This window comes from Nerophis ophidion, linkage group LG21 (assembly GCF_033978795.1).
Source record: "Nerophis ophidion isolate RoL-2023_Sa linkage group LG21, RoL_Noph_v1.0, whole genome shotgun sequence".
NCBI classification, from domain to species: domain Eukaryota; kingdom Metazoa; phylum Chordata; class Actinopteri; order Syngnathiformes; family Syngnathidae; genus Nerophis; species Nerophis ophidion.
In genome coordinates this window covers 32,920,833-33,050,832 of record NC_084631.1, presented here as the reverse complement: position 1 = coordinate 33,050,832, position 130,000 = coordinate 32,920,833, and the positions used below count along the sequence as shown (strand labels likewise).

General features: G+C 38.2%; 1 protein-coding gene, 1 long non-coding RNA gene and 1 other non-coding gene across 3 annotated transcripts in view; 2 read left to right on the top strand and 1 right to left on the bottom strand.

Moving 5' to 3' along the window:
• csmd2 (CUB and Sushi multiple domains 2) overlaps window positions 1–14,205 on the top strand; it is an 819,059-nt gene extending 804,854 nt beyond the window's left edge. Inside the window, exon 72 of the mRNA XM_061882497.1 lies at window positions 989–14,205. The gene's annotated coding sequence lies outside the window, so the exon portion shown is untranslated. The remainder of the gene's footprint in view (window positions 1–988) is intronic.
• A 12,779-nt stretch (window positions 14,206–26,984) lies between these two features.
• Window positions 26,985–89,606, top strand: LOC133540026 (uncharacterized). The gene is made up of 4 exons (XR_009803527.1): window positions 26,985–27,173; window positions 30,184–30,325; window positions 89,294–89,349; window positions 89,424–89,606. It is a non-coding gene; the product is annotated as an uncharacterized LOC133540026 (long non-coding RNA).
• Window positions 87,889–88,000, bottom strand: LOC133540262 (U5 spliceosomal RNA). Its single transcript, XR_009803592.1, has one exon. It is a non-coding gene; the product is annotated as a U5 spliceosomal RNA (small nuclear RNA).
• Window positions 89,607–130,000: the final 40,394 nt, after the last annotated feature.

The following is a 130,000-nucleotide window of genomic DNA, read 5'->3' as shown; positions in this document are numbered from 1 at the left end:
ACAAATAATTAAAAAAATAAAAACAGTCATAACAATAATAATTAAATAAACAATAATAATAATTATAATTAAATACATAAATACAAAATCATATCAGTATAACTAATAATTAAACAAATAAAAACAGTCATAACACTAATAATTGAATAAATAAACAATTCTAAATAAATAAATACAAAATCATTAATACAACTAATGATTAGATGAATAAAACAGTCATAAGGGACGGAGTGGCACAGTGGAAGAGTGGCCGTGCGCAACCCGAGGGTCCCTGGTTCAATCCCCACCTAGTACCAACCTCGTCACGTCCTTTGTGTCCTGAGCAAGACACTTCACCCTTGCTCCTGATGGGTGCTGGTTAGGGCCTTGCATGGCAGCTCCCTCCATCAGTGTGTGAATGTGTGTGTGAATGCGTAAATGTGGAAGTAGTGTCAAAGCACTTTGAGTAACTTGAAGGTAGAAAAGCGCTATACAAGTACAACCCATTTATCATTTATTTATAATATTTACACTAATAATGAAATAAAAAAGATAGAAATCGACACAAAACCACAGACAGTTGCATTCCTAAATGGCCTCAGAGAGCAACAACAACCAGCAAGCAAATAAAAGGCTCATCAACAACCCACATTTCAATTGTTTGGAGTTAAGTCTCTCCAATATATTTCAGAAAAGCACCCCACAGTTCTTGAAACGTTGCAGAGCAACCAAATTAAACGTACTTGTACATGAAATAAATGAGTGACATATTTAACAACATATGTATGTATTCAATGACAAGATTTTACTTAATGACACTTAAGTGATTTTCTGTCATTTGACCCTGCATATCTCTGACTTTGTGAATCCGACATCTAACCTTGCCTACTGTTTGTCTTGTCTTCATATTTTCTATCATTTCTACAACTCTTTTTTTTTTTGGTTTATCATTTGCCCATCGCTCTCGCGTTTGCCATTTTCCTTCCATTTTTTAACGTCCACTTTCCAGTCTCGGCAGGAGAGCTTTGCGCCGTCGTCGAGGATGCTTCTCCATAGTTCCTTGAGCAAGACGGCAAAAACGACATTATTCACTGGAAATAGATCAAGAACCGTCCGGCCACGCAACAAAAAATGCTTTTTTGTGACTGGAGAGTTCTCATCGCCCCTCCAGGAAATAACCGCACCTGAAACAGCGTTGGAAGCTGTGACCGCTCTCCTCGTTGCCCTCAACCCAAAGGAAATGTTGCAGTTAAGACGTGAACCTGCTGCTACCACAAATCAGCGTGCAAGAGAAGCATGGAAGGAAGTCCGTTTAAAAGAGCCACTCTTTGCCCCGCTGTCCGGTTGGATTTATTTCACCGCTTGCTGTCTGTAATGAGGAACTCCGTCCGTCCTCACCTGTCTACTCCTGGGGATGGATTTAAAATGCAATTTCAAGGTCATCTTGGACAGAACCGTTCATTTCTACGTTTATTTATTTTTTCTTAGCCTGCTGCCATTCTGCATGCTGGGCAGTGGTGGCAATTGCGGAGCTCAAAAAGATGCACTTAGTAATGCATTTTTGTTCATATTTCCACCCCTTTTAATTTCTCCCGCATATGTCGAGTTGGAATTGCCACAAAACACAATTTAAGATATTCAACACTTTACTGCCATCAGGCGGCTAAAGTGGGTATTGCAACCCCTCAAATTCGTCACGTTACTGTGTCAGGTAAACCATTACTCTCGCGCAGATCCAAAGACCTCAAAATCACACCGGGAGGAAGCAACAACATAGAAACTAGAGTCAAGTCTGTCTTTAGTGACCACTTAAGGGAAATAACGAAAGTGACCACTATCAACGGGTGACCGTCATTTTTCCGTACATGTCGACTTTTAAACAATAACAATTTTTTTATATAGTTTTGGAACCGTGCTGATGAATTTGAGACTGCTCATTGTCGCTCACCTAAACAGGATGTTGGTTCCCATTCATGCCAGACTTTTGGCGAGACCTACCCAGTCCTGGCATAGCTGCATGGTCCACCGCAAATCCCACTTAAGAAAGGACATTTCGTGTAATTTGCAAAGCCACGATACGGAGTCGGAGGGGCCACGTTAAGCCGGTGTCTGCTATGGACGAGATGTATAACTACTTTTTCTGCGGCGGAAATTTTTGTGGCCGCTGTCGGCTAGTGACCGCCGTAGACAGGTGACCACTAACGCAGGCTTGACCGTATTTCTGGACTTCACACCGCGTTCCTACCACCGATGTTGAGACTCACTTTGTGATCGTGCTCTATTCCCAAAGATCTTAACTGGCTGGTGTACGCACAGGACAGCATGTCGCAAATAATGCACAGCCTGTAACTTGTGAGATTCAGTGAAGTTAACGAGGGTTTCTGGTGAGATTCAGCACAGTTAACGAGGGATTCTAGTGGGATTCAGTCCAGATACCGAGGGATTCTACTGACATTAAGTCCAGGTAACGAGGGATTCTAATTAGATCAAGTCCAGTTAGCAAGGAATTCTAGTGAGATTCAGTGCGCTTAACGAGGAATTCTAGTGAGATCAAGTCCAGTAAACGAGGGATTCTAGTGAGATTCAGTAGAGTTAACGAGGGACTTGTGAGAATCAGTCCAGTTAACGAGGGATTTTACTAAGATTCAGTGCAGTTAATGAGGGATTTTCGTGAGATTCAGTGTAGTTAATGAGGGATTCTCGTGAGATTTAGTCCAGTTAACGAGGGATTCTAGTGAGATTCAGTGCAGTTAACGAGGGTTTCTAGTGAGATTCAGTACCGTCAACGGGGGATTCTGTTGATATTCAACTCAGTTAATGAGGGATTCTAGTGAGAGTCAGTGCTGTTAATTAAGGACTAGTGAGATTCAGTTCAGTAAACGAGGGATTCTAGTGAGATTCAGTGCAGTCTATGAGGGACTAGTAAGATTCAGTACAGTTAACAAGGGATTCTAGCGAGATTCAGTGCAGTCTATGAGGGATTCTAGCGAGATTCAGTGCAGTCTATGAGGGATTCTAGTGAGATTCAGTACAGTTAACGAGGGATTCTAGTGGGATTCAGTGCAGTTAACGAGATATTCTTGTGTGATTCAGTGCAGTTAATGAGGGATTTCAGTGAGATTCAGTAAAGTTAACGAGGGATTTTAATAAGATTCTGTACAGTTAACGAGAGATTCTTGTGTGATTCAGTGCAGTTAACGAGGGATTCTAGTGAGATTCAGTCCAGTTAACGAGGGATTTTAGTAAGATTCAGTACAGTTAAAGAGGGATTCTAGTAAGATTCAGTGCAGTTAATGAGGGATTCTAGTGAGATTCAGTCCAGTTAACGAGGGATTCTAGATAGTACTTTATTTATTCCGTCAGGAGAGTTCCTTCAGGAAAATTACAATTTTCAGAACAATCCCATTCAAGATCAGACAAACATTACTGGGAGACAGAACAGGATCGCTGACGGGTCTGCCGGCTTCCAGCGCCCCTTACAAAAAAGATGACATACAGGTAAACAGGGGTGGGGGGGGGAATAGAACATTAAAATAAAATTAAAATACAATTCTAGTGAGATTCAGTGCAGTCTATGAGGGATTCCAGTGAGATTCAGTACAGCAAACGAGGGATTCTAGTGAGATTTAGTGCCGTTAACGAGGGATTGTAATGAGATTCAGTACAGTGAACGAGGGATTCTAGTGAGATTCAATACCGTCAACAGGGGAATCTGTTGATATTCAACTCAGTTAATGAGGGATTCTAGTGAGAGTCAGTGCTGTTAATTAAGGACTAGTGAGATTCAGTTCAGTAAACGAGGGATTCTAGTGAGATTCAGTGCAGTCTATGAGGGACTAGTAAGATTCAGTACAGTTAACAAGGGATTCTAGTGAGATTCAGTGCAGTTAATAAAGGACTAGTGAGATTCAGTTCAGTTAACGAGGGATTCTAGTGAGATTCAGTGCAGTCAACGAGGGATTCTAGTGAGATTCAGTACAGTTAACGAGGGATTCTAGTGAGATTCAGTACAATTAACGAGGGATTCTAGTGAGATTCAGTGCAGTTAACGAGGGTTTCTAGTGAGATTCAGTACCGTCAACCGGGGATTCTATTGATATTCAACTCAGTTAATGAGGGATGTCTAGTGAGAGTCAGTGCTGTTAATTAAGGACTAGTGAGATTCAGTGCAGTAACGAGGGACTCTAGTGGGATTCAGTACAGTTAACGAGGGATTCTAGTGAGATTCAGTGCAGTTAATAAAGGACTAGTGAGATTCAGTTCAGTTAACGAGGGATTTTAGTGAGATTCAGTGCAGTAATGAGGAACTCTAGTGAGATTCAGTGCAGTCAGTGGGGGATTCTAGTGAGATTTAGTGCCGTTAACGAGGGATTCTAGTGAGATTCAGTACAGTTAACGAGGGATTCTAGAGAGATTTAGTCCAGTTAACGAGGGATTCTAGTGAGATTCAGTGCAGTTAACGAGGGTTTTTAGTGAGATTCAGTACCGTCAACCGGGGATTCTATTGATATTCAACTCAGTTAATGAGGGATTTCTAGTGAGAGTCAGTGCTGCTAATTAAGGACTAGTGAGATTCAGTTCGGTAAACGAGGGATTTTAATGAGATTCAATGCAGTAACGAGGGACTCTAGTGGGATTCAGTACAGTTAACGAGGGATTCTAGTGAGATTCAGTACAGTTAAAGAGGGATTCTTTGGAAATTCAGTACAGTTAACAAGGATTTTAGTGAGATTCAGTGCAAGTTAACGGAGGATTCTAGTGATATTTAGTCCAGTTAACAAGGGATTGTAGTGGGATTCAGTACAGTTAATGGGGGATTCTTGTGAGATTCAGTATAATTATTGAAGGATTCTACTGAGATTAAAAGTACAGTTAACGAATGACTCTAGTGGGATTCAGTGCCCAAAATAGCTGATGGGCAATTGACGCTGTTTGAAACATTCTCAGTTCCTAAAAACTTGCTTGTGAGTCTAAGGACTTAGTCATGCATTCAGGCTTGTGACTCACCGTGGCCTTGTCCTCACGTACTTACAAACCGGGAGCACAAAAACAGTCCAAGAGAAGCAACTAACAATTTGCAGTCACGTTGTTCTCACGAGAGGCCAGAGTGTTTCAACTGGATCCTTTTAAGGAACACATTTCCAGAAAGCTAAGGACCAGGGGGCCGGACTTTTCTTTATATTGTTTTTATTTTCAATACCAGCATCCTCTCTAGTGGAAATTGTTTTTAGTAGTTTTTTTTGTAAAAGTTACAAAGTAATGAATAAAATAGCCCCTTGTTACGGAAAATACAAAGTTTGGACTTTAGAGAAATAAATTAGAGGTGTCAATTATCTTTTTTTAATTTGTAACGATTCTTAAAAAATAATAATTATCTATTATGTTTTTAATCTGTCATTTTCAGACACTCAGTGCAAAAAAATTGAAGCGTCATCATTGATTTTTTTTACACTGAAATTTTACACACTGAATTAGTTGACACTCAATTTTTATACACTGAATTTTCATCAACTGTTTTTTTTTACAGTGAAATTTAAAACACTGAATTTCAGAGTATAAAAAATCAGAATAAAAAAAAAACTGCATTCAAATTTGGTATCAACAAATTCAGTGTAAAATTTCTGAGTACAATTTTTTTCAGCATTGATTTTTTTTGTTTAAAAAATTAAGTGAATACAATTCAGTGTAAGAAAATTCAACATCGACACTGATTTTTTTTTACAGTGAAATTTAAAACACTGAATTTCAGAGTGTTACATTTTTAAATAACAAAATTCAGTGTAAAAAAATTCTGTGTTTAAAAAAAATCTGTGAAATTCTTTACACTTAATTTATTTTTCCAATTGCAATTTTCCAATTTTCTTACACAAGCATTTAGCCATAAATTGTTTTCAATGAAATTGTCAGCATAGTTTGATGTAAAAAAAATGTTGCACAAAATTCGAGTGCAAAAAATTCAGTTTCATAAAATCAGTGTAAAAAAAAATCAGTGTTTTAAAAATTCAGTGTCAACAAATTCAGTGTAAAATTTCAGTGTGAAAAAAAAACGGCATTGATTTTTTTGTTTGTAAATAAATTGAATACAATTTAGTGTAAGAAAATTCAAGCGTCGACACTGATTTTTTTACAGTGAAATTTAAAACACTGAATTTCAGAGTATAAAAATTCTGAATCCAAAATTTCAATGTAAAAAAAATTCAGTGTCTAAAAAATGTTTGTGTCTAAAAAAAAATGTACACTTAATTTATTTTTTGCACTGAATTTTTTAAAATATTTCCAATGTTCTTACACTGAATTTTTAAACAAGCATTTATCCAACATATAGAGTTTTAAAATTAAATTGTCAGCATAATTTGATGTAAAAAATAAACATAATTTAAAAAATTTTGAGTGCAAAAATTCCGTTACATAAATTCAGTGTCAAAAAAATTCAGTGTAATAAAATTCAGTATCAACACATTAAGTGTAAGATTTCAGTGTAAAAAAAATCAGCATTGATTATTTGGTTTAAAAAGTAAATGAATACAATTTAGTGTAAGAAAATTCACGCGTCGACACTGATTTTTTTTACAGTGAAATTGAAAACACAGAGTAGAAAAATTCTGAATCCAAAAATTCAGTGTCTAAAAAAATTTTGTGTATAAGAAAAAGTGCATTTTTTCTACACCTAATTTATTTTTTGCACTGAATTTTTTTAATGTTTCCAATTTTCTTACACTGAATTTTTAAACAAGCGTTTATCCAACATATAGATTGTTTTAATGAAATTTTCAGCATAATTTGATGTAAAAAAAATATAATTTCAAAAAATTCAAGTGCAAAAATTCCGTTACATAAATCCAGTGTCAAAAAAGTTCAGTGTATAAAAATTCAGTATCAACAAATTCAGTGTAAGATTTCAGTGTAGAGAAAAAAAAATCAGCATTGATTTTTTTGGTTTAAAAATTAAGTGAATACAATTTAGTGTAAGAAAATTCAAGCGTCGACACTGATTTTTTTTCAGTGAAAGTTAAAACACTGAATTTCAGAGTAAAAAAATTCAGTGTCTAAAAAATGTTTGTGTATAAAAAGAGATTTATTCTTTTACACTTTATTTTTTGCACTGAATTTTTAAAAATATTTCTAATTTTCTTACACTGAATTTTTAAACAAGCATTTACCCAACATATAGATTTTTTAAATTAAATTGTTAGCATAATTTGATGTAAAAAAATAATAATTTGCAAAAATTCGAGTGCAAAAATTCCATTACATAAATATAGTGTCAAAAAAATTCAGTGCATAAAAATTCAGTATCAACAAATTCAGTGTAAGATTTCAGTGTAAAAAAAAATCAGCATTGATTTTTTGGTTTAAAAAGTAAATGAATACAATCTAGTGTAAGAAAATTCAACCGTCGACACTGATTTTTTTTACAGTGAAATTGAAAACACAGAATTTCAGAGTAAAAAAATTCAGTGTCTAAAAAATGTTTGTGTATAAAAGAGATTTATTCTTCTACACTTTATTTTTGCACTGAATTTTTTAAAATATTTCTAATTTTCTTACACTGAATTTTTAAACAAGCATTTACCCAACATATAGATTTTTTAAATTAAATTGTTAGCATAATTTGATGTAAAAAAATTATAATTTGAAAAAATTTGAGTGCAAAAATTCCGTTACATAAATATAGTGTCAAAAAAATTCAGTGCATAAAAATTCAGTATCAACAAATTCAGTGTAAGATTTCAGTGTAAAAAAAAAATAAATTGGTTTAAAACGTAAATGAATACAATTTAGTGTAAGAAAATTCACGCGTCGACACTGATTTTTTTTACAGTGAAATTGAAAACACAGAGTATAAAAATTCTGAATCCAAAAATTCAGTGTCTAAAAAAATTTTGTGTATAAGAAAAAGTGAATTTTTTCTACACCTAATTTATTTTTTGCACTGAATTTTTTAAATGTTTCCAATTTTCTTAAACTGAATTTTTAAACAAGCGTTTATCCAACATATAGATTGTTTTAATGAAATTTTCAGCATAATTTGTTGTAAAAAAAAATATAATTTCAAAAAATTCAAGTGCAAAAATTCCGTTACATAAATCCAGTGTCAAAAAAGTTCAGTGTATAAAAATTCAGTATCAACAAATTCAGTGTAAGATTTCAGTGTAGAGAAAAAAAAATCAGCATTGATTTTTTTTGTTTAAAAATTAAGTGAATACAATTTAGTGTAAGAAAATTCAAGCGTCGACACTGATTTTTTTTCAGTGAAAGTTAAAACACTGAATTTCAGAGTAAAAAAATTCAGTGTCTAAAAAATGTTTGTGTATAAAAAGAGATTTATTCTTTTACACTTTATTTTTTGCACTGAATTTTTAAAAACATTTCTAATTTTCTTACACTGAATTTTTAAACAAGCATTTACCCAACATATAGATTTTTTAAATTAAATTGTTAGCATAATTTGATGTAAAAAAATTATAATTTGAAAAAATTTGAGTGCAAAAATTCCGTTACATAAATATAGTGTCAAAAAAATTCAGTGCATAAAAATTCAGTATCAACAAATTCAGTGTAAGATTTCAGTGTAAAAAAAAATCAGCATTGATTTTTTGGTTTAAAACGTAAATTAATACAATTTAGTGTAAGAAAATTCAAGCGTCGACACTGATTTTTTTTTACAGTGAAATTGAAAACACAGAGTATAAAAATTCTGAATCTAAAAATTCAGTGTCTAAAAAAATTTTGTGTGTAAGAAAAAGTGAATTTTTTCTACACCTAATTTATTTTTTGCACTGAATTTTTTAAATGTTTACAATTTTCTTACACTGAATTTTTAAACAAGCATCTATCCAACATATAGATTGTTTTAATGAAATTTTCAGCATAATTTGATGTAAAAAAAATGTAATTTCAAAAAATTCGAGTGCAAAAATTCCGTTACATAAATTCAGTGTAAAAAAATTCAGTGTAAGATTTCAGTGTAAAAAAAAAAAAAATCAGCATTGATTTTTTGGTTTAAAAATTAAGTGAATACAATTTAGTGTAAGAAAATAAAAGCGTTGACGCTGATTTTTTTTACAGTGAAATTTAAAACAGAATTTCAGAGTATAAAAATTCTGAATCTAAAAATTCAGTGTCTAAAAAAATGTGTATAAAAAAAGGGAATTTTTTTTGCGCTGAATTAAAAAAAATATTTCTAATTTTCTTACACTGAATTTTTAAACAAGCATTTACCCAACAAATAGTTTCCAATAAATTTGTCAGCAATATTTGATGTAAAAAAAAAAAAAAAAATCATCTCACAAAATTGAAATTCCGTTACATAAATTGCCCAAAAAAAAAAAGTTTTCGTCTTAAAGAGACAAATTGACCTCCATGCGCTGCAGCAAATCAGCGTGCGTCCAAACAGGCTTTTAATGGAGTGTTTATAATCACCTACATGCATAATTTCCCAGCCAAACTTGGGCCTTTGAAAGCAATCACTGTAATGTTCCTTCAATCAGAGCGGCTCTGGGGCCAGTAATTGCTTTTACAACGTTATTACTTTTACGGCCCCTCACTTATCGCAGCGCCACAGATAGAATATTGCCCCTCGCCAGCCCGGGCTGGTGAATTGATGGAAAAGGAAACAATTGAATTACCCCGGAGATTCCACGCCGGCGGCACGAAGCGCCCCACGTTATCTCAGCTTTTGGGAATTCCGCTTTTTTTTTTTTTGTTCGGAAATATTCCCGCAACTGGGGCGCGTTCGCTCATTTCCAGGTGCGTTTTTTTTAAATTGCAAAATGTAAGAGATAAGGATGTCCTTCGTCAAGCTTAATTGTGGGAGTCAGCAACAGGAAGTGTTACTTATGGCAGAGACAGTTATGATTGGAAGCACTTGCTTTCTCATTTCCAGGGATTGTGTCGATCTCTGGTTTTGGACTAGCTCAGGGGTAGGGAACCTATGGCTATAGAGCCAGATGTGGCCCTTTTGATGACTGCATCTGGCTCTCGGATAAATCTGAGCTGACATTGCTTAACAGGATAAGTATTGAATAATTCCACTTGTAATCACAGTGTTAAAAACAACGTTAAAAATATAAAACATTCTCATGCATTTTTATGTTCAAGAAGTTGCGTTAATGGTAAGAAGTAATTTATTTATTATTGGTTGGGGGGGGGCTTGCCCTCCTGGGGGTCCTTCAGACCACCAAGAGCCTGTTTTAGGGTTCCAATATTGTTTTATTTTATTTTTCTCTCAGTTGCTTTACAGCAATTGCCGTTTTCTCTTTCGTCCTCACTTGCGCTCTGGCTCCAGCCCCAACCCTGTCTCTCCTCCTGGCTGTTGCTTATAACAGAGCGACAGGTGATTAGATAAAAAGGCCCAGGTGGGCCGTCTACGCACCTGTCGTTGATTTCGAGGCCGGTCCTGGCAACATCCTGTTTTGCTGCAGGCCCGCAGGCCACAACCCCTCCACAGTTAGCTTCAGAATAACAATGTTATTACAAAGAATAAGAGACTTATTATACTCTGGAAATATTGGTCTTACTTAAAAAATGCCCGCGTTTAGTTGTGTTCAGTGTTAAAAAAAAATATTATATGGCTCTTAGGGAAAAACATTTTAAGATATTTGGCTTCTTGGCTCTCGCAGCCAAAAAGGTTCCCGACCCCTGGACTAGCTTGTAACGCAAATTTATGCTCACAAAAAAAAAAAAAAAAAAGTTGAGGGGCACAGAGGCTGAATTCTTGTGCTGTGACCCGCCTACTTTTATAGTGTTGTTGTTTTTTTTAATTCAGTGGCTTTCGCACTTGCTTTTCATTTCCAGGGATTGTGTCGATCTCTGGTTTTGGACTAGCATGTAACGCAAATGTATTCTCGTAAAAAAAAAAAGAAAGCTGAGAGATGGGGATGTTGAATTCTAGTGCTGCCACCCGCCTGCTTTTTTATTGTTTTTTTTGTTTTTGTTTTGATTCGGTGGCTTTCGCGCTGGCTGTCTCATTTCCAGGGATCTGAATTCTAGTGCTGCCATCCGCCTACTTTTTTGTTTATTTTTATTGTATTGTTTTTGATTCGGTGGCTTTTGCACATGCTTTCTCATTTCCAAGGATTGTGTCGATCTCTGGCTTTGGACTAGCATGTAACGCAAATTTAACCTCGCAAAAAAAAAAAAAAAAAAGATGAGAGGCGCGGATGCTGAATTCTAGTGCTGCCACCCGCCTGCTTTTTTATTTTTTATTTCTTTATTTTTTTTGACTTGGTGGCTTTTGCACTTGCTCTCTCATTTTCAGTGATTGTTTCGATCTCTGGCTTTGGACTAGCTTGTAACGCAAATGTATGCTTGCAAAAAAATACTAAAAAAAATGAGAGTCTTGGAAGTTCAATACTAGTGCTGCCAACCGCCTGCTTTTTTATTGGTTTGTTTTTTTAATTTTCGCATTTGCTCTCTCATTTCCAAGGATTGTGTCGATCTCTGGCTTTGGACTAGCATCTAACGCAAATTTAACCTCGCAAAAAAACACAAAAAAAAGGTGAGAGGCGCGGAGGCTGAATTATAGTGCTGCCCCCGCCTGCTTTTTTATTGGTTTGTTTTGTTTTTTATGATTCGGTGGCTTTTTTTTAATTGTAAGAGATAATGATGTCCTTCGTCAAGCTTAATTGTGGGAGTCAGCAACAGGAAGTGTTTCTTATGGCAGGAACAATTATGATTGGCTGGACATATAAGGGCTAGGTGTAAAGGACCGGACTCGAACCCTTCAAGAAGCACTTGCTTTCTCATTTCCAGAGATTGTTTCGATCTCTGGCTTTGGACTAGCTCGTAACGCAAATCTATGCTTGCAAAAAAAAAACTGAGAGGCTTGGAGGCTGAATTCTAGTGCTGCCACCCGCCTGCTTTTTTATTGCTTTTTTTTTTGTTTTTTTGATTCGGTGGCTTTCGCACTTGTTCTCTCATTTTCAGGGACTGTTTCGATCTCTGGCTTTGGACTAGCTCGTAACGCAAATCTATGCTCGCAAAAAAAAACGAAAAAAAAAACTGAGAGGCTTGGAAGCTGAATTCTAGTGCTGCCACCCGCCTGCTTTTTTATTGGTTTGTTTTTTTATTTTCGCATTTGCTCTCTCATTTCCAAGGATTGTGTCGATCTCTGGCTTTGGACTAGCATGTAACGCAAATTTAACCTCGCAAAAAAACCCCAAAAAAAGCTGAGAGGCGCGGAGTCTGAATTCTAGTGTTGCCACCCGCCTGCTTTTTCATTGGTTTGGTTTGTTTTTTATGATTCAGTGGCTTTTTTTTAATTGCAAAATGTAAGAGATGATGATGTCCTTCGTCAAGCTTAAATGTGGGAGTCAGCAACAGGAAGTGTTACTTATGGCAGGAACGATTGTGATTGGCTGGACATATAAGGGCTTGGTGTAAAGGACCGGACTCAAGCCCTTCAAGAAGCACTTGCTTACTCATTTCCGGGGATTGTTTCGATCTCTGGCTTTGGACTAGCTCGTAAAGCAAATCTATGCTTGCAAAAAAAAAAAACTAAAAAAAACAGAGTCGAGGAGGCTGAATTCTAGTGCTGCCACCTGCCTGCTATTTTATTGGTTTGTTTTTTTATTTTCGCACTTGCTTTCTCAATTCCAGGGATTGTGTCGATCTCTGGCTTTGGACTAGCTTTGTAACGCAAATTTATGCTCGCAAAAAAAAACAGGCACGGAGGCTGAATTCTAGTGCTGCCACTTGCCTTCTTTTTTATTTTATTTATTTATCTATTTTTTATTCGATGGCTTTCACACTTGCTTTTTCATTTCCAGGGATTGTGTCGATCTCTGGCTTTGGACAAGCATGTAACACAAATTTATACTCGCAAAAATTTTTTTAAATAGCTGAGAAACAGCTCGTAACTCAAAATACTTGTGAATTGAGGCAATGTGTGGCCAGATTAACGACATTTGACTCATTTCTTTGTCTGCCAGTTTTTTATTGGACGTCAAAAACCAAAGAAATTCAGTTCAAATTCTTGAGGTTGCATCTCTTGGTTCTGTTGTTTTTCAAATAGGGGCGAGATATTCCCAGTGTGTCATTTTGCAGACATGGAAAGTTTTCCCCGCTAACGAGAGGTATGTCCTTAGTTGGGTGAGTCGGGAAAGTTCTCTCCAGGAGAGCGTCCTGAAGTTTATATGAGGATGGGAGACTTTCAAGTTATCAGCCGACTTCCTGGTTCTTCTGCATATTTCAAGACGCAGATTCCGTCCTTCCTCGGCACGTTTTAAGATATCAGCGAGGCGCAGCTCGCCATCTCGTCTATAATGGAACAGACCGCGGCTTAACTTCCTGGAGACTCCACTCCTCACAGGCGAGGGAGAACTTTCCCGTCTTGGCTCTTCGGTTTCCGCGTAAAGCGATCCATCGAACTTGCAGTTTAATCTTCTTTGTCATCGGCACTACTCGCAACTTATCCAAAATATTCCGTTTTTAAGGGCCGTTACCAAATTAGTCTGAATGTATTTCACCCCGCTGACTTTGAAAAACCTCAAAAACTATTTTTTTTTTGCTCGTTTTCGTCTTTGTTCGCCGGGATTGTCGTAAGAAATGCTTTTCATTTGGCACAGAATAGTTTCCTGTGTGCGCTCCTTTGCGAGGGGGTCAGAAAAAGAGATTTTTCTTTCTCTAAAAAAAAAAAAAAAAAAAAAGACGCCCACTGAATGAGAAAAAAAAAAATCTGATGAAGACTCAGACGCACTCGGGCGAGCTCAGTGTGGCTTCTTTAAACAGACCCAACGGCCTAGAAGTCAAACGGAAATAAAGCGGGATGAGAGAGGACTGTGTAACTTCAAAGTATCTCTAAAAAAAAAAAAGACTATCAACAGACAAAAAAAACTTTTTTTGTACAGAGATATATTTTTATGAAAATACATTTGTAATATAAAATGGAAAAAAAAATGGATTGACATATGTACTTTTTCCATTATTGTAGTACAAACGCTAGTGGGGGGAGTACATGGAAAACTATATATATAAATATATATATGAATAATTCTATATATAAATATATACAAATCAAATTGAAACAAGGCTCTTTTGTATGTGTAAAAAAGATTGTACATAAAAGTTTACATACGTATTGTACATATGTAAGACCCACCATGGCTTGTCCGCAATATATAAAATGTATTTTATCTGTCTGTATATGATGCTTTGCAATGTGTCTAAGCTTATTCTACTTTCTTGAACTTGAAACTTATTTTGAAGGTTTTGGAATAAAATATTTTGAAAAAGATACTTTTCAACCGAGCATTTGTTATACTCAAGCATGTATTCCCCCCCCCCCCCCACCCACCCCCCCCCCATTGGAGGTCCCACTCTCTATTTACTATTCTGTTCCAGGACAAAACACAATGAGTACACCTTTTGTTGTTTTCTTGCCACATACAAACACATTGTATCTTATTGGGTTTCGATGGTGAGGAGAGGTGCCAGGACGGAGATGGAGGGGCAGCAAGGAGGACTAAAGCACTTAAGCAGAGGGACGATCGAGGGTAAGTCCACCAGACTTTGTAGGGTCCTTCTCTCCAACGTTGGTATGGCGGCTGTTTGTACCTAATCCATGCACTTATATATGTAATACATCTTTAATAACTGCTACTTTTCCTGACAAAGTAAAAATCGATAAATTTATTCCAGTTTATAAATCAAATTTGATTTGATCGACATAAGGTAAGTCACATGTGCCTGTATAATGTAACAAGATGTGAATCTTACAACGATGATTACGATTCTTAGTAGATAATTAGTTAATAGATTAATTAGAATATTTGGCAAGCTAGGTAATGTTTGCTGTGGTCTGGAACAACATGGCACTCAAACAACTATCTGAATAGCAGCCAATATTACACACAGATAATGTGTCATGAGACATGCAACACTAACTTATACACAAAGAGGATACAAGTAAAGGAAATTAAATGACTTCAAATACACCTACAAACGAGGCATAATGATGCAATATGTACATACAGCAAGCCTAAATAGCATGTTAGCATCTATTAGCTAACATGACCAAGTATGCCTGTTTGGCGCTCCACACCTGCTCAGTGGTTTTGTGGTTAGAGTGTCCGCCCTTAGATCGGTAGGTTGTGAGTTCGAACCCCCGCCGAGTCATACCAAGGACTATAAAAATGGAACCCATTACTCCCTGCTTGGCACTCAGCATCAAGGGTTGGAATTGGGGGTTAAATCACCAAAAATTATCCCCGGGCGTGGCCACCGCTGTTGCTCACTGCTCTCCTCACCTACCAGGGGTTGAACAAGGGGGATGGGTCAAATGCAGAGGACACATTTTTACTACACCGTGTGTGGCTATCATTGGAACTTTAACTTTAACAAGTCAATAACAGCAACAAAGCTCACCTTTGTGCATTAACGCACAGTATAAAATGTTTGGTGGACAAAATGAGACAAAGAAGGAGTGAAAGATTTTACATGCAAACAAACTGTTACGTCACGATCCAGACTATGGTGAGTTCAAGAACCTGCCGAAATTAGTAGGACAAAACGATGTTCACCAAATCCTCCCATCAGTGAAGCATACAGCAGACATAATAAACAGTGGGCTTTCTAACAATTGGAAAGGTTTTGTTTAATGTTTGTACTAAAACTAAATATGTATTTTCCCCACCTTTTTCCATTTTCAATCCTTTTTTTAAAAAGCTCCAGGGAGCCACTAAACAGCCGCGGGTTGCTGACCCCCGATATAACCCATTAGAACAAGCGTGTCCAAACTGTTCGACTTGGCGGCCACATTGGGCTAAAATGCTTGCAATTTATAGCTTTTTTAAAATCACCTCTATCTAATAAGTTATTTTTCTAATACATTTTTATTCTTTACTCTCTTCTACTTATGCAGCTTATTCGGTGGCCTTTGACCTATGACATCACAGAATAGAAAGTACCGTATTGATCCCTGGGGGAAATTCAGCACTACAGTTGACTCACAATAGACGATAAACGCTTAGGTATTTTTTTACATGTGAATAATAAAAACACAGTCTATTATACAGCATTATTCACATGTGAATAACATAAATACAGTCTATAATACAGCATTATTCACATGTGAATAACATAAGTACAGTCTATTATGCAGCATTATTCACATGTGAATTATATAAATACAGTCTATTATGCAGCATTATTCACATGCGAATAACATAAATACAGTCTACTATACAACATTACTCACATGTGAATAACATAAATACAGTCTATAATACAGCATTATTCACATGTGAATAATATAAATACAGTCTATTATGCAGCATTATTCACATGTGAATTATATAAAAACAGTCTATTATGCAGCATTATTCACATGTGAATAACATAAATACAGTCTACTATACAACATTACTCACATGTGAATAACATAAATACAGTCTATAATACAGCATTATTCACATGTGAATAATATAAATACAGTCTATTATGCAGCATTATTCACATGTGAATTATATAAATACAGTCTATTATGCAGCATTATTCACATGTGAATAACATAAATACAGTCTACTATACAACATTACTCACATGTGAATAACATAAATACAGTCTATTATGCAGCATTATTCACATGTGAATTATATAAAAACAGTCTACTATACAGCAGTATTCACATGTAAATAACATAAATACCGTCAATTATACAGCATTATTCACATGTGAATAATATAAATACAGTATTATACTAGGGATGCACCGATTAATCGGTAACCGAATATATTTGGCCGAATATGGCAAAAAAAGCCGCATTCGGCCTTCGGTGGAATGAGTTAAGAACAAGGCCGAATAGTGGCGTGTGACGCAATTGTTTGACGCGGAGACGCAATCAACCAACGTGTGGTGACGCGGTGACGTTGGGATGTTGTGTACCTGTATAAGTGTATGAGGTTACAAGCACACACTTATTGAGATTTAGTGGGGCCTCTGTTTACATTATTAGCCTGTTGTGTAGGCTACCTGTATAAGTGTAAGAGGTTACAAGCACACACTTAATTGAGATTTACTTGAGCCTTCTGTTTACATTATTAGCATATCTACTGTGGCTAAGCAGACGTTTGCTAAAAGGACAATAATTCATTTGTTGTTAGTTTATCCACTTTAATGCACTTTATTTTTTTTTGGAATGCATGTTTTGTTTGAAGGCCTAATATAACCGAAAAACTTTGTGCTTTTATTGAAAAGCAAAGGCTACTGGAATATTAAAAAAATGTCAATATTCAATAAAAAATTACTTTATTTGAAAAACATGTCTAAATATTTATTCTAGGTTATTTATGCAATATAAAAAAAATTGTGAAAAACTGCATTCATTATTCGGTATTCGGTATTCGGCCTTCGGCCAAGCGTTTAAGTTTTTTTCGGCTTCGGCTTCGGCCACAAATTTTCATTTTGGTGCATCCCTATATTATACAGCATTATTCACTTGTGAATAATACATACAGTCTATAATACAGTATTATTCACATGTGAATAACATAAATACAGTCTATTATATAGCATTATTTACATGTGAATAATATAAAAACAGTCTATTATACAGCATTATTCACATGTGAATAATACATACAGTCTATAATACAGCATTATTCACATGTGAATAACATAAATACAGTCTATTATATAGCATTATTTACATGTGAATAATATAAAAACAGTCTATTATGCAGCATTATTCAAATGTGAATAACATAAATACAGTATATTATATAGCATTATTTACATGTGAATAATATAAAAACAATCTATTATACGGCTTTATTCACAGGTGACTAATATAAATACAGTCTATTATACAGCCTTATTCACATGTGCATAACATTAATACAGTCCATTATACAGCATTATTCACATGTGAATAACATACAGTCCACTATACAGCATTATTCACATGTAAATAATAAAATTACAGTCTATTATAATGCATTATTCACATGTGAATGACATAAATACAGTCTATTATATAGCATTATTTACATGTGAATAATATAAAAACAGTCTATTATGCAGCATTATTCAAATGTGAATAACATAAATACAGTATATTATATAGCATTATTTACATGTGAATAATATAAAAACAATCTATTATACGGCTTTATTCACAGGTGACTAATATAAATACAGTCTATTATACAGCCTTATTCACATGTGCATAACATTAATACAGTCCATTATACAGCATTATTCACATGTGAATAACATACAGTCCACTATACAGCATTATTCACATGTAAATAATAATATTACAGTCTATTATAATGCATTATTCACATGTGAATGACATAAATACAGTCTATTATATAGCATTATTTACATGTGAATAATATAAAAACAGTCTATTATGCAGCATTATTCAAATGTGAATAACATAAATACAGTATATTATATAGCATTATTTACATGTGAATAATATAAAAACAATCTATTATACGGCTTTATTCACAGGTGACTAATATAAATACAGTCTATTATACAGCCTTATTCACATGTGCATAACATTAATATAGTCCATTATACAGCATTATTCACATGTGAATAACATACAGTCCACTATACAGCATTATTCACATGTAAATAATAAAATTACAGTCTATTATAATGCATTATTCACATGTGAATGACATAAATACAGTCTATTATACAGCATTATTCACATGTGAATAATAGAGAAACAGTCTTATGCAGCATTATTCACATGTGAATAACATAAATACAGTCCATTATATAGCATTATTCACATGTGAATAATATAAAAACAATTATACGGCATTATTCACAGGTGACTAATATAAATACAGTATATTATACAGCCTTATTCACATGTGAATAAAATTAATACAGTCCATTATAAAGCATTATTCACATGTGAATAACATAAATACAGTCCATTACACAGCATTATTCACATGTAAATGATAAAATTACAGTCTATTATAATGCATTATTCACATGTGAATAACAAATACAGTCTATTATACAGCATTATTCACATGTGAATAACATAAATACAGTCTATTATATAGCATTATTTACATGTGAATAATATAAAAAACAATCTATTATACGGCATTATTCACAGGTGACTAATAAAAATAGTCTATTATACAGCCTTATTCACATGTGAATAACATTAATACAGTCCATTATACAGCATTATTCACATGTGAATAGCATAAATACAGTCTATTATACAGCATTATTCACATGTGAATAACATAAATACAGTCCATTATACAGCATTATTCACATGCAAATAATAAAATTACAGTCTATTATAAAGCATTATTCACATGTGAATAACATAAATACAGTCTATTATACAGCATTTTTCACATGTGAATAACATACAGAAAATACAGTCAATTATACATCATTATTCACATGTGAATAACATAAATACAATCTTATACAGCATTATTCACATGTGAATAAAATAAATACAGTCTATTATACAGCATTATTCACATGTGAAAACATAAATACAGTCTATTATACATCATTATTAACATGTGAATAACATAAATACAGTCTATTATACATCATTCACATGTGAATAACAAATACAGTCTATTATACTTCATTATTCACATGTGAATAATATAAATACATTATACATTTACAGTCCATGTACATATGCATTATACAGTCATGAATATAGATGTTAAAGTTAGTCGCTCAGGATCCTAGCAACTCCATAAAAAGGGAGCTCTCAATAATTCTATGCTCGTTTTCTTCTTCGCCGCCCAGACGACATAGACTACGCCCTCTCGTTTTTACACGTGCAGCGTCCGCTCTTGTTCTGGCAAGTCAATTACGGCGAGCCCTCAACCCCCGGACTCGGGGAAACCGGAGGTGTGGACAAGTCGCACAGGTAATTGGCACCTACATCTGTAATGTGGACTGACATCTATAGGAGCACATCTCTCCATGTGGAAGATCCACTTTCCTGTGCCTGATAGGCAGGACAAGGGTTAAACATGATTTGTGCGTTGCTTTAAAAAAGAATAGCTTGGGACTGATAGAACCTGTTAGGAGACGGTGCTATTTGGCACACTTTTGGAAAAATATCCTTTGACGGAAAAAAAAAAAGTTACAAATTAAAACGGATTCCTAAGATGCTACACCGATGTTTTTCAACATTAGCATTTTAATATTAGCATGCTACTGTATATGCAAAACGTCAGTGTTGAAAAACAAGGAGAGAAAATACCAAAATGAGGGGTATTTTACTTGAACTAAGCAAAATGATCTGCCAATATAACAAGAACATTTGGCTTGTTAAGAAAATTTCAGAACAAGTAAAATGAACTAACCTCAATGAACCCAAAAATACCTTTAAATAAGTATATTCTCACTAATAACAAGTGCACTTTTCTTGATAGAAAAAACAAATATGAGACCTTTTTGCTCAATATGTCGAAAAATATTCTAAATTGAAGTAAATGCTTGTGCCATTATCTTGACATCATGATATGCGCTCGGTATTACAGTTCTTGAAACCATAATATGTTTACCTTATCCCAATAAACATCTGTTCAGTATTTTAACATTAAAGTCTTTGATTGTGCGGTAGAGATGCGCGGTTTGCGGTCTCATCCGCAGAGTCCGCGGATAAACCGTTGACATGACGAAAAAATAGAATTTAATTAGAACGGGTGGCGGTTGAACCATCCGGAAATATTTGATATACATGGATCTGGGACCGGTATTCTTTGCCATTCAAAGAGCCATTTAAGACCCGTGTCACAAAGCGAAGAAGACAATAGGAGATGCTATTATTCTCTTGAATGACTGCCGGCAGTCACCCAGATACTAAGTATTAGGGCGTGCTATGAAGCCATTGGCTTTGTCACCTTCTTCAACATGTACGATCTGCTTGTCAGTCCAGCTACATGTTGTGTGAGTTTTCCGCGGCAACACGCACACGACTGCAAGGCATACTGGGTGACACAGAGTACACTAATGATTGTAATATAAACAATTTTAACACTCTTAGTAATATGCGCCACGCTGTGAAGCCACACCAATTGAGAACGACAAAAACATTTCGGCAGAACATCCTCACAGTAACACAACATAAACGCAAATAAGCCAAACGTATATTTGTATATTTTTTACTTTTAACGCTTAAGTCTGTAGATCTCGTGATTATAAGATTTTATCATTTTTTTTTCATACTTTTTTGTTTGTTTGATGCCCTTTTTTGTGGAAGAAAACTTTGTTTCGCACAAAATATGCAATATTATCCCCCCAAAATATTTGAAAGTGAAATTGTTCCAGTGAAAAAATTTGAGCCTTCAGCAGGTCAATAACAATCCGCATGGCAGCTTTGTGTTATTAGTGTCAACACTGCAACTTTTTCTTGTTACCTGTCACTGTTTACTCTTTTATTACACTCTTTTATGTTTAAAATGTTTATTATAGTATTTTTTAGAATGGGCTGGGGGCCATTAACAAATCAGCTGGGGGCCACAAATGGCCCTCGGGCCGCACTTTGGACACGCCTGGTGTAATTGATCTTTTTTGTAAAAACGGTTAACGAATGTAGCTCACATTTGTAGTTATTTCCCCATATTGCTGCACAATAACTCAAATATGGTAAAACGAGCGAGCAGTAGAGAATATGAAGTGATTTTTGGCCCAGGTTGATTTTGCTTTATTCATTATTGAAATGTTTTTGTGCCACCTTATGTTGTATGTTTTGTATATGAGATTCACTCATAGCATATAAGAATATTATATTACTGTTAAGCAAACTATGAATAATAAAACACGGCAAAACGTGTCCTTTATCAGAGCTACACGTATGACAAAAAAAGTGGGTGAAAATCTGTCAGGCTTTCCCCCTGACAGTTTGTCTATGTTTTAGTTTTTTCCTCTGCATTTGTCTGTGTTTAGTATCTCCTGTTTTTAGCTCCTGTCTAGTGCTCTTATTTTGTCAGCTTCCTGTCTTGTTCCCTGAGTGCTGTGTTCCTCCTCAGCTGCGGCTGATTGGCACCTGGCCACACCCGTTGCCAATCAGCCTGCTCCTATTTGTACCTGCTTTGTCTTGTGTCAGTGGCTGGATCATTGTATTGTATTGTCGTTGCCTCATGTCACGCTTGTGTCTTTGCTACCTGTCGTGTCTGGCATCATTTCAGCTAGTACCTGTCGTGCTACATCTTGTCCTGGTCGTCGTAGCGGTAAGCTGTTTTTTTTTAGCCATTAGCTATTTCCAGTTTTTCTGTTTGTTATCCTCTAGCTTCCATGCTAAAGTTACTTTTTGTTTTTCTAGCTCCCAGTGCTAGCTCTCTTAGTTTGTTATTCCGCCCATGTGCATGCTTTTTGTTTGTAACCTTCGATTGTTCTAGTTCTAGTATTTTAAATTAAAACCCATGTTTTTCCCATTCAATGCCTGCCTCCTTCTCTGCATCCTGGGGTTCGACAACAAATACCCCTGACAAAATCAGTGGTATTCAGTGTGGTAAAATGAATTAAATGCGCTAAAACAGGGGTGGGCGTTACGTCGATCGCGAGCTACTGGTCGATCGCAGAGGATGTGTCAGTCGATCGCAAGCCAGGCATTAAAAAAATACACATTAAAAATGAGCAATCATCAATCTTCACCAAGACTTCCCTTTCGTTAGTTGTTTGTCGACATTCTCGGGACCCGAGAATCTTGAGATGACGCTGGCTGCTGCGAGCTCATTATTAAGAAAAAAATCACTGACAGGACGGAGAGAAACACATTTTATTTCAACAGACTCTTGGGCCGTACCTGCTGTCAAAACTCTAAAGACCGACTGCACAGTTCCTGTCTTCACCATAAAAGACCTGCTTCATCCTGCCTGCGCTAACAAAATAAGAGTCTCAGAAAGCTAGCAAGCTACGGAATTTGATGCCAATATATTTCTTATAAAGTAGTTGCACCTTTCCTGCTTCCGGCGTCTAGACCAGAGGTGTCAAACTCAAATACAGAGTGGGCCAAAATTTAAAACCGAACAAAGCCGCGGGCCGGAGTTGAACAAATTAACCTTTTAATAGGGACCCACACAAGTTTTGCATTGAATATTGAACAAGCAAGGCTTATATAACTTTATAGTGACATGATATGCAAAAATCGAGTTTAAAATAATAATAATGATTGAAAAATATCAATGGCATATTAAATAAAATTTTAATAAAAATGTAATGCCTCTTTTCGGCGGTGGGGTTGAGGTGGATGGGGTTTGGTGATAGTGGGGGGTGTATATTGTAGCGTCCCGGAAGAGTTAGTGCTGCAAGGCGTTCTGGGTATTTGTTCGGTTGTGTTTATGTTGTGTTACAGTGTGGATGTTCTCCCGAAATGTGTCATTGTTGTTTGGTGTGGGTTCACAGTGTGGGGCAAATTTGTAACAGTGTTAAAGTTATTTATACGGCCACCCTCAGTGTGACCGATATGGCTGTTGACCAAGTATGCCTTGCATTCACTTGTGTGTGTGTGTATAAGCCGCATATATTATGTGACTGTTTGTATAGAGGAAAAGGGGAGGTGGAGACAGGTTGTAGAGAACTCCAAAGGCAGTACCTTTAATGCCCACCCAAAATATTGTTGTCCAGGATGAAATTCGGGAGGGGCACTGAACTTCGGGAGTCTCCCGGGAAAATCGAGAGGGTTGGCGGTGAATGCGGTGTTACAGCGGCGGGCCAGCTCTAATGTTAATTTGATATTGCCTCAAGGGCCAAGTAAAATTACACGGCGGTTTTGGCCCACTGGCCAGAGTTTGACAGCCATGACCTAGACCAGGGGTAGGGAACCTGTGGCTCTTTTGATGACTACATCTGGCTCTCAGATAAATCTTAGCTGACATTGCGTAACACAATAAGTAATTAATAATTACGCTGGTAATCACAGTGTTAAAAATAACGTTCAAATTATAAAACATTCTCATGCATTTTAATCCAACCATACGTTTTCTATCGCACCTGTCCAAGATGTCGCATTAATGGTAAGAAGTATTATATTTATTATTGGTTCAATTTAGAATAACAATGTTATTAAAAAGAATAAGAGACTTATTATACTCTAAAAATGTTGGTTTTGTCAAGACCTGGACTATGGTGTGGTTTTTCCCGTGGTGCATATCGATTGAAACGGACATGGAGTTAAGGTAATGGCATCTTTAATCTTAACTCAAAAATATTACAAAAACAAAGGGTATAAACAAAAGGCGCTCTCAGGGGAGGTTAAAAACTTGGCTATGAAAACTAAAACTCCCACAATAGGAGAACTATGAACATAAAATAAAACTTACAAACTATGGCATGAAAAACTTACTTGGACCGATAAAGAGCATGGATCATCGGCATGGATAACATAGGTGTGTAGGAGGTGATAGAGGGTGAGTAGAAGGTGATGTCGCCAGGCTGACTGCCTGGCAACTGCAGGCTTTAATGGTGACGTGGTGATTGACAATAGGTACATGAGTTCAAGTGAATCATTTGCGTGAGTCGTGAAAACAGGTGAACTGATTGGTAGTCATGGAAACAAAAACAAACCAGCGTGCGCAAAAAAAGGAACTAATGGAGTCAAAAACAAAACAGAACATAACTAAATAGAACATGATCACAAAGACATGACAGGTCTCACTTAAAAATGCACACATTTAGTTGTATTCAGTGTTTAAAAAATATTGTACGGCTCTCACGGAAGTACATTTTGAAATATTTGGCTTTCATGACTCTCTCAACCAAAAAGGTTCCGGACTCCTAGCCTAGACCGTAGTCCAGGAGGCGCAGGGGAGACACTTCTCCAGGGCCGATGGATTCTCGGGGCAACACCCTTCACTGTACCCGGCAGTGGGTCTTCACAATTCCGGACTCCAGGGCAAAATGACGAGTCCAGCGATTAGTTGCAAATCGTGGCTTTTTATTTACGTATTGCACACAGCCACCCCCCCCGCCCTCAGCGACCGCTCCCTCTCCTCTCTCGCCCACACACTAACTGACGTCACTCACCTGCTGCCAGACATTAAAGGGCCACACACATATATGCTACTCTCATAACAAAGTGTTTAAAAACGAGTATGCAATTTGGACAAATGAGATGCTAAATCCAACCACTTTCATGTGGTATTGGACGGAAAGGAGGACTTTTTTTCTCCTCCATTTGAAAATACGGACGTTATCAGCACCACTGTCTGATTCCAATCAATGCAAGTCATCAGAATTAGGTAATACACCAATTTATATTCTTGTCTTCATGAAAGAAAGGAATCTATATTTGTTAAACATGCTTGTGTTATCATTAAACACCATTAACTTGTTAACAAAAATGTCTCTTTCATAAATAAATAAATATAAATTATAAATATGAATTAAAGCAGCAAGCAGCGATGGATGGGACCGCTTGTGCTGCTGCCCCCTGCTGCCCCCGCGGTAGAAGATGGATGGATGGATTATTACACAGAGAAAAAGTTATATACACATGTGTTATACATCAGTCTCATAGTAATAACAGTTGTAAAGTGGCTTGGGAATTTTATAAGGACGCCTTGGTGCCGCCATTTTGAGACTCTTATGCATTGTGAACGGAGTGGAGCTTTTGTATTAAAGGGGGAATAGCAAACTTTCTGTTGATTTTAGCTGAAGGTTGTCAGTCTATGAAATATAGGTCTCAGCGAGACCTACATTGAGGTTGTTGTTTCATGTGAGTATGACATTTCTACAGTGAGTTAGAGGCAGTTTTGTCTGAGCAGGAAGCTGCCATCTTGTGACAACATTAGCGCAACTGCAACAGCGCACCGGTACTTTGTGGGCTCATAAAATCCAAACCCGGGTAGTAATTAAAACTCTTTCATCAACTTTTAATCAGAAGGGTTCGATCTCAGTTCTGTGTTTTTTAGACGCAGCCTCAGAGGAGATAGTTTGAAAAAAGCGAAAATGTACTTTTGTATTGAAGGGGGAATTGCAAACTTTCTCTCTATTTTAGCTGGGAGGTATGAGTGTATGAAATATAAGTCTAACTGAGACCTACATAGAGGTTTTTGTTTCATGTTTCTACGACATTGCTACTAGAAGTTACAGACAGTTTTGTCTGTGTTTTCTTTGTAGGGGGCGCTAGAGTGCAATTTTGAGTTTTAAGATTTGGTTTTTTGATTAGATTGCAATTTTTGCCAGTCCTGATGTGTGTGTCAAATTTGGTGAGTTTTGAAGCATGTTAATGGAGTCAAATTACAGCTCTAAGAGGCGGCAGAATAATACTAAAGGATGATAATAATAATAATAAAACCTTAGAAATTCAATAGGATCCTCTGTCCAAAGGGACATCGGTCCCTAATGAGGTAGATCTCCTCAACTTGGTCAATTCGGCTCTCTTGGTTGCTTTGTTGGGTCTGCTCCTTTTTCTGGCCATGCTCCCTCCACCCCAGCGGATGGTGGCGTGGAACACCGCAGAGGCCACCACAGTGTAAATGTTTCTTTTACTTTTTATTCATAGCTGTATGTAGAAGTGGCTGGTTGTATCCACTGCTTTAATGTCTTTAATGTCCTTTGTGTTCTTTGATGTTTGATGTTTCCCTCCGACACACATGTGAGAGGGATGTGTACTATGGCTATGAGTTTTTTTTTTTTCCCTTGGCCTCAGTCTGGATCCCCTCTCCAGGGCCCAGGCTTAGACCGATTTTTTAATTTTTATTTTATTGTATTTCAATCTTCTATTTTTTTCTCCCATTCCCCCCCTTGTTTACCTGTATCTCATCTTTTTTGTAAGGGGCGCTGGAAGCCGGCAGACCCGGCAGCAATCCGGTTCTGTCTCCCTGTAATGTTTGTCTGATCTTGAATGGGATTGTGCTGAAAGTGTTAATTTTTTCTGAGGGAACTCTCTTGAAGGAATAAATGAAATACTATCTAATCTAATCTAATCTAATCTAATCTAATCTAATTGAAAAATAGCTCACCTGCGCTAAAAGTTCATTGCTCCTGCCAAATGAATTAATTGCACTGAGTGGAGAGGATCACCACTCCAAGATGGCGGCCCCGCGTCTCGTCAGCGCTAGTAGGCAGTAGCGCTAGCTAATAGAGTCCCATGTTGTTTCCTATTCATGTTCTCGGGCGGGCGCACCTGCAAGGAATTAGCAATTACGTCAAACGCAGGTTGGCCGCCTTGCTTCGTCACGGGGTCGGCACACGGCGGGCTCTTGACCGGACAGCGGGCGAATGACGTGAGTAAATGTTTACGAAGGAAAGTTCTGAGACAATGTTCACGCGAACTTATTTATGTGTTGTCACGGCGTCGGTGCGATGAAGCGTGTCGTTTTCATCCAGTTGCACTCTGGGTAGGCTAATTAAACGTAGTAGAGGTTATCATCTATTTATTTCCTCCGTGAAAATACACGTTTTGTGTTAGTAAGGTTTATTTGTTTTAATTTCACGGTCCAAAATGTGTCAAAGACCACGGGAGAAATAAAAAATCGTACCTGTCATGTATTGAGATAATACCGGAACCATTGTAAGGGGGAACTTAAGGTCGGGGGAAACCGGATATGAGGACATGTGTTGTGTGTTGAACCCCTGGAAGTGAAATACGTTTTTATTATTGTATTTATTTTTATTTTTTAATCGACCAAACATTTATTTATAATTCACACAACAGTCAATGTACTTTAATTTTTTTTTATTTCCTTGTTGTTTAAATACAGAGAGTATTAAATATTAATACACATATCCATGTCTACCGCTTGTCCCTTTTGGGGTCGCGAGTTGAGTTTATACCAAAAAGTTCTATTTTGGTTTCATCTGACCACATGGAATTCTCCCAATCCTCTGCTGTATCATCCATGTATCCATTTTGGTATAAACTCAACTTGTCGTGTTTGGAGGAAGAAGAATACTGAGTTGCATCCCAAGAACACCATACCTACTGTGAAGCATGGGGGTGGAAACATCATGCTTGGGGCTGTTTTTCTGCTAAGGGCACAGGACGATTGATCCGTGTTAAGGAAAGAATGAATGGGGCCATGTATCGTGAGATTTTGAGGCAAAACCTCCTTCCGTCAGTGAGAGCTTTGAATGGTTGACCAAATACTTATTTTCCACCATAATTTACAAATAAATTATTTAATTTTCCTGCTATGTGAATTCCTTGATTTTTTTTTCACATTCTGTCTCTCACAGTTGAAGTGTACCTATGATGACAATTACAGACCTCTGTCATCAATTTAAGTGGGAGAACTTGCACAATCGGTGGCTGACTAAATACTTTTTTGCCCCACTGTATATGTATATATATATATATATATATATATATATATATACATATATATATATATATATAAATGTGTGTATATATGTATATATATGTATATACTATATGTGTGTGTGTATATATACACCTGTGGAATGTTTCAAATAAGTGTTTGATGCGCATTTCTCAACTTTATCAGTATTTATTGCCACCTTTCCAAACTTCTTTGTCAGGTGTTGCTGGCATCACATTCTAAAGTTAATGATTTGCAAAAAAAAAAAAAAGTTTATCAGTTTGAACTTCAAATATGTTGTCTTTGTAGCATATTCAACTGAATATGGGTTAAAAAGGATTTGCAAATTATTGTATTCCGTTTATATTTACATCTAACACAATTTCCCAACTCATATGGAAATGGGGTTCGTATATATATATATATATATATATATATATACATATATATATATATATATATATATATATACACATACAGGTGGTGACTTGTCCAGGGTGTACGCCGCCTTCCGCCCGATTGTAGTTTAGATAGGCGCCAGCGCCCCCCGCGACCTCAAAAAAGGAATAAGCGGTAGTAAAATGGATGGATGGATATGTGTGTATGTGTGTGTCTGTATAAATATATAGATGATCAATATCTGTTGTACACAGATATTGATCATCTATATCAAAATTATTTGCCTGAGTATTTGGACAGGGTAAAAATAATGTAATTAAAAACATATTTTTTTATTTAAAAAAAGTTAATCGATTAAGAACGTTGCACATTATAAAATTGTTTTTTTTTTGACTAATATTTACAACTCCGTGAGGAAAACTAACGTGTGTTTAAATAGAGTATGGCCAACTAAACTACAGGCGCCATGTTGGCTACCTAGGACGTGTGGGCCTGTGCCTGAATGCATACAATTGCTGTCGCTTTGACATTTCTGACAAAATAAACCCAAATAATATGTCCATATCTAGTTGTAAACATACTCCGGCTCATAAATCTACAGCAAAACATGCTCTTATTTTGTCAAATTATAATTTTGTGGCTGTATTTGCCGCCCTTTGCTGCTACATTCCTGCAGTTTTTCGTGACCAGCGGGCACTCTAAGGCGCACCCGACGGCACATTAGACGTAACAAAATACACTAAAATTACCGTATTTTTCATACAAACGGTGCACCGGATAATAAGGCGCATTATAGGGGTCATATTATGATTTTTTTTTTGTAAATGTAAAAGACTTCTTTGTGGTCTACATAACATGTGATGGTGGTTTTTTGGTCAAAATGTTGCATAGATGTTGTTTTGCGGCCCATCTTCAAGTCGCTTTCTGACAGTTGCTTCAGGATGCGCCGTTTTGTGGGCGGGTCTTATTTACGTGGCTCACCTTCGACAGTGTCTTCTCCCCGTCATTTTTGTCATAGCGGTGTAGCATGCAAGGACGGGAGTGGAAGAAGTGTCAAAAGATGTTGGCATTTTTTGTTGGGATGCAACTGCCGTTATCGCCCCCTTGTGGTGGGAAATTATACAGTCATAACTTCCTTACACATGCTCCGATCCTCCCGAAATTTTCGATGGTGGGTCGGCGTGTTGGGTGGGACGCAACTGCACGACTACTTTACCGCCATTATCGCCCCTTTTTTGGTGTTAAAATGATAACTGTCATACCTTCCTTCTACATGCTTCGATGGTGAATCAGGGCATTGGGAAGTACGTCATGCGGTGGCGAGTGCTCTTTCAAGGCTGCTCGCAGCTTTATTTGAGTTTGGCTTTCTCTTCTGCTATTGCCAAATATCTTTATTTTAGTTTTACTGAGATTAAAAAATTGTCAGTTTTTGTCAAGGCAACTTTTAAATTTCTTCCGTTATTATTTGCATTAGCTTCTGTGTGAACAAACCTGGCACAAGACGCTATAATCCTTGGCTCTCCAGTGTTGATGTTGAACCTTAACTCCCCGTACTTGTCTTCTTTCACGGTTGCAGGGAAAGCGATTCAACCTGGCGTCTGGAGCAGCCCCATGCTGCACAACTTGGCCTTTTCACATGTTCAAAAGCTAAAGAGGAAGTGCTGCGGACACACGGCATCAGCTCAAAGTTGGGAGAAGTCATGGTGCCCTGGACTCATGTGGGTACCTTTTTTGACCATTCATTGAGGAGATTGCCTGAAACCAGTATTGGACCATACTCTTTATACGCGACCCTGGTCAGAAAGACTCAAACGCATGCTTCCGGGGCACAGCCGCACATGTCGTAGGTAGCAAACATGGCGCCTGTCGCCACATTCTCCACACTCGCTCTTTACATGACTGATGTGGCCTTGAAACCGCTTGAGATGTTTGAGTGCTTGTTTTGACGAGGTACAAACAAAAGAAATGCCCATCTTTTCCACCAGCGCGAGGATGCAGAACCAAAAAAAAGTATTGATTTCATTTGCCGGCAGATAAATGATACATGTGCTGCTCTCTGAGAGACTAGAGGCGCTCTCTATAATTGCCTTTTCATCAGATTACGATCTGATTTTGCCTAAATGCACTTTTCTAATGCTTTATCCTTACTCAGAGTCATTGTTGTGCGTCTGCGGGTCGGACGTGCTTTACTCTCTGTACTTGTGTGCGACCTAGATGGTTTCAGGGAATGAAGTTCTCTCTTAAAGATTACGGAGTAAAACATCGGGTTTTTTTTTCACATTTTATGGAAGTGTCAAACTTCATTGAACGTGAGTCTGGTGGATGACAGTTTTGTGACTTGACAAAAGCACAACACAATGGCAGCTATAACACCACTAACAATTATCTACACGTGTCTAGATTATTTCTCGTATCGACTAACGTATTTTTCGGACCATAGGGCACACCGGAATAATCAATCCAAAAAAACAATACAGAGCAATACCATAATGATGCAATCCAATTTCAAAACCAAACCCGACCCAGCAACACCCACAACAGTTTTGGTGTTGTTCACTGCCATCATATTGCAGTATACTCATGTCTCTTATCTATGACTGCCATCTACTGGTCACACTTATCATTAACCATGTACCAAATAAAAAGTTATTTGAGGTCAGTAAGCACAACCAGAATCATGCCGTACTTAAGCCACACCGGGTTAGAAAACGCACTGTTGATTTTTGAGAAAAGTAGAGGATTTTAAGTGCGCTTTACAGTCCAAAAAATACGGTAATCTATTGATTATTTTTTCAGATTATTCTATATTATTATTTTTTTTAACTAATTGTGCAGCAAATTTTCCAAATTAATTTTCACAAATATTAGATATTTATTGTAAGCAAATGTAAAAAAAGAACATGTCTATAGATGTTCTCATTCACCAAGACCTTTGTTGTCTCAGGATTTCGTACTAGTCAACTCACTGTTTTTTAAAATGTTCCTAGCAGCCCCAAGTGCTTTGCTTATCTGGAGACCCTCCTTTAGGGTGCTATTTACAACTCGTCGAAGGGTATAGCCAGCTGATGAGACACATTTCTCCCTTCCAAGATCCTGAGGGCGGCCACGACATTCAAGGTGTTATCTTCAACAACAGCCACTACATTCTTTAGAGAAATACCAAACTTTTCTGCCACCTTTTCCACCCAACCAGCCATATTTTCTGCTGCATGTCGCTCGTCAAGTGGCATTGTGATAAGTGTGTATGAAGCAGGGTTCCAATTTGATCAACAATGTGGCATGTGATTCCCAAATATGCCTCCGTGGCAAGACTTGTCAAAACATCTGAAATTAGTGTCATTTTTAAAGCATTTTTAAGTTCCCTTCTCACCTTCTCAATAGTGGTTTCATATTTTTTATCTTGATTGATTGATTGAGACTTTTATTAGTAGATTGCACAGTACAGTACATATTCCGTACAATTGACCACTAAATGGTAACACCCGAATACGTTTTTCAACTTGTTTAAGTCGGGGTCCACGTAAATCATTTCATGGTACAAATATATACTATCAGCAATATACAGTCATCACACAAGAGTATATACATTTAATTATTGACATTATTTACCATCCGGAACGTCGGATAAGGAGGGGGTGGGGGGTTGGTTTGGTTGATATCAGCACTTCAGTTCTCAACAATTGTATCATCTGAGAAATGGACATTGAACCAGTTTAGGTCTGACTAGGTAGGATATGTACAGCGAGCAGTGAGCTTAGAGAGCATAAGAACAAGTATATACATTTGATTATTTACATTTGATTATTTACAATCCGGGGTGGTGGGGGTAGGGTGTTAGTCTAGGGTTGTAGTTGCCCGGAGGTGTTCTTTTTGTGCGGTTTTGAAGGAGGATAAAGATGCACTTTCTTTTACACGTGTTGGGAGTGCATTCCATATTAATGTGACATGGAAGGAAAATTAGTTAAGACCTTTGTTAGATCGGAATCTGGGTTCAAAGTGGTTTGTGGAGCTCCCCTTGGTGTTGTGGTTATGGCGGTCATTTACGTTCTAGAAGTAGTTTGACATGTACTTCGGTATCAGGGAGGTGTAGCAAATTTTATAGACTAGGCTCAGTGCAAGTTGTTTTACTCTGTCCTCCACCCTGAGCCAGCCACTTTGGGAGGAGTGGGTAGGAGTGAGGTGTGATCTGGGGTGGAGGTCTGGAAGTAACCTGACTAACTTGTTCTGGGATGTTTGGAGTCTAGATTTGAGGGTTTTGGAGGTGCTGGGTGTCAGTTTCAAACACTGATGACATCTAATAATCAAACAAGAAGCAAGGAAACATGCAGACAGAGTTCAATTTAGCTCGAGGAGACACGTGTTTTGGACTGTACTGTAGTTACAGATCCAAACTACGTTTTAAAAAATCAAGCCCGTGCCCCTCCTCTATTCATTAGGAAAATGCCTATTACATCACTGTCGCTGAGGGAAGGGGGTAGACTCGACAACTCCAGTTAGACACAATATATGATTATACAAAAATGCAAATATGTTGACACTTGGTGCTGTCGCCCAGTCTCTGCTTTTTCTGGGCCCGGAACCCAATGTTCGTCCTTCGTAGTCAGCAGGCCGAGTACTGGTGCCTTCACCCAGTCTCTGCTTTGTCTGGTCGCGGTACCCAATGTTCAGCCTTGGCAGTCAGCAGGCCGAGTCTGGACAAAACACTGATAAAAGAGGGTAGCAATTCAAGAGAGTGCTAGCTCTGCACAAATACAGAAGTACCACTTCAGCACAAATTGACAATACTTTACAGTAACGGCCCTTAAGCATAAAGTTATGATAATAATATATACATCATTATTCTAACTTTTCCCTCCTGTTTATCAAATATCTTCCCCTGACTCTTCTTATGCCCAATAACTTCTTCTTTCGATTTTCAGTTAATAGTTGACTTCTTTAGGGTCAAGTTATGTTTACACTCAGAGTTCAACGTCATCATATTTTTATATTTTTTCCAGGAGGTGCATGCGTAATCGAAAAAGGGTTGACTGAGAGTTCCCGCTAGAATCTTCATGGTGCTTTTGTTGACCAGAGAGGAGATTCCGTAGAGAAATCTCTATGGTGGGAAGTTTGTACTCCTGTATGATTTGTATTAATCATCCATCCATCCATTTTCTACCGCTTATTCCCTTTCGGGGTCACGGGGTACTAAGAAATCTCTTCTCCATCAACAACAGCAAAGAGTCTCATGTCCTTTATTATCATTCAGTATGTTTTTAGAAAGTACAGTTGATAGCGGGGCTGTGCCACTCAGCTCAGAGTAATCCATCTTGTTTTGAAAAACAAACAAAAGTATTTAATTTAGCAGTATGCATTAGCTCCATATAACACACTTGTGCTTGCCATAAATGTATATAATTATTGTAATAAAAAGTTAAAGGTGCCATATGTAATAATGTGGCCAGAAATGGTACTGCAATCATGGTCAAAATTCGGTAATCCCTTCCCCCTCTCCCTGACTAAAGTTGCCAGATACGCAGCCGAATCCAGCTCGATGGACTGGGCTACTGCAAAGAACTACAAACTTCCACTGGGGTTGAGGCGCTGGGACCAAAATAGCTGAATAATCAAGCGTTTTGTCAATAACAAATCTCTAACCAACACATTATACACAGAAATTAGGCTATTTTCAGGAAGAAGTACGCCATGCCTGCGTACAATATCAATTATGGTTATTGTCAGTACTATCAGAAAAAAAAGACTAAAACCAACCCGAGCAATGGTTATACTGGTGAAAATAAGTAGAGCATGTTTAGCAGCCTAATGTACGCCCAAAACTAAAGAGGAGACATTTTACCAAGGTATGCCTATAGGCTACTGTTTAAAACCTTTCAGATTGCCATATAACTTGGTACATGTAGTCCATTGGCAAACACCAATGAGGAATTATTTTAGAATGTGATTTAGCTATCTCCATCCGTTTCACATTGCTATGATGACAGCTGTGCTAATGTTGGAACTAGGGCTGGGCGATATGGCCTTTTATTAATATCTCGATATTTTTAGGCCATGTCACAATACACGATATATATCTCCAAATGTTGCCTTAGCCTTGAATGAACACTTGATGCATATAATCACAGCAGTATGATGATTCTGTGTCTACATTAAAACATTCTTCTTCATAGTGCATTAATATATGCTACTTTTAAACTTTCATGCAGAGAGGGAAACCACAACTAAAAGTGTATTTATTAAACAATTAAGCACTGGCACAAACATTCATGTCATTTCCAAAACCGAAAGTGCAAGATTGTCAGAGACATTTTAAAACAAGCTATTAGTGCACTTTTGTGCATGATGTCACTAAGATGACACATCAAAACAACACTAAATTAAAGTGCACTTTTTATACAGAACGCCACTACATTAGTTTTAAACAAATGAAGTGCACTTTTGTGCATGATGTCACACCAGATATTTCAATAAGTGTCAAATAAAAATGAGCTGCATAATAGGAAATCAAAAAGTGTATGTCTTTCGCTATGTGGAAGATTCCTGCGGACGTTATCTCCTTCTGTTGTTGACTATTTTTTTCATACAGTGTTGATGTGGAAATAGTTACTTCGGCATTTTGTCTGTGTGGCACCGAACGGAGATGTTGACATGCGGGGTTTCAAGCACTCCTTGCGGGTGACTTTTCAAATGATGCTACATGTTAGCAGTTAGCTGCTACTTTTTGTAGCAATGGTTTTGCCGCATAATTGTTCAACATCTTCCCGCTTAAAGCCAAACCAACGTCAGACGATGGATCCCGTGCTGTTATTCACAGGAATTAATTCCTCCTTCATTTGTTACCAGATTCGGACCTTCTCTCTTTCTATATCGAGTATATCGATATATCGCCCAGCCCTAGTTGGAACCAATTTCCTCAGTGTATCAGCATATTGAGAAGGAAATAGTCCAAAATATTATTTTGACCTGTCAGTTCAAATACACATTGACATGCAGACTAACGGGCATATATTTACGCCGTTAGCCTGTATGTGGATGTGTCATTGACCGGGCTAGCATGCTAAGCATTACACTAAGAACGAGGCACCATCACACCGAGCAGACTAGCTTTTTTAGACAAGATCATAGACTCTATTGGACAAAATAGTTTACATTCCAGATTTCCATTTATTACAAGTAATAAGAAAATGTAAATGCGTCATTTACCTATCAAGGAGGAAATGAGCAAGTTTGGCATCTGATGAAAACATCTCCTGCGTCTTCAATCATCTCCATCTTTCAAAGGAATTCCCGATACAAATCCTGGTTTTGTTCCTGGTTTTGTCATGAATAAGTTAAGGTTAAGATAACGAGGCCTTTTAGATTGACTAAGATCTGACATGTTTAGTAACTTAACCAGTGGCAGGAGTCAGACGAAGATGGCGGTGCGTAACTGGCAACCTAGATGTGACAAACTCACATACTTTCTAATTGGTCAAACCGTGGAGGGCGGGGCATCAAAATGAAAACAGTAAGATTTCGGGGCTGTAAATCTAATTTTGAAATGAGCATATCCCGACTGAGCTACTATTGTTAGTTTTAGAGGTATTGGAAAAGAACATGATTTATTCATGCCCTTTGACATATCAGGGCCATTTAATGATGAATTGACATTAAATTGTTAAATATGGCTCCTTTAAATAAACATACATACTACAATGTATGGAAAAGCAGGACATCTCATAATGAGACTCAAGAGTGAATTGGCAAAAATCCGTGTCAACTACCATACAGTTTCACTTTAAACCTCGTTTTCTAACAAAAGTAAATTAAAACAATTTATTGCGTGAAACAGAGTATATTGTAACGGTGATAGCTAACTTAAGCTTAATTTTTCTTCTCTTTGTTTGAAATTGTCATTGCAGCCACAGGTGGTTCCTTACAACCGAGTATCTCTGCGGCCTATACGGACCACAGCCGGGAAACAATCATGTTGCAATGCAGTCGGCTAAAAATGATGGAAAGCGCCACTCCACATACCAACTGACGCTGTAGTCAAAGTTGGTGTTTCCACAAAACGCATTTTAACATTTGTCCCGTTTTGTGTGTCAGGTAAAAGCTGACAAATAGGGCCTTATGAACCCCTATTCCTACTGTATCCTATCTTTAAATTTAAGATTAATAATGATAAAACAAAGTGCACTATACTCAGTTGAACCTTCATTTTCCTGAAGAAAAAATGCCTCAAAAGTCAAACAAAACTCTCTTTGAAATTGGCCTTTTCATGTGCGCAGGAGAGTAGGTAGAGAACTCCTGCTGTTATAAAGCTGTCGGGCTGCCGCGTCATATCAAGACATTGTTCTGTTGCTTCAGCAGAAGATTGTAATTGGAGACTCACAGTCAACTCTTATCGGGAAGTTGGAAGATTCTTTTGACTGGTTCATTATCTCACATAATTAGAAGTTGTCACATCAGGACTCTGGAAGCTCATTATCTGCTATTAACGGTTATTTCTCTGATCTTTGTATTTATCACTCCACTTTGTTTGGAAGGAGGAGAGACAGTTAATTTCTGCGGAATAATGGCATACTAAAATATGAATGCAGTCCCTTGTTTATCACGACTAATTGGTTCCAGGTGTGACAGTGGTACACTCATTTCTGAAGTTTAGGATTGATAACAAATCAAATATTTTTATAGTTTAAGCTTAAAATATCCTTCTAAATATGAAATAACAGCCATATAGTCACCTTTACACTCGTTTCACCCTAGTCTTGAATGTGTTCTACTGTAGATCACAGTACTCCCTGGTAGCCTGCAGGGTCCCCAAAGCGGCATGGCTATGGTTGTCACCCAGCCACTACAACACAACCACGCCACAAAAATACTTCATCACATTTTAGCTAATTCCTCAAAGTTAGAACTGGGCATCCATGTGCTAAAACCACGGGCGTAAGTTGTTTTAACTTGGTCAACTTGACAGTTGCCGCTACAACCATTAGCCGTGTTGTTAGCGTTGTGTGTTTTTAGCATTGTCACTTCGCATGGCTCACGCCCAAGGTTCACTAATGTCATGTGAAGTTAAGTTCATCTCCACTTAGCGTTGCCGAGACAGCTGCAATAGCAGTCTTGTTAGCGTCCTAAGACCCATAGAGTCCAGATGACTAACATTTTATTAACAAGGTCTCTTTGTATTTTTTTGGCACCGGAAAATTTAATCTGGCAGTTATGTCCCGTGATATCGATGAGTTTTTGAGTTATTGTCAGATCACTAACTTTCCAGAAGACACCTGCTGTGCCTGAGTTTCGTAAAGCATTATGACAGTGGTTCTTAACCTGGGTTCGATCGAACCCTAGTGGTTCGGTGAGTCGGCCTCAGGGGTTCTGCGGAGGTCAAAACACACCTGACTCATCGTATGAATACAAACTTCTCCCTATCGACGTATTATTGATACGGCAACAGCTGTAAGATTTGCAGGTGTATAATTTGTTGTGAGTTTATGGACTGTTGGTTTTGTTGTCCGGACGAATGTTCATGCACGGTTCATTTTGTTCACCAGTAAAACAAAATATTGTAACACTCTAGTATGGGGAACATATTCCCCATTAATTAGTTGCTTATTAACATGCTAATTAGTAACATAATGGCTCTTAACTAGTCATTATTAAGTACTTATTAATGCCTTATATGGCATGGCCTTGTTATAACCCTAACCCTAACCAAATAACTCTAAATTAAGTCTTTATTACTTAGAATATGTTCCCCTATTGTCCAAATAACTCTAAATTTAGTCTTTATTAATTAGAATATGTTCCCCTAGTGTCCAAATAACTCTAAATTTAGTCTTTATTACTTAGAATATGTTCCCCTAGTGTCCAAATAACTCTAAATTAAGTCTTCGTTACTTAGAATATGTTCCCCTAGTGTCCAAATAACTCTAAATTAAGTCTTTATTACTTAGAATATGTTCCCTTAATGTCCAAATAACTCTAAATCAAGTCTTCGTTACTTAGAACATGTTCCCCTAGTGTCCAAATAACTCTAAATGAAGTCTTTATTACTTAGAATAGGTTCCCCTAGTGTCCAAATAATTCTAAATTAAGTTTTTATTACTTAGAATATGTTCCCTTAGTGTCCAAATAACTCTAAATTAAGTCTTAGTTACTTAGAATATGTTCCCCTAGTGTCCAAATAACTCTAAATTAAATCTTAGTTACTTAGAATAGGTTCCCCTAGTGTCCAAATAACTCTAAATTAAGTCTTCGTTACTTAAAATATGTTCCCCCAGTGTCCAAAACACTCTAAATTAAGTCTTTTTTACTTAGAATATGTTCCCCTAGTGTCCAAAACACTCTAAATTAAGTCTTTATTACTTAGAATATGTTCCCCTAGTGTCCAAATAACTCTAAATTAAGTCTTTGTTACTTAGAATATGTTCCCCTAGTGTCCAAATAACTCTAAATTGAGTCTTAGTTACTTAGAATATGTTGCCCTAGTCTCCAAATAACTCTAAATTAAGTCTTCGTTACTTAGAATATGTTCCCCTAGTGTCCAAATAACTCTAAATTAAGTCGTTATTACTTCGAATATGTCTCCTTAGTGTCCAAATAACTCTAAATTAAGTCTTCGTTACTTAGAACATGTTCCCCTAGTGTCCAAATAACGCTAAATTAAGTCTTCGTTACTTAGAATATGTTCCCCTAGTGTCCAAATAACTCTAAATTAAGTCTTTATTACTTAGAATATGTTCCCTTAATGTCCAAATAACTCTAAATCAAGTCTTCGTTACTTAGAACATGTTCCCCTAGTGTCCAAATAACTCTAAATGAAGTCTTTATTACTTAGAATAGGTTCCCCTAGTGTCCAAATAATTCTAAATTAAGTTTTTATTACTTAGAATATGTTCCCTTAGTGTCCAAATAACTCTAAATTAAGTCTTAGTTACTTAGAATATGTTCCCCTAGTGTCCAAATAACTCTAAATTAAATCTTAGTTACTTAGAATAGGTTCCCCTAGTGTCCAAATAACTCTAAATTAAGTCTTCGTTACTTAAAATATGTTCCCCCAGTGTCCAAAACACTCTAAATTAAGTCTTTTTTACTTAGAATATGTTCCCCTAGTGTCCAAAACACTCTAAATTAAGTCTTTATTACTTAGAATATGTTCCCCTAGTGTCCAAATAACTCTAAATTAAGTATTTGTTACTTAGAATATGTTCCCCTAGTGTCCAAATAACTCTAAATTGAGTCTTAGTTACTTAGAATATGTTCCCCTAGTGTCCAAATAACTCTAAATTAAGTCTTTATTACTTAGAATATGTTCCCTTAATGTCCAAATAACTCTAAATCAAGTCTTCGTTACTTAGAACATGTTCCCCTAGTGTCCAAATAACTCTAAATGAAGTCTTTATTACTTAGAATAGGTTCCCCTAGTGTCCAAATAATTCTAAATTAAGTTTTTATTACTTAGAATATGTTCCCTTAGTGTCCAAATAACTCTAAATTAAGTCTTAGTTACTTAGAATATGTTCCCCTAGTGTCCAAATAACTCTAAATTAAGTCTTTTTTACTTAGAATATGTTCACCTAGTGTCCAAATAACTCAAAATTAAGTCTTTATTACTTAGAATGTGTTCCCCTAGTGTCCAAAAAAACTCTAAATTAAGTCTTTATTACTTAGAATGTGTTCCCCTAGTGTCCAAAAAAACTCTAAATTAAGTCTTTGTTACTTAAAATATGTTCCCCTAGTGTCCAAATAACTCTAAATTAAGTCTTTGTTACTTAGAATAGGTTCCCCTAGTGTCCAAATAATTCTAAATTAAGTTTTTATTACTTAGAATATGTTCCCCTAGTGTCCAAATAACTCTAAATTAAGTCTTAGTTACTTAGATTATGTTCCCTTAGTGTCCAAATAACTCTAAATTAAGTTTTCATTACTTAGAATATGTTCCCCTAGTGTCCAAATAACTCTAAATTAAGTCTTTATTACTTAGAATATGTTCCCCTAGTGTCCAAATAACTCTAAATTAAGTCTTTATTACTTAGAATATGTTCCCCTAGTGTCCAAATAACTCTAAATTAAGTTTTTATTACTTAGAATATGTTCCCCTAGTGTCCAAATAACTCTAAATTAAGTCTTTGTTACTTAGAATATGTTCCCCTAGTGTCCAAATAACTCTAAATTAAGTCTTCGTTACTTAGAATATGTTCCCCTAGTGTCCAAATAACTCTAAATAAAGTATTTATTACTTTGAATATGTTCCCCTAGGGTCCAAAAAACTCTAAATTAAGTCTTTGTTACTTAGAATATGTTCACCTAGTGTCGAAATAACTCTAAATTAAGTCTTTATTACTTAGAATATGTTCCCCTAGTGTCCAAATAACTCTAAATGTTTTTCTTTTTTCTTGTTTTTGAACGTCTTTTTATGTTTTTCCGCTGGTTTTGACTAGTATTGTCCTGGTCCCAAATAGTAAGTCCATACTTTTTGATACTTTTCAAGACAATTTGAATTGCCTTCATTTTTACAGCAAATCTTAGGATACATTAAACATATGTTTATTACAATCAAGTAAGTATTTTGCATTAAATACATTGAGTTTGAGTTTATTTCGAACATGCTGACTTACAACATCACAATTTCCAGTTTCTCTATTCAACATGTTCGAAAAGGAGTAGGAAGAAGCAGAGTTTATTTAATCCCACCCCTTTTCTTTTACATAACAGTTGCTAAGACTTTTGTTCACTTCCTGTTCTCAATTTATTCACAAAATACTCCATAAGTAATCACAATACAAATAAATAAATAATACTCGGTGAAGTAAGTTATCTTACATATGGTGAGATGAGTAATATTATTTTGAAAATGAATGGATGGATGAAAATAATTCAGAATGTTTATCATGGTTCTTCTTTGTACTTTGTGAACACTTTAAGTTTAAATAGTTTCTTGAAGTGGATCATATTAGTACATAGTTTGATTCCTTTGCTTAATCCATCCCATCATCTAATTCCATTATTTTTAGTAGTATGCAAGCAAACAAAGGCTCCTAATTGTTCTTATTGTGTCATTTCTCATTCTATTATTTGGTTAAAATGATGATGGATTAATAATCAGTCAATCAATCAATCAATCAATCAATGTTTACTTATATAGCCCTAAATCACTAGTGTTTCAAAGGGCTGCACAAACCACAACACAAACCACTACGACATCCTTGGTAGGCCCACATAAGGGCAAGGAAAACTCGCACCCAGTGGGACGTCGGTGACAATGATGACTATGAGAACCTTGGAGAGGACGAAAGTAATGGATGTCGAGCTAGTCTAACATGATACTGTGAAAGTTCAATCCATAGTGGATCCATAATCGACTTGTTTGTTTACTGTTAATATCTAGTTATCTGATATTTGTATGGATCCACCCATTTATTTTTTTTTTGCATTCAGCTTGCTGTTAGTGTATCCTCCTATAGTGTGTAGTGAAACATGTTTCGCTATTCCTCGTCATGCAAGGGTGATACTTGTAAAAAACGTAGTTTGTGTTACCATGACAGTGAGGATGACTGATTTAAAATTTACTAAAACAAGGGGGACGGATGTTAACTGCTATAGAGCTAACGTATTTTCCGGACCATAGGGCACACCGGATTATAAAGCGCACTGCTGATATATTTGATATTTTTACATGTATAAGGCGCATTAAAGGAGTCCAACTTCTTCAGCTTATCCGAGGTCGGGGCGCGGGGGCAGCCGCCTAAGCAGGGAAGCCCAGACTTCCCTCTCCCCAGCCACTTGGTCCAGCTCCTCCCGGGGGATCCTGAGGCGTTCCCAAGCCAGCTGAGAGACATAGTCTCCCTAATGTGTCCTGGGTCTTCCCCGTGGCCTCCTACCGGTCGGACGTGCCCTAAACACCTCCCTCGGGAGGCATTCGGGTGGCATCCTGACCAGATGCCCGAACCACCTCATGTGTCTCTTCCCCATGTGGAGGAGCAGCGGCTTTACTTTGAGCTCCCCCCGGATGGCAGAGCTTCTCACCCTACCTTTTAAGAGAGTGACCCGCCACCCGGCGGATCAAACTCATTTCGGCCGTTTGTACCCGTGATCTTGTTCTTTCGGTCATAACCCAAAGCTCATGACCATAGGTGAGGACGGGAACATAGATCGACCGGTAAATTGAGAGCTTTGCCTTCCGGCTCAGCTCCTTCTTCACCACAACGGATCGATACGGCGTCCGCATTACTGAAGACGCCTCACCGACCTGCCTGTCGATCTCACCATCCACTCTTCCCTCACTCGTGAACAAGACTCTGAGGTAGTTGAACTCCTCCACTTGGGGCAAGATCTCCTCCCCATCCCGGAGATGGCACTCCGCCCTTTACCGGGCGAGAACCATGGACTCGGTCTTGGACGTACTGATTCTCATCCCGGTCGCTTCACACTCGGCTGCAAACTGATCCAGTGAGCGCTGAAGATCCTGGCCAGATGAAGCCATCAGGACCACATCATCTGCAAAAAGCAGAGACTTAATCCTGCAGCCACCAAACCGGATCCCCTCAACGCCCTGACTGCGCTTAGAAATTCTGTCCATAAAAGTTATGAACAGAAACATATTATTTTATTTTTTTTCTAAATGTAAAATACTTCTTTGTGGTCTACATACAGTGGGGCAAAAAAGTATTTAGTCAGCCACCGACTGTGCAAGTTCTCCCACTTAAAATGATGACAGAGGTCTGTAATTTTCATCATAGGTACACTTCAACTGTGAGAGACAGAATGTGAAAAAAAAAACAGGAATTCACATTGTAGGAATTTTAAATAATTCATTTGTAAATTATGGTGGAAAATAAGTATTTGGTCAACCATTCAAAGCTCTCACTGATGGAAGGAGGTTTTGGCTCAAAATCTCACGATACATGGCCCCATTCATTCTTTCCTGAACACGGATCAATCGTCCTGTCTCCTTAGCAGAAAAACAGCCCCAAAGCATGATGTTTCCACCCCCATGCTTCACAGTAGGTGTGGTGTTCTTGGGATGCAACTCAGTATTCTTCTTCCTCCAAACACGAAGAGTTGAGTTTACACCAAAACGTTCTATTTTGGTTTCATCTGACCACATGACATTCTCCCAATCCTCTGTTGTATCATCCATGTATCCATTTTGGTATAAACTCAACTTGTCCTGTTTGGAGGAGGAAGAATACTGAGTTGCATCACAAGAACACCACACCTACTGTGAAGCATGGGGGTGGAAACATCATGCTTTAGGGCTGTTTTTATGCTAAGGGGACAGGACGATTGACCACGCCCTCAGGTCTCAAGGTTGGCAAGTATGCAAATCCTGCACATATCAGACTGATTTTACCACTTATATGTAGAATATGCTGTCTCATATGTTTTATGGTAGAAATGTACAACATGGCGAGGGGCAACTGTAGCATATTCAAATGTTTTTCCCCCAATTGAGCGTCAGCCTGGCCTGAGTTTGCTGCTATTTATTTGTAAATACACCGACGCTGCTCCAGTAAGTAAGCCAGCTCCCGACTGACAAATGCAACTGACAGAGCAAATACATTTGTCCTCTCATCAGACAATCCCTTCATCCATGGTCCAAAGTCTTCTGGGAAGGCAGTGTGGATTTTGCCTGATATTAGCCAGGGCCCGGGCCAGCGTGCTGCGGGGATTTGGAGGAAAAACCTGCTTTGATGTCTCCTTCCATGTCCGAGCTTGACACAGTAAAAAAGGGGATAGAAGAAAGGGGGGTGATCCACAAGAGATGCAGTTTCTGACCTTGGCGGCAGCAAGTAATTACGGAGATAAAAAAAAATGATTCCGGCAAATACACACTTGTATATTTGGAGGTTATCAACGCTCAACATGTAGAGTGTTATGTAATTGCATTTCCAAAGCTTTTTTTTGTTTTTTTTTTTTTTCTTGCCGCATACCACAATTTATCATCGGGTGACAGCTTCGGCTTTTCAATTTAGCTCATGCCTCTCATCAGGCGGACTCTGTTTCTGAGAACAAGGACACCGGAAATCTCATTTATTTGTGATCTGACAGTCAAATCACACACGGGAGGGGGAAAAAAGTTGTTGCGAAGGAGCTTCGTTTTAACATTGGCGAGTAAATTGTTGCCTCTCGTGGTCTTGGAATCGCAACTGCATGCAATGTTTACTAGGGTTGTACGGTATTGTAATATTGTACATGGTAATTCTTATTTATGTATATATGATATAAACATAATATATCAGTATATATCATACTGTATGTATATAATGTACATTTTACATATATGTAATTTTCTATATAGCTATTATGGTACATTTTTAGTCTATTTTATAGCTGCATTGTTCTTTCCATCCTTTTTAACTAAGCTACTGTGTGGAAAAAAATTCCCTTGTGGATCATTAAAGTTTGTCTAAATCTACTAATGAATGAAAAACGGTACTATAGTCTGTTTGAAAAGTACTGGTTCGCCATTATTTTTTATATTTTTTTACATGCATGACGACGTGTTGTCACATGGTGACATTGCTGGTTTTACGGGCAGAGGAGCATGTTCAGCAGTGCACTATCGCAGAGTACTTACAAGCAGACACAGTGTGTAGACAGATAAGGGAGAATGTACGCATTTTGGCCTAAAACTAAAGTTATAACACTGAAACGCGCTCAGGAAGAGGTGTTTTAAAACATGGCTTGCTAGCTAGCTAGCAGCTAATGTACATCCGAAATCGGCAGTGTTTTATCTACTTCTAAATCACTAATAAAAACAAATAAAGTAAGTTTCTTACTAGTATTGTTATCACTGCAGGACGAGGAATAGCTAAACATGCTTCACTACACACTGCAGGAGGATACAATAGCTCACCGGCGTCACAATGTAAACAAATCACTGTAATGATACCAAGTACAGGAGCGTATCTTGTCGATAATACTATGATTACTCCATTGATATTTTTTATCATCACAAAATATTTTAATTTTTAATTTTTAATTTGTATTATGTTTATAAACTCAGGATGTATGTCCCAGGACACATATGGACTTTGAATATGACCAACGTATGATCCTGTAACTACTTTCTTTTTTTTTTTTTTTTTTTTTGTCCTGTCTAGCTTCTCAGGCAAATCATATAGTAGATGTAGATGCCCATATCAGCTGTTCAGATGTACTTTACAAAAAAGAAGTGTAGGATACTTCTCTTGTTGCCATCATTTGTATTTGACTTTATTAAATGTATTTATATTATAATTTGGTGCAGCCGGGCGTCAGCAGGAGGGGATAGAAAGAGAAAAAAAAGGAAACAGAGGGGAAAATTATGTGGATAGCTAGAGAGACAACAACAAACACAACAACAACAACAATAGAGCAACATCAGCAAATAGGATATGTACAAATATGATGGTAAAAGTGGTAGCAACAAAGCAATTAGCGAAATAAATAATAATACAGAAATGACAATGATCATTATTACACTACAAATGGACCAATACTAATACCAATATAAATATCACTATTGATAATGAACAATACCAATAACTTACCTCTATTATAAACAATTGTTCAAATGCAACAATACATATACATAATGATAACTACAGGTTTCAAAAGAATGCAGAAAACTGGAGGGGAAGAAAGAGAAACAACCAATATTAACCTTGTAGATTGTTATAGTAACAATAGGTTAAGCTTTGTCAGCGTGCCATGTGTTACCCAGTTTCCCCTGGGGCAACAGTGTTAATATATCCATCCATCTATCCATTTTCTACCACTTTTTCCCTTTGGGGTCACGGGGGGCGCTGGTGCCTATCTCAGCTACAATCGAGCAGAAGGCGGTGTTCACCCTGGACAAGTCGCCACCTCATCGCAGACGTTAATATGTTTGATGAAATGTGATTATGTGCATGAGTGTATGTATGTACATGTACTTGTATATGTTCATGTATGTGTATATGTATCTTTGTACAATGAATGTATACGTACATGTATGTATATATGTATGTTTGTACAGTGAATGTATATGTACATGTATGTATATATGTATGTTTGTACAGTTAATGTACATGTACAGTTTGTGTATATGTATGTTTGTACAGTGAATGTATATGTACATGTATGTATATATGTATGTTTGTACAGTGAATGTGTATGTGTATATGTACATATATATATATATATATATATATATATATATATTTGTATATGTATGTATGTTTGTACAGTGAACGTATATGTACATGCATGTAGATATGTATGTTTGTACAGTGAATTAATATGTACAGTATGTGTATATGTATGTTTGTACAGTGAATGTATACTGTATATACATGTATGTATATATGTATGTTTGTAGAGTGAATGTATATGTACAGTCACATGATGGACCTGTTGCATTTTGTGACAAAATGCAACAGGTCCATCAGACCCACAAACGCTGAGTAACAACAATAGGAACATTACACAAGAGTTAAGGTATGTAAATAAACATTTACAAAATGCTTCTGTGTTAATACTTCGGTTCACAACTATATATTTGCAGCTTATAGTCCGGTGTGCTTAATATATGGAAATATTTTTTCTTCTAAAATTTTGTAACCGTGACTTACAGTATATATCGGTGCGCTTTATAGCCCGGACAATAAGGTAATACCTTGTGGGAAAAGTAAAGTCTATCCTAACATCATCAAGTGAACTTTGAGTTTTGATCAGCCAAAAAGGACAAAAGCAAGTGAAGAGGGCTCCTTTTGTTTACAGACCCCGTTTCCATGTGAGTTGGGAAATTGTGTTGGATGTAAATATAAATGGAATTCAATGATTTGCAAAATTTTTCAACCCATATTCAATTGAATGCACTACAAAGACAAGATATTTGATGTTCAAACTCATAAACTTTATTTTTTTTTTTCAAATATTAATTAACTTAGAATTTCATGGCTGCAACACGTGCCAAAGTAGTTGTGAAAGGGCATGTTCACCACTATGTTACATCACCTTTTCTCTCAACAACACTCAATAAACGTTTGGGAACTGAGGAAAGTAATTGTTTAATGTAGATCTTCAGTCGTTCAACAGTCCGGGGTCTCCGCTGTCGTATTTTACGCTTCATAATGCGCCACACATTTTCAATGGGAGACAGGTCTGGACTGCAGGCGGGCCAGGAAAGTACCCACACTCTTATTTTACGAAGCCGCGCTATTGTAACACGTGCTGAATGTGGCTTGGCATTGTCTTGCTGAAATAAGCAGGGGCGTCCATGAAAAAGATGGCGCTTAAATGGCAGCATATGTTGTTCCAAAACCTGTATGTACCTTTCAGCATTAATGGTGCCTTCACAGATGTGTAAGGTACCCATGCCTTGGGCACTAATGCACCCCCATACCATCACAGATGCTGGCTTTTGAACTTTGCGTTGATAACAGTCTGGATGGTTCGCTTCCCCCTTTGGTCCGGATAACACGATGTCAAATATTTCCAAAAACAATTTGAAATGTGGACTCGTCAGACCACAGAGCACTTTTCCACTTTGCATCAGTCCATCTTAGATGATCTCAGGCCCAGAGAAGCCAGCTGCGTTTCTGGATGTTGTTGATGAATGGGTTTCGCTTTGCATAGTAGAGCTTTAACTTGCACTTGCAGATGTAGCGACAAATTGTATTTAGTGACAGTGGTTTTCTGAAGTGTTCCTGAGCCCTTGTGGTGATATCCTTTAGAGATATATGTCGGTTTTTGATACAGTGTCGTCTGAGGGATCGAACAATACGGTCATTCAATGTTGGTTTCCGGCCAACGTGGAGTGATTACTCCAGATTCTCTGAACCTTTTGATGGCATTATGGACCGTAGATGTTGAAACCCCTAAATTTCTTTCCCAATTAGACTGCACACCTGTGGGATGTTTCAAATAAGTGTTTGATGAGCATTCCTCAACTTTATCAGTATTTATTGCCACCTTTCCCAACTTCTTTGTCATGTGTTGCTGGCATCAAATCCTGAAGGTAATGAATATTTGCAACAACAAAAAAAAAAAGTTTATCAGTTGTTAATGTGTATATGTTGTCTTTGTATCATATTCAACTGAATATGAGTTGAAAATAATTTGCAAATCATTGTATTCCGTTTATATTTACATCTGACACAATTTCCCTAATCATATTGAAGCGGGGTTTGTAGAATAAACTGTCAAACTTCAATTTTAGTCACCTCTTTTTTTTATAAAGCCTAAGAATGGAAATATCTTCCCTCCTAAAGGGAGGGTCCTATCATTCCTGCTTTTATATGTGTGTATATATATATATATATATATATATATATATATATATATATATATATATATATATATATATATATGTATGTATGTATGTGATGATGTATCCTTGAGTATTAACTCAAGGCTCCAATATCAGTATGGGAGTAAAAAATGATGCTTTGACACAAAAAAACAAAAAAAAAACGTGCCACACTTTAGCTGTGAAGTTGTTTCAGGCACGTTATCATTCTCCTGGTAAGAGTACGCTCTTATTTTGTTAGCTGTTTTCTTCTTTTTTTCCGTCACGTCACATGAGAAGACGCACTCCTGAAAGAAATACTGCAAACTCCGCTGGCGCCCACTGCCCACGCTCCAAGGTTTTGCGCTCGCCATCACCGGGGGGGGGGACGTGGAATAGGCTGGGCGCTGTGACGCGGCGCCCTGAACCGATAGGCCTTGCTCTTTGTGACACGGCGAGGGCGAGTTCATTCAGTCAGGTAATAAGCACTCGACAGGGAGGCGCCACTACACCCCGCTTCACCGCCGGACTGAAAAAACAGCTTGGAGAACAAGTTTGAAAAGGCACGTTGGCATGGTAACAGAGGAGGCTGCAACAGATTCATCCCCCTCTCTTCATTTAAATATCAAATGCGGTATTGACACAGGCAGGGAGGTGAATTGTTTAGCATGTTTTGCTTGAAGAAGTGGGAATACAAACATTTTATTTCCCCCGTGAGAACAGTAAACAATGTTATTTTTCATCATATGCCAATGCTGGAAATTCTGGACTGTAAGCCACAATTTTTTTCCTACACTTTCCACGCTGCGGGCTAAAAAAACGGTGCGGTTAATTTAGGGATTTTTCTTTGCTGATAGCGATAGTGCAAATAGTTTTCATTAAAAAAAAAACAAGCAGATACTTGATGTGTGATATTGTTAATACTATTGTGCCATCTTTTATGTGAGTTCGCTAACTTCAGGTGCTGCTGGGTAAATGTGAATTCCTGCTGTTTAAAGCTTTGAACTGGAAGTAGAATTTCCTTCTTCTAGCCGTCAGTAGCATTTTACTCGTATGGATTCTTCATTCGTCACTCCGAGCAGCATTTGTAAGTTTCAAAATGTAACTTAAAACGACTTTTTCTAACTAAATCGTCACGTGTTTTCATTACTAAATAAAACCATTTCCATATGATTTGGGAAATTGTGTTGAATGTAAATATAAACGGAATACAATGATTTGCAAATACTTTTCAACCCATATTCAATTGAATGCACTACAAAGACAAGATATTTGATGTTCAAACTCATAATTTTTTTTTTTCTTTGCAAATTATAATTAACTTAGATTTTCATGGCTGCAACATGTGCCAAAGTAGTTGGGAAAGGGCATGTTCACCACTGTGTTACATCACCTTTTCTTTTAACAACACTAAATAAACGTTTGGGAACTGAGTGATGATTGTTGAAGCTTTGAAAGTGGAATTCTTTATTTTCTTTTCTTTTCATAGTTTATTTCGAACATGAGCACATTTACAACACAATACATCACAGTTTCATATCACCTTACATCGCATCATGTCCGAAAAGGAGTAGGAAGAAGCAAAGCTTATTCAATCCTACCCCTTTTCCACATCAGAGCGCCCACAAATATATACATTGATCTACTGACTTTCCTTACAGAGAAATAGCAAAATGACATCCGTGAATGAGTAATAAAGCAGTTCTGTAACATGTATTTAATTAATTCAGTCATTACCAACATACTGAGATGGAGAATATGTTATTTTCAATAAGGTTGAAAGTGTTTCTCATAATTCTTCTTCTTTGTACTTTGTAAGCATTATTTTAATTTGAACATCCTCTTAAACTGGATCATATCAGTACAATGTTTAATTTCTTTACTTAATCCATTCCATAATTTAATTCCACATATTGATATCCTAAAGGTTTTAAGTGTTGTACATGCATACAAATGTTTTAAATTACATTTTCCTCTAAGGTTATATTATCTTCTTTAGTTGAGGAGAATTGTTGTACATTCTTTGGTAGCAGGTTATAATTTGCTTTGTACATCATTTTAGCTGTTTGCAATTTTATCAAATAATGGAGCTTTAATATTTTTGACTCAATAAATAAAGGGTTTGTATGTTCTCTATATCCAACATTATGTATTATTCTAATTGATCTTTTTTGTAACACAGTTAACGAATGTAGCGCACATTTCAATCAATCAATCAATGTTTACTTATATAGCCCTAAATAATTAGTGTCTCAAAGGGCTGCACAAACCACCACGACATCCTCGGTAGGCCCACATAAGGGCAAGGAAAACTCACACCCAGTGGGACATCGGTGACAAAAATGACCCAGTGGGACGTCGGTGACAATGATGACTATGAGAACCTTGGAGAGGAGGAACGCAATGGATGTCGAGCGGGTCCAACATGATACTGTGAAAGTTCAATCCACAATGGATCCAACACAGTCGCGAGAGTCCAGTCCAAAGCGGATCCAACACAGCAGCGAGAGTCCCGTTCACAGCGGAGGCAGCAGGAAACCATCCCAAGCGGAGGCGGATCAGCAGCGCAGAGATGTCCCCAGCCGATACACAGGCAAGCAGTACATGGCCACCGGATCGGACCGGACCCCCTCCACAAGGGAGAGTGGGACATAGAAGAAAAAGAAAAGAAACGGCAGATCAACTGGTCTAAAAAGGGAGTCTATTTAAAGGCTAGAGTATACAAATGAGTTTTAAGGTGAGACTTAAATGCTTCTACTGAGGTGGCATTTCGAACTGTTACCGGGAGGGCATTCCAGAGTACTGGAGCCCGAACGGAAAACGCTCTATAGCCCGCAGACTTTTTTTGGGCTTTGGGAATCACTAATAAGCCGGAGTCCTTTGAACGCAGATTTCTTGCCGGGACATATGGTACAATACAATCGGCAAGATAGGATGGAGCTAGACCGTGTAGTATTTTATACATAAGTAGTAAAACCTTAAAGTCACATCTTAAGTGCACAGGAAGCCAGTGCAGGTGAGCCAGTACAGGCGTAATGTGATCAAACTTTCTTGTTCTTGTCAAAAGTCTAGCAGCCGCATTTTGTACCAACTGTAATCTTTTAATGCTAGACATGGGGAGACCCGAAAATAATACGTTACAGTAGTCGAGGCGAGACGTAACAAACGCATGGATAATGATCTCAGCGTCTTTAGTGGACAGAATGGAGCGAATTTTAGCGATATTACGGAGATGAAAGAAGGCCGTTTTAGTAACGCTTTTAATGTGTGACTCAAAGGAGAGAGTTGGGTCGAAGATAATACCCAGATTTTTTACCGTGTCGCCTTGTTTAATTGTTTGGTTGTCAAATGTTAGAGTTGTATTATTAAATAGAGTTCGGTGTCTAGCAGCACCGATAATCAATCAGCATTTCCGTTGTTTTGGCGTTGAGTTGCAAAAAGTTAGCGGACATCCATTGTTTAATTTCATTAAGACACGCCTCCAGCTGACTACAATCCGGCGTGTTGGTCAGCTTTAGGGGCATGTAGAGTTGGGTGTCATCAGCATAGCAGTGAAAGCTAATACCGTATTTGCGTATGATGTCACCTAGCGGCAGCATGTAGATGCTGAAGAGTGCAGGGCCAAGGACCGAACCCTGGGGAACTCCACACGTTACCTTAACGTAGTCCGAGGTCACATTGTTATGGGAGACACACTGCATCCTATCAGTAAGATAAGAGTTAAACCAAGACAGGGCTAAGTCTGACATACCAATTCGTGTTTTGATACGTTCTAATAAAATATTATGATCGACGATATCGAAAGCAGCGCTAAGATCGAGAAGCAGCAACATAGATGACGCATCAGAATCCATCGTTAGCAATAGATCATTAGTCATTTTTGCGAGGGCTGTCTCCGTGGAGTGATTTGCCCTGAAACCGGATTGAAAGGTTTCACATTGATTGTTAGACGCTAAGTGTTCATTTAACTGCTCCGCAACAATTTTTTCGAGGATTTTTTAAATAAAGGGAAGGTGAGACACCGGTCGGTAGTTTACCATGAGGTCAGGATCGAGGTTAGGTCTTTTAAGAAGAGGATGAATAACCGCTTTTTTGAATGCTAGTTGTTTCCCCATATTTCTGCACAATAACTCAGATATGGTAACACTAGCGAGCAGTAGGGAACATAAAGTGATTTTTGGCCCAGAACGTATTTTGCTTTATTTATTATTGAAATATTTTTTGCCACCTTATGTTGTAAGTTTTGTATATAAGATGTCCAGTTCATTTTATCATCTATTAATACTCCCAAAAATCTGGTTTCTTTTACCCTTTCAATATCTACTCCGTCTATTTGTATTCGTGTTCGATGCTCTTTTCTACTGTTACCAAATAGTATTATTTTAGTTTTACTGAGATTCAAAGATATTTTAAATGTTTTTATCAAACCATTTTTTTAATTCGTTCATTTCTTCTGTTATTATTTGTATTGTATTATCTGCGGTGTGTTCTTTCCTAAACAGAAAGCAGTTGTGTCGTCTGCAAATAAAACTAACTTCAAGTCCTTTGTAACTTTACAAATGTCGTTTGTATAAAGATTGAACAATCTTGGTCCCAGTATTGATCCCTGGGGTACACCACAAAATATATCCAACCGTGTTGACATATTTTCACCCATCTTCACATATTGCCTCCTGTTGGTTAAATAGCTTCTTACCCAGTTCAATACCAAACTTCTGATGCCATATCGTTCTAGTTTTTGTATTAAAATATCAGGATTAATTGTGTCAAATGCTCTTGTTAAATCCAAAATGTTTTCCCATTCTTGTTTTATGTAGAGCTTCAGTCGTTCAACGGTCCGGGGTCTCCGCTGTCGTATTTTACGCTTCATAATGCGCCACACATTTTTGATGGGGGACAGGTCTGGACTGCAGGCGAGCCAGGAAAGTACCCGCACTCTTTTTTTACAAAGCCACGCTGTTGTAACACGTGCTGAATGTGGCTTTGCGTTGTCTTGCTGAAATAAGCAGGGGCGTCCATGAAAAAGACGGCGCTTAGATGGCAGCATATGTTGTTCCGAAACCTGTATGTACATTTCAGCATTAATGGTGCCTTCACAGATGTGTAAGTTACCCATGCTTTGGGCACTAATGCATCCCCATACCATCACAGATGCTGGCTTTTACACTTTGCGTCGGTAAGTCGGGATGGTTCGCTTCCCCTTTGGTCGGGATGACACAATGTCGAATATTTCCAAAAACAATTTGAAATGTGGACTCGTCAGACCACAGAACACTTTTCCACTTTGCATCAGTCCATCTTAGATGTTTTTGGGGCCCAGAGAAGCCAGCGGCATTTTTGGATGTTGTTGATAAATGGCTTCCGCTTTGCATAGTAGAGCTTTAACTTGCACTTACAGATGTAGCGACAAACTGTATTTAGTGACAGTGGTTTTCTGAAGTGTTCCGGAGCCCATGTCTGAGGGATCGAAGGTCACGGTCATTCAATGTTGGTTTCCGGCCATGCCGCTTACGTGGAGTGACTTCTCCAGATTCCCTTAACCTTTTGATGATATTATGGATCGTAGATGTTGAAATCCCTAAATTTTTTGCAATTGAACTTTGTGTAAAGTTGTTCTTAAAATGTTTGACTATTTGCTCACGCAGTTGTGGATAAAGGGGTGAACCCCGCCCCATCCTTTCTTGTGAAAGACTGAGCATTTTTTGGGGAAGCGGTTTTTATACCCAATCCTGGCACCCACCTGTTCCCAATTGGCCTGCACACCTGTGGGATGTTCCAAATAAGTGTTTGATGAGCATTCCTCAACTTCATTAGTATTTATTGCCACCATTCCCAACTTCTTTGTCACGTGTTGCTGGCATCAAATTCTAAAGTTAATGATTATTTGCACACAAAAAAAAGTTTATCAGTTTGAACATCAAATATGGTTGGTGCATATTCAACTGAATATGGGTTGAAAATAATTTCCTAATCATTGTATTTCGCTTATATTTACATCCAACACAATTTCCCAACTAATATGGAAAAGGGGTTCGTACTTGCCAAACTTAAGACCTCTGAATTCGGGAGATGAGGGGGCGGGGTTTAGTGGGAGCGTGGGGTGTATATTGTAGCGTCCTAGAAGAGTTAGTACTGCAATGGGTTCTGGGTATTTGTTCTGTTGTGTTTATGTTGTGGTACGGTGCGGATGTTCTCCTGAATTGTTTGTCATTCTTGTTTGGTGTGGGTTCACCGTGTGGCGCATATTTGTAACCGTGTTAAAGTTGTTTATACAGCCACCCTCAGTGTGACCTGTACGGCTGTTGACCAAGTATGCCTGCATTCACTTGTGAGTGTGAAAAGTTGTAGTTAATATGAGACTGAGCCGGCTCGCAAAGACAGTGCTTTTAAGGTTCATTGGCGGTCTGTACTTCTTCCTATGTCCGGCTGTCATTAATTGTACGTTTTGAAACCGATACTGCTAATTTACGATATAACATTTTAAAGCATTTATTAGACTACCGATAATATCAGACTTCTCTAGTCAAGAGTAAACTTCACGCCCACCGTGTGGCTGACGTACGTACATTTACCCAGGATGGAGTATGTTGGTGACACACAGAGGGGTTTCGAGCTTTGCCCACATTTGATTTGAACTATGTGGAAAAAAAGCTTGAGGTAAGGACACACAATTCACTTTTATTGCTCCATGTTCATAATATTTGTGAGGACATATATTGGTTTATCTTGGCCATGTCAGCCGGTCGCCGCACCAGAGACCGGGGAGGATATCAAAGGATGTGCCTGTTTGAAGCTCTCCTTTGTTGTAATAATAAATTGAGTCATCAGTTCAACCTTTGTGATGTGCTGCAATGTTAATATATATAAGAGTGCAAGATTATTATTATTTTTTCTCCTGTGTATGTAGTTTTTACTTGCGTACGTAGGTTTGGATTTGAACGTAGGTTTATTGTTAGTAGGAATGCCACACAACTCCAGTTCTATGAGACCCCGGCACTCCTCAGATCCTTTGCTGGCGTTGTTCTGAAAATAAATTATGGATCATCATCCATAAAACATGCCTCTATTTATGTAGATTAATGGAGAGGGCATTTAAGACAGCGCTTATTAAATTCAGCTGATCCTGGGTATTTTGGAAGACTTTTCCCCGCAGCAAAGAATTTATTCTTTGATTGCAGTAAAACAAGGTCGGAGGACGCTTATTCAAAAGGAAGTGAAATAAGTCGTGGTTATGCATGATTCGGAAAATTTTTTATAAAAACCCTTTCATGAACTCGTGCAGAATGTTTTGTCTGGACATGGAAATCGTTTAGTATTGTTTCTGAAATATTGTTGGGCTCGGGAGGGCCGCCGAAAAAATGTTTCTCAGCTGTGGTCTGGTTGAGCTACAGCGGTACTCGGTTGTAATACACTTTTCCACCACGTGTGGCAGTAATGACGATATCAAACAGAAGAATTCTGGAGCGAAAGTCGTATGCAAACATTCTGACTAAAGTGGTGAAACTTTATTTTTTCATTTGCATTTATATTTTGATTGTTTATTTAAGAAATATATATGTTATTTAGTATTATTAGTTTTGTTAACATTTATTTCAGCCCCCTGTAATTATATGTACATTTATTTTCATCAGTTTTTAAGAGCATATTTGATTAGTATTTATGTTTTTCATCAGCCAACCTAAGCTTTGATATTATTCTTTGGGTTGAACACATGCTTTCATGTCGTTTGACAAGGTTTATTTTGTAAAACTGTAAGTAGATGTCATTGTCAGTACGAATAAATTAAAGACTAAGATGACTCATTTAGTGTTTGTATTTGAGTAGGTCCCGGGCGTTTTTGTATACCCACAAATTAGTTTGGGAAGACCCGACTTGAGTCTTTCAAGTTTTTGTCGCTGTTGCATTAAAAAGTTGTCTATTCATGAAAGGTCTTCTTTTCAGGGTCGTCTTATGTTCGGCTTAATGCTTGTTTCAGCTGTCTAATGAAATGTGGGGTTTTATGTGTCCACAAATTAATTTGCAAAGCACTGACTTGAGTATTTCAAGTTTTTGTTGCAGTTGCATGAAAGGACGTCTATTCAGGGTTGACTTATATTTGGGTTATCGCTTGTTTTAAGATGTTTGATAAAATGTGGAGTTTTGTATGTCCACAAATTTGTTTGTTAAGACCTGATTTGAGTCTCTCAAGGTTTTGTCACGGTTGCATGTAAAGTAGTCCATTCAGGGTTGTCTTATATTCGGCTTAATGCTTGTTTCAGCTGTTTGATGAAACGTGGAGTTTTGTGTCCACAAATTAATTTTCAAAAGACAAACTTGAGTCCTTCCAGGTTTTGTTGCGGCTGCATGAAACGTCATCTATTTAGGGTTGTCTTATATTTTGCGTATTGCTTGTTTCCGCTGTTCGTTTAAATGTTTGTTTTTGTATGCCCACAAATTAGTTTGCAAAGTCCTGACTTGAGTCTTTTGAGTTTTTGTCGCTGATGCATTAAAAGGTTGTCTATTCATGAAAGGTCTTCTTTTCAGGGTCGTCTTATGTTCGGCTTAATGCTTGTTTCAGCTGTCTAATGAAATGTGGGGTTTTATGTGTCCACAAATTAATTTGCAAAGCACTGACTTGAGTATTTCAAGTTTTTGTTGCAGTTGCATGAAAGGACGTGTATTCAGGGTTGTCTTATATTTGGCTCATCGCTTGTTTAAGCTGTTTGATTAAATGTGGAGTTTTGTATGTCCACAAATTTGTTTGCTAAGACCTGATTTGAGTCTCTCAAGGTTTTGTCACGGTTGCATGTAAAGTAGTCCATTCAGGGTTGTCTTATATTCGGCTTAATGCTTGTTTCAGCTGTTTGATGAAACGTGGAGTTTTATGTGTCCACAAATTAATTTGCAAAAGACAAACTTGAGTCCTTCAAGGTTTTGTTGCGGCTGCATCAAACGTCATCTATTAAGGGTTGTCTTATATTTTGCGTATTGCTTGTTTCCGCTGTTTGTTTAAATGTTCTTTTTTGTATGCCCACAAATTAGTTTGCAAAGACCTGACTTGAGTCTTTTGAGTTTTTGTCGCTGATGCATTAAAAGGTTGTCTATTCATGAAAGGTCTTCTTTTCAGGGTCGTCTTGTGTTCGGCTTAATGCTTGTTTCAGCTGTCTAATGAAATGTGGGGTTTTATGTGTCCACAAATTAATTTGCAAAGCACTGACTTGAGTATTTCAAGTTTTTGTTGCAGTTGCATGAAAGGACGTCTATTCAGGGTTGTCTTATATTCGGCTTATCGCTTGTTTAAGCTGTTTGATTAAATGTGGAGTTTTGTATGTCCACAAATGTATTTGCTAAGACCTGATTTGAGTCTCTCAAGGTTTTGTCTCGGTTGCATGTAAGGAAGTCTATTCAGGGTTGTCTTATATTCGGCTTAATGCTTGTTTCAGCTGTTTGATGAAACGTGGAGTTTAAAGTGTCCACAAATTAATCTGCAAAAGACAAACTTGAGTCCTTCAAGGTTTTGTTGCGGCTGCATGAAACGTCATATATTCAGGGTTGTCTTATATTTTGCGTATTACTTGTTTCCGCTGTTCGTTTAAATGTTCGTTTTTGTATGCCCACAAATTAGTTTGCAAAGACCTGACTTGAGTCTTTTGAGTTTTTGTCGCTGATGCATTAAAAGGTTGTCTATTCATGAAAGGTCTTCTTTTCAGGGTCGTCTTATGTTCGGCTTAATGCTTGTTGTCTAATGAAATGTGGGGTTTTATGTGTAAACACATTAATTTGCAAAGCACTGACTTGAGTCTTATAAGTTTTGGTTGTGGTTGCATGAAAGGACGTCTGTTCAGTGTTGTCTTATATTCGGCTAGTGGCTCATTTTAGCTGTTTTATGAAATGCGGGGTTTTATGTCCACAAATTAGTTTGCACAGACTTGACTTGAGTCTTGAGTTTTTGTCGCGGTTGAATGAAAGGTTGTCCATGGCTTTTGTAAGATGTTTGATTAAATGTGGATTCTGTATGCCCACAAATGAATTTGCAAAGACCTGACTTGAATCTTTCCAGTTTTTGTCTCGGTTGAAGGACATTTTTTTTCCAATTGGCTCCATAGACATGGAGTGATGGCTGAGAGGGAATACACAGTCACTAACCCTGATGGAGAAAATCCAATCAGCTACACTCGCTGTGATGAAAAAAAAAAAAAAAGGCAGTTTTTTTTTTGGGTGAGACTGAACAATAAATACTAAAATGTGAAACACACACTGCTTTCTTGGATGCCTTGGGCATTTTGTAAAAATCTAACCGTTAATCAACCTCTCTGATTTTGCATTACTTTCATAATCCACCAGTCAAAAAAGCAACAGAAGAAAATAGGAGTAAAAGAATTCTTGACAGTTGTGAATAAATGTGAAAAAGAATTGTAAACTTTTAATATGGTACAAACCCTGTTTCCATATGAGTTGGGAAATTGTGTTGGATGTAAATATAAACGGAATACAATGACTTACAAATCCTTTTCAACTGATATTAAATTGAATGCACTACAAAGACAAGATATTTGATGTTCAAACTCATAAACTTAATTTTTTTTGCAAATAATAATTAACTTCCCGTGACTCCAAAAGGGAATAAGCGGTAGGAAATAGATGGATGGATGGATGGATAATTAACTTACAATTTAATGGCTGCAACATGTGCCAGAGTAGTTGGGAAAGGGCATGTTCACCCTTGTGTTACATCACCTTTTCTTTTGACAACACTCAATAAATATTTGGGAACTGAGGAAACTAATTGTTGAAGCTTTGAAAGTGGAATTCTTTCCCATTCTTGTTTTATGTAGAGCTTCAGTCGTTCAACAGTCCGGGGTCTCCACTGTCGTATTTTAGGCTTCATAGTGCGCCACACATTTTCGATGGGAGACAGGTCTGGACTGCAGGCGGGCCAGGAAAGTACCCGCACTCTTTTTTTACAAAGCCACACTGTTGTAACACGTGCTGAATGTGGCTTGGCATTGTCTTTCTGAAACAAGCAGGGGGCGTCCATGAAAAAGATGGCGCTTAGATGGCTGCATATGTTGTTCCAAAACCTGTATGTACCTATCAGCATTAATGGTGCCTTCACAGATGTGTAAGTTACCCATGCCTTGGGCACTAATGCACCCCCATACCATCACAGATGCTGGCTTTTGAACTTTGCGTCGATAACAGTCTGGATGGTTCCTTCTCCTTTAATCCGGATGACATGATGTCAAATATTTCCAAAAACAATTTGAAATGTGGACTCATCAGACCACAGAACACTTTTCCACTTTGCATCAGTCAATCTTAGATGATCTCGGGCCCAGAGAAGCCGGCGGCGTTTCTGGCTGTTGTTGATAAATGGCTTTCGCTTTGCATAGTAGAGCTTCAATTTGCACTTACAGATGTAGCGACCAACTGTATTTAGTGACAGTGGTTTTCTGAAGATTTCCTGATTCACAGGTGGTGATATCCTTTAGAGATTGATGTCGGTTTTTGAAACAGTGCCGTCTGAGGGATCAAAGGTCACGGTCATTCAATGTTGGTTTCCGGCCATGCCGCTTACGTGGAGCGATTTCTCCAGATTCTCTGAACCTTTTGATGATATTATGGACCGTGGATGTTGAAATCCCTAAATTTCTTGCAATTGCACTTTGAGAAACGTTGTTCTTAAACTGTTTGACTATTTGCTTACGGAGTTGTGGACTGGCATCAAATTCTAAAGTTAATGGTTATTCACAAAAACAATGTTTATCACTTAGAACATTAAATATGTTGTTTTTGTAGCATATTCAACTGAATATGGGTTGAAAATGATTTGCAATTCACTGTATTCTGTTTATATTTACATCTAACACAATTTCCCAACTCATATAGAAACGGGGTTTGTACTTTATACAAGTATATCAGTTCTGCTGTTTTTCCTTTCACAAGCATTTGACAGTTTTTTCTGTACGTAAAGTAGGTAAGGTTGTATTTTTACCTCATTCCTGTGAGAATCCTGCCCGTTACTGACTATCCAGGACTCGTTGCAGTGTGCTCAAACAACCAGCTGGCAGCGTCTGTGAGCAGATTATACTGTATCATCTCTTTGTCTTTCCGACTTATTAGGCATTCCAAATATCTACTTTATAAGATATATATATATATATATATATATATATATATATATATATGTATATATATATATATATATATATATATATATATATATATATATATATGTATATATATATATATATATATATATATATATATATATATATATGTATATATATATATGTATATATGTATATATATATATATATATATATATATATATATATATATATATATATTTATTTTTTTTTTAGATTCAACTAAAATTGTTATTGGTGACTATGAGGCAAACACCAAACATACACACCAGCAACACAGCCAGATGAACCCACCTGATTGGCTATCGGGCATAGGTGACAACAACAAGCAAGACAAACCCAAAACAGGAAGTGCAACCAAAATAAGAGCTTTGGACAGGAAAAACCCACCAAGAAAGGCACCAACACAAAACAAAACATTCATTTCATGATAGGCTGACATTTGTAGCTGAACTGCTGTTCAAACATGGTTTTATTCATCCTCTTGCTGATATTGGAAGTTCAAAATCAATAGGATTCTTGCTCTAATGCAGGGGTGTCAAACTCAAATACAGAGTGGGCCAAAATTTAAAAGTGAACAAAGCGACGGGCCAATGTTGAACAAATTAACCTTTTAATAGGGACCCAAACAAGTTTTGCATTGAATATTAAACAAGCAAGGCTTATGTAGCTTTATAGTCACCTACAAAATCGAGTTTCAAATCATAATAATGAGTAAAAAATATCAATGGCATATCAAATAAAATGTAAATGAAAATTGGGGGAGCGGGGTTTGGTGGTAGCGGGGGTGTATAATGTAGCGTCCCGGAAGAGTTAGTGCTTCAAGGGGTTCTGGGTATTTCTTCTGTTGAGTTTATGTTTTGCTACGGTGTGGATGTTCTCCCGAAATGTGTTTGCCATTCTTGTTTGATGTGGCTTCACAGTGTGGCGCATATTTGTAAAAGCGTTAAAGTTGTTTATACGGCCACCCTCAGTGTGACCCTTATGGCTGTTGATCAAGTATGCCTTGCATTCACTTGTGTGTTTAAAGCAGCATATGTTATGTGACTGGACCTGCACGTTGTTTGTATGGCGGAAAAGGCTGTAGAGGACGCTAAAGGCAGTGCCTTCAAGGCACGCCCCCAATATTGTTGTCCGGGTGGAAATCGGGAGAAATTCGGAAGAATGGTTGCCCATTTTCAGGAGGGGCACTGAACTTTCGGGAAAATCGGGAGGGTTGGCAAGTATGAGTATCAGCGGTGAATGCAGTGTTACAGAGGCATCGCCGCTGTATAATACCAGCGGGTCAGCTCTAATCTTAATTTGATATTACCTTAAGGGCCAAATGAAATTACACGGCAGGCCAAATTTGGCCTGCGGGCCAGAGTTTGACACCCATGCTCTAATGCATGTCATGTCTGAAGATGATGCAGGATGCGTTCGAACAACTGTCCACATGTCTTGATAAGGTTCAAAAATCAAGAAGGCGAAGTCTTGTCCAACTTGTGAAAGAGTGTATTCAAAAGGAATAGTTTTCTTGCTATGCAAAAGATGAGTTTGTCTTAATTTAAAGGGACATTGCACAGAAATATTAAGCTCAAAGACAGACTAGGTGTGGCAAAATTATTCTCTGCATTTGACCCATCACCCTTGATCACCCCCTGGGAGGTGAGGGGAGCAGTGAGCAGCAGCGTTGACCGCGCCCGGGGATCATTTTTGGTGATTCAACCCTCAATTCCAACCCTTGATGCCGAGTGCCAAGCAGGGAGGTAATGGGTCCCATTTTTATAGACTTTGGTATGACTCAGCCCGGTTTTTCAAACTGACAACCTACCCATCTTAATAATAACTCATTTCCATCTGCAGTCCCTGGCTACTTAAAGGGATACAAAAATCATGCAATAAAATTACAATAAAATCATCAGAAAAGTCACAATAGTACCTCCAGAATAACACTCCAGTTGTTTGAAAAAACTGCCCATTGAAATGGATTTTAATCCATTAAATACGAGCACAATTTTAACATGTATGATGCCTTTATTAAAAAACAAAAAAACGTAATAAGAAATATTGTAGGAAGAACACTACAACAGAATGTTCGACAAACAACTACAGTAAGTATGAAGTATTGTAATAATAATGTACAGCCTTTAACCTTGAAGAGCAGACTTTAACGGCATGGCCTTTCTGCTGATTCCCCGTCAAATACACCATCAGCAGCTTTTCCATATGTCGTTAAGATATTATTTTAACGTCTTTGGCTGGCGCCATCCATTCATTCGGTGCAGAATAGCAGTGTTGTACTTCAATTCTTTCAACAAGTTTGCTAGTCTATGATTTTTTTTTTTATTCCTCAGCACTTTCCTTCACAATCACTTCCATCCTTCCCGTGGTTGGAACAAAAAAAAAAGTCATCTTTAGCTATGAGTGAATGCTAACAAATAAGACCCCATGTTTTTTTTAGTCGGCACTTGCCAAGTTCACTGATTGATTTTCAGGAATACACATTAACAAATAAAGTGTTAAAAAGGAGAAGTCTTGACCTGTATTATCAAAAATCAATAGAATGTGTGATTTTTATATCCTTCTCACCAATCACAAGTCAGGAAGGTGTTTCTTTCTCCTGTTTGGAGCAAAAACTGTCAGCTTGACTTAGTTGTGTCTCTGAGAACTGAACACGGGCTGAAATCAATTTTAAAAAGTGGTCGTGTCAGGAAAAAAGTGAATAATATGTATATGATATACTTTTTTTTTTTTTAATGATCCCACAATTGGGAACATACATTGTGGCAGTGCAAGATTTTCCATACGGTAACAGAAGTAAAATGTAATGAAATACTTAAAAAACACTACATATTGTGCACTAATATATATCCATAAATGTGCATGGCCCAAACTGACTCTGGGAAATTAGTGCTGCACCCCGTTTGAAAAGATAGTTGCTATTTTCTGGGATACAAGCCGCACCCACTAATTTTTGGAAAGGAAACATAGTTTCCATACATTAGTTGCACATGACTATAAGCAGCAGATTCATACATCGTGAAATTAATTATATACACAAAGACTGTGTAACTATCTATTTACATACCTTAATTGTTTCCAAACGGTGTCAGTCACACGGCAGTAAAACGGCAGCTCAACCAAAACAGATGTCATTGTCATGCTCTACAATCAGCTAAACAGACTCAATAAGTTCATTGTGACATCTTTGTGAATTTACTGACACATGCCATTGTAAGTTATAATAACAACAAAGACACTTGTAAACGTGTTGGCATATAAGCTAATGCTAACAGCGCTAACGTCATTACATTACGATAGCACGTACACATATGCATGAAAACACTCCTACATACATCACAAATCGGCTGGTTTAGTAATTAAGAATATTTTTGTTATATTGTAAAACTTACAAACGTGGTGTAATGAATGAGGAATCCACACGAGTAAACACTATACGGTGAGAAAACGGAAACACACTTCTACTTCCAGTTGAAAGCTCAGAAAAGCAATGCAACACTGCATCAACTGAACTCGTCAAAAAATGGCGCCAAAGCACCAAAATTAACACACGTATTCAGTATCTTATATGTAGAGTGCACAGGTATACAAGCCACACCCACAATATTTTTGAAAGAAAAAAATATTTTCCATAAATTAGCCACACCAAACTATAAGCCACATATATATACTTTGTGAAATGAGTTATTCACACAAAGATTGTGTAACTATTTATTTGCATACCTTAATTGTTTCCAAACGGTGTGTGTCACACGGCAGTAAAACGGCTGATCAAACAAAACAGAAGTCATTGTCATTGTAATTAAATAATACTAACAAAGGCACTCATAAACGTGTTAGCATATTAGTTAATGCTTCATTACGTCACAATATTGCGTACAAATATGCATGAAAACCCTCCTACGGACATCTCCCACGGGACGGTTTAGTAAGTAGGAATAGTTTTAGTTGATGAGGTGGCGACTTGTCCAGGGTGTACACCGCCTTCCGCCCAATTGTATCTGAGATAGGCACCAGCGCCCCCCGCGACTCCAAAGGGGAATAAGCGGTAGAGAATGGATGGATGGATGGATATTGTAAAACTTACAAACGTGTCTTGGTGTGATGAATGGAGAATCCACACGAGTAAAAACAAGTGGGAACAACACTTCTACTTCCGGTTGAAAGCTCAGAAAAGCAATGCGACACTGCAGCACCTGAACTCGTCCAAAAGATGGCGCCATAGCACCAATAATAACACATGTATTCAGTAGATTTGCTTGTTTTGTCGGTTTTTTTTTAAATTTGCTTTAACGATCTGCTTTATGGCCATCTGCGAAGAAAAATCCATAAATTAGCATTTTCTGAGTCGCAGGGTTGGAAAAAGTAGCTTCTTATCGTGTGGAATTGACGTTAATGTGACTTATGAACGTTGACAAAACCAATCAGGGTCTTGCTAATCGTAGTTTCATTTTAACATCCACCTCAAGCCCTTTTTTCTCCCCAATCACCAATCACCAATCCCTCCGTTTTTTTTTTTTTATTGGGCCGTCCGTGATGTCTGTCACATTTTTTTTCCTTCCCCTCTCTCGCCTTATCCCGACATCTCGTCTTAGCCTCCGTGTGCCGCCGCTTTATAATCTATGGCCTCCAGATGAAATCTCCCTTCCTCCCGGGATGCCAGAGGGGGGGCCGTTCAGATGAAGAAGGCGGCGTGGATGAATATGCCAGCCGTGTATCATCACCCGCCTGCCTGGGGCCAACCTTCTCACATGACACTTGTCTGGTTTCTCTTCCTTTAGTTCCTTCTTACAAATAGTTAGTCAGAAGCCAACATGAGAGACTCTTGTAGAGATCAGAATCAGTCAAGATGACGACACCGTGTGGAAACTGCTAATGGTCTTCAGCGAGGGTTGAACCGCTTTCAGCGAGGCCGCGCGTCCGCCACAAGGTGACCCTTCCTCCGCCAAAATGTTTCATTTCACAATGAGGATGAATTTTGGCGAGCGGCTAGTTGCCGGGCGGCGAGTCCGTCCCCGACTGTTCGCGTCGGTCTCGCAGGTGATGGATTGGAAAATCAAAGTTTTAATCACATGCTCCTGGTTGTTGCCTGGCAACAGGGCCTCGCCGTTGCCGAAACTCGACTGGCGGCCGTGCAAAGATTAGAAGATGGCGACTGAGCTGACGTCCAACTATGCAATAATTTACTGTATTTTTCGGACCACAGGGCGGCATGTTATGATTTAATACACATCCCTGTAGGGCGGGGCGATACGGCCTTTTATTAATACCGTATTTCCTTGAATTGCCGCCAGGGCGCTAATTAAATTAAAACCTCTTCTCACTCCTGCGCTTACCAAAGGCATGCGGTAAAAGTAAGCATGCGCTAATTATTTTGAAACCTCTTCTCACTCCGGCACTTACCAAAGGCATGCAGTAAAAAATTGAGTGTGATGTAAAAGTAAGCATGCGCTATTTATTTTAAAACCTCTTCTCACCCCGGCACTTACCAAAGGCATGCAGTAAAAAATTGAGTGTGACCTAAGCTTGGACCTTAAATCCTACTGAATAGCTCTTAATCTTCTTCCCTTTATGCGATTTCAAATTACCGGTATTGAAATCAGCCTCCTCCATTTTGAAAATGATGACAGGGGATGTGTCACTCGTGACGTCACGACTTTGACCAGGCGGTAATACTAAGCATGCGCTAATTATTTTGGGAAGCGAGTTTGACCTGGCCGTAACTCAAGGCAGGCACATACTATATGTCCTGCGGCAATTCAAAGAAATACGGTATCTCTATATTTTTGGGCCATGAAAAAACTCTTCTTCATACTGCATTAATATATGCTACTTTTAAACTTTCATGCAGAGAGGGAAATTGAACTAAAAGTGTATTTAATAAACATTTATTAAGCAGTGGCACAAACATTCATGCCATTTCCAAAACAGAAAGTGCAAGATTGTCAGAGACATTTTAAAACAAGCTATGAGTGCACTTTTGTGCATGATGTCACTAAGATGACACATCAAAACAACACTATATTAAAGTGCACTTTTTGTACAGAACGCCACTACAGTAGTTTAAAACAAACAAAGTGCACTTTTGCACATGATGTCACACAAGATATTTCAGTAAGTGTCAAATAAAAATGAGCTGCATAATAGGAAATCAAATAGTGTATGTCCTTCGCGATGTGGTAGGTTTCTGCGGACGTTATCTCCTTCTGTTGTTGACTGTTATTTTCATACAGTGTTGATGTGGAAATGGTTGCTTCGGCATTTTGTTGGTGTGGCACAAAACGGACATGTTGACATGGGGGGTTTCAAGCGCTCTTCATTCTCTAGTGCAGGTGTCGGGAATCTTTTTGGCTGAGAGAGCCATACAAGCCAAATATTTTTAAAAGTATTTCCGTAAGAACCATATAATATTTTTTAAGACTGAATACAACTAAATGCGTGCACTTTTAAGTAAGGCCGACATTTTTTGAGTACAATAAGTCTCTTGTTCTTTTTATAACATTGTTATTCTGAAGCTAAACAACAATAAATAAAATACTTCTTACCATTAATGCGACTTCTTGAACAGGTGCGGTAGAAACCGGATGGATGGATTAAAAAGCATGAGAATGTTTTATATTTTGAACGTTATTTTTAACACTGTGATTACCAGCGGAGTTATTCATTACTTATCGTGTTAAGCAATGTCAGCTAAGATTTATCTGAGAGCCAGATGCAGTCATCTAAAGAACCACATCTGGCTCTAGAGCCATAGGTTCCCTACCCCTGCTTTAGTGGGCGACTTTTCAAATGATGCTACAAATTAGCAGCGCTGCTACTTTTTGTGGCAACGCTTTTCAATCAATCGATCAATATTTATTTATATAGCCCTAAATCACAAATGTCTCAAAGGACTGTACAAACCATTACGACTACGACATCCTCGGAAGAACCCACAAAAGGGCAAGGAAAACTCACACCCAGTGGGCAGGGAGAATTCACATCCAGTGGGGCGCCAGTGACAATGCTGACTATGAGAAACCTTGGAGAGGACCTCATATGTGGGCAACCCCCCCCCCCCCTAAGGGACCGAAAGCAATGGATGTCGAGCGGGTCTAACATGATACTGTGAAAGTTCAATCCATAGTGGATCCAACACAGCCGCGAGAGTTCAGTTCAAAGCGGATCCAAAACAGCAGCGAGAGTCCCGTCCACAGGAAACCATCCCAAGCGGAGGCGGATCAGCAGCGTAGAGATGTCCCCAACCAATACACAGGCGAGCGGTCCATCCTGGGTCCTGACGAGCGGTCCATCCTGGGTCTCGACTCTGGACAGCCAGTACTTCATTCATGGTCATCGGACCGGACCCCCTCCACAAGGGAGGGGGGGAACATAGGAGAAAAAAGAAAAGAAGCGGCAGATCAACTAGTCTAAAAAGGAGGTCTATTTAAAGGCTAGAGTATACAGATGAGTTTTAAGGTGAGATTTAAATGCTTTTATATTTTGCCGCACAACTGTTCAACACCTTCCCGCTTGAAGCCAAACCACCGCCAGACGATGCACCCTGTGCTGTTTTTCTTGCAAATTAATTATTCTTCCTCCATTTGTTACCAGATTCACACCTTCTCTCTCTCGTATTACAACTCGCAACGCACCGTTAGCATCACAGCTATTGTTACCCATGTAGCGAGTGACATATGTAAGAAGGTGCGCTTATTTTTTATGTCTCTGTGAGAAGGAGAGACAAGAAAAAGTGGGAAAAGCCTGTAGTGTAATGCCCGCAGTTAAATGCAACTGTGTGAGGATGCATACTCCAATATCACGATACACTCATTTTCTACATCGCACAGAGACAAACCCGCGATGTATCGATATATCGCCCAGCCCTTCATCCTTGTGGTCTACATAACATGCAATGGCAGTTCTTTGGTCAAAATGTTGCATTGATGATGTTTTACAGATCATCTTCAGGCCGCTTTATGATTGTCTCTTCAGGATGCGTCGTTTTGTGGGCGGGTCTTATTTACGTGCCTCCACTTAGACAGCGTCTTCTCCCCGTCATTTTTTTTGTAGCGGTGTAGCGTGCGAGGACGGGAGTGGAAGAAGTATCAAACGATGGCGCTAACTGTTTTAATGACATTCAGGCTTTGCTTAAACCCGTCTTTTTCAACCTTTTTTGAGGGCACATTTTTTTCAGTGAAGCAATCTGGCATAAACAATTAAAACATGAAACTCAGTGGTTGATATTGACAGTAAAAAATTGTCGCCGCAATTTAATGACTTTAAAGCATAACCAACTATAGCTCTTGTCTCAAAGTAGGTGTACTGTCACCAACTGTCACATCACACCCTGACTTATTTGTACTTTTTTGCTGTTTTCCTGTGTGTAGTGCAGTGTTTTTCAACTTTTCTTGAGCCAAGGCACAGTTTTTGCGTCGAAAAAATCCGGAGGCTCATCACCAGCAGAAATCATTAAAAAACAAAACTCCGTTGACAGTAAAAAGTCGTTGTCACAATTGTTGGATGTGACTTTAAAGCATAACCAAGCACGCATCACTATTGCTCTTGTCTCAAAGTAGGTGTACTGTCATCACATGTCACATCACACCCTGACTTATTTTGGGATTTTTGCTGTTTTCCTGTGTAGTATTGTAGTTCTTATCTTGCGCTTCTATTTTGGTGGCTTTTTCTCTCTTTTTTGGTATTTTCCTGTAGCAATTTCATGTCTTCCTTTGAAAGATTTGTCCGAAATCTACCGTATTTTTCGGTATAAGTCGCTCCGGAGTATAAGTCGCACCTTCCGAAAATGCATAATAAAGAAGGAAAAAAAGATGTATAAGTCGCACTGGAGTATAAGTCGCATTTTTTGGGGAAATGTATTTGATAAAACCCAACACCAAGATTAGATATTAGAAAGGCAATTTAAAATAAATAAAGAATAGTGAACAACAGGCTGAATAAGTGTATGTTATATGACGCATAAATAACATACCAGGCACCTTCTCAGTTGGTTAACGTAACATATTATGGTAAAAGTCATTCAAATAACTACAACATATAGAACATGCTATACGTTAACCAAACAATCTGTCACTCCCAATCGCTAAATCTCATGAAATCTTATACGTCTAGTCTATTACAAGAATGAGCTAATAAATATTATTTGATATTTTACGGTAATGTATAAAAAAAATCACACACAAGTCGCTCCCGAGTATAAGTCGCACCCCTGGCCAATCTATGAAAAAAACTGCGACTTATATTCCGAAAAATACGGTACCTTGTTTTAGCAATCAAGAATATTTCAGTTGTTTTTTTCCTTCTTTGTGGGGACATTGTTGATTGTTATGTCATGTTCAGATGTACATTGTGGACGCTGACTTTGCTCCACAGTAAGTCTTTGCTGTCCTCCAGCATTCTGTTTTTGTTTACTTTGTAGCCAGTTAGGTTTTAGTTTCATTCTGTATAGCCTTCCCTAAGCTTCAATGCCTTTTCTTAGGGGCACTCACCTTTTGTTTATTTTTTGTTTAAGCATTAGACATCTTTTTTACCTGCCCGCTGCCTCCCGCTGTTTCTGACATCTACAAAGCTATTATCTACCGACTGCCTCCTACTGATATGGAAGAGTATTACACGGCTACTCTGCCGAGCTCTCGACAGCACCGACAATCAACAACAACACATCATTAATGGTTTGCAAAAAATATATTTTTAACCCAAATAGGTGAAATTAGATAATCTCCCACGGCACAGCAGGCTGTATCTCACAGCACACTAGTGCACAGTGGTTGAAAAACACTGGTGTAGTGTTTTAGTTCTTGTCTTACGCTTCTATTTTGGTGGATTTTCCTGTTTCCTGTTGCAGTTTCATGTCTTCCTTTGAGCGCTATTCTTTGTTTTAGCAATCAAGAATATTTAAGTGGTTGCTATCTGCAAACCCCGTTTCCATATGAGTTGGGAAATTGTGTTAGATGTAAATATAAACGGAATAAAATGATTTCCAAATCCTTTTCAACCCATATTCAGTTGAATGCAATATTTGATGTTTAAACTCATACACTTGACTTTTTTTTGCAAATAATAATTAACTTTGGATTTCATGGCTGCAACATGTGCCAAAGTAATTGGGAAAGGTCATGTTCACTAACAACACGCAATAAAGGTTTAAGAACTGAGGAAGTTAATTGTTGAAGCTTTGAAAGTGGAATTCTTTCTCATTCTTGTATTTAGTAGAGCTTCAGGCATTCAACAGTCCGGGGTCTCCGCTGTCGTATTTTACGCTTCATTATGCGCCACACATTTTCGATGGGAGACAGGTCTGGACTGCAGGCGGGCCAGGAAAGTACCCACACTCTTTTACTACAAAACCAAGCTTTTGTAACACGTGGCTTGGCATTGTCTTGCTGAAATAAGCAGGAGCGTCCATGATAACGTTGCTTGGATGACAACATATGTTGCTCCAAAACCTGTATGGACCATTCAGCATTAATGGTGCCTTCACAAATGTGTAAGTTACCCATGCTTTGGGCACTAATGCACCCCCATACCATCACAGATGCTGGCTTTTGAACTTTCCGCCCCTGGCATCGATTTCTAAAGTTAATGATTATTTGCAAAAAATTGTGTTTATCAGTTTGAACATCAAATATGTTGTCTTTGTAGCATATTCAACTCAATATGGGTTGAAAATGGTTTGCAAATCATAGTATTGCGTTTATATTTACATCTAACACAATTTCCCAACTCATATGGAAACGGGGTTTGTAGATTTAATACACTTCCTTGTGTTAAACATCAGTGTTTTCTACTAGTGTGGCATGAGATACAGTCTGGTGGGCCGTGGGAGATCATCTAATTTTACCTATTAAGTTTAAAAATCTTTTTTGCAAACCAGTAATTATAGTCAGCAAATAATTTGCCGTTGAGTGTCGGTGTTGTCTAGAGCTCGGCAGAGTAACTGTGTAATACTCTTCCTTGTGTGAGACGACATGGGGTTTGTCGTCGTATCTAATGCTTAAACCAAAAATAAACAAAAGGTGAGTGCCCCTGAGAAAAGGCATTGAAGCTTAGGGACGGCTATGCAAAATGAAACTAAAACTAACTGGCTACAAAGTAAACAAAAACAGAATGCTGGACGACAGCAAAGACTTACTGTGGAGCAGTGACGGCGTCCACAAAGTACATCCGAACATGACATGACAATCTACAATGTCCCCACAAAGTAAGAATAGCAACAACTTAAAAAGTCTTGATTGCTTAAACAAAGTAGATACGGGTAATTTAAGGAAGACATGAAACTGCTACAGGGAAATACCAACAAAACGGGAAAACAGGAAATAAAAACACTACACACAGGAAAACAGGAAAATATGCAAAATAAGTCAGGTTGTGATGTGACAGGTGGTGACAGTTCACCTACTTTGATACAAGAGCTGTCGTTATTACAGTAAAAATAAAAGTAATGTTTATTTCATTTAAAGAAAAATGATGTAAAAACCACAGTTAATTATACAATTCTACCATGAAATCAATTGCTACTTTTACATTGCACAATTTGGTGGACAACTTGCTTTGAAATCAGTATTATTAGTATTTATTTCTATTTAAAAATGGCTTGAATGTTTGATAATATATTTTTGCATAATTAGACCATTTTTAAGTTAACAACATTTGCGATTGCATGGCGTACATCTTTTTTTTTCTGCCAAAATAGAAAGAATTAACACAATAAGACGAGTTATAATACTGTATTGATACATATTTCCAGGATTTTGAAGGCCGAATAAAATGATGTGGCTGGCCACATCTGGCCCCCGGACTTTGGGTTTTACACCTGTGTTCTCATCTATTGATTCTCAAACCTGTGGTACGTAGGCTCCATCTAGTGGCAACCCAAAGAATAACTTGTTTAAAGAACAGTGTTTTATTTCCCTTTACTGTTCAAACTGTGTGTAATGTTACTCTGCCGTGTTTTTGATAAATTATTAGACTAACTATGCTACTGTATTTTAATGTTGGTCATTATGGTGGTACTTGGAGAGCCACAGGTTTTTTTTAGGTGGTACTTGGTGAACCAATTTTTGAGAACCCGCCTCCTAATCAAACGTGTGAGCTAATTAAAAAACAAAACAAAAAAACAGCTGTTGAACAACTCTGCATTAAATCATCCATCCGTTAAAGATAATTGTTTATATGAATAAACTTGCTAGCTATTCAGAATAAAAGTAGTCCCTGCATTTACTCCCATGTTACAATGCATTACCATTACATCTATTCTGACTTGCCTGATATATCGCTAACATACTAAGCCTTAACAAAATGATAAAGTCTCAGATATTATCAGTCAGACTTTTGGGGTGCCAACTTAATTTCTTGCTTGGTGGATGAAAAAGGATGGTGCTGCTCCACACGAACTGATATGTCCTCTGCGTGCTTCTCGCCAAATCTGTTGCTCAAATGGAAAACTGATTTAATGCGACTACCATCCCTACGTGTGCATGAGGACTTTTTTTTTTTTTTCAGTCCAAGATGCTCCCGATATGCTGCCAGATCTCAATTTTTAAATCAATTCTCCACTCCGTCATCCACGCTTGCACAAATGAACACCAGTAATATCTTGTTGCAGCACCTTTTTTTTTATTCCCTTTCATTACATTTATATGCTACAAGAACATATTCTTTGGTTTTTAATTCGTCACCCATTTTCCAGACGACTTTCCCTTTTCCGTGCATTCTAAAGACAGAAAAATACTAGTATGAGCAGCTAACAATGAAAGTAATGGAGATTTACCTGTTCCGACTATAAAGCACAAAGTATTCATGATAACAGGTCATATTTACAATATTTTTGGTTATTTTCTTCCCGGGCACGTTCATTTCACAGAGCATTGAGCAACAAACGCTACATCTGTGTTTGCTACCGTTAATCATGGCAAATTTGGTGAGTGTACTTTGGGAGAAATGTTGATCTCTGGTTCATTATCGTATTATCTTGGAACTTATATTTTTGAGCCTGAATATACAGAGGATGCTAAGCAGATCCAGCTGTAGCGAAACACAGGCTTTTTTCAGTCGATCCAAATATGTAGCCTTATATTTTTGAGCCTGAATATACAGAGGATGCTCAGTAGATTCAGCTGTAGCAAATCACTAGCTTACTTCAGTCGGTCCAAATTTGTAGTCTTGTATTTTTGAGCCTGAATATACAGAGGATGCTAAGCAGATCCAGCTGTAGGAAAACACTGACTTACTTCAGTCAATCCAAATTTTTAGCCTTATATTTTTGAGCCTGAAAATACAGAGGATGCTAAGCAGATCCAGCTGTAGCAAAACACTGACTTATTTCAATCGATCAAAATTTTTAGCTTTATATTTTTGAGCCTGAAGATACAGAGGATGCTAAGCAGATCCAGCTATGGCAAAACACTGGGTTACTTCAGTCGACCCAAATATGTAGCCTTATATTTTTGAGCCTGAATATACAGAGGATGGTCAGCAGATTCAGCTGTAGCAAAACACTGGCTTACTTCAGTCGGTCCAAATTTGTAGTCTTATATTTTTGAGCCTGAATATACAGAGGAAGCAAAGCAGATCCAGCTGTAGGAAAACACTTATTTACTTCAGTCAATCCAAATTTTTAAGCCTTATATTTTAGAGCCTGAAAATAAAGAGGATGCTAAGCAGATCCAGCTGTAGCGAAACACAGGCTTATTTCAGTCGTTCAAAATGTTTAGCTTTATATTTTTGAGCCTGAAGATACAGAGGATGCTAAGCAGATCCAGCTATGGCAAAACACTGGCTTACTTCAGTCGACCCAAATATGTAGCCTTATGTTTTTGAGCCTGAATATACACAGGATCCTCAGCAGATCCAGCTGTAGCGAAACACTGGCTTACTTCAGTCGATCCACATTTTTATTCTTATATTTTTGAGCCTGAAAATACAGAGTATGGTAAGCAGATACAGCTGTAGCGAAACACTGGCTTACTTCAGTCAATTCAAATGTTTAGCCTTATATTTTTGAGCCTGAATATACAGAGGATGCTAAGCAGATCCAGCTCTATAGTAGCAAAACACTGGCTTACTCCAGTCAATACAAATATTTAACCTTATATTTTTTATTCTGAATATACAGAGGATGCTAAGCATATCCAGCTGTAGTGAAATACCGGCTTACTTCAGTCCATCCAAATTGTTCGCCTTATATTTTTGATTCTGAATATACAGAGGATGCTAAGCAGATCCAGCTATAGCAAAACACTGGCTTACTTCAGTCGATCCAAATGTTTAGCCTTATATTTTTGATTCTGAATATACCGAGGATTGCTAAGCAGATCCAGCTGTAGTGAAACACTGGCTAACTTCAGTGCATCCAAATTTTTAGCCTTATATTTTTGAGCCTGAATATATAGAGGATGCTAAGCAGATGCAGCCTTAGCGAAACACTGGCTTACTTCAGTCGATTCAAATTTTTAGCCTTATATATTTGAGCCTGAAAATACTGACTATGGTAAGCAGATACAGCTGTAACGAAACACTGGCTAACTTCGGTACATCCACATTTTTAGCCTTATATTTTTGAACCTGAATATACAGAGGATGCTAAGCAGATGCAGCTGTAGCGAAACACTGGCTTACTTCAGTCGATCCAAAATTGTAGCCTTATATTTTGGAGCCTGAAGATACAGAGGATGCTAAGCAGATCCAGCTGTAGCGAAACACTGGCTAACTTCAGTCCATCCAAATTATTGGTTGGTCGCGTGTGGCATTTCTGAGTTTCAAACATTTCCTAACTTAAAGGCAGCAAATCACTCCATATTCTTTACTGCTCGCTAGTGTTACATATCTGAGTTATTGTGCAAAAAATGTGGGGAAATAACTACAAAAGTACTCTTCATTGTTACAGAAAAGATTAGTTAGAAAAATACATAATGTTGGATATAGAGAACATACAAACCCTTTATTTATTGAATCAAAAATAAAGAAATTCCACAACATAGTGAATTTGCAAACAGCTAAGTTTATGCATAAAGCAAACTACAATCTGCTAGCCAATAATACACAACAATTCTTCTCAAAAAAAGAGGAGAAATGTACTAATAACTTCCTAATATTCTATAAAATTCTCTACGGCTCGCTAGTGTTACATATTTGAGTTATTGTTCAGAAATATGGGGAAATAAGTACAAATGTGCACAAATGTGCGCTACATTCATTAACTGTGTTACACAAATGATTAATTAGACTGATACATAATGTTGGATTTAGAGAACATACAAACCCTTTATTTAATGTGTCAAAGATATTAAAGTTGGATGATTCGGTAAAATTGCACACAGCTAGAATGATAAACTATAACCTGCTACCAAAAAATGTACAACAGTTCTTCTCAACTAAAGAGGAGAAATATAACCTTGGAGGAAAATGGAATTTAAAACATTTGTGTGCACGTACAACACTTAAGACCTTCAGTATATCAGTATGTGGAATCAAATGATGGAATGGATTAAGTAACGAAGTTAAACATTGTACTGATATGATCCAGTTTAAGAGCTTGTTCAAATTAGTAATGCTTACAAAGTAGAAAAAAGGATTATGAGAAATACTTTCAACCTTATTGATATTCTTCATCTCAGTATGTTAATAATGACTGACTTAATTATATATTAATGGCTAAAGAAATGCCCTCAACACTTGTTTTGTATGGCAGCACTTTGTGCCGATAGACATGTTTCTCTGTTTTTTCCTCTTTTTATGTCAAAGGGTGCACACATCCCTGACTAGTTCCCCCTTGCATACTCTGGAGTCTCGAACTTTTGCACGGAACTTACTTTTTTGAACGGTGTATTCATTGTTCATATTTAATTATTTGGAGCAAGTATCAGTGACTATATGATATATATATATATATATATATATATATATATATATATATATATATATATATATATATATATATATATATATATATAATATATATATATATATATCAATACGTATATTCTGTGGTTATTCACGCCCTGAGGCTCCACATTCTACCAACTTGTGGTGGTCAAAGGTGGAAAAAAGTCAACTAAATGTATGGTGTTTAGTGGTGCAAGGACAAATTGTCAAGCAAAATTAAAATTTAATCAAGTGGAAATTGATAGAGTATATAAAAACCAAGTTCTTGGGCACATACTTGCCAACCCTCCCGGATTTTCCGGGAGACTCCTTAAATTCAGCGCCTCCCCCGAAAAACTCCCGGAACAAATTTTCTCCCGAAATTCAGCCGAAGCTGGAGGCCATGCCCCCTCCAGCTACTTGCGGACCTGAGTGGGGACAGCCTGTTTTCACGTCCGCTTTCCCACTATATAAACAGCTTGCCTGCCCAATCACGTTACAACATCTACAGATTTGAATAAAAAACTGCACACACAAGAAGACAAAGCAGAAGAACGAGGAAGTTACAGCCATGGCGACGCCGTTTGTAATAGAGTGATTCTATGTTGTCTGTTGCCATCTCCTGGTGAATGTTGGGTATAGCGTTGTGGGGTTGCTTTTTGATTGGCCAACAATTTACGTGGTGTTGTGCACCTGACGGCAACTGAGGTAGTCTGTCCTGAAGCCCACAGTAAAGAGACATAACTTCGTCACCTCGCCTGGTTATTGACTCCCAACCCAATATATTACACCGTCGACGAGCTAAATGAAGAAATAAATGGCAGAACAAAGGTTACTCAAATAGTGAAAGGTAAGTGTTTTTAATTTTTTTTAGTAACCAGCAAGCACAGTACAGTTAGAAGAACAACTGTGTTTTTATTTCTGTGTATTTGATAGGTGCCGTCTGCAATTCAACTATTTCTTTTATTTATATATATAATAAAATACATATATATATAGATATAATTCACTGAAAGTCACGTATTTCATATATATATATATATATATATATATGTATATATATATATATGTGTATATATATATATATGTATATATAGATGTATATGAAATACTCGAGTTGGTGAATTGTAAATGTAAATATACTCCTCCCCTCTTAACTACGCCCCCTCAGAGCCCCTCTGCCCCCCCCCCCCCCCCCCCCCAAACCACACCCCCCACCTCCCGAAATCGGCAGTCTCAGGGATGGCAAGTATGCTTGGGCGTAATATTTGATCGTGAATTATGTTGGAAACAGCAGATTGAATGTAGAAAAGAAAACATATCCTAATCCATTGCTATTCTCTATGATGAATAAGAAATGCCTGCATATGTTACAAACCCTGTTTCCATATGAGTTGGAAAAGTGTGTAATATGTAAATATAAATGGAATACAATGATTTACAAATCCTTTTCAACCCATATTCAATTGAATGCACTACAAAGACAAGATATTTGATGTTCAAACTCATAAACTTTTTTTTTTTTTTTGCAAATGATAAATAAATTAGAATTTCATGGCTGCAACGCGTGCCAAAGTAGTTGGGAAAGGACATGTTCACCACTGTGTTACATCCCCTTTTCTTTTAACAACACTCAATAAATGTTTGGGAACTGAGGAAACTATTTGTTGAAGCTCTGAAAGTGGAATTATTTCCCAATCTTGTTTTATGTAGAGCTTAAGTCGTTCAACAGTCCGGGGTGTCCGCTGTCGTATTTTACGCTTCATAATGTGCCACACAGGCGGGCCAGGAAAATACCCGCACTCTTTTTTCTTAATGAAGCCACGCTGTTGTAACACGTGTTGAATGTGGCTTGGCATATTCTTGCTGAAATAAGCAGGGGCCTCCATAAAACAAGACGGCGCTTAGATGGCAGCATATGTTGTTCCAAAACCTGTATGTACCTTTCAGCATTAATGGTGCCTTCACAGATGTGTAAGGTACACATGCCTTGGCCACTAATGCACCCCCATACCATCACAGATGCTGGCTTTTGAACTTTGCGTCAATAATAGTCTGGATGGTTCACTTCCCCTTTGGTCCAGATGACACGATGTCGAATATTTCCAAAAACAATTTGAAATGGGAACTTGTTAGACCACAGAACACTTTTCCACTTTGCTTCAGTCCATCTTAGATGATCTCGGGCCCAGAGAAGCCGGCGGCGTTTCTGGATGTTGTTGTTACATGGCTTTCGCTTTGCATAGTAGAGCTTTAACTTACACTTACAGATGTAGCGACAAACTGTATTTAGTGACAGTGGTTTTCTGAAGTGTTCCTGAGCCGATGTGGTGATATCCTTGAGAGATTGATGTCTGATTTTGATACAGTGTCGTCTGAGGGATCGAAGGTCACGGTCATTCAATGCTGGTTTCCGGCCATGCCGCTTACTTGGAGTGATTTTTCCAGATTCTCTGAACCTTTTGATGATATTATGGACCGTAGATGTTGAAATCCCTAAATTTCTTGCAATTGCACTTTGAGAAACGTTGTTCTTAAACCGTTTGACTATTTGCTCACGCAGTTGTGGACAAAGGGGTGTACCTCGCCCCATCCTGTCTTGTGAAAGACTGAGCATTTTTTGTGAGCTGTTTTTATACCCAATCAAGGCACCCACCTGTTCTCAATTAGCCTGCACACCTATGGGATGTTCCAAATAAGTGTTTGATTAGCATTCCTCAACTTTATCAGTCTTTATTGCCACCTTTCCCAACTTCTTTGTCACGTGTTGCTGGCATCAAATTCTAAAGTTAATGATTATTTGCAAAAAAAAAAAAAGTATTTTATGAGTTTGAACATCAAATATGTTGTCTTTGTAGTGCATTCAATTAAATATGGGTTGAAAAGGATTTGCAAATTATTGTATTCCATTTATATTTACATCTAACACAATTTCCCAACTCATATGGAAACGGGGTTTGTATATTATTCTTTTATTTTTCCATAGTAAAAATATTGTGTTGAAGTTTGGGTAAATGTTTATAAAACAAACATAGACCCAATCATTTGAATTAAAAAAAAAGGGTCATTACAATAATACACACCTACCAATCCATTATTCATAAGTTCTAATGTGATAAAATGTTCCCATATTATGTTTTTAAAAACAATGGAAATGATGTTTGGAGTAAAGAACAGCAGCCTTTCAGCTTGTATTTCTAGGTTATTTCATTTAAGAGGAGAAAACTATCCTTTACGGGATATTGATTTTGAAATATGTAAAGTAAGAAGGAATATAAAATACAAATGTATTTCAGTTTTAGGAGTTGAATGGTGGAAGAAGCTCAGTGATGAGTTGAAAACATGTAGGTCTTTGTTAAGGTTTAAGAAAACCTTGAAAGGGGGAAAAAATGGACAATTATAAATAATAACAATGATTACTTTCATCCAATTGATTTTTTTTTAACGTTGATGTTCCAGGCAATCTAATTTTCAGTGAATGTATACGATAGGCAAATATAAGCCTTGGCTTCAGCCTATTCCTTTTACTTTGTGTGTGTGTGTACGTGTATGATTGTTATTATGTATCAACTGTGCTGATATATTGATCACACAAAATGGTTGATTGTATGACCAAAATAAACTCATTTCATTCATTCAACTTGTGGTGGTCGAAGGTGACAAAAAAGTCACCGGTCTCTATGGGTTAGGCAGTTTCTATTTTCTGGGGCGCTCACAATAATTAGGGTCACAAATACAAACATATTACTCAACTAAATTAGGCAATCTCCGAAGGAATTGCATGTGAATGCTGCAATACTGACTTTGAATTGATATCCTGGAATTTTTTTTTATAATGGTTGAAATAGAACACACAATTCCTGAACAGCCTGAATATTTTGAAGTTGGAACAATTTGAATCAAATTAAATGTGGGGGTCGTGGAATATTGAAGAATGCCCCATTGATTTCAATGGAAATTTGCATAAAAGTTTGGAAAAGCAGGACGTTTTTGGAAACTTGAATGTTCTGAATGAGTTGAAATGGTTGATGTTGGAATTTTTCAACTCGGTCAAGAAATGTTAAAGTAGTATCATGTTGAATTGAGAAATGGTATTATGGAATTTCACGAAAACCGGGAAAAACAACTTTGTTTTTCTGTCCTGATTAAGAAGAATGTTTTGATGGCGGAATGGTTGAAATGCGTTGAAAAATGTGCAAGGAGTAGTCGCCAGAAAAAAGGATTTTCCAGGTATTCTGGAAAATCCTGGAATTTTTTTGAACTTGGAAAAAAGGTAGTTTAAATTTCCAGAATGGTAGAATATATTGAAGGTGGAATGGTTTAAATTGGTTAAAAAATGTGGAAATTGTGGAAGTTTGGAAAATGGCCATTTCATTTTGAAAGGGGAAAATGTCCTGGGAAACCTGGAATTCTGGGAATATTTGGAATTTGTCAAAGGAAAGCCTGCAATTCCCGAATAGGCCGGATAGTTTGAAGTTGACACGGTTTGAATCGGGTGAAAAATGTGGAAGTTGTGGAACATTGAAGAATGTCCCTTTGATTTCAATGGGAATTTCCATAAAAGTTGGGAATTTCGGGAAAATCAGGATTTTTTTTTGAAAATGTTTAAATACTTGAATGTTATGACTGAGTTGAAATGGTTGGTGTTGGAATTTTTCAAATCGGTCAAGAAATGTTGAAGTAGGAACATGTTGAATTGACAAATGGTATTACAGACTATAAGGAAAACCGGGAATTTTTCCAGTTAAAAAACAACTTTGTTTTTTTTAAGAGGAATTTTTGGACGGTGGAACGGTTAGAATTTGTTGAAAAATGTGGAAGGAGTAGTTGCAAGTAAAAAGGGTGGAAATAGGGCTTTGGAAAACCAGGAATTCTTAAAAATTCTGGAATGTTTTTTTAATTTGGAAAAAAGAGTAGTTTCAATTTCACGAATGGTAGAATGTCTTGGAGGTGGAATGGTTAGAATTGGTTAAAAAAATGTGGAGATTTTGGAAGTTTGAAAAATGGCCAATTCGTTTTGAATGGGGAAAATGTCCCTGAAAACCTGGAATTCTGGGAATATTTGGAATTTGTCAAGGGAAAGCCCGCGATTCCCGAATATTTCAGTTGTTTTTCATAATTCTTTGTGGGGACATTGTTGATTGTCATGTCAATTTCGGATGTACATTGTGAACGCCTTCTTTGCTCCACAGTAAGTCTTTGCTGTCGTCCAGCATTCTGTTTTTGTTTACTTTGGAGCCAGTTCAGTTTTAGTCTCATTCTGCATAGCCTTTTCTTAGGGGCACTCACTTTTTGGTTTAAGCATTAGACACCTTTTTACCCACCTTTTTTAATCAGTCAACTTCGTATCGAGTCAAACATGACGAAAATTAATTGGATTTTTTGGTGAAATCCTGTGATTCTGATTTAAATAGAGACATGTTAATGCCCCAACTTCTCCCCCCGCCCCCATGTCGACAATCACTTGTGAAATTACCGTCGAGTCACGAACAAACTATTTTACACCTGTTCAATACACAAACGTCTTACCCTTGCAGAAAACTTGCAGCGTGGCAAAAAGTGCGCGAGATGAAAGAGTCGTAGGTTGAAGTCCTCATTTGGAAAGTCCTCCTGTCAGGGCTTATTAACGCGCTCCATCTCACCGCGTCTCCCTTTGATGATGCCAAAAGTGCAACCCCGCTTGCTTTCTGCCATTTGTACAAATGCCGGCTGCGCGCAAATTGCAGCAATATTGTTTTGAACTTGTGCGTCTTCTTCCAGCCGCCCTTCAAACGCTGACACCGGCAAGCTGTGGAACCTCTGACGTCGCACGTGCCCGGAGTTGTACAAATTGTCATTTGTCAGGAAAGTCGTAGAAATTGTGGGAACTTCCAGTAAGCGGCAGTTAGCAAATTGCGAGCGTAGAGTAGCCGTTAGCAATTTCTAACATTTAATTGTACTCAAACTGCAACACAACAGTGGATTTAACTTAACATACTTGCATACTAAACGTCTTAAGTAGAGATGTCCGATAATATCGGAATGCCGATTTTATTGGCCGACAAATGCTTTAAAATGTAATATCGGAAATTATCGGTATCGGTTTCGAACAGTAAAATGTATGACTTTTTAAAACGCCACTGTACAGAGTGGTACACGGACGTAGGGAGAAGTACAGAGCAGTTGTGTCTCCCAGTCATACTTGCCAACCCTCCCCATTTTCCCGGGAGTCTCCCGAATTTCAGTGCCCTTCCTGAAAATCTCCCAGGGCAACCATTCTTCTGAATTTCTCCCAATTTCAATTTTGGGGGTGTGCCTTAAAGGCACTGCCTTTGCATGTCGGCCCAATCACATAATATCTACGGCTTTTCTCAAACACACACACACACACACACACACACACACACACACACACACACACACACACACACACTTACGAGAATGCAAGCATACTTGGTCAACAGCCATACAGGTCACACTGAGGGTGGCCGTATAAACAACTTTAACACTGTTACAAATATGCGCCACACTGTGAACCCACACCAAACAAGAATGACAAATACATTTCGGGAGAACATCCGCACCGTAACACTATAAACACAACAGAATAAATAGCCAGAACCCCTTGCAGCACAAACTCTAACGAGACACTCCAATATACACCCCCCGCTACAGTCAACCCCGCCCACCTCAACCTCCTCATGCTCTTTCAGGGAGATCCATCCATCCATTTTCTTCCGCCTATCCGAGGTCTGGTCAAGGGGGCATCAACCTAAGTAGGGAAGCCCAGACTTCCCTCCACCCAGCCACTTTGTCTAGCTCTTCCCAGGGGATCCCGAGGCGTTCCCAGGCCACCCGGGAGACATAGTCTTCCCAACGTGTCCTGGGTCTTTCCCGTGGCCTCCTACCGGTTGGACGTGCCCTAAACACCTCCCTAGGGAGGCGTTTAGGTGGCATCCTGACCAGATGCCCGAACAACCTCATCTGGCTCCTCTCCATGTGGAGGAGCAGTTCCTTTACTTAGAGTTCCTCCCGGATGACAGAGCTTCTCACCCTATCTCTATGGGAGAGCCCCGCCACACGGCGGAAGAAACTCATTTTGGCCGCTTGTACCCGTGATTTCATCCTTTCAGTCATGACAGAAAGCTCATGACCATAGGTGAGGATGAGAACCTTGATCGACCGGTAAATTGAGAGCTTTGCCTTCCGGCTCAGCTCCTTCTTCACCACAACAGATCGGTACAACGTCCGCATTACTGAAGACGCCGCACCGATCCGCCTGTCGATCTCACATCCACTCTTCCCTCACTCGCGGACAAGACTCCTAGGTACTTTAACTCCTCCACTTGGGGCAAGATCTCCTCCCCTTCCCGGAGATGGCACTCCACCCTTTCCCGGGCAAGAACCATAGACTCGGACTTGGAGGTGCTGATTCTCATCCCGGTCACTTCACACTCTGCTGCGAACCGATCCAGTGAGAGCTGAAGATCCTGGCCAGATGAAGCTATCAGGACCACATTATCTGCAAAAAGCAGAGACCTAATCCTGGGGCCACCAAACCGGAACCCCTCAATGCCTTGATTGCGCCTAGATATATTCTGTCCTTAAAAGTTATGAACAGAATCGGTGACAAAGGGCAGCCTTGGCGGAGTCCAATCCTCACTGGAAATGTGTTTGACTTACTGCCGGCAATGCGGACCAAGCTCTGACACTGATCTTACAGGGAGCGGATCGCCACAATAAGACAGTCTGATACCCCGTACTCTCTGAGCACTCCCCACAGGACATCCTGGGGGGACCTGCCTTCTCCAAGTCCACAAAGCACATGTAGACTGGTTGGGCAAAGGACCCTGCCGAAAGTATAGAGCTAGTCCACAGTTCCACGACCAGGACGAAAACCACACTCCTCATTCCTCCTGAATCCGAGGTTCCTTTCCAGTTCACCTGAATAGACCTTACCGGGAAGGCTGAGGCTTTACATGATATCTTAGTCAAACTGATGATACAGTTCATACAAACAAGTGATGTATTTGTAATGCCTAATGTATTCTGTTCCTGGAAGAAAAACAAGTCCTTTGACTCTGCAATGACTAAATCCAATATTTTCTGCCGCCCCCCTGATAAATGACAGCCTGTCCTTGTCTTTATACTTTGAATGTTTTGTCCTTCATGTATGGCATTGGTTGGGGTCACAGCTGCTGTACAAATGGCTTCGAGCTGAACAGCCAGCCAGCGTCATTCATCAATGTAATTAGTGTTGGCCGTACGACCCCGCCGCTTCGGACATGGCTGCCTGCTTCGCTGACAGGCCACCCAACAGTCTCTATGCTCGCCAGCCCAAAAAAAAAAAAGTCCGCACTTGTCGTCACTTAGGCGCAGTCGTACTTCTGTAGACTTGAGTCAATGTTGTGCTAATAATGCATGTTTGCGGAGGAAGTAACCGGCTCCTTGTGGCATTTGTCATCCTGCTGTAATTACGTCCATCGGGGGCTTCCAGTTTGTGCTTTGTCCCGCTGTCTCATGCTTTATGCTCCTGCTCAAGGACAGTGGATGGTAAATGGTGGAAGGGGTGTCGGGATGATGCACACACACAAACATTTACATACAAAATGGGTACCGCGGCCATTGTAAGTCAAGTTACTTTTGAAACTGAAAAGAAAACTCATAGAGATGATGCAGTAACTCATAGGGCTGCTAACACAAATAATTCACATCCAAATCACATTTTTACGGTGGCAGAGGGGTTAGTGCGTCTGCCTCACAATACGAAGGTCCTGCAGTCCTGGGTTCAAATCCAGGCTCGGGATCTTTCTGTGTGGAGTTTGCATGTTCTCCCCGTGAATGCGTGGGTTCCCTCCGGGTACTCCGGCTTCCTCCCACCTCCAAAGACATGCACCTGGGGATAGGTTGATTGGCAACACTAAATTGGCCCTAGTGTGTGAATGTGAGTGTGAATGTTGTCTGTCTATCTGTGTTGGCCCTGCGATGAGGTGGCGACTTGTCCAGGGTGTACCCCGCCTTCCGCCCGATTGTAGCTTAGATAGGCGCCAGCGCCCCCCGCGACCCCGAAAGGGAATAAGCGGTAGAAAATGGATGGATGGATTACATTTTTTCCCATTTAAAATCAAGGCTTTACATCAGACCTATCAGACCTGGGCAAATTAAGGCCCGCTGAGCTTTTCATTCTGGCCCACTGGACATTCCCAAAAATGTATTTGGATCAGTGATGTTTTCTAATGAACAAAAGTCTTGAACTATACAAAATATTTCAATGGTTGGAATCTGCACCTATGGATGATGTACTAGTTACTATGGTCATCTAATTAGTTACTATGGTCATCTACGTCAGTGGTTCCTCAAATGGGGGTACGCGTACCCCTGGGGGTACTTGAAAGTATGCTAATGGGTACGTGAGATTTTTAAAAAATATTCTAAAAATAGCAACAATTCAAAAATCCTTTATAAATATATTTATTAGGGGTGTTGGAAAAAATCAATTTGAATACGAACTGAATCGAATACGTTGTGCAATTCAGAATCGATTCTCATTTTTAAAAAATGTATTAAAAAAAAAAATATATATATATATATATATATATATATTTATTTATTTATTGATTTTTAAATCAATCCAACAAAACTATACACAGCAATACCATAACAACGCAATCCAAAACCAGATCTGACCCAGCAACACTCAGAACTGCAATAAGGACACAAACACGACACAGAACAAACCAAAAGTAGTGAAACAAAAATGAATATTATCAACAGTATCAATATTAGCTATAATTTCAGCATAGCAGTGATTAAAAATCCCTCATTGACATTATCGTTAGACATTTGTAAAAATAAAAAAAAGAATAGTGTCACAGTGGCTTACACTTGCATCGCATCTCATAAGCTTGACAACACACTGTGTTCAATGTTTTCACTAAGATAAAATAAGTCATATTTTTAGGTCGTTTAATAGTTAAAACAAATCTACATTATTGCAACCAGTTACAATTATAAAAGTTAAAAAAATATATATATACTACTCTGCTAGCATGTCAGCAGACTGGGGTAGATCCTGCTGAAATCCTATGTATTGAATGAATACAAAATCGTTTTGAATCAGAAAAATATCGTTTTTGAATCGACAATCGAATCGAATCGAAAAAAATCGATATATTATCGAATCGTGACCCCAAGAATCGATATTGAATCGAATCGTGGGACACCCAAAGATTCACAGCCCTAATATTTATTGAATAATACTTCAACAAAATATGAATGTAAGTTCATAAACTGTGAAAAGATATGCAGCAATGCAATATTCAGTGTTGACAGCTAGATTTTTTGTGGACATGTTTCATAAATATTGATGTTAAAGATTTCTTTTTTTGTGAAGAAATGTTTAGAATTAAGTTCATGAATCTAGATGGATCTCTATTACAATCCCCAAAGAGGGCACTTTAAGTTAATGATTACTTCTATGTGTAGAAATCTTTATTCATCCTTGAATCACTTGTTTATTTTTCAACAAGTTTTTAGGTATTTTTATATATATATTTTTTCCAAATAGTTCAAGAAAGACCACTACAAATGAGCAATATTTTGCACTGTTATACAATTTAATGAATCAGAAGCTGATGACATAGTGCTGTATTTTACATCTTTATCTCTTTTTTTTCAACCAAAAATGCTTTGCTGTGATAAGGGGGTACTTGAATTAAAAACATGTTCTCAGGGGGTACATCACTGAAAACAGGTTGAGAACCACTGTACTAAAGTACTAATGATTGTCACACACACACTAATTGTGGTGAAATTTGTCCTCTGCATTTGACCCATCCCCTTGTTCACCCCCTGGGAGGTGAGGGGAGCAGTGGGCAGCACCGGTGGCCGCGCCCAAGAATAATTTTTGGTGATTTAACCCCCAATTCCAACCCTTGATGCTGAATGCTAAGCAGGGAGGTAATGGGTCCCAATTTTATAGTCTGTGGTATGACTCGGCCGGGGATTGCACTCACAACCAACCGATCTCAGGGCAGTCACTCTAACCACGAGGCCACTGAGTAGGTCTTCCAGAAGCCCCGCTTTCGCAGGGCTTCAAAAAATTGAGCAATTCTCTTGTTGTTCCTCCCCACGGAAATCTTTAGTAAAACGCAAAATATGTATGTGATCTAAACAGAAACAAGAGTGATATAACTTAGTGATGTATAGAATAGAATAGAAAGTACTTTATTGATCCCTGGTGGAGAATTCAGCAAATATCAGTTATATCAGATTCATCAGGTTTATTTTGTATCCATGTTGTTAATATTTCACTGTTTGTTGCATTTTTGTTGCGTTTCACTTGATTGTAAAATATGTCGATCGAAAGCTGGTGTGAAATTAATATGTTGTCAATAGTCAGTGTTTTATCGTTCATAGAAAAATGTAAAATTCTATTACGTTTTTTAAGGTGGTCCTTCATAAAGTTTTTAGCATTCAATCAGACAGTGTTGTGAGGTTTTGTATTAGTGTTCCTAAAAAATAGATATACCGGCCCCCAGACACATTTTTTTCTCTAAATGTGGCCCCCGAGTCAAAATAATTGCCCAGGCATGCTTTACATGGACTAGCACCTCATTATATCTCGGACCTCATCCATATTTACACTCCTGCGTGCGTTCTCCAGCTCTTGCTGCCCAAGACCAGACTTAAAAACTGTGGTCGTTTCTACACTGCAAAAAGTCGGTATTCAAAAACAAGTAAAAAAATAAATAAAAATGAGTGGTATTTTGTTTGAACTAAGCAAAATTATCTGCCAATAGAACAAGAAAATTTGGCTTGTCAAGACTTAAGTAAAATGAGCTAACATCAATGAACCCAAAAATACCTTCAATTAAGTATATTATCACTAATAACAAGTGCACTTTTCCTGGTAGAAAAAAAATGAGACCTTTTTGCTCAAAATGTTGAAAAATATTCTTAAATGAAGTAAATGCTAGTGCCATTATCTTGACATCATGATATGCGCTCGGTAGGAGTGTAACGGTGCACAAACATTTTGGTTCGGTACATACCTCGGTTTAGAGGTCACGGTTCGGTGCATTTCTATGTTCATAACATACAAATGCACACAGGGTCCATTCCCAGGGTTAATGTGGTCAACATATATAAAATAAAAACTAAATAAGATAAGGGTCAGCATGGTTTCTTAACAAAACCTTTCTACATATAAAGTGCTTTTTTTGATTGATTGATTGAAACTTTTATTATTAGATTGCACAATACAGTACATATTCCGTACAATTGACCACGAAATGGTAACACCCCAATAAGTTTTTCAACTTGTTTAAGTTGGGGTGCACGTTAATCAGCATTAAACTGCCTCAAGTTGTTGCTCAGATTAAATAAAAAGACAAAACTTTTCTTCTGCATATAAAAAGTGCAACATTAAACAGTTTCAAGTCAACTCAGCCTAAGATTAACTTTTCTTTTCCCCCCAGCCTGGCTGACTTGGCAGTACGAGGATACAGGGGCTCATTGTTCTTCCACCATCGAAGTGGGTCAAAATCTAGTTTTTAATGCATAATGGACTTAAATCTGCTGCTATACAAACATTTGTTATTGTTTTAGCCCTGCCTGACTCGCCAAGGAGAGGCTGCTTGAATGCGGTGGTGACACTTCAAATGGGTTAGCATGTGTTATGAGAGTAGCATTTGTACGTGTGTGGCCCTTTAATATGTGACAGCATGTGAGGTGAGTGTGTGAGCGAGCGGTAGTGAGTGTGGGGAGTGGCTAGTGTTTTGTTGGATTGGCTGTGTGCAAGACTTCAATAAAACCACGATTTGCATCTAATCGCCGGACTCTTCATTTACCCTGGAGTTCGGAGCTATAAAGAGACCCACTGCCGGGTAGAGTGAAGGGTGTCGCCCCCAAGAATACATTAGCCCTGTAGGAGTGTCTCCCCTGCGCTCCTCGACTGTGGTCTGGGAGTTGGAAGCAGGAAAGGTGCAACACATGTTTGACGTGTTGTCAGAAGCAGCTGTTGAACAATGTCGGCAAACCTCCGTCCTCCATTGTTGTATCGCGCAGCCAAAGTGTTCCCAAACGGGAGATCTTAACGAGGCCGGAGGGTCTTCTAGCTCTGGCTGTTACATGTTGTCCTAGCCCGGCCGCTGCCAGCATGTGTACTCGTTGGGTACACCTCCGAACCGAACCAAAACCTTCGTACCGAAACGGTTCAATACAAATACATGTACCGTTACACCCCTAGCGCTCGGCATTATGTTTTTTTTTTTTCTTAATGCTTGAAATAAGAATTTATTACTTTTAAAAAGTAGTTTCATACTTGTGAGTGTTGATGACAGCTTTGCAATAGTTAATATTCTAGTTTCAAGCATGTTTTACTCAGTATAGGTCATCAAATCTCAGCAACAAGTTGTAATATCTTACTGAGATCATTTAGGACCAAAACCCTTAAAACTAGTAAAACACTCTAACATAAAATCTGCTTAGTGAGAAGAATTATCTTATCAGACAGAAAATAAGCAAATATCACCCTTATTTGAGATATTTCATGTTAGTTAGATTTCAGTTGTTGCAGTGGAACATTCTGCCCCTCCATGTTTGAACTGCTCCCACAGTGGAGTGTTTTAAGTCTCGTCATAAAGGCCTACTGAAATGAGATTTTCTTATTTAAACGCGGATAGCAGGTCCATTCTATGTGTCATACTTAATCATTTTGCGATATTGCCATATTTTTGCTGAAGGAGTTTGGTAGAGAACATCGACGATAAAGTTCGCAACTTTTGGTCACTAATAAAAAAGCCTTGCCTTTACCGGAAGTAGCAGACGATGTGCGCGTGACATCACTGGTTGTAGGGCTCCTTACATCCTCACATTGTTTATAATCATAGTCTCCAGCAGCAAGAGCTATTCGGACCAAGAAAGCAACGATTTCCCCATTAATTTGAGCAAGGATGAAAGATTTGTGGATGAGGAAAGTTAGAGTGAAGCACTAGGTGGCGGCAGTGGGAGCGTTTCAGATGTAATTAGACACATTTAGTAGGATAATTCTGGAAAATCCCTTATCTGCTTATTTTGTTAATAGTATTTTAGTGAGATTAAAAAGTCATACCTGAAAGTCTGATGGCTGCGGTGAACACCAGTGTCTCTGAGAGAAGCCGAGGAGCCAAGATCACAGCTGCCTTTTTGAGCTGCAGGATAAGGTCGCATAATCCATTCAAGTCTCCGGTAAGAGCCGACTTAATATCACAATTTTCCCATCCAAAAACTTGCTGGTTGACGTAAAGAAACATGTTCGCTGAAACACCGGCTGTGTCTCGGTGATAAAGGCAGCTGCAATCCACTGCTTTCCACCAACAGCATTCGTATTTAACGTCTCCATTATTAATTGAACAAATTGCAAAAGTTTCAGCAACACAGATGTCCAAATTACTGTGTAATTATGCGATGAAAAGAGACTACTTTAACCGTAAGTGGTGCTGGGAGAACATGTCCGCTACAACCAATAACGTCACAAGCACGCGTCAACATACGCGTCATCATTCCGCGACGATTTCAACAGGATACCTCGCGGCAAATTTAAAATTGCAATTTAGTAAACTAAAAAGGCCGTATTGGCATGTGTTGCAATGTTAATATTTCATCATTGATATATAAACTATCAGACTGCGTGGTGGGTAGTAGTGGGTTTCAGTAGGCCTTTAAGTCCCACTTTTATTCTTTGGCTTTTAACACTACGGGGCTTGTGTGGTCCTCTGTTTTTTTACATTTGTTATTTTTATTTATTGTTTTAATTGGTTTTACCTTTTAAAATGTTATCATATTTATTTTTGTATTGTTTTATTTTTTGTTCAGTCATTGGTGGAGCTAAGGATAATATTCAATATTGTTTTTAGTATTGTTGTGCAGCACTTTGGAAACATTTATGTTGTTTAAATGTGCTGTACAAATAAAGTGGATTGGATTGGATGATTTGAGAATGTAGTTTTAGAGAATGTTTGTTGAAAATTCAATTGGTTGCGGTTTACCCGACACATGAAACGTGACAAATTTGGGGGCTGGGTGTGTGAATGTGAGTGTGAATGTTGTCTGTCTATCAGTGTTGGCCCTGCGATGAGATGGCGACTTGTCCAGGGTCTACCCCGCCTTCTGCCCGGATGCAGCTTGGATAGGCTCCAGCACCCCTCGTGACCCAAAAGGGACAAGCGGTAGACAATGGATGGATGGATGGATGGGTGTTTGCGTTATCCACTTAAGTCGCCAGATGGCAATAGAGTGTGGAATATCTTAAAATGTGTTTTGTGGCAATTCCAACTTTGATTGACCACAGCGTCAGTTGTTATGCAGAGTGGCACTTTCCATCATTTTCAGCAGGCTGCATAGCAAATTCATTAAACCCCCCTCCACCCAAGATTCGGGCTATATGAATCATATCCTTAGAGTAGTATTAATATTATTACTCTTAGTATCGATACTGTTCCTTGTATTTTATTTTTTTTTTTTTTTTTTTTAATCAATTGCTTTGTAAATTGTTATCTTAAATTTTGTAAATGAGGGATTGAGTTGGTGTTGCTCCAGTTTCTTTTATATATTATTTCACATTCAGGGATTTTTGTATATAATATTTTAAAAACAGATTTTTAAAGAGATTTTTTTTCAGGCCAACACTACCCGTTTAAGTCATACACTGTAAACAAATGTTAATTTTGATGCAGCTTTTCCAATTAATTTTTACAAGTTTTGTGGACTTAAGTTTTTAAATTTTATTTGTTGACTACAATTAAGTTAGTGATGCGTTGAAGATGCAACATTTGGGTTTAATAAACAATGAGAAAAGGCAGCAAATTAATTACCGCGGACTTAATTAAAATGTATTTTATTGGTTTGTAAAACTTGGTATAGTTAAGTTGGTTATACGTTTTAGATGCAGCAGAATAAAGTATTTTTTTTTTTACAAAAATGAAAGTACGCAGCACATGTATTGCTCCAGATTTAATTAAATATATACACGTTGTTAAACTTTGTATACGCCGTAAGTGAAAGATGAAAGGAAAGTAAGTAGAATATTCAAAAAGTGGTCCTTTTTGCAAAGGGCAATGAACACATTACTTGTGATATTTCAAGTCCAAGATGAAGAATGTCATGGAGACAAAGATACAAGTTAAGCATTTGTAGTTGTGTGACGTCAGGGCCAGCAAGGCCGCAAATCATGATCATAATTAAAGCTAAAAGTCATTTTTATTGTACTTTCCCTAAATATCTAAAATGTCATATTCTCTTCATGCCATATTATGCTCCTTCCAGTGCTGTTGTTTTTAGATTAGAGTTTTTATCCAATCAGAATTCAGCTTGCTTATGTTGCCATGCTGTACCAAATCTGCCCGGGGCCTTCAGAATCAACAATGTCTGTGCACTGTAAGTGAACGGGCACATACAGTTGATAGATACTTGTAATAGCCAATCAGATCACAAGCTGTTGTCAGTACAGCCTTCTAGATGGCCTCACATTGAACATTGATTGATAGAAACTTTTATTAGTAGATTGCACAGTACAGTACATATTCCCTACAATTGACCACTAAATGCTAACACCCGATTAAGTTTTTTAACTTGTTTAAGTCCGGGTCCACGTTAATCAATTCGTGGTAATGAATTGATGAAAAATATAAAATGTATACGTCCGGTGATTGGATACTCACTGGTTTGAGCCGTGGCGGTGCTATGCAGATCAGCAAAGCCACACCCGGATAAATTTGAGAACACATACAGTTGATAGACAGTCGCAATAGCCAATCAGATCACAAGTTGCCGACCGTAGCCTATCTAGGTAGCCTGGACAGAGGACAGAGTGTAGGAGCACGTAGCATCAGAGGGTCAAATGTGCGAGAAAATGAGAGCAGACAGTGTTGACAAACAATGTTGCAACCTTGTGATGGAACCGCAGGTGCAGAAACACAAAAGAAGAATCCCTGTGGGATGCAGAAACTGGCAGAGAAATTTTCCATGCAACATTCATATTTTATATACTCAGCCAGTGTTTGTGGGTCTGATGGACCCTCACAATCAAACACTTTTATGTTAAAATACTGAACAGATGTTTATTGGGATAAGGTAAACATCTGTTCAGTATTTTTAACATAAAAATGTTTGATTGTGAGGCATTAAAAAGCCACAAAATGCAACGGGTCCATCAGACCCACAAACACTGGCTGAGTAACAACAATATGAACATTTTACACAAGGGTTAAAATAAGCACATTGGTGTAACATATTAAGACAAAATATGGGTGTGTTTCCCCTCATAGTCACCCAACACCAGGACAACGAGTTGAACAGTTTTTACCCAAGGGCCTTTAGGTATTAAAGTAAGTAAACCATTTCTCCTTGTTCCCATTGGGTTTAGTTTTTCCGATGTCGTCGTGGCTTGTGCAGCCCTTTGAGACATTTGTGATTAAGGGCAATTTGAGTCAATGTTGATTGATTGACTATGGGACATACTTTTGTTCTTTTTGAAGACTGCTCAAGGGTCACCAACCTTTTTGTATCCAAGAGCTACTTCTTGGGTACTGATTAATGCAAAGGGACACCGGTTTGATACACACTCAAATAAAGTCCCAGAAATAGCCAATTTGGTCAATTTACCTTTAATAAATGAATCTATATAAATCTAAAAAATGGGCATTTCTGTCTGTCATTCCGCCGTACATTTTTTTCCTTATACGGGAGGGTTTTTGTAGAAAATAAATGATGAAAACAACACTTAATTGAAGGGTTAAAAAGAGGAAAAACTGGAAAAAAAATGAAAATTTAATTTTGAAACATAGTTTATCTTCAATTTCGACTCTTTAAAATTCAAAATTCAACCGAAAACAATGAAAAGATGAACTAGCTAATTCGAATCTTTTTGAAAAAATTTAAAAAAGAATTTATAGAACATCATTAGTCATTTTTCTGGATTAAATTTTGATGACATATTTTAAATAAGTTAAAATCCAATCTTCATTTTGTTAGAATATATAACAAATTGGACCTAGCTATATGTCTAACAAAGACAAATCATTATTTCTTCTAGATTTTCCAGAACAAAAATTTTTAAAAAATTCCAAAAACTTTGAAATAAGTTTTAAATTTGATTCTACAGATTTTATAGATTTGCCAGAATAATTTTTTTGAATTTTAACCATAATAAGTTTGAATAAATATTTCACAAATATTCTTTGTTAAAAAAACAGAAGCTAAAATGAAGAATAAAATTAAAATGTTTTTATTATTCTTTACAATAAATTAAAAAATCACTTGAACATTGATTTCAATTGTCAGGAAAGAAGAGGAAGGAATTTAAAAGGTATAAAATAATATGTGTTTAAAAATCCTAAAATCATTTTTATGGTTGTATTTTTTTCTCTCAAATTGTCTTTTTGAAAGTTATAAGAAGCAAAGTACAAAAAAAAAAATTAGTTTATTTAAACAAGTGAAGACCAAGTCATTAAAATATTTTCTTGGATTTTCAAATTCTATTTCAGTTTTGTCTCTCTTAGAATTAAAAATGTCGAGCAAAGCGAGACCAGCTTGCTAGTAAATAAATTTAAAAAATAGAGGCAGCTCACTGGTAAGTGCTGCTATTTGAGCTATTTTTAGATCAGGCCAGTGGACGGCTCATCTGGTCCTTACGGGCTACCTGGTGCCCGCGTGCACCGCGTTGGTGACCCCTGCAGTAGCTGAATAGCAGCTAAATATGAAACAAAATACCCTCTTTATTGTTAACCGACAGGAACGCTGTCTTGAAGTTGAAGTGGAGTGGTAACAGTGTGTTTGAGGACACCTCGTGGCCACACAAATCCACCCTACAGTAAGTTGAATGATGCGGACACGTTTGTTACTGGATACTTTCTGTGTGTGCAATATGATTATTTGATACTTGTTTATATTATACTATACTATTTAATGCTCTCCGCATTGTAATAGTCGTCACATTTTAATTGGCTGTTATGAGCAAATGGGGGCGGGGCCTGAACCTCTTTAAGACTTATACTATCTGCACTGCGTTGCCAAGGGGAGATAACCACGAGGGCTTGAACCCTTCCTCGAGCCCCTCCCCCGAGGGGTGCTTGCAAGCGGTGGAAAATGAATGTGTGGAGAGTGGGTGGCAGAGGTCGCCGTGTGGTCAGCGGCCTGCAGCGAGTCCAGTCTTGGATCCAGTCTGACGCCTGTTTTTTCACGCCTGGAAAAGAACAGTAATACCAAAAAGGAGGCGGCGGATTATGTGTTTTGATATGCGACACACTACTTGTACTTCAATCCTTCACTAAAGCACACTAGCAGTCATTTATTATCTTGTCCTTTCACAGTTTGTTCTGTGTTTAAGTGGCACCATTTTTTCATAAGGGAACATGAACAGCATGTTCACAGGGGGTACATCACTGAAAAAAGGTTGAGAACCACTGGTCTAGTTGTTAGTGTCCGCCCTGAGATGGGTAGGTTGGGACTGGAGAGCAGGCTTCAATCAATCAATCAATCAATCAATCAATCAATCAATGTTTATTTATATAGCCCTAAATCACAAGTGCCTCAAAGGGCTGCACAAACCACGACGACATCATCGGTAGGGCCCGCATAAGGGCAAGGAAAAACTCACCCCAGTGGTACGTCGACCATGATGACTATGAGAAACCTTGGAGAGGACCACATATGTGGGCAAATATAAAAAATGTATAAAAAATAAAAATACAAAATTGGATAAATGTTTGGGTAGAAATTTATTTAGCAAAACCTTTTTTCGGCCCTGCGATGAGCTGGCGACTTGTCCAGGGTGTACCCCGCCTTCCACCCGAGTGTAGTTGAGATAGGCTCCAACACCTCCGAGACCCTGAAAGGGATAAGCGGTAGAAAATGAATGGATGGATGGATGTATAAAAATGTATTTATATTTTCTATTTGTAATGATTCTTAGTCAAAATATCAAATTAGTAAAAAAAAATAACTTCATACATTTTTGGGTAGAATTTTACTAAACAAAACCTTTTTTTGGCCCTGCAATGAGGTGGCGACTTGTCCAGGGTGTACCCCGCCTTCCACCCGTGTGTAGTTGAGATTGACTCCAGCACCCCCGAGACCCTGAAAGGGACAAGCGGTAGAAAATGAATGGATGTATAAAAATGTATTTATATTTTCTATTTGTAATGATTCTTAGTCAAAATATCAAATTAGTAAAAAAAAATAACTTCATACATTTTTGGGTAGAATTTTACTAAACAAAACCTTTTTTTTGCCCTGCAATGAGGTGGCAACTTGTCCAGGGTGTACCCCGCCTTCCACCCGAGTGTAGTTGAGATAGGCTCCAGCACCCCCGAGACCCTGAAAGGGACAAGCGGTAGAAAATGAATGGATGGATGGATGTATAAAAATGTATTTATATTTTCTATTTGTCATGATTCTTAGTCAAAATATCAAATTAGTAAAAAAAAATAACTTCATACATTTTTGGGTAGAATTTTACTAAACAAAACCTTTTTTTTGGCCCTGCAATGAGGTGGCAACTTGTCCAGGGTGTAGTCCGCCTTGCGCCCAAATGCAGCTGAGATAGGCTCCAGCGCCCCCCCCCCGTCACCCCAAAAGAGACAAACGGGAAAAAATGGATTGATGGATGGATGTATAAAAATGTATTATTTTTTATTTCTAATGATTCTTAGTCGAAATATCAAATCAGTAACAAAAAAAAATAACTTCATGAATGTTTGGGAAGAATTTTATTAAAGAAAATCTTGTTTTGGCCCTGCGATGAGGTGGCAACTTGTCCAGGGTGTAGCCCGCCTTCCACCCGAATGCAGCTGAGATAGACCCCAGCGCCCCTCCGCCACCCCGAAAGGGACTCACAGTTGAAAATGGATGAATGGAAAACCTTTTTTCCTTTAAGTATTATAGTGTTTATCTATTTATGGAGGCTTGTATAGTTAATTATGGAACTGGCATCCAATGTTATTAAAAAAAAAAAACGTATGGACTTTGAATTAAGAATTGTTTGGAATCGAATCATGTGGTGCCCGTAGATTAACAGCCTGACTGTGCAATGATGAATGAGAAAAAAAGAAAAAAAATATTTCCCAAAAAACTTGTATGGAAATGTTTGCATAACTAAAAAAAATTTAAATGAAATAGGTGTAGTTTGAATTAATAATCAATAGAAAAGTAAGATATAATAAGTTCTGTCGAATAATTGTTCAAATCAGACAAATCACTTAAATTTCAGATTCATCTTGATTAATTACAGTTTTTTTTTTTGCGGAATTCAATTTGTTAAAATGTTAAAAAAGGACAACCCCAATTATTGGACACAAATGCTGTTTTATTGTCAGGATTGCATGCAGGATTAAAAACATTTTTTTAGTTAAATAAATTTGCTTAAAACTTGCTCATATTTTAGTTAGAGTTGCTTTCAGGTAACAATCTGCGCTCAAAATAAATTGTGTATATATTCAGTGTTTGTACATAATTAAATATTTTGGTGTTTTGAAATCCCTAGAACTAAGTAAAATATAGAAGATAAATGTTGGAAAAATAACCTGATAGAAATTCTGATTTAAAAAAATATATATATTAGAGAATAAAAATACTGTGGATAATATTGTTATAAATAATAAATTGTGACTCTAAGCATGATTTCATTCAGAGTGTGTCTCTTTGAGCAAGGCACTGTAGTTAGCTCCTACTATAACAATGTCGCAAAAACTTGTTTAATACCCAGGTCATGGCTTTTAAATAAATACAATATTAAAACACAGTTGTCACGGTCCCACATGACAGTTTTATATTGTCCTGGTGCTCTTATTTTGCTTCGACTTCCTGCCATCTCCCTGTTTTGCTGCACTTTTAGTTTCCTGCCACCTGTCTTCCATTTCTAATCACGCTGGATTATTCGCTTTTGCCATTTCTGCTCTTAATTGCTCCTCAAAGTGCTCACATTATGCAAAACCAAGTGTTCCTTCATCCCCATGTCTCTCGGAAATTACTAAAATTGATTTTTTTTTTAAAAACACTTAACTCTTTCCAAGTGAGCCATTTTGAATTTGAGATGATTGGGACATAGTTAGCTTTATTCACGTCAGCGGACATAGAGGTTAATTTATGTCTTTATTACAAAAGCTTTTTTGACACTGAATTTTAAAACACTGAATAATTAAAAAAACATTTTTACATCAAATTATGCTGACAATTTCATTGAAAAAAAAGTGCATGTGTAAACATGTTGACTTTTAAAATTGTGTGTAAACAATAAAATTCACTGTATGACGATTCAGTGTTTTGAAAATTCCGTGTCCAGGGTGTACACCGCCTTCCGCCCGATTGTAGCTGAGATAGGCTCCAGCACCCACCGTGAACCCGAAGGGAATAAGCGGTAGAAAATTAATGGATGGATGTATAAAAATTCATTTGTATTTTTTTTTTGTCAAAATATCAAATCAATAAAAATTATGTATTTATATTTAATAAATATTTAATATAATATTTAATACATATTTAATATAATATATTTAATATATGTAACATTTAATATAAAATAGTTTATACAATATATCTATGTATGTTCATTTATATTTATATACATATATTTTTAAACACTGAATTTTAAACACGCATTTTGCTAACTTTTTTTCATTGAAATTTTCAGCAAAATTTGGTAAAAAAAAATCTATTTCACAAAATTTAAAACGCATAAATGTCAGTTACATAAATTCAGTGTAAAAAAAAAAAAGCGCTTTCGCATTAAAGTAAAAACAAAATCTCCATATTTACCTGCTGTGCTTTGCACAAATCCACCATTTTTATTAATTTGTCGTCCAAAGTTTTGGTCAGACGAACAAAACAAAAATGTTTTTTTGCTCTGGGGCAGACTGGCTCGTACATGCACATGTGTTACACGGCTCGAAAGATGGGCCTACTCTTTCGCCGTGCGACACAGTTATAGTTTGGGATCAAGCTGCAAAACAAGTAAAACAGCGTTACAACCGGAGCTTGGTGCCTCTGCTTTTCTCATAATCACAAAATAACAGGACTTCTTCTACTGATACCTAAATGCACTAAGCGCCCTCTGCTGGTGTCATTAAATATTGCATGCTGCATAGAAAAACATAGTAAACCTTGACATCACAAAAAATGAACCTATAAAGAGTATTAAAATCAAGTTTTCTGACTTTGAAGAGTTTTTAATGGGGACGGCAAGTATTTCAATCAAAGTAAATTAGCGTAGTGTTCCAACTTATCTGCCAGTAAACTATGTACGTGCTAAAAACGACAACATGGCGGTGACACAGTCGAAGGGGGCTCGGCCTGGATGAAGGTAAATAAGACCGCGGCTTGCAGACGGTCTTGAAAACATAACCCAGGCAACATTTTGACCAAAGACCCACCATTCCATGTTTTGTAGAGCAGTGTTTTTCAACCTTTTTTGAGCCAAGACACATTTTTTCCGTTAAAAAAATGCGGAGGCACACCACCAGCAGAAATCATTAAAAAACTAAACTCAGTTGATGGTAGAGATGCGCGGATAGGCAAGTATATCATCCGCAACCGCAGAACCAAAGTCGTCATCCCCCCGCCGTCCACCCGAACCTACATTTTATCAGGACCGTACCCGCCCGCCAACCGCCCGCTGAAATACATCAGAGGTTCCACCCGAACCTACATTTTATCAGGACCGTACCCGCCCGCCAACCGCCCGCTGAAATACATCAGAGGTCGGCCGCCTTTACCATTCACAGAGCTATTTTAACCTGTTTCACAGAGTAATGAAGTCAATGGGAGCCGCTAACGTTCTCGCGACTATCCAATAGCGTTCATCCTAATGACAAGAATAAGGGCGTGCTGTGAAGCCATTGCCTTAGACACCTTCAACAACATGTACAAACCGATTGGTGGTCCGGCAACATGTGTGCAGCTTCCGTAATTACACGCACAAGATTGAAAGGCATACTGGGTGATACAGAGTTGTGATATAAACAACTTTAACACTTACCAATATGCGCCACGCTGTGAAGCCACACAATACAAGATTGACAAACACATTTCGGGAGAACATCCTCACAGTAACACAAAAAACGCAACACAACAAATACCCACAATCCTTTGTATCCGTGACATTTCCTGAATATATTTTACACCCCCGCACCACCAACCCCGCCCACTTTACCAACGCACGGGGGGTGGCGGGGTTTGCTGCTAGCGGGGTATATAAAATATGAAGTGTCATGAATACAAAGGATTCTGGGTATCGTTGTGTTGCGTTTATGTTGTGTTACTGTGAGGATGTTCTCCCGAAATGTGTTTGTTGTTCTTAATTGGTGTGGCTTCACAGTGTGGCGCATATTACTAAGAGTGTTAAAATTGTTTATATCACAACCATTAGTATATTCTGTGTCACCCAGTATGCCTTGCAGTCGTGTGTGTGTTGCTGCGGAAGCCACACACAACATGTAGCTGGACTGACAAGCAGATCGTACATGTTGTAGAAGGTGACAAAGCCAATGGCTTCATTGCACACCCTAATACTTAGTATCTGGGTGACTGCCGGCAGTCATTCAAGAGAATAATAGCGTCACTTAGTGTCTTGTTCGCTTTGTGACACGGGTCTAAAATGGCTCTTTGAATGGCAAAGGATACCAATCCCAGAACCATGCATGTCAAATATTTCCGGATGGTTCAACCGCCACCCCCCCAGAATCTAATTAAAATCTATTTTTTCGTCATGTCAACCGCCCGACCCGCGGTTTATCCGCGGACTCCGCGGATGAGACCGCAAACCGCGCATCTCTAGTTGATTGTAAAAAGTCGTTGTCACAATTGTTGGATATGACTTTAAAGCATAACCAAGCATGCATCACTATAGCTCTTGTCTCAAAGTAGGTCTTCTGTCACCACCTGTAACATCACACCCTGACTTATTTGGACTTTTTTGCTGTTTTCCCATGTGTAGTGGTTTAGTTCTTATCTTGCGCTCCTATTTTGGTGTCGTTTCCTCTTTTTTTGGTATTTTCCTGTAGCAGTTTCATGTCTTCCTTTGAGCGATATTTCCCACATCTACTTTGTTTTAGCAATCAAGAATATTTCAGTTGTTTTTATATTCCTTTGTGGGGACATTGTCGATCGTAATGTAATGTTCGGCTGTACATTGTGGACGCCGTCTTTGCTCCACAGTAAGTCTTTGCTGCATCTCAGGACACACTATTGTGCTGCGGCACAGTGGTTGAAAAACACTCATGTAGACTTGTAGGGAAAAAACAAAAACAGAATGACCCCTTTCAATGAAGAATTGCCATTTTTGACAAGCATGTGGCCTTCTGACTCTGCATCCTGGAGTCATGCCTTCTGACAAACCCAGTAAGAAGAGAGTCAATGAGACTGTAGCAAAACCTCCCAGTAGAATCTCACTCTAGGTCAGTGGTTGTTAACCTTGTTGGAGGTACCCAACCCCACTAGGTTAATATGCGCATTCACCGAACCCTTCTTTAGTTAAAAATATATTTTTATTTTTTTTTCCAAATTCAAGACAAAGTTTTATGTTTTTGGTACCACTTTAGTATAGGGAACATATTTTAAGCAACAAATACTTAATTTTGTCATGATCTGTGGTCTGGATCATGTTTTTGTTACTTTTTTGTTAGTTTTTAGACTCTTTTTTGCGCTCCCTTGTTTTGTTTGGTCACCATGCCGACTTATGATTTTCACCTGCCTCTGGTGTTCGGACTGCGCACCTGTTTCTAATCAAACCCTCATTTAAGCCTGTTTTTGCCAGTCAGTCAGCCTGGCGTCATTGCTTGTTTTCATGCGATACCACATGTCATGTTGCTCGATTCATGCCGTGGCCACGTAAGTCTTGTTTATTTCCTGCCACAGTTTTTTGTTTGTTCGAAGCCATAGTTTATGTTTGTTTGTTTTATGCCACAGTTTTGTGTTTGTTCCCCGCCATAGTTTATGTTTGTTACCCTCATGCCCTGACAAGATTTTTCGTGTTGATAAATATGTTCCTACCTGCAAGCCTTGTCCGGAATAGTCCGTTTGCATCCCGGGAGAACAAACCTCGAACCCCCCATCATAAGTCGGCATGGTAACCAAACAAAACAAGAGAGCACAAACAGGAACTAAAAAGGTCCAAAAACTAACAAAACCATAATGCAGACCATAGATCATGTCAAATTTAGAGTTATTTGGACACTAGGGAAACATTGTAATTAATCAAGACTTAATTCAGAGTTTTTTGGTTAGGGTTATAATAAGGCCATGCCGAACAAGGCATTAAAAAGTACTTAATAATGATTAGTTAAGAGCATTTTAAAAAGCAACTTGCAGGTAGGAACATATGTATTAACTCGATAAATCTTGGCAGGGCATGTGGTAAACAAACAAACTATGGCTTCGAACAAACACAAAACTGTGGCAAGAAATAAACAAGACTTACGTGGCCACGGCATGAATCGAGCAACATGAATTGTGGTATCGCATGAAAACAAGCAATGAATCCAGGCTGACTGACTGGCAAAAACAGGCTTAAATAAGGGTCTTGATTAGAAACAGGTGCGCAGTCCGAACACCAGAGGCAGGTGAAATGGTGATTATGTTCCCCGTACTAAAGTGTTACCATGTTTTTTTTACTGGTGCACAAAATGAACCGTGGATGAACATCACCTTGTTCAAACAACAAAACCAACAAAGTGCATAAACTCACAACAACACACCTGCAAATCAGTCAGCTGTTGCCGTATCCGTAATACGCCGATAGGTAGAAGTTTGTATTTACACGATGACTCGGGTGTGTTTTGACCTCCGCTGAACCCCTGAGGCCGACTCACCGAACCCCTCGGGTTCGATCGAACCCAGGTTAAAAACCACTGTTCTAGGTCTTGCCAGACAATCTGATTTTTGCCGGTAATGATCGTGAACATGCGCCTCAGACTCGGCTGGCGACCCCGTACATGGATCGCCTCGGCGTCTTAAGACATCTACAAATGAAGTTTGGGAATCCAACGGGAGCACTTGGTTATAAGGAGGAAGGAAAAGGTCAGGCGATCCATCAGCGCCGATACCTGGTCGTTACAGGGAAAACGTGACAAATGCAGCCGCCGCACTTTAATAGACTTGGCCTTCTGCTATTCTGAGCGCTCGGGCGCAGCGACTCGGAGTCAACAAGGCGCCTTCTCTCTCTGGCTGGTTGGTAAGAGACACCTCTCTTCAGCCTGGCAATTAACAGGACCCACTTAGAGGAGCAGGGGTGCTGATTAGAGATGTCCGATGATATCGGACTGCCGCTATTATCGGCCGAAAAAATGCTTTAAAATGTGATATCGGAAATTATCGGTTTCAAAAAGTAAAATGTATGACCTTTTTAAACGTCGCTGTACGGAGTGGTGCACGGATGTAGGGAGAAGTACAGAGTGTCAATAAACCTTAGAGAATACTTGCCAAACTTGACACCACCAAATTGGGGGGCGGGGGGTATTTGAGGTGGGCGGGGTTAAGGGGGGGAAGAGTATATTTATAGCTAGAATTCACTGAAATTCAAGTACCGTATTTCCTTGAATTGCCGCCGGGGTGCTAATTAATTTAAAACCTCTTCTCACTCTGGCGCTTACCAAAGGCATGCTGTAAATTTAGGCCTACTCTTATAAATTTCAGTGTGATGTAAGGATACCACCATGGAAAGTACATTTAATAAAAAAAAAACGTTATATGGTCTTACCTTTACTTATAAACGAAGTCCATGTGCAGCTGCTTCTGATTAAAAGCATCGATAACTTGTTTATAGAAGTATTCCTTATCTTTCTTCAGTTTTAAAAGTCTCTCTGCCTCGATGGAGATCTTCCTTTATTACCTCCTGCTTCGATTGAAAGTCCAGTTTAGAAAACGGTTTTATTTTAGATATGTAATCCTCCATGTTAAAAGTGCAAGCGAGAGGAACAAATAAACGATCGCTGCTCACTCTTGCTGCTTGTAGTCACTTCTTCTGCACCCGAGTAGTCGCAAGAAGGATCACTAGCGCCCTCTACCACAAGGAGGCGGGAGTCATTTAATGACTCATATTTGACACACGCAGCTACGGTATGTTAATAAAACATAGCTGCTTACTGTTCTTTTTTAGCATATTCAATAGCTTGGATCTTAAATCCTACAAAATTGCTCTTAATCTTCTTCCCTTTATGCGATTTAGAATTATTGAAATCAGCCTCCTCCATTTGGAAAATAATGACGGGTGAAGTGTCACCCGTGACGTGACGAGTTTGACCCGGCGGAAATTCTTGGCATATGCTAATTATTTTGCAAAAAGAGTTTGACCCGCCGGAAATTGTAGACATGCGCTAATAAAAATAATATTTTGCGAAACGAGTTTGCCCCGGCAGTAATTCTAGGCAGTTGCATACTATATACCCGGCGGTTTTCAAGAAAATACGGTATTTCTTTTTTTTATATATGTATATCATATATATAAGTATATATATTAGGGGTGTAACGGTACGTGTATTTGTATTGAACCGTTTCCGTACGGGGGTTTCTGTTCTGAAGTGTACCGAACGACACGGACATATTAAGTAGCGCACCGCACGTTGTGTAAACAATGCACACCGAGGCACCATGAATTGATTTACGTGGATCCCGACTTAAACAAGTTGAAAAACTTATTGGGGTGTTACCATTTAGTGGTCAATTGTACAGAATATGTACTGTACTGTGCAATCTATTCATAAAAGTTTCAATCAATCAAAAAAAACAAAAAAAACAAGGCATGCTCGCAACGACCGGGCTACGATAGACTGACCACACCTCTTTTCACGGGATATGTCCTTTTTGCGGAGCTGTCCGGGTAGAGTTGCTTAAATGCCTCGAATGTCTGGTATTTTAAGTTAGGGTTGCGTGTATTTTCAATGTACATTCAGGGTTAAGAAGGGGTTAAAAACAAAAAAAAAAGTGCTGCACGCAGCAATATTTGTGAGGGCGGGGCAGAGGCAGAGAGAGCAAGAGAATTATATTAAACACGCATGCGTCGCCAGGTTCTGCTTTTTACCCATAGATTTATCAGATTTTATTTTTTATTATCTATAGCAGGGGTGTCAAAAGTGTGCCCCGGTCCATACAGGTTTTGGAGCAACATATGTTGTCATCCAAGCAACGTTATCATGGACGCCCCTGCTTATTTCAGCAAGACAATGCCAAGCCACGTGTTACAACAGCGTTGCTTCGTAGTAAAAGAGTGCCGGTACTTTCGTGGCCCGCCTGCAGTCCAGACCTGTCTCCCATCGAAAATGTGTGGCACATTATGAAGCGTAAAATACGACAGCAGAGACCCCGGACTGTTGAACGACTGAAGCGCTACATAAATAAGAATGGTAAAGAATTTCACTTTCAAAGCTTCAACAATTAGTTTCCTCAGTTCCCCAACGTTTATTGAGTGTTGTTAAAATAAAAGTTTATGTAACACAGTGGTGAACATGCCCTTTCCCAACTACTTTGGCACGTGTTGCAGCCATGAAGTTAATTATTATTGGCAAAAAAAATTAAGTTCATGCGTTTGAACATCAAATATCTTGTCTTTGTAGTGCATTCAACTGAATATGGGTTGAAAAGGATTTGCAAATCATTTTTATTTACATCTAACACAATTTCCCAACTCATATGGAAACGGCGTTGGTATGTAGAAATAATATTTTTCTACTTTATTTATGTTATGTAATTATGCGCTACTTAAACAGATTATTTTCTGCGTTGTTAATACTAAAGATCTCTGATCATGTTTTTTTTGCAGATATTCCAATATTGTCCAACTCTTAATTACCGATTCCGATATCAACAGATACTGATATATACAGTGGTGGAATGAACACATTATTTTACCTAATTTTGTTGTGATGCCCCGCTGGATGCATTAAACAATGTAACAAGGTTTTTTTTTAAATAAATCAATTCAAGTTATGGAACTAGATGCCAACATGGCACTGCCATATTTATTATTGAAGTCACAAAGTGTATTATTTATTTTTAACATGCCTCAAAACAGCAGCGTGGAATTTGGGACAGGCTCTCCTTGAGAGAGCTGAAGGAGGTTGAGATGGGCGGGGTTTGGCGGGGGTGTAGGTGGTAGCGGGGGGTGTATACTGTAGCGTCCCGGAAGAGTTGGTGCTGCAAGGGGTTCTGGGTAATTGTTCTGTTGTGTTTGTGTTGTGTTACAATGCGGATGTTCTCCCGAAATGTGTTTGTTATTTTGTTTGGTGTGGGTTCACCGTGTGGCGCATATTTGTAACAATTTTAAAGTTGTTTGTACGGCCACCCTCAGTCTGACCTGTATGGCTGTTGACCCAGTATGCATGGCATTCACTTGTGTGTGTGAAAAGCCGTAGATATTATGTGATTGGGCCGGCACAAGAAGACAGTGCCTTTAAGGCATGCCCCCAATATTGTTGTCTGGGTGGAAATCAGGAGAAATTTGGGAGAATGATTGGGATTTTTGGGAGGGGCACTGAAATTCGTGAGTCTCCCCGGAAAATCAGGAAGGTTGGCAAGTATGAACGGTAGACGCAACTGCTCTGTACTTCTCCCTACGTCCCTGCACCACTCCGTACAGCAGCGTTTTAAAAAGTCATACATTTTACTATTTGAAACCGATTATTTCCAATATTACATTTTAAAGCATTTATCGGCCGATAATATCGGCAGTCCAATATTTTCAGACATCTTTAATGCTAACTTATCTTAATTCATCGGTTGCAATGTTTTGAAGATAAAAGTGTCAGGTTCAAACACTGATGACATCTATTACACAGACAAGGAGCAAGGAATCATGCAGAGACAGAGTTCAATTTAGCCCATGAGGATAACGCATGGAGCTGCACACTTAGTCACAGTCTCGTCCTACGCTCTTAGTTTCAGCTCCCGCACATACATTATGCAAAGCAGGTCCAGGACGCACAATATATATCGTAATGTACTGGGGCCTTGTGATTTCGCCTTGTCTCTGCTTCGTCTGTGTGCTGTCGTCTTATCTGCGTTGAGGTCCTTGAAGTCCTTGGCTGTTAGTGAGCTAAAACAAAGATAACTTCTGCGGCTGAGGCCCCCCTTAGACAAACATTTTTTGTCCTTGCACAGATAGAAAAAGTACAGCTTAAGCACAACAGCTAATAACCATAGCATTAGACTTTAAGCATACTAATGTTGTGTGATGATATAGAAACATGATTATTCTAACAACAGGTTGTGAGTTCAATTGCTCCCACGTGTGGCGAAGCACAACAATTCCTAAAAGAAGATGAAGAAATAGAATTATGTGAATCAAACGATGAGTAAATCTTCTTTTAAACGGTAAAAATGTTTCTGCAGAGAAGAAACCCAGATGCGTCTTGCGTGCAGTGCAATCAGCGGGTACCTCACAGACCTCCATAAAACCAGGAGACACCTGCTGAGTCATTAGACCACATACATTAGTGTAATTAATGTATGGTAATTGCAGGATTTTTAGCTAACAATCCATTTGATGCTAATAAAATGACAGCCATTACAGCGCAAGTTTGCACAATCCTATGATTCGACCACATAGGCAGATATTTTATGTCCTGCAGACTGCAAGTGGTGGAATATGGAGTGAACCAGGTTTGCACCGTACAGAACATTATCAACACATTAAAAAAAAAAACATTTTTTAAAGATGTGTAAGAATCATTCACAAAGGTTAGATCAATTAATCAATCAATTAGTGTTCCCACATATGTGTTTGACACAACATTCAACACCGACTTGGAGTTTTTGAGATGCTACTCATTCTCCTTCTATGCCACATCAATATGGAATGCACTCCCAGCAGGTGTAAAAGAAAGTGCATCTCTTTCCTCCTTCAAAACCGCACTAAAAGAACACCTCCAGGCAACTACAACACCACATCCCACTTCCCCGGATTGTAAATAAATAATTAATTTAAAAACTCTTGTTACTCCGGCGTTTACCAAAATCATGCGGTAAAGGCAAGCATGCGCTAATTATTTTAAAACCTCTTCTCACTCTGGCGTTTACCAAAGGCATGCGGTATTTTTAGGCCTGCGCTTATAAATTTGAGCGTGATGTAAGGATACCATCATGAAAAGCACATTTAATTAAAAAAAAAAAGGTTATTATGGTCTTACCTTTACTTATAAATGAAGTCCATGTGCAGCTCCTTCTTATTAAAAGCATCGATAACTTGTTTATAGAAGTCTTCCCTATCTTTTTTCAGTTTGAACAGTCTCTCTGTCTCGATGGGGATCTTCCTTTATTACCTCCTGCTTCGATTGAAAGTCCAGTTTAGAAAACTGTTTTATTTTAGATATGTAATCCTCCATGTCATAAGTGCAAGCGAGAGGAAAAAATAAACGATCGCTGCTCACTCTTGCTGCGTGTTGTCACTTCTTGTGCAGCCGAGTAGTCGCAAGAAGGATCACTAGCGCCCTCTACCACCAGGAGGCGGGAGTCATTTAACGACTCATATTTGACACACGCAGCTACGGTATATTAATAAAACATAGCTGCTTACTGTTCTTTTTAGCATATTCAATAGCTCAGACCTTAAATCGGTCTGAATAGCTCTTAATCTTATTCCCTTTATGTGATTTCAAATGATTGAAATCAGCCTCCTCCATTTTGAAAATGATGACAGGGGAAATAATAATAATGGATTAGATTTATATCGCGCTTTTCTATTGTTAGATACTCAAAGCGCTCACAGTGAAGTGGGAACCCACCCTGACGAGTTTCACCCGGCGGAAATTCTAGGCATATGCTAATTATTTTGCGAAACGAGTTCGAGCCGGCGGAAATTCTAGACATGCGCTAATAAAAATATTTGCGAAACGAGTTTGACCCGGCGTTAATCCTGAGCCGGCATTAATTCTTAGCATGCGCAAATTATTTTGCGAAACGAGTTTGACCCGGCAGTAATTCTAGGCAGGCGCATACTATATACCAGGTGGCAATTCAAAGAAATACGGTACTTGTTCTTATGCCCTCTGAGCTCACTATGTTCACTGCTCGCTGGACATATCCTACCAAGTCAGACCTACACTGTTTCAATGTCCATTTCTCAGATGATGAAAATGTTGTTGACTGAAGTGCTGATTTCAACCAAACCTTATTACTTAAAATAGACTGACCATACGTACTCCTTTCCCCAGACATGTCCTCTTTTGCGGGGCTGTCCGGGCGGGGTTTCTTAAATGCCTCAAATGTCCGACGTTTTGAGTCAGGATTGCGTGTATTTTCAATGCACGTACAGGGTTGAGAAAGAGTTGAAAACAAAACAAACCGTGAAGGTGTGCGGATGCAGCAACATTTATGAGGGAGGAGCAGAGACAGAGAGCGAGGTAGTGGATTGACTGTCAATCAAGGCATACTTGGTCAACAGCCATACCAGGTCACACTAAGGGTGGCTGTATAAACAATGTTAACACTGTTACAAATAAACACTGTGAACCCACACCAAACAAGAATTACAAACACATCTGCACCGTAACACAACATAAACACAACAGAAAAAATACCCAGAACCCCTTGCAGCACTTACTCTTCCGGGAAGCTACAATATACACCCAACCCCCCCCCCCGACACACCCCACATACACCTCAACCTTGATTACGTCACATCAAATATTCCACTTTGAAAAATATTTTGGGTGGAAGATTTTGCATATTTTGTGTGTTTTGCCATAAAAAAAAACATAGTTTTGTTTGACAAAAAAGGCCGGAAAACAAACAAACAAAAAGACAGCAAAAAACAAAAACATTTTGAAATGAGGAATAGATGTGAAGTTGATGTAGACTCCAGAGATTTAAGCGTAAAATATAAAATTGTGTACGTATGCCCTGGCACACCATTATCATCATTTCATGACCAAAGCAAAACACTTTTTACACTTTTATACTGAAATAAATACACCTACAACTTATTAAATAAAAACATAGAAATAACTAGCGGCGGCCGTAAAGTTTAGATCCATGAAGGAGAGAAGGAAGTGAATGAATGTTTATAACTGAATACATTTACACATCTATACTTTTTTTTATTATTTCTTCTGATTAATTAAGTAAAATTTATGACAACCTTTTTTCCAAAACACTATATAATATGTGAGATATAATAGGACGTTTATCATTTGTTTTCAAAACGCTTACAAAAAAGTGGGACCCCAAATATTGACCGTGGGACCCCATTTTTATGACTTGATGGGGTCCATCAAGTACATAATGAAGAGCCCATTTTGAAAATTCCTAGCGCCAACACTGCTGTCAACAGAGGAGAAAATAAATGCTTTGTTTAAATAAATATATTATCTATAAAGCAAGTTTAAGTATCATTGGCAATTTTTTAATTAAAACTTATTCGGGCTGTCCGGGCAGGTTTTATTAAATGCCTCTTATAAACTTATTAATTGACCATTTAGTGGTCAATTGTACGGAATATGTACTTCACTCTGCTATCTACTAATAAAAGTTTCAATCAATCAACAATAGGATTTGTCTGAGTGGCTGGACAGGACGGAGAAAAAAAATAAATAAATAAAAATAAAAACATTTTGAATGGATTTTTTTCAATTAAGAACAGTTACAAATAAGGATCACCAATATTATTTTTTTGACATTCCTATTGTTTGTTGCCGCTAAAGCAGGGGTCACCAGCCTTTTTGAATCCAAGAGCTACTTCTTGGGTACTGATTAATGCAAAGGAGTACCAGATACACACTTAAATAAATGACCAGAAATAGCCACTTTGCTCAATTTACCTTTATTAAATAAATAAATATATATATATATATATATATATATATATATATATATATATATATATATAAATGGGTATTTCTGTCCGTCATTCCGACGTACATTTTTTTCCTTTTACGGAAGGTTTTTTGTAGAGGACTAATGATGGAAAAAAAAACACTTAATTAAACGGTTTAAAAGCGGAGAAAACAGGGAAAAAAAGGAAAATTAAATTTTGAAACAGTTTATCTTAAATTTCGACTCTTAAAAATGTCTTTTAACCAAAAAAAAGAAGAGAAAAACTAGCTAATTCGGATCTTTTTGAAAATTAAAAAAAATAATATATGTAACATCATTAGTAATTTTTCCTGATTAATATTAATTTTAGAATTTTGATGACATGTTTTAAATAGGTAAAAATCCAATCTGCACTTTGTTAGATTATACAACAAATTGGACCAAGCTATATGTCTAACAAAGACAAATCATTGTTTCTTCTAGATTTTCCATAACAGAAATTTTCAAAGAAATTCAAAAGACTTTGAAATAAGATTTAAATTTAGTTCTACAGATTTTGTAGATTTGCTAGAATTTATATATATTTTTTAATCATAATAAGTTTGAAAAAATATTTCACAAATATTCTTCGGCAAAAAAACAGAAGCTAAAATGAATAATTAAATAAGAAGATATTTATTATTCTTTACAATAAAAAAAAAAAAATTCTTGAACATTGATTTAAATTGTCAGGAAAGAAGAGGAAGGAATTTAAAAGGTAAAAAGGTATATGTGTTTAAAAATCCTAAAATCACGTTTAAGGTTGTATTTTTTTCTCTTAAGTTGTCTTTCTGAAAGTTATAAGAAGCCCATCCATCCATCCATCATCTTCCGCTTATCCGAGGTCGGGTTGCGGGGGCAGCAGCCTAAGCAGGGAAGCCCAGACTTCCCTATCTCCAGCCACTTCGTCTAGCTCTTCCCGGGGGATCCCGAGGCGTTCCCAGGCCAGCCGGGAGACATAGTCTTTCCAACGTGTCCTGGGTCTTCCCCGTGGCCTCCTACCAGCTGGACGTGCCCTAAACACATCCCTAGAGAGGCGTTCGGGTGGCATCCTGACCAGATGCCCGAACCACCTCATCTGGCTCCTCTCGATGTGGAGGAGCAGCGGCTTTACGTTGAGCTCCTCCCGGATGGCAGAGCTTCTCACCCTATCTCTAAGGGAGAGCCCCGCCACCCGGCGGAGGAAACTCATTTCGGCCACTTGTACCCGTGATCTTATCCTTTCGGTCATGACCCAAAGCTCATGACCATAGGTGAGGATGGGAACGTAGATCGACCGGTAAATTGAGAGCTTTGCCTTCCGGCTCAGCTCCTTCTTCACCACAACGGATCGATACAACGTCCGCATTACTGAAGACGCCGCACCGATCCGCCTGTCGATCTCACGATCCACTCTTCCCCCACTCGTGAACAAGACTCCTAGGTACTTGAACTCCTCAGCAAAGTAAAAAAATAAATGTATTTATTTAAACAAGTGAACACCAAGTCTTTAAATTTGGTTCTTGGATTTTCAAATTTTATTTGAGTTTTTTGTCTCTCTTAGAATTAAAAATGTCAAGCAAAGCGAGACCAGCTTGCTAGTAAATAAATACATTTTTTTTAAATACAGGCAGCTCACTGGTAAGTGCTGCCCTTTGAGCTATTTTTAGAACAGGCTAGCGGGCGACTCATCTGGTCCTTACGGGCTACCTGGTGGCCGCGGGCACCGCGATTGTGACCCCTGCGCTAACTTTCAAATAAGTAAAAGTGTTACTGCATCTAATCTCTAGGATATGTAAGTATGAACCTTTGAAACATGTCAGCATCAATCCACCAACACAGCAATTACAGGTAATGATGATTATATACTGTATTGACCACTCTATTTTTTAATGACAGTTCACCCACAAGCCTGCAGAAGTACAATAGGGTTATTTCAAATAACAGTAATAATGCTGCATATGCCACTTTTTTGCAATAATTATCTTTTGGTCCACAGGCTTCCGTGAGCTATTTTGTGGCTGTGGTAAAACGGGTGTGTTGCGTCAGCATGAAAACAAGCTAATAAACCACTTATTCTTTTTTTACTTGACATTTTTTAAAGACCTACGCTCGACTGTAAAGGCCAAGGATTATTCTGAGCAACTGGGGAGCACAAACACACACCCACAACATATAGTGTGCATGACTAATATTTGTGCTATGCTGCATGCCAGCAGGTTCCTCGCTCAGCTAATGAACTGAAGCACTTTAAAAGGGTTTATTAGCTATATGTCAATAATAGGCTTTTTTTATTTGTATTTTAAATGCAAACTGTTTTTCGAAAGAAAATGTATGAATGAACTTAGTCGCCATGCCAAAAAATGTAAAAAAGTTCATTCAGGCATAGGGACAGGTACCAAATTCAGTACGTTTTTAGGCACCGTCTAAATTTAAGTAAAATCAAGCAGTGATGTCATGTCCGGTTGCAGACTTGGCAAGATGAGCTGCACTCAGAGCCTTTAGGTCAGTGTTTTTCAACCACCGTGCCGCGGCACCCTAGCTATAGTCTGGAGATTATCTCATTTCACCTATTTGGGGTAAAAAAAAAAAATTTGCAAACCAGTAATTATAGTCTGCAAATGATGTGTTGTTGTTGAGTGTCGGCATGCTTGATATTTTCGGGTTGAGGTGCAGGCAGCATACCCCTTCCCCTTCGAGCTGTCCTGGATGAAATGAAATTCATTTTTTTTCCAATCATTTTGGAATTTGCAAATTTACTTCTTCTTACTCGTCGTCACAATGTGTCTTCTTCCTTCTTCTCCTCCTTATTGTGTGTGCGCAGTTGTGCACCGAGCTCCAAAAGCCGTAGATGTTATAGCGTCCCGGAAAAGTTAGTGCTCCAAGGGATTCTGGGTATTTGTTCTGTTGTGTGTACGTTGTGTTACGGTGCGAATGTTCTTTCGGAAATGTGTTTTAGTCTTGATTGGTGTGGGTTCACACTATATATATATATATATATATATATATATATATATATATATATATATATATATATATATATATATATATATTAGGGATGTAACGGTACACAAAAATTTCGGTTCGGTACGTACCCCGGTTTAGAGGTCACGGTTCGGTTAATTTTCGGTACAGTAGGAAATCAACAAAATATACATTTTGGGGTTATTTATTTACCAAATATGTAAACAATGGCTTTATCCTTTTAACACTGGGAACACTATAATAATTATGCCCACGTTAATCCACATTAAACTGCCTCAAGTTGTTGCTTTGATTAAATAAAATGAAAAAACCCTTTCTTCTCCATACAAAAAGTTTAACATCAAACAGTTTCCATTGAAACTGTTTGTCAACTCATCATGCTTCATTTATTACAGCATTTGGGAAGCTGTAGTTGACTTTTATTATGTAAATGTTGTATTTTTATCAACATGTGATAGCAGGGACCCTGCTATTCAAAACTAGGCTGCTACATTACTAATGATTCATGTAACTATAGCTGAAAAATAGTACAATTGCAATAGGAGAGACTATTCATCCCCAAACACAATAGAATTCAATGAAATAACAGACAGACAGGGCTTTGCTGCCCCTAAAACACGCACGCACACACACACACACACACACACACAGAAAAATGAGCTAACGTTATGCTAAAAACTAATTAGCCTTCGTCTCAAGCCTATACTGTGAGCGAGCTGAGCTGCAGTTTAAGTTTCTAGAAGGTCAACGGGCTCATAGTGATGTTTGTAATAGTTGTGTTTAGTATAATTTGGGTAGAGTCCGCTCCTCCCCTGCTAGACAAATATCTGCTCGACGCTAAAGCATTGACTACATCACTCTGAAGTCTGAATACGCACTGCTGATTGGCTGTTACATCGCTCTGAATACGCACTGCTGATTGGCTTTGTATGTAACCAATCAGATGGTTGTGTGAGCGGGACAATGAGGCAGAGACAGAGGCAGAAAGCAGAGCAGCTTGTGAAGACTTCTGCTTCCGAACTTGTCCTGTACGCCCGCGTGCCGAACCGAAACCCCCGTACCGAAATGGTTCGATACAAATACATTTACCGTTACACCCCTAATATATATATATATATAATGTATACTTGCAGTGTGTATATTGTACATATTACATATCGTTATGAAGGTGTCGATGGAAAAATTAGAACCTCCAAAAATGTGTACACTTTATTATCTGATTAGTCGACTAATCGTTCCGATAATTGTCGACTAATCGACTATCAAAATCATTGTTGTAGATGACAAAGCCTCCTGATGGAAGTATTTCTTTGGTTGGTATAGATTCTTCTCTCAGTTCCCATGCACAGGCCCACTTTGCCACCTGAGCACACTCACTCCTTTCTGACCGCTTCCCCCCTGAGAGTGGATTTGAGCCGGTTGACTGCCAAACAGTCGGTCCGGTGCTGTTGCCACGGCAGCACATATTGCATTGGATCCCAGAACCCCCAGGCCATGCAGACGGGTTGTATCAGGGGCTTGAAGAGTGCCACGGGTCACCTGCCAGTTTGATTATGACGTAACTTTCCTCAGCTCTTACATGTCTGGCTGTGCTGATAGAAATGGACACAATTTACCGTTGTAATAATGCTTGATGATTTGAAAACATATTTCTGAGCGTAACATGACTAAAACATCAACACGGTATTTGTTTCCCAATTTCTGTTGCAATCCTGTGCTTTTTCTGGTTAAAGGGGATCCTTTTACAACCCTTCTGTGGAGTCTAGATCAGGGGCGACAAACTCCTTTACACTGAAGGCCACATTGCACTTAGGGCCGCTTGTAGGCGTGTACGGTGAATAATGCTGTATAATAGACTGTATTTATATTATTCACATGTGAATAATGATGTATAATAGACTGTATTTATATTATTCACATGTGAATAATGATGTATAATAGACTGTATCGATGTTATTCACATGTGAATAATGATGTATAATACACTGTATTCATATTATTCACATGTGAATAATGCTGTTAAATAGACTGTATTTATGTTATTCACATGTGAATACTGATGTATAATAGACTATTTATATTATTCACATGAGAATGATGTATAATAGACTGTATTTATATTATTCACATGTGAATAATGATGTACAATACACTGTATTTATATTATTCACATGTGAATAATGATGTATAATACAATGTATTTATATTATTCACATGTGAATACTGATGTATAATAGACTTAATTTATATTATTCACATGTGAATAATGATGTGTAATAGACTGTATTTGTTATTCACATGTGAAAAATGCTGTATAATAGACTGTATTTATATTATTCATATAAATACTATGCCGACTTATGATTTTCACTTGCCTCTGGTGTTCGGACTGCGCACCTGTTTCTAATCAAGACCCTTATTTAAGCCTGTTTTTGCCAGTCAGTCAGCCTGGCGTCATTGCTTGTTTTCATGCGATACCACATTTCATGTTGCTCGATTCATGCCGTGGCCACGTAAGTCTTGTTTATTTCTTGCCACAGTTTTGTGTTTGTTCGGAGCAATAGTTTGTTTGTTTGTTTCATGCCATAGATTTGTGTTTGTTCCCCGCCATAGTTTGTTTGTTTACCTCATGCCCTGCCAAGATTTGTCGAGTTAATGAATATGTTCCTACCTGCAAGCCTTGTCCGGAATAGTCCGTTTGCATCCCGGGAGAACAAACCTCGCAGTAAGCTGTATAATAGACTGTATTTATATTATTCACTGTATAATAGACTGTATTTATATTATTCGCATGTGAATAATGATGTATAATAGACTGTATTTATTTTATTCACATGTGAATTGTCACGAAGGGCGCGCATAGTGATGCGTGTGTTGTCCACCCCAAGATGTTAAATGGACCAGATTGGACAGGAATAGCACGTATGAGCTTGGTTTAATATGCAAAAAGATAACACTGGTATAAAACAGACAAAATGAACAAGAGAAAAGCGTGTGTCGAACGCACGGGAAGCTAAAGCTAAACTAGCAGGGAGTCAAGAGTCCAAAAGGTAGCGTGCCGAGCGCACGGGAAGCTAAGGTGAAACTTAGCACAAGAACTAGAAATTGGAAGGTACCCCCGTGAAAGTTGCTTACATCAAACGAAGGATCAAGGTCGAACGGAGGAAAAAAGCAGGCTTAAATAGGGGCAGTAATTAGTAATCACAGGTGTAGGACAAAAACCAGAGCAGGTGGAACAAATAAGAAACTATGGTAACCAGATAAATCAGGAAGAGCAAAACTCGGAACAGGAAGAGTCCTAAAATAATCAAAAAACACAAAAGGACTCAAAAACCAAAATAACATATGATCTGGGCGGCGGATCATAACAGTGAATGATGCTGTATAATAGACTGTATTTATGTTGTTGTCATGTGAATAATGCTGTATAATAGACTGTATTTATGTTATTCACATGTGAATATTGCTGTATAATAGACTGTATTTATGTTATTCACATGTGAATATTGCTGTATAATAGACTGTATTTACACTATTCACCTGTGAATAATGCTGTATAATAGACGGTATGTATGTTGTTCACATGTGAATAATGCTGTATAATAGACTATGTTATTCTCATGTGAATAATGCTGTATAATGGACTGTATATATGTTGTACACATATGAATAATGCTGTATAATAGACTGTATTTATGTTATTCTCATGTGAATAATGCTGTATAATAGACTGTATTTATGTTATTCACATATGAATAATGCTGAAAAATTGAATGTATTTATGTTATTCAAATGTGAATAATGCTGTATAATATCCATCCGTCCATCCATTTCTACCGCTTATTCCCTTTGGGGTAGATATATAATGATATAATATAATACTGTATTTATGTAATTCACATGTAAAAAATACTTAAGTGTTGTCTATTAGGAGCGAACTGTAGTGCTGAATTTCAGTCAGGGATCAATAAAGTACTTTCTATTCTATTCTATTTTATTCTATTATAAACATGTTAGCCTCATTACATTACGATAGCACGCACAAATATGCATGAAAACACTCCTACAGACATCACGGTTTCTTACGTACTAACATTTAGTTATGTTGTGAAACCCACAAACGTTGCTTGGTGTGATGAATGAAGAATCTATACCAGTAGAAACGCTATGGACGGCTCGAAGACAATTCTCTTTCCTGGTGAAGCGCTGCCGGTACCCCTGGGAGGTGAGGGGAGCAGTGAGCAGCAGCGGTGGTCGCGGCCGGAAATCGTTTTTGGTGATTTAACCCCCAATTCCAACCCTTGATGCTGAGAGCCAAGCAGGGAGGTAATGGCTCCCATTTTTATCGTCTTTGGTATGACTTGTCCGGGGTTTGAATTCACAACCTCGACAATCATTGGTACAATAACTTTAACTTTAAATGGAGGGACATTGCAGCGACCAAACTCGTCCAAAAGATGGCGCCATAGCTCAAACGATAAAACACCCTTTCAGTGTTTTTGCATGTTTTTTATTTTACATTTTATTATGTCTATCAGTGAAAAAACATCTATAAATAAGCTGCACTGTCTTATAAGCCGCAGGGTTCAAAGTGTAGGCATGTTATGGTAGTTTAAACATGTCTTGTGGAGCTTTAGTTTTTGTCCTTGTCGGTGTAAACGCCTCCTCCTTCTTGGCGTATTAATTTCATGTTAACGGCGCCACTTGCTCCAAAGTCTGATCAATCCAAATGTTTCATGGATAGTTGGTCTGGTTTTTTTAGTGCATGGTGTTCTCCCATCCTTAGACAGACTTAATTAAGATGTTTACATGCTTTAAAAAAAAATGTTTATGAGGAGCCGTTTTTTTGTTTGGTTGTGACTGGCAAAGAAAACTCCATGGTTGCTAATTAGAAAATCAGACAAGTGCTTAAGGATGAATGTTTCCACTTTGGCTTCATTTCTCTGGCGTCCGCTCCTTGGCTGCAGCCAGAATTGTTAATGTTGCAAATATTCTATCTATTCTTGGGCGCAAGGTAGCAAGTGAGAGAATAATCGCTTTTGCAGGGTAATTAAAGTTGATGCCTTGGCTAAGAGAGCTTTTTAATTGATTATCCTTTATTCTGTGAAATACTAGGGTCATATACTTGCCTAAAATGAGCTCCATTAGTCTCTGGCGTACTATTTATATTCTCCTCTACCTTTTTTTTTTCTTTTCTCACCAGTGTTTCGGCTTTGATGGTTTCGATTAAATTGCACTAATGTACTTTCTTTTTTTTTTTTCTGGAGTGCAAACACTACACTCCTTTCCATACCCATTCATCGGACACTTCACTAGGTACGCACCCTGAGTCTAATGAGCTGCCACTGCTGGAAGTGTGTCAAGAAACTCTTGACAAAAGCAGTAATTCACATACAGAGGTGGCATCATTGCCACTTTATGCTGGAAGTCCTGTTCATCAAATGGATTTCAGAGGTTAAAGGGGATGTTTGCAGCTTGTCTCCAGGCTGCTAACTTTACTAAGTGTTTTTAAGCATTTTATAATACTCATATATATATACACACAAAAATTTCGGTTCGGAGGTACGTACCTTCTGCAGCCGAGTAGTCTCAAGAAGGATCACTAGCGCCCTCTACCACCAGGAGGCGGGAGTCATTTAATGACTCATATTTGACACACGCAGCTACGGTATATAAATAAAACATAGCTGCTTACGGTTCATTTTCGGTACAGAAAGAAAACAACAAAATATACACTTTTTGGTTATTTATTTACCAAATTTGCTAAATCTTCCATCAAAAATATTTCTCTTAGTGGAATATTTGATGTGAAATAATCGGAACCGTGGATAGGTCAATAATTCATAATAACATTGATTTTGATTCAATATTATGTTTTGAGCAATGACAGTTTGAAAGATAAAAAAAACAGCTTTGTTTTATTAGTCAACGTTGCAACTTTTTCTAAATTACATTTAGCCTTTAAGCTTTTTTATTTTACTTTTCTTTATGTTTTTGTTTATTTTAATAGTTTTTTCAGAATGTGCCGTGGCCCTTTTAAAACATTAGCTGTGGGCCGCAAATGGCCTCCGGGGCACACTTTTGACACCCTTGCTATAGATAATGATAAAATCTGATAAATCTATGGGTAAAAAGCAGAGCCTGGAGAAGCATGCGCGTTTATCATAACTCCCTCGATCTCTCTGTCTCTGCCCCTCCCTCACGAATGCTGCTGCGTGCACAATTTGTTTCATTTTTAACCCCTTCTTAACCCTGAACGTACATTGAAAATACACTTAATCCTAACTTAAAATACCGGACATTTGGGGCATTCAAGAAACTCCACCCCGACAGCCCTGCAAAAGAGGACATATCCGCTGAAAAGAGGACGTATAGGCAGTCTATCGTAGCCCGGTCGCTGCTAGCATGCTGTGTGTTGTGCATTGTTTACACAATGTGCGGTACGCTACTTAATATGTCCGTGTGGAAGCTCGTTCGGTACACCTCCAAACCGAAACCCCCATACCGAAACGGTTCAATACAAATACACGCACCGTTACACCTCTAATATATATATATATATATATATATATATATATATATATATATATATATATATATATATATATATATGTGTGTGTGTGTGTGTGTGTGTGTGTGTGTGTGTGTGTGTATGTGTGGGGGGAAACTCACAAGACTACTTCATCTCTACAGAACTGTTTCATGAGGGGAGATTAAGTAGTCTTGTGATTTTTTCCCCACACATACATATTGCGCTCTACAACGGTATCGAGCACTATTCTCTGGTTAATCCAATTAAGATATATAGATAAATACAGTTATAGATATATATATATCTGTGTATGTATGTTTATGTATATATATATATATATATATATACACACATATATATATATATCTGTATGAATTAATGGAAGCAGAGTGTTTGACATGCAGTCATTGTTGAGAAAAGAGCCATGTGTATTATCAGTAGAACTGATCCTATCCATCAGTAGAGACATATCACCTCTTTGTACCACTGACAGTCACTGGCATGACAAAGCGATACCTTTTGGGTGACGTGAAAAACTTTCACCACAAGACTGATCTCCAGCACATACCTGTTTTAAGTTTTGTGCAAGCTCAAGCAAATTTACCCCAGAATGAGATGAATACAACCTACACCTCCCACAAGGTGTCAGTTTGATGAATTAACAAATCTGGTGTGAGTGTCGCTCATTTAATCACGCTGATGAATGAAAGGCCGGCTGAATGAGGGTAACTGCAGCACATCCCAATTTATATCACCGCTAAAGTGAAGTGCATGCAGCGATTCAACACTCCCCCTGATAGGAGTATCTACGTGGAAATGCTTTTTGCAAAGTGTTGGATCTTGTGCCGCGTTTACTTCATGTCAATAGACAGCTGAATCATTTATCAATCAGCCTGCAACTCTTCAAGTAAAACTGGAATGTGTTGAGGTATCTGTAAATTAAACATGTCCATGTATGAGTCTTCTAGACACAGTAACACTTTACTTGATACTTTCTGTGGGAATGGCAACAAGGAAGTAGATAAAGGGATTGCAGGGTTTTCCCCTCACACTTTAAAAATGTGGGTTTTTGTTTACATGTAAACAACAAATTAAAGTAGAATAAGGTATTGTAGCTTACAGAAGAAGTCACACAGTTAAATGCTGTTTAACTTTTATTGCCAATCTTTTGCCAACACCGGCCCGATTTCAACACGTATTCCCTCCGTCCACACACCTCTTCCTCCATGTAGACACACGACACCTCCTCATTCTGGGCCAATACCCTTTCACTGCAGACACGGTGTGTTCACCACATTGGGAATATGAACATCAGTGACAAACGTGGAAAAATTGAGTGGACGGTGGCGGTTTTTAAGAAGCACAGGTTTTGCAGCAGTGCAAAGCAAGTGTGGCCATACTTGCCAACCTTGAGACCTCTGAATTTGGGAGATGTGGGGGGGTAGCGGGGGGTGTATTTATTTTCATGTATTTCTTGTATGTATGTATGTATATATATATATATATATATATATATATATATAAGGGTTTCCCGCAAAGCTTTGTTGTTAAGGCGGCCGCCTTAACAACAAAGGGCCACCGCCTAAACTAAAGTCTAAAAAAACTAAATGAAAAAAATATTTTTTTTTCTTTTTTATATATATGTATATGTATATATATGTATATACCTGGAATTTTGGTTTTCCAGGAATTCCTTTATACCATTTCTCAAATCAAAATGACACTCTATCAAAATTTCTCAACCGATTTGAAAATTCCAACACCAACTCATTCAGACCATTCAAGTTTGTTTACCATTTTCCCCAAATTCCCGTTTTTTTTAGAAATGCCCTAATTTTTGGAAATTCCCATGGAAATCAATGGGGCATTCTTTAAAGTTCTACAACTCCCAAATGTTTTAAATCTTATTCAAACCGTTCCAACTTCAAACTGTTCAGCCTATTTGGGAATCATAAGCTTTCCCTTGAAAAATTCCAAATATCCCCAGATTTCCAATAATTCCAGGTATTCTGGGACATTGTTCCCATTCAAAATTAATTTGGCATTTTTAAATCGATTCAAACCATTCCACCTTCAACACATTCCACCATTCCGGACATTCAAACTACCCTTTTCCAAGTTTGAAAAAAAATCCAGGATTTTCCAGATTTCCTGGTTTTCCAAAGCCCTATTTCCATTCTTTTTTCTGGTGACTACTCCTTCCACATTTTTTAACACATTTCAACCATTCCACGGTCAAAACATTCTTCTTACTTAGGACAAAAACAAATGTGTTTTTGAACTAGAAAATTCCCGGTTTTGCCGAAATTCCAGGAATTCCTTAATACCAATTCTCAATTCAACATGACACTACTTCAACATTGCTCAACCGATTTAAAAAATTCCAAGACCAACTCATTCGGACCATTCAAGTTTGTTTATTATTTTCCCAAACATTCCCGTTTTTCCAGAAATTCCCAATTTTTGGGAAATTTCCATTGAAATCAAAGGGACATTCTTCAAAGTTCTACAACTCCCACATATTTCACCCGATTCAAACCGTTCCAACTTCAAACTGTTAAGCCTATTCGGGAATCGTGAGCTTTCCCTTGACAAATTCCAAATATTCCCAGATTTCCCAGGATTCCAGGTTTTCCAAAGCCCCATTTTCACTCTTTTTTCTAGCGACTACTCCTTCCACATTTTTCAACGCATTCCAACAGTCAAAACATTCTTCTTAATTAGGACAAAACTTTATTTGTTTTTGAACTGGAAAATTTCCCGGTTTTCATGAAATTCCAGGAATTCCTTAATACCATTTCTCAATTCAACATGATACTGCATCAACATTTCTCAAGCGATTTGAAAAATTCCAACACCAACTCATTCAGACCATTGAAGTTTGTTTACCATTCTTCCAAAAAATAAATAATACATATAAATAAATAATTAAATTATTGTTTTTAATTGTTATTTTTAAAAAAAATGGCCACAATTTCAATGTAAAGTGGCCATGTTATGAATCACAATAATAGTCAAACGTGTCAATATTCAATTAAATCTAACTATAAATATCAAGTTTTCATTTACTTCAGAATGTAGAGATTAGAATTATATAATTGTTGTTAAAATAAAGCCAATAATGCCATTTTTGTGGTCCCCTTTATTTAGAAAAGTATTGAAATACATTTTGGTACCAGTACCAAAATGTTGGTATCGGGACAACCCTGGTAGATAGAACGACTTGTGTTTTAAAAGACAAAAACTTCACACTCAATTTCCATTTAAAGAATACAGCCGGAAAGCGCTTTTATCAAATCCAAACCATCCATATAGAGCGATCTTTGACAACCCAATTACGTCTCTCTTACATGAATGTTTTACATCTTCGATATCTGGGTGTCTTATTTGCAGATGACAAACGTAAGATTATCCCATGTATGAAATAATCACGAGGGGTTTTATCTTCAAAAAGTCTGATGTGGATACATCCACAGTTGTCTGTGTCCTTTGTGTCCTTATCTTCTTTTAAAGCATGAAGCACACGGCACGGGCTTCTTGTACTCGACTGAAGATAGTGCAGCCGAATGGACGGAGGATTGAGAGGATAAGGTTGAAGCTGAGAGCCAAGTAACGGACTATCACTAGTCCACAACTTTCCCTTTACCAATTACATTCTCACAAAATCCCTACATTACAATTACATTTGAGGAGGACATAATTCTGAAACTAACCAAATGCTCCAACTTACAGCTGACTGATCATAGGTCAAGGCTTTAAGATGTGTTGCGAAGCCTGCTTTTCTGAAATATCGGCAGTCCGACATTATCAGACATCTCTAATGCTGACTTATCTTAATTCATCGGTTGCAATGTTTTGAAGCCAAAGATGTCAGGTTCAAACACTGATAACTTCTATTAATCAGACAAGAAGCAAGGAACCATGCAGAGACAGAGTTCAATTTAGCTCATGAGGAGAACGCATGGAGCTGCACACTTAGTCACAGTCTCGCCCTACGCTCTAAGGTTCAGTTCCCGCGTCCCTCTAGTTATTCAGGAGTTCCATAGTCAACATCACTGAGGCCGCCTCTAAAAGGAGTGGTCACATTTACTATGCAAAGCAGGTGCGACGTCTTCAGTAATGCGGACGTTGTACCAATCCGGTGTGGTGAAGAAGGAGCTGAGCCACAAGGCAAAGCTCTCAATTTACCGGTCGATCTAGGTTCCCATCCTCACCTATGGTCATGAGCTTTGGGTCATGACCAAAAGGACGGCCGAAATGAGTGTCCTCCGCTGTGTCGTGGGGCTCTCCCTTAGAGATAGGGTGAGAAGCTCTGCAATCTGGGAGGAGCTAGAAGTAAAGCCGCTGCTCCTCCACATTGAGAGGAGCCAGATGAGGTGGTCAGGGCATCTAGTCAGGATGCCACTCGAACGCCTCCCGAGGGAGGTGTTTAGAGCACGTCCAACCGGTAGGAGGCCACGGGGAAGACCCAGGACACGTTGGGAAGACTATGTCTCCCGGCTGGCCTGGGAACGCCTCGGGATCCCCAGGGAAGAGCTAGACGAAGTGGCTGGGGAAAGGGAAGTCTGGGCTTCCCTGCTTAGGCTGCTGCCCCCATGACCCGACCTTGGATAAGAGGAAAAAAATTGATGTATGGATGGATGCAGGTCCAGTATGCACAATATGTGACGGAATTCCTCGTTGCTGCTTCGTCTGCGTGCTGTCATCTTAACTTTGTTGAGGTCCTTGAAGTCCTTGGCTGTTAGCGGGCTAAAACAAAGATAACATCTGCGGCTGAGGCCACCCCTTAGACAATAAGTTTTGTCCTTGCACAGATAGAAAAAATACAGCTTGAGCACAATAGCTACTTTGAGCTCCCCCCGGATGGCAGAGCTTCTCACTCTATCTCTAAGGGACAGCCATGCCACCCGGCGGAGGAAACTCATTCCGGCCGCTTGTACCCGTGATCTTGTCCTTTCGATCATAACCCGAAGGTCATGACCATAGGTGAGGATGGGAATGTAGATCGACCAGTAAAGGATCGGTACAGCGTCACTATTACTGAAGACGCCGCACTGATCCACCTGTCGAACTCACCAGCAACTCTTTCCTCACTCGTCAACAAGACTCCGAGGTACTTGAACTCCTCCACTTGGGGCAGGGTCTCCTCTCCAACCCAGAGATTGCACTCCACCCTTTTCCGGGCGAGAACCGTGTACTCGGACTTGGAGGTGCTGATTCTCATCCCAGTCGCTTCACACTCTGCTGCGAATCGATCTAGTGAGAGCTGAAGATCCTGGCCAGATGAAGCCATCAGGACCACGTCATCTGCAAAAAGCAGAGACCTAATCCTGCAGCCACCAAACCGTATCCCTTCAACACCCTGACTGCGCCTAGAAATTCTGTCCATAAAAGTTATGAACAGAATGGGTGACAAAGGGCAGCCTTGGCGGAGTCCAACTCTCACTGGAAACGGGTCCGACTTACTGCCGGCAATGCGGACCAAGCTCTGACACTGATCCTACAGGGAGCAGACCGCAACAATCAGACAGTCCGATACCCCATACTCTCTGAGCACTCCCCACAGAAATTCCCGAGGGACACGGTCGAATGCCTTCTCCAAGTCCACAAAGCACATGTAGACTGGTTGGGCAAACTCCCATGCCCCTCAAGTACATTGCCGAGAGTATAGAGCTGGTCTACAGTTCCTTTTTCTAAATTAAAAAAAAAAACATATCTGCAAGTATTTAAGAGTTTAAGTATGGATAATGCAATTAATCATGGTTAAAAATGTCAATCGCTTATAAGCCTTAGCTATGACTTCTTTAAATATCATTGAAATCCTCCAAGGTTCTCAGTACAACACACTGTGGCAAAGGTTTCACTGTCCAGAACCTTTTTCCATCCAGCTCTTACGGTACAGTTTGTACACTTTATTATTCTTTCTTCCCATCTGGAGCTGATGATCAATACGGTATTTTCAGCAAGAGGGCATAAAGTGCGAAGGTGGAGATTCTTAACAACTCCACAAAGACCTGCGGGACTTCTGGCCAGGGAAGAACCGTGATCAATGGTGTCAAATAGAAGAGCATTAAAAATGAATTCAATAAGCACGGGGAGGACAGTATGTCTCCCCCGAGGACGCACTAGGACATACTTGGTAAGAGATATGGTTCAGCGTTCTTAGGGAAGGATAATAAACCAAAATAATCTGCTTTGTTTGCGTTAAAGTGGCTGTAAAGTGGACAAACAAGTTGACTTTATATGTTTAAATACGTCCCTGGACACATGAGGACTTGGAATAAGACCAATGTATGATCCTGTAACTACTTGGTATCGGAGGGATACCTACATTTGTGGTATCATCCAAAACTAATGTAAAGTATCAAACGAGAAGAATAAATGATTATTACATTTTAACAGAAGCGTAGATAAAACATGTTGAAACAGAAAATAAGCAGATATTAACGCTAAATGAACAAGTAAATTAATAACCCATTTTTTACAGTTTGTCCCTCATAATCTTTACTAAATAATAGGTGTATAAATGACACGATATGTTACTGCATTCGTCAGCAGACTAATTATGAGCCTTTGTTTGTTTACTTACTACTAAAAGAAAAGTTGTCTAGTATGTTCACTATTTTTTTTGATTGATTGATTGATTGATTGATACTTTTATTAGTAGATTGCACAGTTCAGTACATATTCCGTACAATTGACCACTAAATGGTAACACCCGAATAAGTTTTTCAACTTGTTTAAGTCGGGGTCCACGTTAATCAATTCATGGTACAAATATATACTATCAACATAATACAGTCATCACACAAGTTAATCATCATAGTATGTACATTGAATTATTTACATTATTTACAATCCAGGGGGTGGGATGAGGAGCTTTAGTTGATATCAGAACTTCAGTCATCAACAATTGCATCAACAGAGAAATGTGGAAATTGAAACAGTGCAGGTCTTATTTAGTAGGATATGTACAGCCAGCAGAGAACATAGTGAGTTCACATAGCATAAGAACAAGTATATACATTAGAAGTACATTTGAGTTGTTTATAATCCGGGGAAATGGGATGTGAATGGAGGAGGGTATTAGTAAAGTGTTGAAGTTGCCTGGAGGTGTTGTTTTAGAGCGGTTTTGAAGGAATATAGAGATGCACTTACTTTTATACCTGTTGGGAGTGCATTCCACATTGATGTGGCATAGAAAGAGAATGAGTTAAGACCTTTGTTAGATCGAAATCTGGGTTTAACGTGGTTTGTGGAGCTCCCCCTGGTGTTGTGGTTATGGCGGTCATTTACGTTAAGGAAGTAATTTGACATGTACTTCGGTATCAAGGAGGTGTAGCGGATTTTATAGACTAGGCTCAGTGCAAGTTGTTTTACTCTGTCCTCCACCCTGAGCCAGCCCACTTTGGAGAAGTGGGTTGGATTGAGGTGTGATCCTTTTATTTGAGGACAAACTTGCAATAGTAAACATGTTTAATGTACCCTAAAATGTGTTGTTAAAATAAAGCCAATACCGCCATTTTTGTGGTACCCCTTATTTAGAAAAGTTTTAAATACATTTTGGTACCGGTACTAAAAAATTGGTATCGGGACAACCCTAATCTCGCTGCCAACAATACTCCATTTACAGTACATGTCGTGACTGAAAATTAACCAAATATGAGTGATATTATTATTAAAAGTGCCAACACAGACGGGCTATCTTAGTCGCGTATTGATATCAGTGAGCTAATGCTATTTTACGCTGCTATTGTTGACACACTGAGCCGGCGGCTGCTTCTCCTTTGGTCTCTAGATTATAATCCACGCATCTCTCACCTGCTAGTAGACAAATATGGCCATGGATCGACAGGCTGGTGCACTTTCACCCACCTGAGATGGCCAAAAATACTTTTTTTTTTAACCCTTCACGAGGATTGTGATTAATTCTTCGTCTAAACGAAATTATGTGAAAGTCCCATTGGTCGACATCCCAGCGACAATGGAAATATTGCAGTGTTAGTTTTATTATGGTTAGTTAGTACATCTAGCACCTAGCAATGATGCTAATGCTATAGTTGGAAAGAGAAACTGGAAATTGTGATGTATCATGTTGTATGCTTGCATGTTCGAATTAACTCAACTCATAGTGTCACAATAACGCTACATCCGTTTAGCACTCAGCTTCTAAAATGTATTGCTCATTTTCTTTGTAATCGGGCTCAAAAATATAAGGTCCTGGATCCTGATTTTTCCCATAGTAATCGTTGTGGCTGCTGACGAAGTCTGCTTGATTAGCAATGTTGTTGATGGGGAAGGGCTCTGCTGTTCATCCTCTACGTCACAGGATCGCGAGACTGGCTTCTTGATTCACTCTCAAAATGGCTTGGGAATCTTTGCAAGATCGATGAAATTTTGATCATATCTATTTACTCACAAACTTTGGGAGTTTTTTGCTGTACTAATTTGGATTTATATGATAATAGTTTCAATATAAAGGCAAATTGTTTGTCCACTTTATTGCTACTTTAAATTGCTAGATTACAGGACCCCAGTACATCACTTGGGGACTACAGTAAATGGCATTTTTATGAATATAGGGATTATTATTATTAGCTACAAACTATGGGAGACCGGGCTTTCTGCTCCGCCGCTCCCAGTCTGTGGTACGTTTTCCCTGACCAACTGAGGGCACCACAGACAGTACATGCTTTTAAAAAAAGGCCTAAAAACCCTTTTTTTTTTAAAAAAAAACTTTTTATAGATATATGCATGCTAGTTTGGGGACTAAATGGCATTTCCATGAATATAGGGATAATTATTGTTAGCTACGAACAATGGGAGACCGAGGTTTCTGCTCCGCTGCTCCCAGTCTGCGGAACGCTCTCCCCGACCA